Source organism: Manihot esculenta, chromosome 9, assembly GCF_001659605.2.
Source record: "Manihot esculenta cultivar AM560-2 chromosome 9, M.esculenta_v8, whole genome shotgun sequence".
In the NCBI taxonomy this organism is placed as follows: domain Eukaryota; kingdom Viridiplantae; phylum Streptophyta; class Magnoliopsida; order Malpighiales; family Euphorbiaceae; genus Manihot; species Manihot esculenta.
The window spans coordinates 3,265,431-3,394,045 of NC_035169.2; the positions used below are offsets into that span (position 1 = coordinate 3,265,431).

At 28.9% G+C, this 128,615-nt stretch overlaps 15 protein-coding genes across 43 annotated transcripts; 8 read left to right on the plus strand and 7 right to left on the minus strand.

The window, feature by feature from the left end:
• Window positions 1–4,565: 4,565 nt before the first annotated feature.
• Window positions 4,566–7,660, plus strand: LOC122724664 (putative pentatricopeptide repeat-containing protein At1g12700, mitochondrial). 6 transcript variants are annotated; one of them, XR_006352102.1, is made up of 5 exons: window positions 4,566–6,352; window positions 6,458–6,778; window positions 6,947–7,019; window positions 7,186–7,231; window positions 7,352–7,660. XR_006352102.1 is itself a non-coding variant. In XM_043960330.1 (2 exons), exons 1-2 carry the CDS (start codon window positions 4,723–4,725, stop codon window positions 6,730–6,732), a joined length of 1,905 nt encoding a protein of 634 aa, XP_043816265.1. In that variant the 5' UTR covers window positions 4,567–4,722; the 3' UTR covers window positions 6,733–6,852. The 6 variants fall into 6 exon arrangements, 2 of the variants coding, with proteins under 2 accessions (XP_043816265.1, XP_043816266.1); XR_006352104.1 differs by having other exon boundaries at window positions 7,359–7,660; XR_006352103.1 differs by lacking the exon at window positions 6,947–7,019.
• Window positions 7,661–8,039: 379 nt separating this feature from the next.
• LOC122724564 (protein IQ-DOMAIN 12-like) lies at window positions 8,040–8,893 on the minus strand. Its single transcript, XM_043959855.1, has 3 exons — window positions 8,773–8,893; window positions 8,461–8,592; window positions 8,040–8,375 (listed from the first exon to the last, which is right to left on the minus strand). Exons 1-3 carry the CDS (start codon window positions 8,869–8,871, stop codon window positions 8,040–8,042), a joined length of 567 nt encoding a protein of 188 aa, XP_043815790.1. The 5' UTR covers window positions 8,872–8,893.
• A 6,126-nt stretch (window positions 8,894–15,019) lies between these two features.
• Window positions 15,020–18,067, plus strand: LOC110622818 (pentatricopeptide repeat-containing protein At3g22470, mitochondrial-like). 5 transcript variants are annotated; one of them, XR_006352106.1, is made up of 4 exons: window positions 15,020–15,352; window positions 17,364–17,436; window positions 17,621–17,666; window positions 17,788–18,067. XR_006352106.1 is itself a non-coding variant. In XM_043960339.1 (3 exons), the coding sequence occupies exons 1-2, from the start codon at window positions 15,626–15,628 to the stop codon at window positions 17,656–17,658; spliced, it is 1,182 nt and encodes a 393-aa protein (XP_043816274.1). In that variant the 5' UTR covers window positions 15,613–15,625; the 3' UTR covers window positions 17,659–17,666; window positions 17,788–18,067. The 5 variants fall into 5 exon arrangements, 1 of the variants encoding a protein (XP_043816274.1); XR_006352109.1 differs by having other exon boundaries at window positions 15,020–15,206; XR_006352108.1 differs by lacking the exon at window positions 17,364–17,436.
• A 5,860-nt stretch (window positions 18,068–23,927) lies between these two features.
• Window positions 23,928–44,195, plus strand: LOC110622670 (putative pentatricopeptide repeat-containing protein At1g12700, mitochondrial). Of its 4 annotated transcripts, none has more exons than XR_006352100.1 (3): window positions 23,928–26,034; window positions 26,454–26,499; window positions 43,727–44,195. XR_006352100.1 is itself a non-coding variant. In XM_043960328.1 (2 exons), exon 1 carries the CDS (start codon window positions 23,979–23,981, stop codon window positions 25,986–25,988), a length of 2,010 nt encoding a protein of 669 aa, XP_043816263.1. In that variant the 5' UTR covers window positions 23,928–23,978; the 3' UTR covers window positions 25,989–26,034; window positions 43,305–43,360. The 4 variants fall into 4 exon arrangements, 2 of the variants coding, with proteins under 2 accessions (XP_043816263.1, XP_043816264.1); XR_006352101.1 differs by lacking the exon at window positions 43,727–44,195 and adding an exon at window positions 26,620–26,714; XM_043960328.1 differs by lacking the exons at window positions 26,454–26,499; window positions 43,727–44,195 and adding an exon at window positions 43,305–43,360.
• On the plus strand, window positions 33,721–36,709 carry LOC110622671 (putative pentatricopeptide repeat-containing protein At1g12700, mitochondrial). The gene is made up of 3 exons (XM_021767264.2): window positions 33,721–35,347; window positions 36,197–36,242; window positions 36,363–36,709. The coding sequence occupies exons 1-2, from the start codon at window positions 33,721–33,723 to the stop codon at window positions 36,232–36,234; spliced, it is 1,665 nt and encodes a 554-aa protein (XP_021622956.2). The 3' UTR covers window positions 36,235–36,242; window positions 36,363–36,709.
• LOC110622672 (pentatricopeptide repeat-containing protein At1g63080, mitochondrial-like) lies at window positions 41,417–43,090 on the plus strand. Its single transcript, XM_021767265.2, has one exon. The coding sequence runs from the start codon at window positions 41,417–41,419 to the stop codon at window positions 43,088–43,090; it is 1,674 nt and encodes a 557-aa protein (XP_021622957.2).
• A 2,014-nt stretch (window positions 44,196–46,209) lies between the features above and the next one.
• On the minus strand, window positions 46,210–48,634 carry LOC110622811 (protein IQ-DOMAIN 12). 3 transcript variants are annotated; one of them, XM_021767471.2, is made up of 6 exons: window positions 48,463–48,634; window positions 48,228–48,312; window positions 47,869–48,153; window positions 47,451–47,666; window positions 47,188–47,319; window positions 46,210–47,102 (listed from the first exon to the last, which is right to left on the minus strand). In XM_021767471.2, exons 1-6 carry the CDS (start codon window positions 48,465–48,467, stop codon window positions 46,602–46,604), a joined length of 1,224 nt encoding a protein of 407 aa, XP_021623163.1. In that variant the 5' UTR covers window positions 48,468–48,634; the 3' UTR covers window positions 46,210–46,601. The 3 variants fall into 3 exon arrangements, with proteins under 3 accessions (XP_021623163.1, XP_043815611.1, XP_021623164.1); XM_043959676.1 differs by having other exon boundaries at window positions 48,228–48,350; window positions 48,458–48,634; XM_021767472.2 differs by having other exon boundaries at window positions 46,211–47,102; window positions 48,458–48,634.
• A 13,138-nt stretch (window positions 48,635–61,772) lies between these two features.
• LOC110622468 lies at window positions 61,773–64,419 on the plus strand. Of its 2 annotated transcripts, XR_002489111.2 has the most exons (3): window positions 61,773–62,181; window positions 63,249–64,087; window positions 64,121–64,419. XR_002489111.2 is itself a non-coding variant. In XM_021766969.2 (2 exons), the coding sequence occupies exons 1-2, from the start codon at window positions 62,094–62,096 to the stop codon at window positions 64,028–64,030; spliced, it is 870 nt and encodes a 289-aa protein (XP_021622661.1). In that variant the 5' UTR covers window positions 61,773–62,093; the 3' UTR covers window positions 64,031–64,419. The 2 variants fall into 2 exon arrangements, 1 of the variants encoding a protein (XP_021622661.1); XM_021766969.2 differs by having other exon boundaries at window positions 63,249–64,419.
• A 3,355-nt stretch (window positions 64,420–67,774) lies between these two features.
• Window positions 67,775–72,331, plus strand: LOC110622467 (U4/U6 small nuclear ribonucleoprotein PRP4-like protein). The gene is made up of 5 exons (XM_021766968.2): window positions 67,775–68,922; window positions 69,398–69,851; window positions 69,973–70,170; window positions 70,263–70,344; window positions 71,859–72,331. Exons 1-5 carry the CDS (start codon window positions 68,012–68,014, stop codon window positions 71,948–71,950), a joined length of 1,737 nt encoding a protein of 578 aa, XP_021622660.1. The 5' UTR covers window positions 67,775–68,011; the 3' UTR covers window positions 71,951–72,331.
• Window positions 72,332–74,137: 1,806 nt separating this feature from the next.
• Window positions 74,138–79,880, minus strand: LOC110622898 (DNA-(apurinic or apyrimidinic site) endonuclease, chloroplastic). Of its 3 annotated transcripts, none has more exons than XM_021767615.2 (12): window positions 79,598–79,880; window positions 79,026–79,204; window positions 78,854–78,939; window positions 78,300–78,379; window positions 77,925–78,161; window positions 77,456–77,748; window positions 77,168–77,278; window positions 76,353–76,490; window positions 76,203–76,250; window positions 75,657–75,737; window positions 75,013–75,172; window positions 74,138–74,496 (listed from the first exon to the last, which is right to left on the minus strand). In XM_021767615.2, exons 2-12 carry the CDS (start codon window positions 79,149–79,151, stop codon window positions 74,375–74,377), a joined length of 1,482 nt encoding a protein of 493 aa, XP_021623307.1. In that variant the 5' UTR covers window positions 79,152–79,204; window positions 79,598–79,880; the 3' UTR covers window positions 74,138–74,374. The 3 variants fall into 3 exon arrangements, with proteins under 3 accessions (XP_021623307.1, XP_021623303.1, XP_021623306.1); XM_021767611.2 differs by having other exon boundaries at window positions 79,026–79,212; XM_021767614.2 differs by having other exon boundaries at window positions 77,456–77,697; window positions 79,026–79,212; window positions 79,598–79,879.
• A 1,895-nt stretch (window positions 79,881–81,775) lies between these two features.
• On the minus strand, window positions 81,776–88,080 carry LOC110622899 (glycosyltransferase-like At2g41451). The gene is made up of 11 exons (XM_021767616.2): window positions 87,613–88,080; window positions 86,470–86,619; window positions 86,259–86,311; window positions 85,590–85,698; window positions 85,359–85,493; window positions 85,191–85,235; window positions 84,666–84,853; window positions 84,184–84,325; window positions 83,021–83,067; window positions 82,639–82,726; window positions 81,776–82,518 (listed from the first exon to the last, which is right to left on the minus strand). The coding sequence occupies exons 1-11, from the start codon at window positions 87,937–87,939 to the stop codon at window positions 82,207–82,209; spliced, it is 1,596 nt and encodes a 531-aa protein (XP_021623308.1). The 5' UTR covers window positions 87,940–88,080; the 3' UTR covers window positions 81,776–82,206.
• Window positions 88,081–96,388: 8,308 nt separating this feature from the next.
• On the minus strand, window positions 96,389–105,933 carry LOC110622226 (folylpolyglutamate synthase). Of its 10 annotated transcripts, none has more exons than XM_021766667.2 (17): window positions 105,782–105,932; window positions 104,418–104,603; window positions 104,030–104,241; window positions 103,616–103,681; window positions 103,088–103,197; window positions 101,828–101,888; window positions 101,649–101,732; window positions 100,619–100,675; window positions 100,344–100,404; window positions 100,054–100,100; window positions 99,823–99,900; window positions 99,310–99,468; window positions 98,589–98,936; window positions 98,414–98,492; window positions 98,055–98,210; window positions 97,297–97,496; window positions 96,389–96,568 (listed from the first exon to the last, which is right to left on the minus strand). In XM_021766667.2, exons 2-17 carry the CDS (start codon window positions 104,596–104,598, stop codon window positions 96,509–96,511), a joined length of 1,959 nt encoding a protein of 652 aa, XP_021622359.1. In that variant the 5' UTR covers window positions 104,599–104,603; window positions 105,782–105,932; the 3' UTR covers window positions 96,389–96,508. The 10 variants fall into 10 exon arrangements, 9 of the variants coding, with proteins under 9 accessions (XP_021622359.1, XP_021622357.1, XP_021622358.1 ...); XM_021766665.2 differs by having other exon boundaries at window positions 98,589–98,939; XM_021766666.2 differs by having other exon boundaries at window positions 98,589–98,939; window positions 104,418–104,606; window positions 105,782–105,909.
• A 2,874-nt stretch (window positions 105,934–108,807) lies between these two features.
• On the plus strand, window positions 108,808–110,154 carry LOC110623521 (probable WRKY transcription factor 30). The gene is made up of 2 exons (XM_021768501.2): window positions 108,808–109,130; window positions 109,509–110,154. Exons 1-2 carry the CDS (start codon window positions 108,985–108,987, stop codon window positions 110,101–110,103), a joined length of 741 nt encoding a protein of 246 aa, XP_021624193.1. The 5' UTR covers window positions 108,808–108,984; the 3' UTR covers window positions 110,104–110,154.
• A 412-nt stretch (window positions 110,155–110,566) lies between these two features.
• On the minus strand, window positions 110,567–116,280 carry LOC110623520 (peptide chain release factor PrfB3, chloroplastic). Of its 3 annotated transcripts, none has more exons than XM_021768496.2 (6): window positions 115,955–116,280; window positions 114,834–115,051; window positions 113,089–113,289; window positions 112,164–112,385; window positions 110,973–111,147; window positions 110,567–110,867 (listed from the first exon to the last, which is right to left on the minus strand). In XM_021768496.2, exons 1-6 carry the CDS (start codon window positions 116,115–116,117, stop codon window positions 110,587–110,589), a joined length of 1,260 nt encoding a protein of 419 aa, XP_021624188.1. In that variant the 5' UTR covers window positions 116,118–116,280; the 3' UTR covers window positions 110,567–110,586. The 3 variants fall into 3 exon arrangements, with proteins under 3 accessions (XP_021624188.1, XP_021624192.1, XP_021624191.1); XM_021768500.2 differs by having other exon boundaries at window positions 114,834–115,028; window positions 115,955–116,060; XM_021768499.2 differs by having other exon boundaries at window positions 114,834–115,031; window positions 115,955–116,060.
• Window positions 116,281–118,148: 1,868 nt separating this feature from the next.
• LOC110622583 lies at window positions 118,149–127,145 on the minus strand. Its single transcript, XM_043959690.1, has 14 exons — window positions 127,054–127,145; window positions 126,863–126,964; window positions 126,565–126,627; window positions 126,386–126,474; window positions 126,104–126,201; window positions 125,063–125,114; window positions 124,476–124,568; window positions 123,849–123,959; window positions 123,245–123,575; window positions 122,466–122,965; window positions 121,827–121,936; window positions 119,054–119,112; window positions 118,772–118,959; window positions 118,149–118,414 (listed from the first exon to the last, which is right to left on the minus strand). Exons 1-14 carry the CDS (start codon window positions 127,097–127,099, stop codon window positions 118,226–118,228), a joined length of 2,031 nt encoding a protein of 676 aa, XP_043815625.1. The 5' UTR covers window positions 127,100–127,145; the 3' UTR covers window positions 118,149–118,225.
• Window positions 127,146–128,615: the final 1,470 nt, after the last annotated feature.

The window sequence follows — 128,615 nt, forward strand, 5'->3', positions numbered from 1 at the left end:
TCTCCTTTCAGCAGTATATAATGAGACATCTTATGTTTTTACGACTTTCTAAACCTTGTAATATACTCGATAAAATTTTCTTTGGGCTCTTGTTTGTACATGGTATTTTTCTTTTTGCAAGATGCATCATTCTTGAAGTTTTTGTGACTGCATCCATGGGAAATGGTTTGTTAGAGAAGGTGGGGCTGACAGGGTACATATTGAGAGGTAGGAAACCAATTGCAAAATGATTCAGATCCTTTGACTCTTCAAAACTCAGATAATCCAAGTAGGATTCTCATATCTGCACCGTTAAATTTAGTAATTTATTCGACTTGGAGTATGTCTATGACTATGACACTTGCTTTAAAGAAAGATTTGGGCAACTTATACACCAATTAAAGAAAGAAACAAGTAGTTTTCAGTCAAGAATCTATATGAGTTGTTGTTTACTTTACAAAATTGAAGAAACTATGGGATAAACTTGGTGTTTTAAAGCATCATTAAAGAGTAGGTTGAATATGAGTTTGCTTTTAGTATAATTCTATGTTCAGCCTCCTCATTCTTAAAAGAAAAGTTAGGAAGTTAGAAAGATGGGAGTGGAGGAAAGAGTTTCATATAGATTTTGTGACTTTTGGAAAGCTTTTGGGCATGTTAGAGATACTTGCTGATTGGTTTAATGTTTCTTGTGGTCCAGTAGTGTCAATACAAAGAAACTTCATCTGATTAAATGGAATACTCTTTTGTTGCCTAAAAAGAATGGAGGCTTAGACATGAAAGAGATCTCTCTTCAAATTCAAGCTCTTTTGTTAAAATGGCTTTGGAGATTTGAAAATCATAGGGATTCACTCTAAGTTCAACTTCTTCTATCCAAATATTCTTTCAATTTGGAGAAGGGTATCTCTCTTGCTCCAGGAAATTGCATTTCTTCCCTTCAGAAAGACATTCGAGGCTATGCTACTTTCGATGAACTCTTCCTTCTCTCCTTGAATTCATATCAGATTTGCTGTGGGGAATGAGATGAAAATGAAATTTTGGAATGAGAGACGATCGGTTGGTAATATTGCTCTCAAATTCTCCTTTAGCAGACTATTAAATTTAGCAGCTAATCTAGATGTGTTGATGTTAAATATGGGCTGTTGGGCGAAGAACAAGTGGGAATGGGAACTAATTGAATTGTCAAAATTATACTTAATCTTTTATATTATTTCTAATAATATATTTTATTATTTAAATAATTTTTATGAATTTAAAATTTTAAGTTCCATAAATAAATGTAGTAATATTTATGTGAGATTGTAAATTCAATATTTTTTAAAAAGGTAGTTTTAGAAAAATAAAATCGATTTTGTAAACAAATTTTGAAAAATGGAAAACCCAATTACTTTAAAAATATCCATTTCCATATAAATTTAATTAAAAAATAAATATTTGCTTTTTTTTTTAACTTTCGTTCCCCATTATTATTTATAAATACTAATAGTTACATTGTAAAATTTATAATTTATTTTTATTAATATAATTTATTTAATTAATTTATAATATAATATTTTAATTTGCATATAAATTCCACATGTTCACTCCTATTTTAATGGATTAAAAAATTATATAAATATAAATTATTTAAAATATTTTAATTTGATTTGTTCAATGAATTTACTATTTTAATTTAATTTATGTTCTATTAACAAATATAATATTAAAATTTTTCATAGATTGAGTATTTTATTAAAACTATTATATGTTTTAATAATTTACTTATATTAAGACTATTATTAATAATTAAAATTCTAATACTATTAAAATACAAATTTTTATTTTTTTTAATAAGAGTACAGTTTTGTGAATAATAGTTTTTATATATTAAAATCAAATTATAAATAAAATAATTAATAATAAATATTATACATGTTAAAAATTAGTTATATCTTTCAAATTATAAATGTTTAAATATAATTTATTATTGAATATCTATAATTTTACATAGAATAAAAATATAAAATTATTTAAAATTTTGTCATATCTTTCAAATTATAAATCACTAAGTACAATTTATTATTGAAAATTAATAATTTTAAATAAAATAAAACTATATTATTATTATTATTAATTTTGAAATTTATATTGTATTAGGATAAAGTTTTTTAGTTATAATTTATATATAATTTGACTATAATAATTTTTTAAAAAAATATACATTAATGATAATTTTATTAAATAACAGATATTAGCAAATAAAATTAAAATTCGAATATTTCAATTATAGTTAAAAAATCAACTAAAATTATATATTTTCTTAATTTTATTTTATTATAATTTTTTTAGATACTTTGATTAAATATATTCATATAAAATGTAATATTAAGATAATAGAAGCCCAAATTTAATTGCCTATTTGCAATAATAATAATAATAATAATAATAATAATAATAATAATAATAATAATAATAATAATAATAATATAAAAAATTAATAAAGAGATAAAAAATAATGGTAAAATATTATTTAGTTTGTGAAAGTGTTAAATTTGGTTGCATAGAAATAATTTATTTGACTTTAAAAAGTGATAGATCACGGAAACAAGGTGGTTTATTCAAAGATCAGGAAGGTGGTTTATTCAGAGATCACGGAAGTAATTAGTTACAGTCGCTTTTATTAAAATATCAGTTTTAGAGCTATTCGTACAAAACCAAATATAAAAGAAAGTTTCTCGGTTTTCTCTATGCTATAAAGTCTTAATATATTATTAAGAAATAAATTACTTTAATGGTTCAAGTGAGATAGTGAACAACATGTTAAAAGAAAAAATTATAGTTTTTACTAAGAAGCAAAATCAAATTAAGTTTCTGACATGTAAAATTTAGTACAGTTCTCATCCAATTTTAAGTAATTTTAGTATTCTCAATTTGATTTTAATTTTTTTATTATAATTTTAATTTTAACTTTGTTTCGGTTTAAATTTTAATTTTTATAAATAAAATGGTAATAGCTTTTTACATTTATTTTAAAATAATAAATAATTAATATTAAAATAATAATAAAAATAAAAATATTAATATTTAAATAATAACAGTAATAATATAATATATATTATATACAACTCTCGATAAGAATATTTTATTATTTTATGTAATTATTAATTATATAATTTTAATTAAAAAACAGTTATAATTAATATATAAAAATATATTATATTATTAATAAGTAATTTACTTATTTAATTAAAAACTACAAAATATTTAATACATTTATAGTTGATATAAAAAAAATACACATATATAATTTATTTAGATAGAAAATACTATAAGAATTTATTAAAATACAAATGGAATTTATAAAGAATTAATTAAGTGTGAACATTTCATATAATTGTGATAATCTCTTCCATTTCAAACTTTTAACAAAAAATCTACTGACCTATAAACTAATTCTGTCATCTTAAGAAACTTAAAACCATAAAACCGAAGAAATTTTATTTATTCTCAAAATTATAAACTCAACCATCACTTAATTACCATATTTATCAATTACCATTAATAAATTAAAATGAAAATAATTACATAATTAATAATGATTCTTCTTCACTCCTTTAATTTGCAACTTTTTTTAAACCGATTAATAAACTCATTCAGCTAAAAAATTTTATTTAAGGCTAAAAATTTAAATTTTATTAGAAAAATTCAATAGTTATCTATATATATAAATTGAATCCCAATTACTCTTCTTTGCTATAGAATTTCCTTTCGAGTTCTCTCACTCTCAAACCTTTCTTTTTAACTTTGAAAATTTTGATTAATAATGCTATCGTGGGAAGCTTCTACCAGGAAAATTCTCACTCTCAAACCTTTCTTTTTAACTTCGAAAATTTTAATTAATAATGCTATCGTGGGAAGCTTCTAGCAGGAAAATGGATTCTCTCTTCAAGATTTTAGATCAACGCTATGCAATCAAATCATTATTCTCCGGTTCGACCGATTAGAAAGCTAAAATCCTATAAATTCAAAGAGGCTATGTAGCCATATACGTGGATGACGAGAGCAAGAGATATCAAGTTCAACTGGAGAATTTAAAGTTTCCGGCATTACAAGAACCGATTAAACAATCTCAGGATAGTAATCTCGACTCCAAAATTGATGGCCAATTATACTTACTTGTCAGTTGAAGGGTTGTCATAAGAAACTTTAGAGAGTTTTGAATAATTCTTTTTTATATGTTTAAATTATTATTAAGTCATTATATTTTATTAAAATTAATTATTCAATTTCTATTTCTAAATTACTCAATTAAAACATTTTAAATTTTATAAAGTGAAACTCTTTAATATTTTTATAGAATAAAATATTAGTAAATATATTTTTAGCTTCAATTAAAAAAAATTAAATTATATATATAATATAAAATTTTATTTTAATCGAATGAGAAAAATAAAAAATTAAACGGTAAATTTTGACAAAATATAAAAATCAAATAATAATCCACTCTCATATTTTAAAGTAATTTTTTGGGTACTTTATGGGAAATTCTCAATAATTTTACCAATTATATCTACCATTTATATACGTCTTTTTTTCAAGTTTTATTTTTTTTCTATTTATGCATTGATTTTTATTTCTTATGAGAATTGCTGGCAAAATAATATTTTGCCAATCTCCGATCCATCCCTATTTCCTTTTCCGATTCTCTATTTCCTTTCCTCATTTCCAATCTCCAATCCATCCCTAAAAACAACTGACAAGAGATCGATGATGATGAAGATGCCTTGGAGGAGGAAGAGCAGGAGCTTCCATCTTCAGCTACAAGGGGCAATTGGTACCATTCAATCTCCATTCCTATTCTTATTTACCAATTATTCCCATTCTTCTACTTCCACACTTGAAGATGCACGCTTCTTGACAAATATCTTCAAATCTGCTTCTTTTACCCACCTTGATGTTGCCATTGCTACCTTCAATCATGTAATTCATAAGCATCCTCTGCCTTCTAGGGTTCCATTTAATAGATTCTTATCTGCCCTTGTGAAAATGAAACAATATCACACTGTCCTTTCCATGTCCAAAACAATTGAATTGCTAGGAATCTCTCACGATGTTTATTCTATTAACATCTTAATTAATTGCTTCTGCCGTTTACATCTTGTGGATTTTGGCTTCTCTGTTTTCGGGAAGATGTTCAAATTCGGATTGGAGCCTACCACTGTGACATTTACTACCTTAATTAATGGGCTTTGTATGGAGAGTAAAATCGATAAAGCAGTGGAATTTTTCGATGATATGGTTGCACGTGGTTATCAACCTGATGTTTATACTTACAATACGATAATAAACGGAATCTGTAAATTTGGGAAAACAAATGTTGCTATTGGGCTACTAAAGGGAATGGTTGATAGAGGTTGTGAGCCAAATGTTGTGACATACAATGCAATCATTGACGCACTTTGCAAGGATGAGCTAGTTGGTGAGGCTTTAGAGCTCTTCTCTCAAATGAGGAATAAGGGCATTTCACCTAATGTCATCACTTACAATAGTTTAATTCATGGTGTTTGCAAATTAGGCCAAAAGAACCAAGCTTTGGCCTTGATGAATGAAATGGTGGAGCAGAACATATTACCAAATGTTTATACCTTCAATGTATTGATTGATGCTCTTTGTAAGGATGGAATGGTTTCAGAGGCTCAAAATACATTCAATGTAATGATTCAAAGAGGTGTAGAGCCTGATGTGGTCACCTACAATTCCTTAATTGATGGTCTTTGCATTTCAGACCAATTCAAGGAAGCTTTGGCCTTGTTGAAAGAAATGGTGGGGAGGAACATATCCCCTGATGTTTTTACCTTCAATATATTGATCGACACTCTTTGTAAGAAAGGACTGGTTTCAAATGCAGAGAATATAATCAAAATAATGATTCAAAGAGGTGTGGAACCTACCGTTGTCAATTATAGTTCATTGATGGATGGATATTGTCTGTGCAATCAAATTGATAAGGCTAGAAAGGTATTTGATCTGATGGTGACCAATGAAATAGCTAACATTTTTAGCTACACCATTTTGATCAATGGATATTGTAAGTGCAAAATGATAGATGATGCAAAGGAACTTTTTGATGAAATGTCTCATAAAGGTTTAGTTCCTAATGTTGTTACTTATTCTACTCTTATAGAGGGTATGTTTCAAGCAGGGAGGCCCCAAACTGCACAGGAGCTCTTTAAGAATATGTGCTCTCAAGGTCAACAGCCAAATATAGTAACCTTCTCAATTATGATTAATGGCTTGTGTAGACAGGGGAATCTGGATGAAGCACTCACCCTATTGAAAGAAATGGAGGAAAGTCAGTTGAAGCCTGATCTTGTGACCTATTGCATTCTGATCAATGGTATGTGCAAAGCTGGCAAGATTAATGATGCCAAGGAACTGTTTTCTAGTCTTTTTGGAAATGGTTTACAACCTAATGTTCATATATATAGTGCAATTATGAAAGGACTCTGCCAACAAGGATTAATGGACGAAGCGTATAAGGTATTTAGAGACATGGAAAAGGGAGGATGTTTACCGAATAATTATTGTTATAATATCATCATTCAAGGGTTTCTCAAGCATGAGGATTTACCAAAAGCATCAGAACTAATCAACGAAATGGTTGATAAGGGGTTCTCTGCTGATGCTGCTACCACAAAATTGGTAGTACATTTATCGTGGAATAATGATCTCATTCTGAGGCTTTTAAAGGTGCGCAATGAGGGATCAGCAAACTAAAGTTGTTATATCTTGACCATTCAAGTGTGTCTTGGAGCGCAACTTGGTAATTACCTTTTTCAAATATAATAGATATGTAATTTAACTAACTTCTTCAAATATCATTTTTAATTTCAATCAGCTGGGATTCTCTTCCACAAAATAAAAATTTCTAACACGGCAAATGACCTGTGGTGGAAACCATTATATCTGTGTGCCTTTCGCTTGAATTCAGACATGGACTTGATCTCTTTGAGATAAGATTGTTGATGAATGGAGGTCATGGATTTCTAATGATCAAGTTGCTGGTAAACCCACCATCTCCTTACAATTTTTCCTTAACTGGAGAGCTCAATCCTAAAATTGAGTTGAGAACTAAAACTAATTGGTTCCATACTACAATGCTTAAGAATCTTTATCTATTTTTATTTTTGTGCTCAATGACCTTTTAAAATGCTATCATTTCTCTTGTAGGTACTTGCAAGGATATGATTACAACTTTACCTTTCTAACAATAAAGGTATAAGCAATTCTTTTTTGCTTAATTATTCTATTTTTAATAATAATGAAAATAATGATTATAAATCAGTGTGCTTTAATTGAGAATTGATTTAACAATTAGACTACATTATAAATGCAGGGTGGAGGATATACTGTCCCAGAGTACAAGGTAGGAGAATCACTAGACTTCTATAGCTGTTGGTTGGATGAAATGTCACTAAAATTATACACAACAGAAAATGTTATGGGAATTGAGGGAAAAGCAAACATCCTCTTTGTCACCTTTTTTTTTTTTTTTTTTTTTTTTCTAGTCATCAAGTTGGGTATATATATATATAGATCCTTAATTTCTTTTATTTTCCTTCAAGTCAAATTAGTGAAATCATTGCATTAGCATCTAATAATATGAAGTTCACAATCTTTTCCAATGAAATCAATTTTTTAACATGAAAATTTGAATTTTAGAAATGTTTGTGGAAGGTATATATATATTCTTCCCTTCGAGATTCTTTACTTTGTGCCAAGTTGATTGGATGTACTGTTTGAAATGTTAGTTAAGTTAGGCAAGAAAAGTTGTTTTGGTTGTTTCTGTTCTCCTTTCAGTAGTATATAATGAGACATCTTATGTTTTTACCACTTTCTAAACCTTGTAATATACTCAATAAAATTTTCTTTGGGCCCTTGTTTGTACATGGTATTTTTCTTTTTGCTTGATGATTCTTGTAATATACTCAATAAGAAGACCAAATAGAAAGTCCACTTTTGTATGATAAGCTGTCAGTGAGAAAATGATCCTGAATTCCTATTCGTTGCCTCGGTGTGCTCATCTACCTCACCTTTGCCTTTGCAGATTCTGTTGCAGCCATGTAAGTTGGGAAAACAGGAGAATTCGGTGCAGAACTGTCATCTCCTGTAGTATTCCGTTGTGTCCGACAAAATGATCTTCTTGGAAATGACACTGGTGAACTCAATGCTTCTATGTTATCTTGTTTCCGTGAACTTATTTTCACTTGTGTTGTACCAAATATGTCACTGGCTTTCAGATTCTCTATCCGTTCTCTAGCCAATGCATCTTTGTTCGCCAATTCTTCCAGCCAGTGTCTCTGTCTATCAGGTTCATTTTTGGCTATTGATTCTTCCAGTACATGAGTGTTTCGCCTCTCCTGAAATAGATAATAATGTAGCAGAATCTGAACATGAGAAATGAAGGGAACAACAGAAAACAAATAGCATTTGAGATAAAATTACCCGGTGTGAAAATGAGTACTTCATCATTCGGTCCCTTTTGATGCTAGCCTCTTGCTTCTTGAACCATAGGCTTTCCATGTCTTCCTTTGAAAGTGTGCTGTAATCCCAACAGCTTTGGCTTTTGCATTCGAGCTGTCAAGAAACCAAAACAAAAAGCAGCATATGTCATATGCTGAGGATTTATGTATCAGATTATTTGTTAAATTGCATTTAACTTTCAGCTGTTATTTCGCTTTATTCTTCACAATTTGCTCCGTTTCTCAGACATTTCTTGAGAAGGGAAAAGAAAGCCTTAAAAATAATTACCCTTACCTTACTGTCCATTTCTCCCAACTCCTTGGACTTGGACAATTGTTTATTTCCGCCTTCCTTACAAATGTCAATGGTCGTCACTCTGACCTTCGATCGCATCTTTGCGTTGGATGGCAAACGCTTCAATAGTATTAGTACTCTATACTATTTTATAAAAATAATATAAAGAATGGATTTTAAAGTATTTAAATTTTTAATAATTTTATATTTTTATAATTAGTTTCACCCATTAATTTAATTTTCTAATTTAAAATTTATTATGTGATCATATAAATAAAATGTTTATAATTTTAATGTCTTAATTTAATTTTTTAACTTTTATGACATTTTTGTACATAAATATATTCATATTTTAAAAATAATTTCTTATAATTTATAATACAATACACTGTATATTAAATCTATAGAAAAAGATTTACGTAATAAAATTGAAAATGTGAAATATATGCAGAGTTTGAGCATTTTAAAATTTTATTATATTGAAATAATTTATATATTAATTTTTTATTATATTAATTAAAATTATAATAGATATTCAATAAAAAGACTTTTTATATGATTCCAATAATTCTCTACATAATATGCTTCTTAAAGCAAAATTTGATTCAATTTATTTTAACATCATAATTCTTTATAAAAAAAATAGCTACAAAATTTCTTACAGTTAGTGAACGGTCAGTAACTTATTTTACAAATCACTTTTCCATAATTTGATCAGTTAACATGATTTCTTCTGGTGCGTTATTATTTATAAATAGTAATAATTACATTGTAAAATTTATAATTTATTTTTATTAATATAATTTATTTATTTAATTTATAATATAATATTTTAATTTACATATAAAATCCACATATTCACGTCTATTTTAATAGATTAAAAAATTATACAAATATACATTATTTAAAATATTTCAATTTCATTTGTTCGATCAATTTATTATTTTAATTTAATTTATGTTCTATTAACAAATATAATATTAAAATTTTAATAGATTAAATATTTTATTAAAACTATTATATGTTTTAATAATTTACTTATATTAAGGTTAGTAATTAGATATATTTTTCTATGTTATAAAATCTCAATATATTGCATAATTAGTTCAGGCGAGAAAGTGGGCAACATGCTAAAAAAGAAAAACTATAATTCTTGCTAAGAATTAGAATCAAATTAAATTTTTAATACTTTAATATAAAGAAAAACTATAGTTCTTACTAAGAATTAGAACCAAATTAAATTTTTAATACTTTAATGCATTTGAAACTAAATTTCGGTATAGTTCTGATACGATTCTAAGTAATTTCAACACTGTCTCAATTTGATTTATTTTATTTTTATTTTTATTTTAGTTTTATTTCAATTTAAATTTTAATTTTTATAAATAAAATCATAACAGCTTTTTACGTATATTTTAAAATAGTAAATAATTAATATTAAAATAATAATAAAAATAATAATATTAATATTTAAATAATAACAGTAGTAATATATATATATATATATATATATATAAGAACATTTTATTATTTTATGCAGTTATTAATTATATAATTTAATTAAAAAATATATGAAATTAATATATAAATATATATTATATTACTAATACGTAATTTATTCATATAATTAAAAAATTACAAAATAATTAATACATTTATGATTGATATAAAAAAAGGATGTATATATCATTGGAGTATAATAATTTTTTTTAAAAAAATATATATGTTAATGATAATTTTATTAAATAACAAATATTAGCAAATATAATAAAAATTTGAATATTTCAATTACAGTAAAAAGATGAACTAAAATGATATATTTTCTTAATTTTATTTTATTATAATTTTTAGATAACTTTGATTAAATATATTCATATAATAATGTGATATTAAGATAATAGGAGCCCAAATTTAATTGACTATTTGCAATAATAATAATAATATATTATATAAAAAATTAATAAAGAGATAAAACAAAAATAACAGTAAAATATTATTTAATTTGTAAAAGTGTTAAATTTGGTTGTAGAGAAATAGAGTGGTTTACTGGAGTTTTTGAAAACAAATGAGCATTTTATATTTTTTGGAAGGCAAACTCAAAGCGACTATTATATACAACTTTTGATAAGGATATTTTATTATTTTATGTAGTTATTAATTATATAATTTTAATTAAAAAATATATGAAATTAATATATAAATATATATTATATTACTAATAATACATTTATAATTGATATAAAAAAATGATGTATATATCATTCGAGTATAATAATTTTTTAAAAAATATATATATGTTCATGATAATTTTATTAAATAACAGATATTAGCAAATATAATAAAAATTTGAATATTTCAATTACAGTAAAAAAATCAACTAAAATGATATATTTTCTTAATTTTATTTTATTATAATTTTTTGATAACTTTGATTAAATATATTCATATAATAATGTGATATTAATTGCAATAATAATAATAATAATATATAAAAAAATTAATAAAGAGATGAAAAAATAACGATAAAATATTGTTTAGTTTGTGAAAGTGTTAAATTTGGTTGTAGAGAAATAGAGTGGTTTATTGGAAATTTTGAAATCAAAAGGACATTTATACTTTTTGGAGGACAAACTCAAAGCATCAATATAATGATTTATCTGACTTTAAAGAGAGATAAATCAACGTGAATCAGACTATATATCCTACTCGAGGTTCTTATACCCCACTTCTGATTAGATTGATAGGAGAATGAGAGAGTTACAAGATTTTGGAGTCGCTTTTATCAAAATGTCAATGTTAGAAATCTGATATATTTTTCTATGCTACAAAATCTCAATATAAGTGAGATAGTGGGCAACATGTTAAAAGGAAATAGTTCTGATACTTTTATCAACATTTTACTAATAAAATCTCAGTATCATGCAATACATCGTTTTAATGGTTCAAGCGAGATAGTGGGCAACATGCTAAAAGGAAAAGGAAAAGCTATAGTTCTGATACTTTTATCACAAAATTTTACTATAATATAGTTTAATCTATTAGTAATTTTAACAGATTTATTAAAGAATTTAAAAATCCTTCAATAATTCTTAATACAAAAAGTTGTATAAAAATTCACCAACAGATTTGAAATCTGTTGATAATCTACTGGTATTACCAATATATTTAAAAATTTGTTGAAAATTTATAAATTTATAAAATAATTAGTGTTGGAATTTACTAATTAACTTAAAATCTATTAGTAAATCACTAATTGGTAATCTGAGATCCAGAAAATAGGGTTTTACAATGGTTGGATAAGCTTAATTTGAGAGGAAGGGGCTCCTCTCCTTTTATTCTTTTCCTTTATCAGTGACGTGCAACGGCCTTGCCCTTATTAGGCCACCTGTCTCTGCTATACGGATTCCTACGTATCAAGGCGTCAGATATCTGATCCACGCTGAACGGCCATTTAATTTCCCTTGGTACACATGCGAACGGACCCACTAGGCGAATGAGCTAGTCATCTCTTCCCCTCTTGACCGGTCTAGAAGGAGAGATTGGGAGTGAGGCTCAGGGGAGGTCTTGATATTAGGGCCGAACGGACTGGGCCGGCCCATTCAGGAGACTTAGAGGCCCTCGAAAGGGGACAGTCGTTGCGAGCCCGGCCCTGTGACAGAATGGAAAAATCCAGCGGTCATCAAATGCCCCTTTACCTCCTCATCAGTTATTACACGGATGATGAGGGGGTAAATACCCTTTATGACCGCGCGATTCGAGAACAACTTCTCTCAAAACGCCTCTTTTTGCTCTCTGTGTGCATCACTATTTCAAATCTTATCAGTCTTCCTAAAACTCTTATTCTTCTTTGCTCTCTGTGTGCATCACTAGCTCCGTTCTTCTGCCCCTGCTGTTTTCAAGGTACGCTCTTCATTCCTCCATGGATAGCCCAAAGCTTCCCGAAGTCTTTAATCTTGAATCTAGTATTACTCAGTCTACCCTAAAAAGCTTCATTTCACGGGAGTACTTGGATACCCCTCTCTTCCACATCCGAGCTCCCTATCGTAATGAGAGGATCGTTCTTCCCGATCCTCCTCCTTCTGGTTTAATCGACCCTCAAAAGGACCTTAGCCTGGTCTTTTTCATCAAACAGCGAGAGTATGGTCTTACCTTTCCTTTTTCTCCCTTTTTTACTGAGGTCTTCCTGTATTTCGGAATAACTCCCCGAATGCTGGCTCCCAACTCCATCCTGTTCATGTGTTCCTTTGAGTCAGTTTGCCTGAGCTGGGGGTTCATACCCACAGCGCGTGTGTTTGTTACCTTTTTTCGATTAGTGAAAGCAAGTCAAGACTTTTACTATTTTGCCCCTCGCGGAGGGCTGTCCATCTTTACGGGTCACAAGGACTCGATAAAAGGTTGGGTAGAATGGTTCGCAGTGGTGGAGCTGAAGAAAGACTCCGGGCTATCCTGGGAGGTGGATCTCTCCTGGGAGGATGTCCCTCTGGGTTGCAATGATTTGCCCCGGCTAAGTCTCACTAAACAGATAGGGTACCTTCGACTGACTTCTGTTGAGAAGAAGTATGATGTCGAAAAGTGTATGTTTGTGTCCAGCCTTCAGGATTGCAGGGCTGCTGGTACTTTATTTCATTTAATGGTTTTGCCTTTTCTTTGTGATTTTCACTGAGGGTTGTTCTAACTTGTGTTGATTTTGGGTTTTTACAGCTTCTCAAGTAGACATGGACAAAATTAAGGCTCCCAGGAACTTCACCCATCTCGGGAGAGTATGAATGCTGCCTTAGACGCCCTCCGAGCTGGGCAGTCTATGTCGGAAGCCACTTAGGAGGTATCCTAGGTCATCTCCTCTAGGTCGACTGGCCGATCTATTCACCCTGCTTCTTCCCAAGCTCCCAAGGTACCAGGTCTTCCAAGCCCTCCAGCAGTAGCAATTCGAGCACTCTTTCTCGCTCTTCTCGAGCCACTAAGTCCCATTATGCTGCCACGACGAAGTTAAAAGCTGCACCAAAGGTCGCGGATAGGCCAGTAGAGGATCCTGTGCTTGTGAGGACAGATGTTGCTTCTTCTCTTGGGGACGCCCTTGAGGAGAGGTCTGGAGCACCCCCAGCCGATGTTAGGGCTCCTGAGGGTGAAATGGAGATTAGCCCAGTGGGTGAAGATATTCAGGAGGTTGCTACCGAAGCTCCCCCTGTTGATGAGGGCCTTCTTGTGGAGGGGGCTAAGTCTGAGCTCGTGGGTGGCGTTTCTCTTCAAGAGAAGACCTCAACTATCTCTGAAGGATTTGATAAGGACGTATTGAACAAAGTTACTCATTTTAAATTATATAAAGTTACTCATTTTAAATTTCCTAATTATATTAGAGTAAAATTAAACAATAAACTATTTATTTTTTTCCTCATCTATATTATATACAATTAGACTATAATAATATTTTTAAAAATATACATTGATAATTATTTATTAAATAAGGAATATTATTTAATAAAATAAAAAAATCAATATTCTACAATTATATTTATAATATTTTATTTAAAAATATAAAGTTAACAAAATTAATTAATTTTCAAATAAATTTAATTAAATATAAGGTATGGTTATAATAATTTAATATTATAATAATATAAAAGAAAATTTATTTACTTATTCAAAATGAATTAATACAATATTGTATACAAAAATTAATAATATATATATAATTAGCATACACAATGTCTAGAAATATCAAGTAGGTTAAAAAAATTATGAAAATAAATTTAATCAACTCTGTATATTTTTATTAAGAGTCAAATAAATTTAATTTAAAATTTTAGATTAATTAAAATATGTAATTTTATTAAGGGTTAAATAGATTTTAACTTAATATTATTTTTATAATTTAAAACATTAAAAATTTAGTATTTTAATTATCATAAAAAAAGTTAAAAATATATAAATATAATAAACAATTTTTAAAAATATAAAAATAAAGTTTTATTATATAAAAATATTGTTATTATTAAAAAATAATATTATATTATTAAAAAAGTAATATTACGACTTATTTAATTCTTAAGTAATAATAATAATAATATATAGATTTAATTGATTCAAAATTTTGAATTAAAATTATTTAACTTTTAAATAAAAGTAAAGACTTAATTGGATTTATATTTAAAAATTATTATTATAAAATGATAAATTTAATTTGTTATTAAATAATATTTTTAAATTAATAAAAAATTACAAAATGTGGCGCATATAAACAATTCCCAATTTCCTTTTGTTATCCTTACCACTGTACCAGCTGGCAGAGAGCCTTCCTTCTCTGATTCTCTATTTCCTTTCCTCATTCCCAATCTCCGATCCATCCCTAAAAACAACTGACGAGAGATCGATGATGATGAAGATGCCTTGGAGGAGGAAGAGCAGGAGCTTCCATCTTCAGCTACAAGGGGCAATTGGTACCATTCAATCTCCATTCCTATTCTTATTTACCAATTATTGCCATTCTTCTACTTCCACACTTGAAGATGCACGCTTCTTGACAAATAACTTCAAATCTGCTTCTTTTACCCGCCTTGATGATGCCATTGCTTCCTTCAATCATGTAATTCATAAGCATCCTCTGCCTTCTAGGGTTCCATTTAATCGATTCTTATCTGCCCTTGTGAAAATGAAACAATATCACACTGTCCTTTCCATGTCCAAAACAATTGAATTGCTAGGAATCTCTCACGATGTTTATTCTCTTAGCATCTTAATAAATTGCTTCTGCCACTTACACCTTGTGGATTTTGGTTTCTCTGTTTTTGGTAAGATGCTCAAATTGGGATTGGAGCCTACCAGTGTGAGATTTACTACCTTAATTAATGGGCTTTGTATGGAGCGTAAAATCGATAAAGCAGTGGAATTTTTCGAGGATATGGTTGCACGTGGTTATCAACCTGATGTTTATACTTACAATACCATAATAAACGGAATGTGTAAATTTGGGAAAACAAATGTGGCTATTGGGCTACTAAAGCGAATGGCTGATAGAGGTTGTGAGCCAAATGTTGTGACATACAGTGCAATCATTGACGCCCTTTGCAAGGATGAGCTAGTTGGTGAGGCTTTAGAGCTCTTCTCTCAAATGAGGAATAAGGGCATTTCACCTGATGTCATCACTTACACTGGTTTAATTCACGGCGTTTGCAAATTAGGCCAAAAGAACCAAGCTTTGGCCTTGATGAATGAAATGGTGGAGCAGAACATATCACCTGATGTTTATACCTTCAATGTATTGATTGACTCTCTTTGTAAGGATGGGATGGTTTCAGAGGCTCAAAATACATTCAATGTAATGATTCAAAGAGGTGTAGAGCCTGATGTGGTCACCTACAATTCCTTAATTGATGGTCTTTGCATTTCAGACCAATTCAAGGAAGCTTTGGCCTTGTTGAAAGAAATGGTGGGGAGGAACATATCCCCTGATGTTTTTACCTTCAATATATTGATCGACACTCTTTGTAAGAAAGGACTGGTTTCAAATGCAGAGAATATAATCAAAATAATGATTCAAAGAGGTGTGGAACCTACCGTTGTCAATTATAGTTCATTGATGGATGGATATTGTCTGTGCAATCAAATTGATAAGGCTAGAAACGTATTTGATCTGATGGTGACCAATGAAATAGCTAACATTTTTAGCTACACCATTTTGATCAATGGATATTGTAAGTGCAAAATGATAGATGATGTAAAGGAACTTTTTGATGAAATGTCTCATAAAGGTTTAGTTCCTAATGTTGTTACTTATTCTACTCTTATAGAGGGTATGTTTCAAGCAGGGAGGCCCCAAACTGCACAGGAGCTCTTTAAGAATATGTGCTCTCATGGTCAACAGCCAAATATAGTAACCTTCTCAATTATGATTAATGGCTTGTGTAGACAGGGGAATCTCGATGAAGCACTCGCCCTATTGAAAGAAATGGAGGAAAGTCAGTTGAAGCCTGATCTTGTGATCTATTGCATTCTGATCAATGGTATGTGCAAAGCTGGCAAGATTAATGATGCTGAGGAACTGTTTTCTAGTCTTTTTGAAAATGGTTTACAACCTAATGTTCATATATATAGTGCAATTATGAAAGGACTCTGCCGAGAAGGATTAATAGACAAAGCATATAAGATTTTTAGAGACATGGAAAAGGGAGGATGTTTACCGGATAATTGTTGTTATAATATCATCATTCAAGGGTTTCTCAAGCATGAGGATTTACCAAAAGCATCAGAACTAATCAACGAAATGGTTGATAAGGGGTTCTCAGCTGATGCTGCTACCACAAAATTGGTAGTACATTTATTGCGGAATAATGATCTGATTCTGAGGCTTTTAAAGGTGCGCAATGAGGGATCAGCAAACTAAAGTTGGTATATCTTGACCATTCAAGTGTATCTTGGAGTGCAACTTGGTAATTACCTTTTTCAAATATAATAGATATGTAATTTAACTAACTTCTTCAAATATCATTTTTAATTTCAATCAGCTGTGATTCTCTTCCACAAAACAAAAATTTCTAACAATGCAAATTACCTGTGGTGGAAACCATGATATGCGTGTGCCTTTCGCTTGAATTCAGACATGGACTAGATCTCTTTGATATAAGATTGTTGATGAATGGAGGTCATGGATTTCTAATCATCAAGTTGCTGGTAAACCCACCATCTCCATTACAATTTTTTTTTGCTGCTACTACAGCCTTAACTCGAGAGCTGAGTCCTAAAATTGAGTTGAGAACTAAAGCTAATTGGTTCCATACTACAATGCCTAAGAATCTTTATCTATTTTTATTTTTGTGCTCAATGACCTTTCAAAATGCTATCATTTCTCATGTAGGTACTTGCAAGGATATGACTACAACTTCACCTTTCTAACCATAAAGGTATAAGCAATTCATTTTTGCTTAGTTATTATAATTTTTAATAATAATGAAACTAATGATTATAAATCAGTGTGCTTTAATTGAGACTTGATTTGACAATTATACTACACTATAAATGCAGGGCGCAGGATATACAGTCCCAGAATACAAGGTAAGAGAATCACTAGACTTCTACAGCTGTTGGTTGGATGAAATGTCACTAACGGATATATTTTAGTGTTGGACCACCATTTGAGTTATTTATATGGTGCATTTTGCGATACATTTGTTTGGTGTTATGAATGTGAAACACATTGTTTCTTACTGTTTGAGATGTTAGTTAAGTTAGGCAAGAAAAGTTGTTTTGGTTGTTTCTTTTCTCCTTTCAGCAGTATATAATGAGACATTTTATGTTTTTACCACTTTCTAAACCTTGTAATATACTTTTTCTTTTTGCTTGATGCATCTTTGTTGAAGTTTTTGTGATTCTGCATCCATGGGAAATGGTTTGTTAGAGAAGGTGGGTTTGACAGGGTACATATTGAGAGGTAGGAAACCGATTGCAAAATGATTCAGAACCCAAGAATCTATATCAGTTGTTGTTTACAAAATTGAATAAACTATGGGATAAACTTGGTGCTTTAAAGCATCATCTAACTATTTGTGAATGTGGTGGTTCTGAAGTATAACACAAGTATAATCTTGCAATATACTTCATAAAATTTTCTTTGAGCTGTTATTTTCACACCACCTGCAGTAGGTATCAAGTCTTAAATTAGTTAGATATTCGATAAAAAGACTTTTTATATGATTCCAATAATTCTCTACATAATATGCTTCTTAAAACAAAATTTGATTCAATTTATTTTAACACCATAATTCTTTATAAAAAAAAATACCGACAAAATTTCTTACAGTTAGTAATTTAATGGTAACTTATTTTACAAATCACTTTTTCCATAATTTGATCAGTTAACTTGATTTCTTCTGGTGCGTTATTATTTATAAATACTAATAATTACATTGTAAAATTTATAATTTATTTTTATTAATATAATTTATTTAATTAATTTATAATATAATATTTTAATTTGCATATAAAATCCACATGTTCATTTCTATTTTAATGGATTAAAAAATTATACAAATATACATTATTTAAAATATTTCAATTTGATTTGTTCGATTAATTTACTACTTTAATTTAAATATATGAAGTTAATATATAAATATATATTATATTACTAATACGTAATTTACTCATATAATTAAAAAATTACAAAATAATTAATAAATTTATGATTGATATAAAAAAATGTATATATAATTTGAGTATAATAATTTTTTTTAAAAATATATATGTTAATGATAATTTTATTAAATAATAGATATTAGCAAATATAATAAAAATTTGAATATTTCAATTACAATAAAAAAAATAATCTAAAATGATATATTTTCTTAATTTTATTTTATTATAATTTTTTAAATAACTTTGATTAAATATATTCATATAATAATGTGATATTAAGATAATAGGAGCCCAACTTTAATAATAATAATATATAAAAAATTAATAAAGAGATGAAAAAATAACGGTAAAATATTGTTTAGTTTGTGAAAGTGTTAAATTTGGTTGCAGAGAAATAGAGTGGTTTATTGGAAATTTTGGAACCAAAGGGACATTTATACTTTTTGGAGGGCAAACTCAAAGTGGCAATATAATGATTTATGTGGTTTTAAAGAGAGGTAAATCAACGTCAATCAGACTATGTATCTTACTACAGGTTCTTATACCCCACTTCTGATTAGATTGACAGGAGAATGAGAGATAGCTGAGTTTTAAAAGGTGATTTGTTCAGAGATTACAGGGACAACCAGTTACAAGATTTTGGAGTTGCTTTTATCAAAATGTCAGTTTTAGAGCTACTCATACAAAACTAAATATAAAAGGAAGTTTCTTGTTAGAAATCTGATATATTTTTCTATGCTACAAAATCTCAGTATAAGCGGGATAGTTGGCAACATGTTAAAAGAAAAAGCTATAGTTCTGATATTTTTATCAATAGATTTTATTAACAAAATCTCAGTATCATGCAATACATGGTTTTAATAGTTCAAGCGAGATAATGGGCAACATGCTAAAAGGAAAAGCTATAGTTATGATACTTTTATCATCAGATTTTACTACAATATAATTTAATTTATTAGTAACTTTGACGAATTTATTAAAGAATTTGAAAATCCTTCAATAATTCTTAATATAAAAAGTTGTATAAAAATTTACCAACAAATTTGAAATCTGTTAGTAATCTACTGGTATTACCAACGGATTTAAAAATTTGTTGAAAATTTATAAATTTATAAAATAATTGGCGTTGGAATTTACTAACAGACTTAAAATCTATTAGTAAATCACTAACAATTTTAATCTGTTAGTAAATATAGAGGTGTAAATGAAACAAACCGTTTGTAAACTATTCCAGATTCGACTCGATAAAAACTTGACCGAACTCGACTCGATTTCTAAATGATTCAATCTCAAACTTAATTTTTAGGCTTGTTTAGTAAACGAGGCAAATTTAAACTCCATAGTATTCGTCTCGTTAAGCCTCGTGAGTTCGGCTCGCGTTCGAATTTATGAGCAGACTCGTGAATAGTCTCGTCATGCAGGCTGAGATTAATATCATAAGAGAAATAAATTTAAATCCTACATATACTTTCATGCGCCAAATCTAAATTTTACAAAGTTCAATTCTATATTGTTTAATTATACTATTAAAACTTGCATATATTTAGATCGTTAAGAGCTCATCTTTATAAGTTTATCAGCTCATTTGTATATGTAAAGGTCAACTGCTTGATGTGGGATGTCCCACATCGGCGAAATATGGAAAATTAAAAGGGTATATAATAGTTAGTACGAAACTATTAAATAATTTGAATTAACCATTTTAGGTCAGGTGAAAAGTGGATCCAGAACTTATTTTGGTCAGTTTGAGTACTTAACTCGTCTAAATTCAGCTCGAATTCGAAATGAGTCAAATTCAAGTTCGGCTTGAACTTAAAAAAAATTTTGATTTAAAAATCCGTTACTAAATTTTATCCTTTGATAAAATTAAAATAAAATCCTGGATAAAATTTCTGTTTTTTTTTTTACAATTCATATTTTTCGGTTACCAACAGATTTATTAATAGATTTCAAATCCATTGGTAATTTTTAGAGTGAAAAATATTATTTTATTTTCAAAATTTAGTAACAAATTGTAAATTTATTATTAATTCACATTTATAAATATAACACAAGCTATTCTGCTTTTATCATTCATTCATTTTATCATCAGCCTTTCTTCCATTTTTTTTCTCTTTCTCTAATTTTTTTCTATTACTTTCTTTCATTTCATTTTTTTATCTCATAAGTTTTTTCCTTATTTTTTCTATTATTTTTCTTTCATCTCTTATCCTATTTTCTCTCATTCTCTTTTCTCTTCTATTTTTTTTTCATTCTTCATAATTTTCCTTTCATTTTCTCCCTTTTCTTTTCCATCTTTTTCTTTCCTTTCCTTTTATCTTCTTTGTTTTCTCTATACTTTTCATTCATATTAATTTTTTTAATATTATTTTCTTCTATCATTTTCTTTTTATTTACATTTTCTCTATTATTTTCTCTTTATTTATTTTCTTCTCTAATCATTTGTTCACTTTTTTTCATTTCTCTAATCATCATTTTTACTCAACTCTCATTCATTCTTCTTTTTCATAATTTTTATTTTTCTATTATTTTCTTTTTTTTTTCTCTTTTTTTTTTCTTTCTTTTTTATTATTTTCTCATTTTATATCATTTACTTTTTTTAATTTTCACTTTTTTAGATATAAATTAAAAACTTGGTATCAATAATAATATAATTTTAAGTTTATTAAATTAATAAAAAATTATTTAAACTCCCAATAGATTTACTAATGAATTGCAATTCGTTGATAATTTACTAACGAATTTCAGATTTGTTAATAAATTATTTTTCTCTTATTCTAATAGATTTAAAATTTGTTAGTAAAATAGCCAAAATTCTGTTAGTAAATCCACTAGTTTACTAATGAACTTGAAAATCGTTGGTAAAAATTTAATATCGAACTTTTTAATAACGGATCGTAATCTGTTAGTAATTCATTTTTAATTTACTTACCAACAGATTTTTATTAGATTGCTAATGGAAAAATCACTGCATTATTAATACAAATTAAAAAGTTATTGATTCTTATCTTTACACTAAAATGTCTTTTAAACTCTTAAGAATTTTGAAACTAAAATCGAAGAAACGTTCATGATGTTGTATTTCTCCTTTGGTTGAAACTGTTATTTATGATGTTGTATAACACTTTGGAATGATATCTGTTATTGAAATGCATATGATTGTTTTATTGATATAAAATAAGTATAAAGAATATATAGTTAAAAAGATAATTATAGTTATCGATCTGTTCGTATCATTTAATTTTACTATTTATTTATAAATTTATTTATATTTATTTAATTTTAATCTTATATCGATAAATTATAAGAAATAAAGAATTCTCCTTCCCTATAAAAAGAGAAGGCCTCTCCACCCCTATAATACAATATACTGTATATTAAATGTATAGAAATAATTTAATTATTATAAATTTAAGTTAATATTATTAATAATAAAATAAAATAATAAATAAAATTTAAAATGCAAAATATATTTAGTGAGTTTAACATTTCAAAATTTTATTATTTTGAAATAATTTTATATATTAATTTTTTACTGATATCAATTAAAATTGTAATATTATTCAAATAAAATGTCAAAATAAAAATGTGCCAAACAGTTATCATGAGAGTTGAGCTTTGTAAAAAAAATAATTTTTATTATACTAAAATAAAGTAATTAATAATAAAAAATTATATAACGTTACTCATTTTAAATTTCTAATTATATTAGAGTAAAATTAAACAATTAGACTATAATAATATTTTTAAAAATATACATTGATAATTATTTATTAAATAAGGAATATTATTTCCTACTCAAAAGATCATCAAAAGTATGAATATTTTTAATACTGAATATTTGAATATTATACATAGAAATAATTTATATATTATAAATTTAAGTTAATATAATTAATAACAAAATAAAATAACATATAAATTTAAAATGCAAAAGATATTTAGTGAGTTTAACATTTCAAAATTTTATTATTTTGAAATAATTTTATATATTAATTTTTTACTGATATTAATTAAAATTGTAATATTATTCAAATAAAATGTCAAAATAAAAATGTGCCAAACAGTTCTCATAAGAGTTAAGCTTTGTAAAAAAAATAATTTTTATTATACTAAAATAAAGTAATTAATAACAAAAAATTATATAAAGTTACTCATTTTAAATTTCCTAATTATATTAGAGTAAAATTAAACAATAAACTATTTATTTTTTTCCTCATCTATATTATATACAATTAGACTATAATAATATTTTTAAAAATATACATTGATAATTATTTATTAAATAAGGAATATTATTTAATAAAATAAAAAATCAATCTTCTACAATTATATTTATAATATTTTATTTAAAAATATAAAATTAACAAAATTAATTAATTTTTAAATAAATCTAATTAAATATAAGGTACGGTTATAATAAAATATTATTTTTATAAAAATAAATTTAATTAAATCTCTATATTTTTATTAAGAGTCAAATAAATTTAATTTAAAATTTTTAAAATTTTAAGCTAATTAAACTATGTAATTTTATTAAAGGCTAAATAAATTCTAACTTAATATTATTTTTTAATAATAAAATATTATTTTTATAATTTAAAACATTAAAATTTTAGTATTTTAATTATTATAAAAATTTTAAAAAATATATAAATATAATAAATCATTTTTAAAATTATAAAAATAAAGTTTTATCATATAAAAATTTTTATTATTAAAAAATAATATTATGTTAGATTATGATTTCTTTGACTTTTGAGTAATAATATAAAGACTTAATTTATCCAAAATTTTGAATTAAAATTATTTAACTCTTCAATAAAAATATGGACTTAATTGGATTTATATTTACAAAATTATTATTATAAAATGATAAATTTAATTTGTTGTTAAATAATATTTTTATATGAAAAATTAATAAAAAGCAACTGACAAATAACTCTTCAACAATTCCCAATTTCCTTCTGTTATCCTTACCACTTTACCAGCAGGTAGAGAGCCTTCCTTTTTCGATTCTCTATTTCCGTTTCTCATTCCGAATCTCCGATCCATCCCTAAAAACAACTGACGAGAGATCGATGATGATGAAGATGCCTTGGAGGAGGAAGAGCAGGAGCTTCCATCTTCAGCTACAAGGGGCAATTGGTACCATTCAATCTCCATTCCTATTCTTATTTACCAATTATTGCCATTCTTCTACTTCCACACTTGAAGATGCACGCTTCTTGACAAATAACTTCAAATCTGCTTCTTTTACCTGCCTTGATGATGCCATTGCTTCCTTCAATCATGTAATTCATAAGCATCCTCTGCCTTCTAGGGTTCCATTTAATAGATTCTTATCTGCACTTGTGAAAATGAAACAATATCGCACTGTCCTTTCCATGTCCAAAACAATTGAATTGCTAGGAATCTCTCACGATGTTTATTCTCTTAACATCTTAATTAATTGCTTCTGCCGTTTACATCTCGTGGATTTTGGCTTCTCTGTTTTCGGGAAGATGTTCAAATTCGGATTGGAGCCTACCACTGTGACATTTAATACCTTAATTAATGGGCTTTGTATGGAGAGCAAAATCGATAAAGCAGTGGAATTTTTCGATGATATGGTTGCACGTGGTTATCAACCTGATGTTCGTACTTTCAATGTGATAGTAAACGGAATGTGTAAATTTGGGAAAACAAATGTGGCTATTGGGCTACTAAAGGGAATGGCTGATAGAGGTTGTGAGCCAAATGTTGTGACATACAGTGCAATCATTGACGCCCTTTGCAAGGATGAGCTAGTTGGTGAGGCTTTAGAGCTCTTCTCTCAAATGAGGAATAAGGGCATTTCACCTGATGTCATCACTTACACTGGTTTAATTCACGGCGTTTGCAAATTAGGCCAAAAGAACCAAGCTTTGGCCTTGATGAATGAAATGGTGCAGCAGAACATATTACCAGATGTTTATACCTTCAATGTATTGATTGATGCTCTTTGTAAGGATGGAATGGTTTCAGAGGCTCAAAATACATTCAATGTAATGATTCAAAGAGGTGTAGAGCCTAATGTGGTCACCTACACTTCCTTAATTGATGGTCTTTGCATTTCAGACCAATTCAAGGAAGCTTTGGCCTTGTTGAAAGTAATGGTGGGGAGGAACATATCCCCTAATGTTTTTACCTTCAATATATTGATCGATACCCTTTGTAAGAAAGGACTGGTTTCAAATGCAGAGAATATAATCAAAATAATGATTCAAAGAGGTGTGGAACCTAATGTTGTCACTTATAGTTCATTGATGGATGGATATTGTCTGTGCAAGCAAATTGATAAGGCTAGAAAGGTATTTGATCTGATGGTGACCAATGAAATAGCTGGCATTTTTAGCTACACCATTTTGATCAATGGATATTGTAAGTGCAAAATGATAGATGATGCAAAGGAAATTTTTGATGAAATGTCTCATAAAGGTTTAGTTCCTAATGTTGTTACTTATTCTACTCTTATAGAGGGTATGTTTCAAGCAGGGAGGCCCCAAACTGCAAAAGAGCTCTTTAAGGATATGTGCTCTCATGGTCAACAGCCAAATATAGTAACCTTCTCAATTATGATTGATGGCTTGTGTAGACAGGGGAATCTCGATGAAGCACTCACCCTATTGAAAGAAATGGAGGAAAGTCAGTTGAAGCCTGATCTTGTGACCTATAGCATTCTGATCAATGGTATGTGCAAAGCTGGCAAGATTAATGATGCCAAGGAACTGTTTTCTAGTCTTTTTGAAAATGGTTTACAACCTGATGTTTATGTATATAGTACAATTATGAAAGGACTCTGCCAACAAGGATTAATGGATGAAGCCTATAAGGTATTTAAAGACATGGAAAAGGTAGGATGTTTACCAAATAATTGTTGTTATAATATCATCATTCAAGGGTTTCTCAAGCATGAGGATTTACCAAAAGCATCAGAACTAATCATTGAAATGGTTGATAAGGGGTTCTCTGCTGATGCTGCTACCACAGAACTGGTAGTACATTTATCGCTGAATAATGATCTCATTCTGAGGCTTTTAAAGGTGCGCAATGAGGGATCAGCAAACTAAAGTTGTTATATCTTGACCATTCAAGTGTGTCTTGGAGCGCAACTTGGTAATTACCTTTTTCAAATATAATAGGTATGTAATTTAACTAACTTCTTCAAATATCATTTTTAATTTCAATCAGCTGTGATTCTCTTCTACAAAACGAAAATTTCTAACACCGCAAATGACCTGTGGTGGAAACCATGATATGTGTGTGCCTTTCGCTTGAATTCAGACATGGACTTGATCTCTTTGATATAAGATTGTTGATGAATGGAGGTCATGAATTTCTAATTATCAAGTTGATGGTAAACCCAGCATCTCCTTACAATTTTTTATTGGCTGCTACTACAGCCTTAACTCGAGAGCTCAGTCCTAAAATTGAGTTGAGAACTAAAACTAATTGGTTCCATACTACAATGCTTAGGAATCTTTATCTATTTTTGTGCTCAATGACTTTTTAAAATGCTGTCATTTCTCTTGTAGGTACTTGCAAGGATATGATTACAACTTCGCCTTTCTAACCATAAAGGTATAAGCAATTCTTTTTTGCTTAATTATTATGTTTTAAATAATAATGAAAATAATGATTATAAACCGGTGTGCTTTAATGGAGAATTGATTTAACAATTAGACTACATTATAAATGTAGGGTGCAGGATAGACATTCCCAGAGTACAAGGTAAGAGAATCACTGGACTTCTACAGCTGTTGGTTGGATGAAATGTCACTAAAATTATAGACAACTGTAAATGTTATGGGAATTGAAGGAAAAGCAAACATCGTTTGTCACCTTTTTTTTCTCTAGTCATCAAGTTGGGTATATATATATATATATATATAGATCCTTAATTTCTTTTATTTTCCTTCAAGTCAAATTAAATTAGTGAAATCATTGCATTAGCATCTAATAATATGAAGTTCACAATCTTTAACATGAAAATTTGAATTTTAGAAATGCTTGTGGAAGGTATATATATATTCTTCCCTTTGAGATTCTTTACTTTGTGCCAAGTTGATTGGATGTACTGTTTGAGATGTTAGTTAAGTTAGGCAAGAAAAGTTGTTTTGGTTGTTTTATATAGTCAAACTCTTTGATATTCTTATCAATTAAAATATTAATAAATATATTTTTAGATCTGATTAGAAGAACTAATATATATATATATATATATATATATATATATATATATATATATATATATATATATATAATTAAAAAAATAAATAATATAAAAAATTATTTTAATCGAATAACATAGAAATAAAAAATTAAATAGTCAATTTTGATAAAATATAAGAACAAAAAATAATTCACTCTTTTATATTTTAAAGTAATATTTTGGACTCTTCATGGCAAATTCTCAGTAATTTTACCATTTATATACTTCTTTTTTCAAGTTTTATTTTTTTCTATTTATGCATTGATTATTAATTCTAATGAGAATGCTGGCAAAATAATATATATATTCGTTTGACACCAAATCCTTGAAATGAAGTTAATATAAAAATTAAGACTTTATTTGTTTTATAAAAAATATTACACTATAACAAATATAGTTTTAATGATAAAAAATAACGGCTAATTTAGGGTACATTTAATATCCCTTCATGATTTTTTTTTTTTTTGTTTTCTCAAAAATTGATTATATAAAAATAAGTATAAATTTTTACATAATGGTAAGAAATAATATAATTTTTTAAAATATAATATTTGATAGTAAAATAATAATAATAATATAAATAATTTTATAAATGGTTATATATAAAAATATTAATAAATTATGTTTATACAGTACATGACATTATAATAAAAAATTATTATTTGATTATTGTTATATAACAAGATTTATTATTTAGTTTATTTTTAAGAAATACATTAAAAGTTTACTGAGATTTTAATTTTTCTAATATAAAAAAAATTCATGAATTAATTTATTGATTTTAAAAAATACATTAAAACGTTTTTAATTTTAAAAACTTTATTTATATTTTAATTTTAAAAAATTTATTAATATAAATAAATTAATTAGTAAATATTTTTATAAAATTATGTTTTTTTATATCACAAAAATTAAATAGTAAATTTTGCTTTAAAAAAATTTAAAATGACTTCAATATAAATGGATTAATTAATAGACATTTTTATAAAACTGAAAATCTAACTAATAAATTTTTAATATTGTAGGGACTAAATAGTAAAATATTTAATAATTAATAAATTGATAAATTAATTAATAAATTTTTTATATTATAATAATTAAATAATAAATTTTTCTATATCATAATAATTAAATAATAATTTTTTTATAATAATAAAATAAAAATATATTTTATAAATTAATTAAATAAATATTTATTTAATAATATGAATTTGACATATGAAATAAAATTTTAAAACTTTTAACGATTATTTAGTAAAAGTTATAAAAAAAAAAAAAAAAAAAGAAATCACAATGATAACAAATATACCCTTTAACTTTTCTCATTAATGACACGTATATAATATTTAATAATGTAATTTATTAAAGTGGAAATATATATATTTTTTAAATTTTATATCAAAAGAAATAAAATATCATCTAAAATCACTATAAATTAACAAATAAATAAAATATCATCTAAATCACTATAAATTAACAAATAAAATGATTTATAGATCATTGTAAATTAATTTACAATAGTATAAATTGAATTTTGCATTTTTATTGAAAATATTATTTATTTAGTTATTATTAATATTTAATTATTTTTAATTATTATTATATTTTAAATTTATTATACAAGAAAGTAATAATTTTAATAAGTGTGTATTAAAGGGTATATTATACCCTTTTACAGTGTGTATAAATCAATTTTATTTCAATAAGAAGCTTTACTTTTTAGTGTAAAATATATATGGTGAATTTCAATTTTAAAATTTATGTATCATGTATAATTTTATTATTATTAAGTAATTATTAAAGGTGAAATTAGATAACAATTTGATATTACATACTATTTTATCTAAGATTAGAAGATATTTCGGTTTTTAATTTTAGAAATTTCAGTTATTTCGGTTCGGTTTGATTTTGGTCAAAAAAACTGAAAAATCCGAACCGAACCGATTAGTAAAAAATAATATGTTTTTTTAATAATATAGAGAAATTAAATCATATTAAAATTAAAATATTTTAATTAAATTTTAAAATAAAAAATAAAAAAATTATTAAAAATTGAAATCGATTAAACCGAACCGAATCAGACCGATTTGGTTCAATTCAGTTTCTGATTAAAATCGGTTCGATTCGATTTTCATAAACATATAAATTTCGGTTTTCAGTTTATTCGGTTCGGTTCGGTTTTACACCGAACCGACCAAATGCTCACCCCTGGGCTAGATATCTATACGTAGCTTTTCTCGTGTGAAATAATTTTTTTTTTTGAAAAAAATATTTGCCATTAAAATTATAAAGGCCTATAAAAGAATTACTATTTTAAATTTAAATAGCAAGTTAAGTAAAGTTAGTCGTTGTCCACGTGAATGTAATCTTATGAATGAAGCTCATTTCATTATGTAATTTGTATTGTATAATGTTTAAGATATCACTTTTCAATATAACTGAGCTATTCATTAACGGCTTTATTAAACAAATAGGATTGTTTGTCTATATATTGTAAAATAAAAATTAAAAATTTAACTTTTTACTGATAAAAAAAAATTATACATTTAATTTATAAAAGGGAAAAACTAATGATTTTTTTAAAAAAGCAAAATAATTTATGAAACTAAAAAAAAATGAAATAAATAACTCTAATGCAATAAGAGATAGTATAGGATTTCGAATTTATATTTTTTATTAACCTTATAGCAAATATTATTAATTATTATCAATTTATTTTACACTTTTAATAATTGCTCACTTAAAATATGTTAGAGAAACATTTTTTTTTTTTAAGTTTTATATTTACTTGATAAATCTGCTAAAATTTAATTTAATATACAAAATTTAAAATTATTTAATTTTTTTTAAAAATAAAAAGTCTTGATTTTACTATCTTTCAGCTTTTATGTATATAATATGAATAAAGATTGATTTATACTTAATAAAATATAAATTCAAGTAAATCCATGTATAGATTTGTCCTAAAATATATGTAAAATGTAGTGTAATTAATATTAATAATACTTTTTAGTGATAGTATTATGATCTTCTCCACAGATATAATGTCGGATATAAATTTACAAAATAAATAAAAATGGAATGGTTGGTTGCGGATAACTTTTGTGATACTTAGGTCAATAAGTGATTTAATCAGAAATTTCAAATAAAAGGTATGGAGAATAGTTTGATTAAAAGAGTGTTTAACATACATGGGTGTCTTTTTTATAGGTCTAAAGCTGGTTGATTCTTGGTAGAACTAGAATTCTTTTCTGAAATCTATTTTAGTCCTAAATTGTAGAATTTTACTTTGAGGATATTTTTACTCGTATGTGATTTAGAGTTCTAATTGTCGTATGACTTTTACATGATTTGAACAACGTCGTCTATTTAGATTTCAGCCTAGTAGGCCGAAGCCTTCGAATCTCTTAAGAAACAACATATTACTAATTAACCCAATTAAATTTGTAATTATTTAATTGGATTAATAACAAATAGCAATTAGCATATTCTTTTATATTAAAAACTTAGTAGATTTAATTTAAATAATTCGCTTATTATTATTGATCAAGTTTGAGTTCTTCCCTCTTAAAACAGTTAACTAATTAAATCTACACGCGTGTTAGAGTTGTTAATAGAATTACCATTATAACCAAACAATAGATAATAAAATGAATTATGAATTATTTTTCTAATCAATGGTCAATGGCCAAATCCATCAATTTGATTACTTTTAACTAAATTTAATTTAATTATTTGTTTCACCGTTTTAATTGCATTGTTTATTTTTGTTTTAAGGTTTTTTTTCCTTACCCAAAACAAAATCAATTTCTTCAAATAAAATTTTCCTTCTTTTTCTCTTTTTATTTTTTGTTTTAAATTGTTATTCTTATTCAACTAGTCATCTAAATTAAACATGTTTAAAATGTCTGTGGGAACTAATACTCACCTACCCTATCTATAAATTCATATTGAATCTAGAAAAGAGGGAGATAAGTTTTAATTTACGAATTCGACACCTGTCAAAGTTTATTGTATTTTATTGCTATTTAAAAATATTTAATTAGTTAACTATATTAATTTTCAATTTAAATTGAAATTAAATTCATTGTAATCATTAAAAATATTAATTTTACAATGATGAATATTTGAGTTTATAGCTAAAACTTTCTCACAATAAATAATTTATGCTAATAATTTTTAACAATGATTATGCCTCTTTTTGATATTATTTACCCAAAAACTTTTCAGATTTGTCCCTGAAAATATATTTTTTAGGGTTCAGTTTCATACATGTCTTGTCTAGTACGTCAAAAACTTTATGGATATCTTCTAGATGGTCTTCTAAGGATCAGTACATTTTAACTGTTGACTCGCCATATTTTTAAAAATGTCTGACACCAGCCTTTGGTAAGTCGTCCCGCGTTTTTTAATCCAAATTGCATCATCTTATAGCAGAAAACTCCTTCATCTGTTATGATCACAATTTCTTTGCGTCCTCAGGTATCCATCATGATTTTGTGGTAACCTGAAATGGCATTAAAAAAGAAAACTACTACATGACCCGATGTCGAGTCTACCAACTTGTCAATAGACGATAATGGGTAATGATCTTTTGGACACACTTTATTCAGATCAGTAAAATCCACGCACATTTTCCATTTGTCGTTAGCCTTCTTCACTAAGACCACATTGATGAGCCACGTGGGATACTAGACTTTCTTTATTAATCCTACACTTAATAGCTTGCCGATCTCTTATTTGATCACCTATTGCCTCTTTGGTGCAAATCTTCTTTTCTTTTGTTAGACTGATTTGACAGCTTTATTAAGAGACAGATTATGAGTAGTGAGAGTCAGATCCACCCCTATTACATCTTTTGGAGACCAAGCGAAAATGGTTATTCGGCACTTTAGCAACTCTATTAAATGAGACTTTGTTTCATCGGTTAACGCAGTATCGAACCGTACTTTTTGATTCTTACGTAATTGGACCTCTTCTATCGGGTCTGCTAGCTCTATTTTTATGTGAGATTATGGCTTCTCTAGCAAGTCAATGGGTACCGTGGCTTTCTTGAGGCTTTTTGCGGGGTGTTCGTAATATTCTTTGGCCAACCTTGGGCTACCTCAGACCACGGCTATCCCCTTGGAACTGTTAACTTAAGACACATAGCATCCATATTAATAACAATACCGTGACAGTTTAGAACTGGGTGGCCAGTATCACATGGTATGTAAATGGGATATCTACCATCGCAAACTCTACATACAACTCTCGCCTATATTTTTCGTCACCCAGCAATTAAGGGAAGGTTGATGGTGCCTACTACTGTCACGATCTTATCTCCTAATCCTACTAGTAAATAGAAAACTTTGACAAGACTGTTTTTATCTAAGCCTAACTTGTTAAAAACATTTTAGATGAGAAGGTTAATGGAACTATCTATATCTACCCATACTCGCCTTACTTCATATCTATTTAGAAGCATCTTGACGATCACTAGGTCATTTTAAAAGAATCTAATCACTTTATCTGCAGGACCAAACCTTACTTCATGCTGGGCCATGGCTCTGTTTAACTGACCAGGACATCTTTTGCTACGTGTTTATTTTTTCTTCACCCTTATCAGGTCCTCTACAATGATATGTATGACTCCGACCATTTCAAGAGAGAGAAGAGAGATTTCTTTTTTAGATTTTTTAGATTTTTTAGATAATGGAATATGTCAATTGATTTTGTTTGCGCTGAACTATATCTTATTACGGTAAATTTACGCTGAGATTATGAACAGGATATTTAAAGTGTTTGAATCTTTCTTTTCTCACATGAAAAAGCATTACTCATTTATCAGAGTTCTTGTCATGTGATTCTATTTGGAGACAACAACTTATAAATTTATTGTATTTTATTATTTTTTATAAATATTTAATTTAATTAGTTAATTATATCAAATTACTATTTAAATTCAAATTAAATTTTATTATAAAAACTGACTAAAATTCAAAACGTCCTACAAATTATTAATTTTATAATATCAATACTTGAGTTTATGGCTAAACTTTCAGCAATGAATAATTCATGCTAATAATTTTTAACAATTAGTATTCATAAAAATATTAAATCGGCATAAAATTTATTTTTTTAATATTACAATAAAAGAATAAAAATATTAGTAATCAATACTATTTTATAAAAATAATATAAAGAATGAATTTTAAAGCCATTTAAATTTTTGATAATTTTATATTTTTATGTTTAGGTTCACACATTAATTTAATTTTCTAATTTAAAATTTATATAACCGCCTTTAATATCATTCTAAACATAGTCAATATTATATAAAAATTAATATAAAATTAATATACACAATTTCTACAAATAATACGTAGTTTTAAAAAATTATTATTACAAAATGATTAATTTAATTTGTTATTAAATAATATTTTTATATGAAAATTTAATAAAAAATTACAAAATGTGGTGCATATAAACAACGAGCAATGCATTTCCTTTACCAGCAGGCAGAGAGCCTTCCTTTTCCGATTCTCTATTTCCTTTCCTCATTCCCAATCTCCGATCCATCCCTAAAAACAACTGACGAGAGATCGATGATGATGAAGATGCCTTGGAGGAGGAAGAGCAGGAGCTTCCATCTTCAACTACAAGGGGCAATTGGTACCATTCAATCTCCATTCCTATTTTTACTTACCAATTATTGCCATTCTTCTACTTCCACACTTGAAGATGCACGCTTCTTGACAAATAACTTCAAATCTGCTTCTTTTACCCGCCTTCATGATGCCATTGCTTCCTTTAATCATGTAATTCATATGCATCCTCTTCCTTCTAGGGCTCAATTTAGTAGATTCTTATCTGCCCTTCTGAAAATGAAACAATATCACACTGTCTTTTCCATGTCCAAAACAATTGAATTGCTAGGAATCTCACACGATGTTTATTCTCTTAGCATCTTAATTAATTGCTTCTGCCACTTACACCTTGTGGATTTTGGTTTCTCTGTTTTTGGTAAGATGCTCAAATTGGGATTGGAGCCTGACGTTGTGACATTTACTACCTTAATTAATGGGCTTTGTATAGAGAGTAAAATCAACGAAGCAGTGGAATTTTTCGATGATATGGTTGCACGAGGTTATCAACCTGATGTTTATACTTACAACACTATAATAAACGGAATCTGTAAATTTGGGAAAACAAACGTGGCAATTGGGCTGCTAAAGGGAATGGCTGATAGAGGTTGTGAGCCAGATGTTGTGACATACGGAGCAACCATTGACGCCCTTTGCAAGGATGAGCTAGTTGGTGAGGCTTTAGAGCTCTTCTCTCAAATGAGGAATAAGGGCATTTCACCTAATGTCATCACTTACACTAGTTTAATTCATGGTGTTTGCAAATTAGGCCAAAAGAACCAAGCTTTGGCCTTGATGAATGAAATGGTGGAGCAGGACATATTACCAAATGTTTATACCTTCAATGTATTGATTGATGCTCTTTGTAGGGATGGAATGGTTTCAGAGGCTCAAAATACATTCAATGTAATGATTCAAAGAGGTGTAGAGCCTGATGTGGTCACCTACAATTCCTTAATTGATGGTCTTTGCATTTCAGACCAATTCAAGGAAGCTTTGGCCTTGTTGAAAGCAATGGTGGGGAGGAACATATCCCCTGATGTTTTTACCTTCAATATTTTCATCGACACACTTTGTAAGAAAGGACTGGTTTCAGATGCACAGAATATAATCAAGATAATGATTCAAAGAGGTGTGGAACCTGATGTTGTCAATTATAATTCATTGATGGATGGATATTGTCTGTGCAAGCAAATTGATAAGGCTAGAAAGCTATTTGATCTGATGGTGACCAATGAAATAGCTAACATTTTTAGCTACAACGTTTTGATCAATGGATATTGTAAGTGCAAAATGATAGATGATGCAAAGCAGATTTTTGACGAAATGTCTCATAAAGGTTTAGTTCCTGATGCTGTTACTTATCATACTCTTATAAAGGGTATGTTTCAAGCAGGGAGGCCCCAAACTGCAAAAGAGCTCTTTAAGGATATGTGCTCTTATGGTCAACAACCAAATATAGTAACCTTCTCAATTATGATTGATGGCTTGTGTAGACAGGGGAAACTCGATGAAGCACTCACCCTATTGAAAGAAATGGAGGAAAGTCAGTTGAAGCCTGATCTTGTGACCTATTGCATTCTGATCAATGGTATGTGCAAAGCTGGCAAGATTAATGATGCCAAGGAAATGTTTTCTAGTCTGTTTGAAAATGGTTTACAACCTAATGTTCATATATATAGTGCAATTATGAAAGGACTCTGCCGACAAGGATTAATGGGTGAAGCGTATAAGGTATTTAAAGACATGGAAAAGGTAGGATGTTTACCAAATAATTGTTGTTATAATATCATCATTCTAGGGTTTCTCAAGCATGAGGATTTACCAAAAGCATCAGAACTAAACAACGAAATGGTTGATAAGGGGTTCTCTGCTGATGATGCTACCACAGAATTGGTAGTACATTTATCGCGGAATAATGATCTCATTCTGAGGCTTTTAAAGGTGCGCAATGGGGGATCAGCAAATTAAAGTTGTTATATCTTGACCATTCAAGTGTATCTTGGAGTGCAACTTGGTAATTACCTTTTTCAAATATAATTGATATGTAATTTAACTAACTTCTTCAAATATCATTTTTAATTTCAATCAGTGATTCTCTTCCACAAAATGAAAATTTCTAACACCGCAAATGACCTGTGGTGGAGACCATGATATTTGTGTGCCTTTCGCTTGAATTCAGACATGGACTAGATCTCTTTAATATGAGATTGTTGATGAATGGAGGTCATGGATTTCTAATCATCAAGTTGCTGGTAAACCCACCATCTCCATTACAATTTCTTTTTTGCTGCTACTACAGCCTTAACTCGAGAGCTCAGTCCTAAAATTGAGTTGAGAACTAAAACTAATTGGTTCCATACTACAATGCCTAAGAATCTTTATCTATTTTTATTTTTGTGCGCAATGACCTTTCAAAATGCTATCATTTCTCTTGTAGGTACTTGCAAGGATATGACTACAACTTCACCTTTCTAACCATAAAGGTATAAGCAATTCATTTTTGCTTAGTTATTATAATTTTAATAATAATGAAACTAATGATTATAAACCAGTGTGCTTTAATTGAGACTTGATTTAACAATTATACTACACTATAAATGCAGGGCGCAGGATAGACAGTCCCAGAATACAAGGTAAGAGAATCACTAGACTTCTACAGCTGTTGGTTGGATGAAATGTCACTAAAATTATAAACTGAAAATTTTATGGGAATTGAGGGAAAAGCAAACGTCCTCTTTGTCAATATGGTATATAACGGATATATTTTAGTGTTGGACCACCATTTGAGTTATTTATACGGTGCATTTTGCGATACATTTGTGTGGTGTTATGAATGTGAAACACATTGTTTCTTACTGTTTGAGATGTTAGTCAAGTTAGGCAAGAAAAGTTGTTTGGGTTGTTTCTTTTCTCCTTTCAGCAGTATATAATGAGTCATTTTATGTTTTTACCACTTTCTAAACCTTGTAATATACTTTTTCTTTTTGCTTGATGCATCTTTGTTGAAGTTTTTGTGATTCTGCATCCATGGGAAATGGTTTGTTAGAGAAGGTGGGTTTGACAGGGTACATATTGAGAGGTAGGAAACCGATTGCAAAATGATTCAGAACCCAAGAATCTATATCAGTTGTTGTTTACTTTACAAAATTGAATAAACTATGGGATAAACTTGGTGCTTTAAAGCATCATCTAACTATTTGTGAATGTGGTGCTTCTGAAGTATAGCTTGAGAGAGAAAGAGAGAATGAGAATAAACTGATGGCAATTTTTAATGAGTTGTTTGACCATATAAGAAATCAAATCTTGATTTTGGATCTGTTACCAACACTCAATAAAGTCTATAAATCTATATGCAGCCACTGAGTGTGTTAATGGACAAGCAACTGCAATTGGTCCTACTAGCGATTGGAATGCTAATTTAGCTTCAGCAATTTAACAGGACTTTTTGTCCAAATGTATTTATGAACAAGTTTATAAAAGGCAGGTTAGCTCTATATATAACACAAGTATAATCTTGCAATATACTTCATAAAATTTTCTTTGAGCTGTTATTTACACTCCACCTGCAGTAGGTATCAAGTCTTAAATTAGTTAGATATTCAATAAAAAGACATTATTCTCTACATAATATGCTTCTTAAAACAAAATTTGATTCAATTTATTTTAACACCATAATTCTTTATTTTTCTCTTTTTCCTTTCTTTTTTATTATTTTCTCTCATTTTGTACCATTTACTCTTTTTTTTTTTTAATTTTCATTTTCTATTTATTTCTAATAAATATTGGATATAAATTAAAAATTTAGTAACAATAATAATATAATTTTAAGTCTTATTAAATTAATAAAAAAATATTTAAATTGTCAATAGATTTACTAATGGATTGCAATTTGTTGATAATTTATTGATGGATTTCACATTTGTTAATAAATTATTTTTCTTTTATACTAACAGATTTAAAATTTGTTAGTAATTTAAAATCTGTTGGTAATAATAACAAAATTTTATTAGTAAATTCATTAATATTACTAACAATTTAAAAGTCGTTGGTAAAAATTAATCACCGAGTTTTTTAACAACAGATCGTAATCTGTTAATAATTCATTGTTAATTCATTTATCAATGGATTTTTATTGAATTGCCAATGGAAATGGAAAAATCACTGCACTATCAATACAAATTAAGAAGTTGTTGATTCTTATCTTTACAATAAGATATCTTTTAAACTCTTAAGACTTTAAAGCTAAAATTGAAGAAATATTCATGATGTTGTATTTTACTGTTATAACACTTTGGAATGATGTCTATTATTGGAATGCATATGATTGTTTTACTGATATAAAATAAGTACAAAGAATATATAGTTAAAAAAATAATTATAGTTAGCGATCCATTTGTATTATTTAATTTTACTATCCGTTTATAAATTCATTTGTATTCATTTAATTTTAATTTTATATCGATAAATTATAAGAGATGAAGAGTTCTCCTTTCCTATAAAATGAGAAGCCCTTTCCTATAAAATGAGAAGTCCTTTGTACGAGATTTTTATCATATTATGATATTCTTATATGGGGTTACGAGGAAATTTAAATATTTTAATTTAAAATATTTTATTTTAAATTATTTCTAAGTTCTAACTAATAATCGAACTTGAATACAAGCTCACAACGAGCCACGCTCGAATCAAGTTCAAGTTTGTTAAATATTTCACAAATTAAATTTGAACTTTAAATTTTTTTAATAACAAGTTTGAACTTTAGAAATGTTGGCTCGACTTGTTTGTATCATTAATAGATTTATAAATAGATCAGTTATTTGTATTATTAATGGATTTATAAATAGATAAATCATTTGTGAATCCATTAATAGATGAATTATTTGTATCATTAATGGATTTATAAATAGATAAATCATTTGAATTACAAATAGATTAATGGTTTGTATCACAAATGAATTTATAAAGTTTGTATTATAAATGAATTTACAAATAGATTATCTATTTAAATGTGAAATTTCATTTGTAAATGCTAGAGAATATGCAAATGAAAAATAAATTTATTTATATTATAAATGATTATTCTGTTGTGAATCCATTTATAACATAAACGAATTATTTTTTATTTGAAAAAAATTATAAATAATATTTACACAAATAGAAAAAAATCTATTTATGATTCATTTATAAATTTAATTTTTTTTATTGTGATAGAGGTTTAGTAGGTTGTAGAGAGTAGAGCTCACAGCAGTCTCACTCTCCTATAGCCATTCGAAGATTGGAGTCATATCAGTGGCGTTAATAGCATTATGATATGTCACTTCCCTATAAAACTTGAACCCATCCTAAAAAAAGAATACATGCAAGCAAACCACAGCCCCCGGAAGAGTGATATCACATCTATGAGTTGGCCTAAAGCAAGACTGATTTTTAAAATACTCTCACCATGAAGCTCCAAATCTAGAACTACAAAAGCAAAAATAGAAAAACACAATATTTTCACCCCAGCCCTAGAGACAAGGAGAGTAAACCCAGCAAAAATAGAAAAACACAATGTTTTCACCACAGCCCTAGAGACAAGGAGAGTAAACCCATATCCAAGGCTCGAGGAAGCCATCCCTCACTTAAAAGGGATAGGGAAAGGCTGCAGTACTAACCACTAGTAGAGAAACAAGGTTTGCCCTCAGAAGTAAACAGGTAGACATAAAAGGTTTATTATAATCTAATAATTTGATTGGTTATTTAAAATATTTAGTTTGATTGGTTAATTATATTAGTTTTCTATTAAAATTTAAACCAAAATTTTATTATAATCTAATATAAAAAACTAACTAAAATTTAAAACTTCCAACTTAAAAGATCATCAAAAGTATGAATATTTTAAATGCTGAATATTTAAGTTTGTGGCTAAAATTTTTGGAATAAATAATTCATACTAATAATTTTTAGCAATAAACATTTAATAAAAATATTAAATTTTTTATAATTTTATATTTTTAAAATTAGATTCACACAGTAATTTAATTTTCTAATTTAACATTTATTATGTAATCTTATAAATAAAATGTTTACAATTTTAATTTTTATGAAATTTTGTACATAAATATATTCATACTTTAAAATTTTTTTTATAATTTATAATACAATATACTGTATATTAAATGCATAGAAATAATTTAATTATTATAAATTTAAGTTAATATTATTAATAATTAATTAAAATAACAAATACAAATTTAAAATGCAAAATATATTTAGTGAGTTTAACATTTCAAAATTTTATTATTTTGAAATAACTTTATATATTAATTTTTTACTGATTTCAATTAAAATTGTAATATTATTCAAATAAAATGTCAAAATAAAAATGTGCCAAACAGTGCTCATGAGAGTTAAGCTTTTTTATATTATACTAAAATAAAGTAATTAATAATAAAAAATATATTAGAGTAAAATTAAACAATAAACTATTTATTTTTTCCTCATCTATATTATATAGAATTAGACTATAATAATATTTTTAAAAATATACATTGATAATTATTTATTAAATAAGGAATATTATTTAATAAAATAAAAAATCAATATTCTACAATTATATTTATAATATTTTATTTAAAAAAATAAAATTAACAAAATTAATTAATTTTTAACTAAATTTAATTAAATATAAGGTACGGTTATAATAATTTAATATCATAATAATGTAAAAGAAAATTTATTTAGTTATTCAAAATGATGTATAATTTTAATATGATATTGTATACAAAAATTCATTTTTATTTAGAGTCAAATAAATTCAATTTAAAATTTTAGGTTAATTAAACTATGTAATTTTATTGAGAGCTAAATAGATTCTAACTTAATATTATTTTTTAATTATAAAATATTATTTTTATAATTTAAAACATTAAAAATTTAGTAGTTTAATTATCATAAAAAAATTTAAAAAATATATAAATATAATAAATAATTTTTAAAATTATAAAAATAAAGTTTCATCATATAAAAAATAATTTTATTATTAAAAAATAATATTATGTTAAATTATAACTTAATTGATTCAAAATTTTGAATTAAAATTATTTGACCCTTAAATAAAGGTAAAGACTTAATTGAATTTATATTTAAAAAATTATTAATATAAAATGATAAATTTAATTTGTTATTAAATAATATTTTTATATGAAAAATTAATAAAAAAAAATTACAAAATATGGTGCATATAAACAGCTAGTAATGCATTTCCTTTCCCAATTTCCTTTTGTCATCCTTACCAGCACTTTACCAGCTGGCAGAGAGCCTTCCTTTTCCGATTCTCTATTTCCTTTCCTCATTCCCAATCTCCGATCCATCCCTAAAAACAACTGACGAGAGATCGATGATGATGAAGATGCCTTGGAGGAGGAAGAGCAGGAGCTTCAATCTTCAGCTACAAGGGGCAATTGGTACCATTCAATCTCCATTCCTATTCTTATTTACCAATTATTGCCATTCTTCTACTTCCACACTTGAAGATGCACGCTTCTTCACAAATAACTTCAAATCTGCTTCTTTTACCCGCCTTGATGATGCCATTGCTTCCTTTAATCATGTAATTCATATGCATCCTCTGCCTTGTAGGGCTCCATTTAATAGATTCTTTTCGGCCCTTGTGAAAATGAAACAATATCATACTGTCCTTTCCATGTCTAAAACAATTGAATTGCTAGGAATCTCTCACAATGTTTGTTCTCTTAACATCTTAATTAATTGCTTCTGCCGTTTACATCTTGTGGATTTTGGCTTCTCTGTTTTCGGCAAGATGTTCAAATTCGGATTGGAGCCTACCGCTGTGACATTTAATACCTTAATTAATGGGCTTTGTATGGACAGTAAAATCGATAAAGCAGTGGAATGTTTCGATGATATGGTTGCACGTGGTTATCAACCTAATGTTCGTACTTTCAATGTGATAGTAAACGGAATGTGTAAATTTGGGAAAACAAATGTGGCTATTGGGCTACTAAAGGGAATGGCTGATAGAGGTTGTGAGCCAAATGTTGTGACATACACTGCAATCATTGACGCACTTTGCAAGGATGAGCTAGTTGATGAGGCTTTAGAGCTCTTCTCTCAAATGAGGAATAAGGGCATTTCACCTGATGTCATCACTTACACTGGTTTAATTCATGGTGTTTGCAAATTAGGCCAAAAGAACCAAGCTTTGGCCTTGATGAATGAAATGGTGCAGCAGAACATATTACCAAATGTTTATACCTTCAATGTATTGATTGATGCTCTTTGTAAGGATGGAATGGTTTCAGAGGCTCAAAATACATTCAATGTAATGATTCAAAGAGGTGTAGAGCCTGATGTGGTCACCTACAATTCCTTAATTGATGGTCTTTGCATTTCAGACCAATTCAAGGAAGCTTTGGCCTTGTTGAAAGAAATGGTGGGGAGGAACATATCCCCTAGTGTTTTTACCTTAAATATATTGATCGACACTCTTTGTAAGAAAGGACTGGTTTCAAATGCAGAGAATATAATCAAAATAATGATTCAAAGAGGTGTGGAACCTGATGTTGTCACTTATAATTCCTTGATGGATGGATATTGTCTGTGCAAGCAAATTGATAAGGCTAGAAAGGTATTTGATCTGATGGTGACCAATGAAATAGCTGACATTTTTAGCTACAGCATTTTGATCAATGGATATTGTAAGTGCAAAATGATAGATGATGCAAAGGATATTTTTGTGGAAATGTCTCATAAAGGTTTAGTTCCTAATGCTGTTACTTATTCTACTCTTATAAAGGGTATGTTTGAAGCAGGGAGGCCCCAAACTGCACAGGAGCTCTTTAAGAATATGTGCTCTCATGGTCAACAGCCAAATATAGTAACCTTCTCAATTATGATTGCTGGCTTGTGTAGACAGGGGAATCTCGATGAGGCACTCACACTATTGAAAGCAATGGAGAAAAGTCAGCTGAAGCCTAATTTTGTGATCTATAGCAGTATGATCAATGGTATGTGCAAAGTTGGGAAGATTAGTGATGCCAAGGAACTTTTTTCTAGTCTTTTTGAAATTGGTTTACAACCTGATGTTTATGTATATAGTGCAATTATGAAAGGACTCTGCCAACAAGGATTAATGGATGAAGCGTATAAGGTATTTAAAGACATGGAAAAGGTAGGATGTTTACCAAATAATTGTTGTTATAATATCATCATTCAAGGGTTTCTCAAGCATGAGGATTTACCAAAAGCATCAGAACTAATCAACGAAATGGTTGATAATGATCTCATTCTGAGGCTTTTAAAGGTGGGCAATGAGGGATCAGCAAACTAAAGTTGTTATATCTTGACCATTCAAGTGTGTCTTGGAGCGCAACTTGATAATTACCTTTTTCAAATATAATAGATATGTAATTTAACTAACTTCTTCAAATATCATTTTTAATTTCAATCAGCTGTGATTCTCTTTCACAAAATGAAAATTTCTAACACTGCAAATGACCTGTGGTGGAAACCATGATATGTGTGTGCCTTTCGCTTGAATTCAGACATGGACTTGATCTCTTTGATATAAGATTGTTGATGAATGGAGGTCATGGATTTCTAATGATCAAGTTGCTGGTAAACCCACCATCTCCTTTACAATTTTTTTTGGCTGCTACTACAGCCTTAACTCGAGAGCTCAGTCCTAAAATTGAGTTGAGAACTAAAACTAATTGGTTCCATACTACAATGCTTAAGAATCTTTATCTATTTTTATTTTGTGCTGAATGACGTTTTAAAATGCTATCATTTCTCTTGTAGGTACTTGCAATGATATGATTACAACTTCACCTTCCTAACAATAAAGGTATAAGCAATTCTTTTTTGCTTAATTATTATATTTTTAATAATAATGGAAATAATGATTATAAACCGGTGTGCTTTAATTGAGAATTGATTTAACAATTAGACTACACTATAAATGCAGGGTGCAGGATATACAGTCCCAGAGTACAGGTAAGAGAATCACTAGACTTCTACACCTGTTGGTTGGATGAAATGTCACTAAAATTATAGATAACAGAAAATGTTATGGGAATTGAGGGAAAAACAAACATCCTCTTTGTCACCTTTTTTTTTTTTTTTTTTTTTTCTAGTCATCAAGTTGGGTATATATATATATATATATATATATATATATATATATAGATCCTTAATTTCTTTTATTTTCCTTCAAGTCAAATTAGTAAAATCATTGCATTAGCATCTAATAATATGAAGTTCACAATCTTTTCCAATGAAATCAATTTTTTAACATGAAAATTTGAATTTTAGAAATGCTTGTCGAAGGTATATATATATTCTTCCCTTTGAGATTCTTTACTTTGTGCCAAGTTGATTGGATGTACTGTTTGAGATGTTAGTTAAGTTATGCAAGAAAAGTTGTTTTGGTTGTTTCTTTTCTCCTTTCAGCAGTATATAATGAGAGATTTTATGTTTTTACCCCTTTTTAAACCTTGTAATATACTCAATTTTATTTGGGCTCTTGTTTGTACATGGTATTTTTCTTTTTGCTTGATGCATCATTCTTGAAGTTTTTGAGATTCTGCATCCATGGGAAATGGTTTGTTAGTGAAGGTGGGGTTGACAGGGTACATGTTGCGAGGTAGGAAACCAATTGCAAAATGATTCAGATCCTTCTACTCTTCAAAACTCGGATAATCCAAGTAGGATTCTCATATCTGCACCTTTAAATTAAGTATAAAGAATATATAGTTAAAAAGATAATTATAGTTATCAATCCTTTGTTTCATTTAATTTTATTACTCGTCTTTAAATCTATTTATATTACTCGTCTTTAAATCTATTTATATCTATTTAATTTTAATCTCATAAGATGAATAGTTCTTTTCTATAGAAAGAGGTTTTTCCTACGTTATTTTTATTATATTATAATATTTTTATATGGAGTGATGAGAAAATTTAAATATTTTAATTTTAAAATATTTTTATTTAATTTTATTTTTAAACTATTTCTAAACATCTAATTAATAATCGAATTTGAATACAAGTTCATTACGAGCCACACTTGAATCAAGTTTAAGTTCATTAAATAATTCACAAATCGAATTGGAATTTATAACTTTTTTTAATAACAAGTTTAAATTTTGAAAATGTTGGCTCAACTCGATTAACTTTAAGTTAGTTGTTTGTATCATTAGTAAATTTATAAATGGATAAGTTATTTAAATCACAAACAAATTTATAAATAGATTAATGGAATGTATCACAAATGGATTTATAAAGTTTGTATTATAAAAATGGATTTACAAATAGATTATCTATTTATATGTGAAATTTTATTTTTAAATAATAGAGAATATACAAATGAAAAATACAAACAGATATCAAATTTATTTATATTAACGGTTATTTTGTTTTTGAATTCATTTGTAATATAAACTTGTTTGTATAAACAATTATTCTATTTGTGAATTTATTTATAATATAAATGAATTATTTTTCGTTTGAAAAAAATTACAAACAATGTTTATACAAATGGATAAAAATTTATTTGTGATTCGTTTGTAAGCTGGAGAGAGCATGGCTCACAGCAGCTCACTCTCTTATAACCATTTGAAGACTGGAGTCATATCAGTGACGTTAATAGCATCTCTTGATATGTCACCTCCCTAGAAAATTTGAACCCATCCTAAAAAAAGAATACATGCAAGCAAACCACAGCCCCCTCAGTCGCCGAAAGAGTGATATCACATCTATGAGTTGACCTAAACCAAGACTGATCTTTAAAATACTCTCACCATGAAGCTCCAAATCTAGAACTGCAAACGTAAAAATAGAAAAACACAATATTTTCACCCCAGCCATAGAGACAAGGAGCGTAAACCCATATCCAAGACTCGAGGAAGCCATCCCTTACTTAAATGGAACAGGGAAAGGCTGCAGTACTAACCACTAGTAGAGAAACAAGGTTTGCCCTCGGAAGTAAACAGGTAGAGATAAAGCACTCTCTCTAACTTTCACGGCTCATATTCAAAAATTTGATTTCAAATTATAAAAATATGCCTTTATATTATAGCAATTCTTATTTAAACCGGTTTAACATTAAGTTAAAATATAAATATATAAGATTTTATATGAATCTTACAGTATATTTATATAACTATTTTTTTATATTAAATATACCCTTAATTAAAATGATTTTTTTTTTCTATCACATGAAAATATATTTGCACCTATTTTCAAATAAAACTTTAATATAGTTAAAATAAACTATGTTTGCCTTTGGTTAACATACCATTCACTCATATTACTCCTTAAATATTAAAGAACTCATACTATTAGAAGATTTTTAAAATCAGAAAATTTTACTTTTTTTCAATAGATATTATATAGAATATATTAATAAACTAATAAATAAATCATCATATACAAGTTCATATAATTTAACATTACACTGCTGATTGCAACTACTTAGCTCCATAACACCATTCTCAAAAACCCCAACTCTCACACCCAACCCTCTGCAATAAACACAGAAACAAAACCTCATCTCTCTCTCTCTCTCCCCTCAAAAGAAAATCAATATATAATATGTAAGTGATCAAGTGATTGATTATGGACATCATAGATCTAACAGAAAATTATACGTTGCAATTCACCCCACAAAAATATTTTCCAGGCAAAGAACGATCATTCGAGCCGCTGTGTATTCGAGCTCTCCAATGACCACAGCTTGAAGTTACTTCATTGTCTTGTTAGTGAATGATCAAGTAATTCTTGAGAAGCATTACCTCTTCTGGTTGGTATTAATTTTGTTGAGAAGCAAGCCAGGCATCTCATCAATAATGGCGATTTACGCTTATAGGAACGCGCTGAGCAGCTTCGCTACTGTTTCCGAACCATTCACTGTTATAAGAAGACCAAATAGAAAGTCCACTTTTGTATGATAAGCTGTCAATGAGAAAATGATCCTGAATTCCTATTCGTTGCCTCGGTGTGCTCATCGACCTTGCCTTTGCCTTTGCAGATTCTGTTGCAGCCATGTAAGTTGGGAAAACAGGAGAATTCAGTGCAGAACTGTCATCTCCTGTAGTATTCCGTTGTGTCCGACAAAATGATCTTCTTGGAAATGACACTGGTGAACTCAATGCTTCTATGTTATCTTGTTTCCGTGAACTCATTTTCACTTGTGTTGTACCAAATATGTCACTTGCTTTCAGATTCTCTATCCGTTCTCTAGCCAATGCATCTTTGTTCGCCAATTCTTCCAGCCAGTGTCTCTGTTTATCAGGTTCATTCTTGGCTATTGATTCTTCCAGTACATGAGTGTTTCGCCTCTCCTGAAATAGATAATAATGTAGCAGAATCTGAACATGAGAAATGAAGGGAACAGCAGAAAACAAATGGCATTTAAGATAAAATTACCCGGTGTGAAAATGAGTACTTCATCATTCGATCCCTTTTGATGCTAGCCTCTTGCTTCTTGAACCATAGACTTTCCATGTCTTCCTTTGAAAGTGTGCTGTAATCCCAACAACTTTGGCTTTTGCATTCGAGCTGTCAAGAAACCAAAACAAAGAGCAGCATATGTCATATGCTGTTATTTCGCTTTATTCTTCACAATTTGCTCCATTTCTCAGACATTTCTTGAGAAGGGAAAAGAAAGCCTTAAAAATAATTACCCTTACCTTACTGTCCATTTCTCCCAACTCCTTGGACTTGGACAATTGTTTATTTCCGCCTTCCTTATAAATGTCAATGGTCGTCACTCGGACCTTCGATCGCATCTTTGCGTTGGATGGCAAACGCTTCAATTTCGTGCCTACTTGACGTCGCACAACTTGTCCACGAACAATCGCTTGAAGCTTCACCACTCCCTTCAACGCTCTCAAAGCTTTCCTTGCCTGTTTCAATACCATTCAAGGGCTTGTGTAAGATCATACATCAGCATAAATTCTATTAAATTGAACGCAAGTGAGTAAAATCAAGTTGATAAAATTAAGCCTAAATAATTATAAGAAAGATTAAAAAAAAAATTATGAATTTAAACAGTAGAGAAGCTCATGCTTAGCCATTGCAGAAGAGAAAGGGTTTCTGCAAGCTTACAAGATATCCCCGGAAAGCACTCTGAATCTTAATGGCAGCCAAGTTTTCATCTTTCATGGCGAAATGAAGACGAGATTGAGAAGAACCAGTGAGCTTCACAACCTCAGCTGCAGCCTGAGCAGCAGCAACTGCAGCTTCCGCCGCAGCCGCCGTCGCAAGAGCTACAGTCACAGCAAACTTTCTCTGCTTTTCTGCTGCTTCATCTATGATCCTTTGAGGTGATGGCAGCACAGGACGTTGTTTTAACTTTAGCTTTCCAAGAATCCATCTCCACCTTCTAGATTTCTGTTTTCAAAGAAAAAACATGAAATGTTTCTTTTAAAAGAAAGAACAGAACAGGGTAGTAGAAAAGGAACAACCTTCTCTGTTCTTGTTTTTTCCTGAGAAACAAACAGCCTTTTGAACCAACCAAACCAGCAAGTCTTCTTTGCCATTGGAGATGTTCTGAAATCAAATTAACCCATTTTACGAAACCTCATCATCTGAACTTTCAACAAGAACCCAGAAACCCTCTAACCAAAATAACCCAAAAAAGAACAAACAGAAAGTCAAAAATCAAGAAAATGGAATGAATCAGTGAATCTTGAACCTCACTTCATGGCAGAGGGAGAATTAAGCAGAGACAAGAATCCATTGAAAAGAGGAATATGGTATTGTGAATAGAAGAGTGTGTAGGTGTGAGAGAGAGAGAAGAATATATAAGAAAAGAGATTGATGTGTCATAGAATGGAAGCAGAAGCAGAGAGAGAAAGAGAGAGAGAGAGAGAGAGAGAGAGGATTCTTCTTAGAATGTTAATGGCAAGTCTGTTCTTTTTGTATGGTGGGGCCCATACTTTTCTCTCTCTATTCCAACTGTCATTTTTCTACAACGACCACTGACCTCTTCCATTGTCTCTGCTAATGGAATTACTTTATTAACCCTTTTAACTTCTAATTAATCCATTTAATTTTATTTTTATTTTTATTTTTATTTTTATTTTTATTTTATTGAGTTTCCTTTCCAATTGAAAAAGACCTATAATTTCAAAGACAATAGACTTTATGATGCAAAGTACATTCCTTGTTATGGTAGGCTCAAACACAAAAGTTGCAATAATATTCTCCATCTGATCAACAGACTCTGCCACTCTATGATTAAGTTCATAATCCTCCCATCTATAGCTTGTGCTTTCATTCACATTATTATTTATCTTAATTATATTATTAAAAAGTAATTTATAATGAAAAAATATCAAGTAATTTTATTATTTTTTATTTTAAAATATATAATTTAAGTCAATTTAATTTTATATTTAAATAATATTTTATTATATCGTGCAATTTATAAAGAATGATAATTTATAAATGCATTCGTACTAACGTGAAATTTTTATATAAAATTAAATTATAAATTTTAAAATAAATTATATATTTTAAAATAAAAAATATAATATTTAAATATTTAAATTTGATAATAGCTTGAATTCTAATTGGTGACATTAATATGATATTTAAATATTATAGAGTTTAGTATTTAAAAATATAAACATATTCTCCAATTAAATTTAATATATTTAAATTTTAAATTAAAATAATTAAATATTTTTAAATTATCTTTTCAAATTCATAAGAAATCTACTTCTTCAAAATCAAATTTAAAACTCAATACCAAATAGATTCACAATAAAATCATTTACAAAACTATAGCATTATAAGTTTAAATTAGTCAATAGATAATAAAATAATATTTTAATTGTATATTAGTTTTATCTTAAAAAAAACGTTTCACATTAATTTTAAGCATAATTTACTTTTTTTTATTCTAATATATAATTAATAGATTTATCTTTTTATTTTTAAAAGTGAATATTTTAAATTTTAAATTTTAATTCTATTTAAATTATAATTTTTCTGTAAAAAAAATACAGTTAGTAAAAAACTAAAATGATTACCATAAGAGTATTTCGGAAAAAAAAAATTATTTTGCACTTTTAACTGTTTTAAATGTTTGAAAATATTTTGCTAATAAATTTTAATGATTTAAATTGTAAAAATAAGTTTTCAAATAAATATTTCAAAATCAAAAGTTTTAGAACAATACGTAAAAGTAGTATGCTTCCTTTGATAAGAAGTAAGCAAAGATAAAAGAAAAATTTACAATTTAGTATTTATAGAAAAATTTATTAATTAATTCATGATTTTAAAATATTTTTAACATTTTAAAAAATTTATTAATTAATACTTGTATTAATTTTTTTATTATGTAATTTATTAATAAATTAATTTCTAATTTCTAGTAGATATATTTTTTTGATATTAATTATTCAGTGTTGGAAATCTACTAATTTGACTTAAATCTTTCATGCCACGAAACTACAGGTGTCAAACTTTGTAAAATTCTTATTTATACCCATGAGTTTTATAGAAATTTTATTAAAAATATAATATTGGCCCCTCCAATTTTACAAAACTTGTACATGTATACATATATCCTAATTATATGTTCCATTATTTTTGTTAAAAATAAATATTTAGCATTTTTAAATTTTGAGAATGTTGTTGTGAGCATTGGGATCTTTTAAATTTTATTATTATTATATTTTACTTAAAATCTTTTTAAATTTAATTAATTTTAATCCTACTCTTAAAATTTTTATACTTTTTTAAATATTATAGTTATATGCAAAATTTTTTACTATCAAGTCTCCGAATATAATTTTTCATCGATAAACGTCGATAATATTATTGTTGGTAGTTTAAATTATTAATAAATAATCAATAATTTATTTTAACGACTACCTTTTTAATAATTTGATTGGTAAATTCTATTCTTAAATGCTTATTATTTCAATTGAGTGTTTGTCTATAAAATTATAATATAATAAATAGAGTTATTTTTCTATTTATGAATTATGTGAATGATTTATTTTTAATTAGATTAAAGAGATATTTAATAGAATAAATATAAACTAACTTAGCAAATCATATAATCTTCAAGGTAAATTACTTTGTCATCCCTTAATTATATTAGAATTAACTATGTACATCCTCCGGCTTTCAAACTCAACAGTTTAATTTCTGAGTAGAAGAATAATGTTTTTTTTTTCAATTTAATAAGATCAAGGTATACGGATCAAATAATTTATTTTTTAAAATTCAAAACTAATTTCTTAGATTTGCCAAAATTTAAGAACAAAAAAGTAATATAGATTTAAAAATAGTTTAACCATTTCTCAATATTTATTTGAAAGAGTTAAATTATAAAAATTAAAAATAACGATGTTTTAAAAAATTAATATACATATATATTAATTGATATGATATAATATACATTTAAAGTATATCATGTGTTATCATCATACGATTGAATCACGTGACAAAATTCTAATAACTCACGACACTTGATTATTCAAGTTTCACGCATGAGAAAAAAGATTCGGTCAGCATAATAAACAGTACACAGAATGATAAAGGATTCGCTCTATATGTCCGGTTGAACTTTTCATGACATTTAATTATTATTAAAAAATATTATATAAATCCACGTTACACTTACAGTTATGAAATTTTTATCTATTAATCAGTATTAATCAAATTTTTAAAAAAATTATTAACCTTATTTTCATAAAGTACTCTTAAACTCAAATAATCCATTTCCACTCACCCACTTACATACGGCTATCCTCTTAGGCTTTCGTGCTTGCACTTGATCTGAAATATAACAAAGATCCAACAATTTCTAAAACAAAGGGCTAACAACTTTTGTCCCCCACATTGTCAATCATAACCCACATGTGAACTTAACCAAATTCTTCATCAAGATAATGTCCAAGCATTCAAGAGGACTTAGTGGCTTTTGAGCTGTTGACCTCTAAAGACTAACATTTTTTTTTTTTTAATTTCTAAACTAAAATAGTTCAATTTCTTAAAAAAAAAAAATCATTCTATATAAAAATATAATTTGAATTGTGGTTATAAGGAGGCATACATTAAAAGTGGCTTTCTAGCTGTTGAATGGTCCTAGAGAATGACTTAATCATGCAAAGCCTTTGGAACCTTTGCTTAATTTTTATTATTATTTTTTATTATTTTTATACAATTATAAGTTATAATTTCCTTCTAGCTCTATTTTAGTTTCATTTATTTTTAATTTTACCTTTATTTTGAGCTTAGATATTCATTTCTTTCGATATTATTTTTATTATTAAATTCGGTTCAGTTGGATTATAATCGATCGATTTAATTGAAAAATTATAATCGATCGATTTAATTGAAAAATTATAATCGATCTATTTAATTGAAAAATTAATTTATTTTTAATATTTCCTTTTAAATATATCCTTTAATTATTTATTTTTTTGAAAATATAGCATATAACATAGAGTAACAAATTCGTAACAGATAAAAAATACATCTAATAATTTTTTTAAAAAAATATATTATTATATATAATAAATTAATTAATTTTTATTAATTTTAAATTATTATGTTAATAATATAATATAATTATTATTTTCAATTAGTAAAAAAATATTAAGTTCATAATGTAAATATAATAATTATTAAACAATGTAAGATTGAATTTTAAGTGTAATTATTCTACTATTAAATTTTTAGTTCCAATTATATTTTTTATTTTATCAATTAAATAATATTATAAAAAAAAGGAAAATCATTTGAAAAGACATTATAAGCTTTAGTTTTGCCACCTTCAGACATTCGGTTGCCGAAGTCAAAAGTTGCTAAACCATACTATTGAATTTTGCAAAACTAGGTTAGAATATTTTATATTTTTAAAAGAAAATATAATTTTTACGACCAAAATTTTATATTTAATGAGGATTATATTGAAAATTTTTAATTTTAAATAATAAAATCTTAATTTTTAATTAAAAATTAACTAATAGAAAAAGATATTTTTATCAAAGAAAAATTAAATTATTTTAAAGAAAATAAATTCTTATTTTTAAAAGATAAAATCATTTTTTTTATATTTTAAGAGTTTTATTAACATTCCTCTATATATATAAATATGTGAATATATTTTATTTTTTTAATTAAAATTAAATAATAAAAAATAAATTATATTATTCGCATAAAATGCTTTTTAAACGGAGTTTTTTTTAATGTCTAACTTCGAAGGAAATATTTAATAGTATAACTTACTTTTTAATAAAATAAAATTATTAATCTTTAAAATATTTCTCCCACATATAATTGAAAATACAATTTATTTAATAAAAAAAGTGTTTTGCTTTTGGTATATAATCAAGGGCGGAGGGAAAGTACGGCAAGGGGGCATGTGCCGTACCGGCGACCGGAAAATGTTTTGAAGGGGATAAAGGTGCCGTAGCGGCGCAGCCGATACCCTACTAAAGGAAAGCTCCTGACTCCGCCACTGTATATAATGATACTTAAAAGAAAAGTATAGTAAAAGGAGAATGACATAGCCTAAATTCTATCACAAAAAAGCTAGAAAGAAAAGAATATGTAGATGAACTAATCATCATTTGTAGTTAAAAGAAAACTTTTTGACCCTATAATGATGAAATAGTATTATGAGGGAAGATTATACGGAGTCGTTTTTTACAAACTTGGAAAAAAATTTTTTTTTTTAATAGATTTGTCCGATACAAATAAATAATTGATTATTAGTTTAAATCGTAATAGAACTTTATGAAATAAAAATAAATTAAAGTCCGGTTAAGCAAAACACATAAAATTAATCTAAAATTTATTTTTAAAGAAAATTAAACTGATTTAATTCAAACTGAACTAAATTATATCAGTTTGATTCAGTATTATTAATAGTATAATTTAATTTTTTTATATTTAAAAATTTAATTATTTTAATTTCAATTGTTTAATTGAGTAAATATGAACTGATCGAAAATATGAATAAGATACTGAGTTGATATAAATGTACTATGATCACTGTCACAACTTCCCATTTGCCAACATTGATGACTTTTGCTTCACTAGATTTTGTTATTAATAAAAAAAAATTATAATTTTTTTTTTCATAAAGCTTGCTTTGTTGATCAGAATTCAATACTCCAAACTTCCTTTAACAATTTCCTGGCTAAAAGGAAAAGGAAAAGGAAAAGGAAAAAGGAAAAAATTATTAAGACTAGTCCTTTAATAATTACACTCATGCAGAAGAGATATACATTATGCATTCATGAATTCAATGCATTTTACAAAGTTTTGCAAAAGACTTCTCTTCTTTCCCTACTTGGCCCATGGAGAACTCACCCACTTTAAATTGAAAGGTTTTTTTTTAAAAAAAATAAGAAATAAAAACTATAATATAATATATGAAATTTGACAAAAATTATATTTTAGTTCTTGTTATTAATAAGAAATAATTATTATTTAAATTTTCATCATGTTAACAATGAAACCATTAGACACTCCGAGGCTTAGCCTGGTGGAAAGTGCATCCTTGTAGCCTTGTGAGGTCAAAGGTTCGACTCCCCCACCCCCTATTTCAAAAAAAAAATAATGAAACCATTAGGTTAACAAAATAGTCGTCTCGTAGATATAAGCTATTTTATTTTATAGGACCAATTTAAAATGCATGAATATCAATTGATGAGGTATTTAAAATTAAATTTTAAGATTCATAATTCGTCATTATCGATTTTTAAAATATCAAATTGTGTTACCCATAATTTTAAAAGCCAAAAAATAAATAAATAAAAAATTGTGAATGATGAATGTTTTTCCTCGTAAAATTGACCATCTAAACATTAGGTATGGACTTGTTTGGAAGAAAATTCAAAAATTTGAATATTTGAATAATTAAAGTTTGATCTGAAACATTATTAATTAGCTGATTATAGTGGGTAGATGAACTTATACTCATATTTTTATTGTAAAATTATACACCAACTGTTGACAATTTCAATTTATAATTATGATTTTAGTTTATATAATTTTCACTTTTCAGATAAACAGAAGGGCAGTCTATGAGAAGTAAATGCACAATTCAGGATTTCTGTATTGCTAATTAAATTCGTTCTCTACTAGTGGCCGACTAGTCCCTTTTTTAAAAAATTTTAAAAAGAATTTGACTTATGGCGACGTGGACGAAGAAAACAATATATCTAAATAAATAATCTAATAGTATTAATGTCATGACTTTTGGAAATAAATTTTCAAACCCAAATATACTTGAACATCCTACATTTTCAAAACTCTGCATGTGAGGTGTTTGTGGACTGCTGTTGTACCAAAGTAAACCATGAAAGAGATATCTTAAGTTATGTGGTAGTGGTTGGAATTCATCCCTACAAGATATTATATAAAACTCGAAGAGTCCGTTCGTTTTCGTTATGGTTTTCTATTTTCTAATTTTTATTTGATAAAACGAAGCATATTCAGTTGTAATTGTTATGTTTTCGTTATGGTTTTTTATTTTTATTTTTTTATAATTTTTATTAAATTATTATTAACAATTTTGAGATTTATCTTCAACAATCAAATTTATTTTTTTAATTATATATTTGTTTAATTAATTTATAAAATATATTTTTATCTGATTATAATAGAAAATTTTATTATTTAATTTTTATGATATAAAAGACTTATTAATTAGTTTCTTAATTTTAAAAAATACATTAAATATTATTGAAATTTTAAAAAATTTATTAATTAATTTTTTATTAATTTTAATTATTAAATATTTTATTATTTAATCTCCATATTGAAAAACAACTCAGTTTTTTAATTTTTTTTAAATATTTATTAATTATTTTCTTTGCTTTTAAGGCTTTATAGACTTTTTTTTTTAAATAACTATTTAATTTATAGGGTATAGGAAAAAATTATTAATTAATCTTCTAATTTTGAAAAATATATTATAATATTTTTAAAATATTAAAAAATATATTAGTTAATCCTTTTATTAATTTTAATTATTAGTTAGTTTGATTCATTTTAATTATTAGTTAGTTTAATTCGAATTAATTTGATGGGTTGAATTTTTTAATAGGCTTTTATATTTTTTATATATTTTAAAATTTAATTAAAATATTATTATTTTAATTGTGATATAATTTTTTTATATTATTAAAAATAATATACTATTATCACTTATCAGTTTGATTTGATTTTTTTATTTTTTCTGTTTTTACCGAATTAAAATAACTGAAATTTTTAAAATTAAAAATTAAACTGAACTGAAATAAATAAAAAATCAAATCAAAAATTTAAATTAATTTGATTCTATTAATATTATATTATTAAAAATAATATACTATTATTACTAATCGGTTCAATTTGTTTTTTTTATTTTTTTCTTATTAAAATTGAATTAAATTAAAATAATTAAAATTTTTAAAATTAAAATCGAACTCAAATAAATAAAAAATTAAATCAAAATTTTAAATTAAATCAATTCTATTAATTATTTTAATTTAAATTAAATATTGCACATAGGAAACTTATCGATAATGGGCTCTATTAACTTAGGACTCTAAGCCTCTCTGGTTGGGCTTGGTTATTATGGATTGGACTCTAAGCCCATACATGGGTGGACTCACATTTTCCTTCAGTTATTATGCTCAATCAAGTCTGCCTTTCCTTGCTCTGTGTTGTGTGCCTCTAAGGCTACTCGACTCTTCATTTCTTCAGCTGAAAATGGACAAAGGTAACGTTTACATTTAGGAATCAAATATATATTAACGAAATATTTATATTTAATAAATTTAAATTTAATATAATTATACTAAACTAATTAGAATTTAACTAAAACTAAATTTAGAAAAGATAAGCAAATTCCTTCAATTGGGCTCATGAAGGCGTAGCAACGAAACCATGTGGCAGCGGTGGCAACAATATCTTGCTTGTTGCACCATCTTCCTCTTCAATCTGCAGCTCTAAAGATCTCTCTGTGGTTGTTGGTTTTTTTTATTTTATTTAATTTGTGTGTGGACTTTAGTTGATGGATTAAACCTCAAGATTCTTGTATATGTTAAGCTTGTTGTGAGCAATTGGGATTCACCTTTCTTATCAAATGGAATACTTTTATCTTTCAAGGAAAAAAAAAAAAGCTTCGAGCAAATTAAAAATGAAAAATAATTTAGATCTAAAGGGAAAAAGAAGCTTAGGTTTGTCCCCATCTTCTCAATCTTAGCTTAGCATATAAACTATTCGTAAAAAGTATTACTTAGTTTCTAGAATTTTTACGATTAATATCTATTTCGGTTCGGAATTTATTTAAAAATTGAATTGAAATATTAATGCGATTATAGTTTGATGTTTTTATTATTTATGTTTTGGTTTACTTTTTAATTTTAAAAGTAATTTGTTATAAATTATCATTTAATTTTTAAAATTAGTTATTTAATTCAAATTATATCATATGTATACACATTTTAACTATTTACTAATTATTATATATATATATATATATATATATATATATATATATATATATATATATATATATATATTTTTTTTTAGTTACTTTAAAATTGTATAATCTTTAATTATATAGTATATAATATATAATAAATAATTAGATTATCATAATATAACAATACACTTGAAATTAAAAATAATAAAAAGTGATTTAATACATTTATAATTAAAGTTATTAAAAAAATAGGTGAATAAACGATAATAACAGTATGTAAATAATCCATATTTGTAATATATATAATATAGAATTATAATATACATATTATAATGTTAAATATATAAATATATTAATTATGTATAAAAGTAAATAATAAAAAGGTAAAGTATAATTTAATTTTTTTGATTTAATGAAATATCTATTTTAGTTCATGTATTTTTAAAAATTTACAGTTTATTTAAAATTAAAATTAATTTATCATTAATTTGTATAAAAATGACTAAAATATTTTTAGTGCCTACCATTTTAAAATTAATTTGCCATTAATTTTCATAAAAATGACTAAAATACTTTTAATACCTACCATTTGAATTAGTGAAAAATAAATGGCTAAATTGCTAAATATTAAATTTATTAAATATCGCATAATTAGATTTTCACGGTGAATAGTAAACACTATTATCGTAACTCAATTAACAATTAACTCGATAAAATCTAATGGTCACCACATCAATGTATGTTGTCGTTGAATAATTATCGGCAACATGGCCTGATCGAGTATTGATAGACACTGAATGCCGAACAACCCTTACCCTTTCGTAGGTAACCATTTCGTCTTCTTTATAGACGAGAATCAAAAGGAGATCAATGCTTTTCGATTTTGTAGTGACACTACCTCATTCGACTATCACTGATGATGGGACACTACCATTAAAGGACACGTGAGTTTTAAAATTAAAAATATCGTAAAAGCATATATAATTTATCGAAATCGCACAACAATTCTCTTCTACAACCTCGAAATAACCAAATTCAATGTGTAATCACCACACATGGCCTTTACCTTCACCGAAGATAGGTACGCTTTGATCGCTAGATCTGTCAGCCAATGCTCGATTTTCTTATGGTGATTGCAACACCATACTAACTCTATAATATTTAATAAATTAACAGTTTAATTTCTTTAATTTTCTATTTGCTTGCTGACGATAGAGACTAAGAGTATTTTAATCATTTTCATAAAAATACATTAAGTTAACTTTAATTTTAATGGTAGTGACCAAATTATAATTTTTTTAATTATTAAAAATTAAATTATAAATTTTTAAAAATATAGTAACTAAATTAGACATTTTATTATTATAACTTATCCTAATAAAAATATATGTATAAAATTGATTTCTAATTCAGCTTTTTATTAAAAATCAAAATAAAAAATAAATTTAATTTAATACTATTTCAGAGATATGGTTGTTTGGTTGTCTTCGTAACTCTTAAAATCGTCCACATCCCTATTTGACGGAAGGGGTAAATAATTTGGGTAATTTATGATTTAGTCCCTAGGTATTATCATTATTAACAAGTCAGTCCCTATATTTTTAGAAACCTATTAAAACGTCCTTATGTTTTCTCTCCGTCAACGAAATAGTCATTCTGTCTATTTTTGCAGTTAAAAATATAGTAAAAGACTATATTACCCCCTATTATTTTTCTCCTTCTCCTCCTCCTTCCTTTTCTTCTTCATCAATTCTTCTTCTGCTTCTTCTTCTTCTCCTTCTTCTTCTGCTTCTTCTCCTTCTTCTCCTTCTTCTCCTTCTTCTTCTTTTGCTTCTTCTTCTTCTTCTTCTTCTTCTTCTTCTTCTTCTTCTCCTTCTTCTCCTTCTTCTTCTTCTTCTCCTTCTTCTTCTTCTCCTCCTCCTCCTCCTCCTCCTCCTCCTTCTTCTTCTTCTCCTTCTTCTTCTTCTTCTTCTCCTCCTCCTCCTTCTCCTCCTCCTCCTTCTTCTTCTTCTTCTCCTTCTTCTCCTTCTTCTTCTTCTTCTTCTTTTTCTTCTTCTTCTTCTTCTCCTTCTTCTCCTTCTTCTTCTTCTTCTTCTTTTTCTTCTTCTTCTTTTTCGGAGGAGGAGGAGGAGGAGGAGGACGAAAGAAAAGACAGGGACTATTTTGTTGACAAAAAGAAACGATAAGGACGTTTTAATAGATCTAAGAAAAGATAGGGACTATTTAGTTGACATAAAAAAACGATAAGGACATTTTAATAGATATGAAAAAAGATAAAAATATTTTAATAGATTTTTGAAAATGTAAGGACTAACTTGTTAATAATTGTAATATACAAGGACTAAATGAATTATTTTATTTGAGGGTAAAATTGGATTTTAAAAATTTTCTCTCTCCTCCTTTATCTAATTTTAACGGAAAATAGGACGGAATGACTATTTAGTTGACCGAAATAAAATATAAAGACGTTTTAATAGGTTTCTAATATATAGGGACTGACTTGTTAATAATGGTAATATTCAGGGACTAAATCATAAATTACCCAAATAATTTTAATTAGTTGGGGCATTTTTGTCATTTTAACAATCATATGAACCATCTTATGAGTTAGGCCGCGTAGCTGACTAGTTTGAAAACACAAAGGTTTTCGCTTGCTTATCCAATTCCCTCTTTGCCACTCCAAACACGTGTTATACACTTTTTGTGATTAGTGACGATGCATAAAGTAATTTTTAAAAATATATATAACATTTAAAAATTATTTATACTCCGTTTATTTTTAAAAAATGTATTTCATATTTTTTAATATTTTAAATATTTTAATTTAATTAATAAATTAAAAAATATTTTTTATTTTAAAAAATAATTTTCTTTTCTTAAAAATATTTTTTTTTATTTTTGAAATTTTTTATTAAAATATCTATTTATATATTGGTTAATATATTTTATTTTTAAATACAATTAAATAATAAAAAATAAAATATTTTTTCAAAAAATAAAATATTTTTTATAAAAATATTTTTATAAAAAATATTTTTAAATATATATTATTTTCTACAAACAAACAACAGTGATTTAGCCAATATTTATTTGCAGAAATAAATTATTTTAAAATATTTTTTAATAAAATAATTTTTTATTGTTTGATTATAATTTAAAAAATAAAATATATTAATAAATTTATATATCAAATTTTAATAAGATTTTTAAAATATAAAAAAATAATTTTTTAAATTAATTTAAAGTTTTTTATTAATAAAATATATTTCATTAACTAATTATTCTGAATATTTGAAACGATAAAAAATTAAAAAATATTTTTTTAAAAAAGTAAATCTTATATTTTAATATTTTAATTTTAATTAAATTATTATAGAATATTTAAATTCAATTCTAAAAATTAATTTCAAATTTCATTATTATTATGTGAGAAATACTCAAAAGCTTGTTCAATCTTACATATATCATAAGATTGACAAAGCGTTAAAGGGAGAGAGAGAAAAATCACTTGCGGTTAATGAACATGACTGACTTGAAAATCTAAAAAGACTGAATTTATTTATCTTATTTCTAATATTAAAACTGTAAATAAAAATATATTTATACAATAAATACGGGTCAAGTTAAATGAAATTTTTTCTAAAATTTTTAAATATATTAAATTGAGATATATAATAAATAAATTACAACTCATAAATAATTATTAGTATAAAATTTTAAATTATTTATTATTAATTCAACTTATTCGATTTCCACATTTAAATATTTTTGAATTAAGTTTAATTTTGAATGGTCATAAATTTTTATTAGACTATAAAATTAATATTTCTATTTAACGGATTCATTATACCAGTTTAATTAGTCATACTTTGACCAAAATATTTGAAATGATATCTCTTTTTATTTAATAAAATTTTATTTATACAACCAGTAATTTCACTTTTAAAAAATATTTTATTTTTATATAAATTTTTATTAATTTTTAAATTATTTAATATTTATATATATAAAAAAATTATAACAAAATAATTCAATTTAAAATGGTTAATTTTTTTTTAAATAGAAATAAAAAATTAAGAGAATAGAATATCAACTTTTAAATAATTAACTTAAATTATTTCTTATTAACAGTGCAATAATTTAATAGAATATTAACAGTGTAATAATTTTTAAATTTATTTTTTATTTATTTTAAAATAATTAATTTAAATTATTTAATAATTTTATACTAATTATTATATAAACTTTTAAATTTCCATATTTCGTTGATATGGATAGAATCCTAACCAGCTAGCTTTCACACGAGATTTTTCAATTAAATTATTATAAATTTTTTTAAAATTAAAATTATTAATTAGTTTTATTCGTGAATAAATTTTAAAATAGAGTTAGATTAGGGTAACAGAGTTTTCACATGCCAAGGAATGAGTGTGAGATTGGAAACTAAAGTCATGGCTGTCCCATGAACAGAGACAAAGTCCTTGTTGAGGAAGGTAACTTTTGCTTCGTAAGCCTAAGTGGTGACCAAATTAGTAATTCAAACGAAAGCTAAGGGCTATAATTAGTTAAAATCAACCACTCAAATTAATCCGCAGGCCTTCTCTTTTCACATCACCAGCACCCATAAAAGCCCTTTTTCTTTCCCCTTGTTGTGATCACTCTAACGAAGCTCCTCAATTTCCTGCAATTATTTGGCCAAATCTTAACCGGATTTCTCCTTTGATAAAGTCTTTCTTCTCAATCAATCGTACCCATTTTTATTTTCTTTTTGAATTCTTGAGAATTGTTATGTAGCTTTGTTTTAAACCCAGTTTCTGCCTGTTTTGATTTTTGTTTTTTCTAGACGGTTTTTGGGTTTCTCTCTTTTCAGTGTTTGGAGTTTCAGATGAGTAACTGGAGGAGACACAAAGGTGAAATTAATCGTCAAGAAGTTCAGGGGACTACAAGATCAAACCATAGAAAACCTCCTCATGGTATGTTCTTCTCTCTTTAAAAGAAACAAAATAAAAAACATAGTGAATAACGAGTTGTGGGTTCTTAGATTCTAATCGGGATTTTTTTTTAACTTTTTCCATGATATTACATAGTTATCCTTCTATTGATTTTGTAAGATAATGGCTTTTTTTTTTAATTTTTCTTTTTGGTTTGGATATTCTGGGATATTGGAGAAGTTACTGTTTGGTTGAGTTATTGCTTTATATGGTTTCATTTGTTTTTGAATTGGTAGCAATGATGTGGTTTTATAATGATGGTGGAATTTTTCTGGTTATGGTGTTTCATGTTAGGCATTGAAGTGTCTAATTGATAGCTTTGATAATGAAACACTTTCTTTTGAGGGTTACAGTTTATTATGATTCTGAGGCCCCACATACTGTGTTCTTGGTGATTGAATTTTTGGCTGAAAATAAGATGCATGGTCAATTTTGATTGTTGGTGTACTTGTGCTCTTGGAGATGATCTTGAGTGGTTCCTTGACCCTTTTTGCTCGTTTTGTTCTGTTTGTTTAAGGTGTTTGTTGTCATGTGAAATTCACAGTTCATGCTTTGTATTTTCTTTTAGTGTTAAATATTTCTCTATACTTGTTTTGAATAATGATGATTGTCAGTTTGGCATATGATTCCTTTTCTTTTTTAAATGAAATTTTAGCCAGCTAGCTTCACAGCCATCATTTCAATAATGGACAAGACGTTGGGAACCTGGAGTTAAATGTTTCCTTTTGGTCTGGTTTGATAGAGTTGTGAATTAAATTTAGTCTTATACTTGGTAGTCTCCAACTATATGGATGATGAAATGTCTGATATGGAAACATGGAATGAAGAAAACAGCCCCTGAAAATGGAAGTTATGCAGGAAGACATTACTTGTGTCGCATTTGTTTAGTTTATGCTTAACCGTGGGTTCTTCTTGTCGTTTTCTATTATTTGTCATCTGTGGTTCATTTAAGAGACCATGTATTTGTTTTTGTTTATGTTTCTGATAATAATTCCCTTTTTCATGTTATCTGTGAATATTTTAGCTTGTTTTATTCTCTTTGCTTCCAGGTAGTTGGCAGCCAACTGTACCATCATGGGAGAAAAGATTCTGTTATGCAGTTGGTTTGGTCCCATGGCGCAAGCTTTTGGAAACCAAAAAATCTATGTACCTCTATGAGAATATAGTTCAGTGGAACGACTCTGCTGTTGAAGAGGCATTTCACAATGCTAAAAACCGGTTTTGGGCAAAAATTAATGGTCTTCATTGTGACATATCATTGCCTGATCCTGATATTTATATTGATGAAATTGATTGGAATTCCAACATTGACCCTGAATTATACTTAGATTTGGATCGGGAGCCCAAATATCCTGATGAGAAAGAAAAAGGGGAGGAGGTTGTGATTTTTGGAAGTTCTCTCCTCCTGAATCAGCCATTTTTGTGCACCACAGGATGGGGGGAGGCTGAAGAGGAGTTGCAAAAGGCAGCAAATGCAGCTTTCGATCCTGGATTTAGAGATTGTGATACAAAGGGTAACAATGGTAATCCCTTGGAGTGCAATGTTTCTCAGGCCAACGGAGCGATGATTGATAATGAATGGGGAAATTGTTGGAATGATTCATATGGATGGAAAAACCATTATGAGCAGGATAATAATCATAACCAGTGGAATAATTTCAGTGATACAACTGGTGGAGATTGGGAAACATGGGATGGAAGTAGCAGGAGGAGGGAAGGCGCTGGCTGGTACACGCCAAGGTATAAAACCTTTCGAGGGAATGACTATCAGATGGATCGTGGATGGTGGAGGAACGGACGGGGGAGGAAGAAAATGAATTTTGTATATTAAAGGTCACTTCTAAGCGACTATTTTGAGGTAGCCAGTCGCATAAAGGCAGATTTTGGCGAACTAGGAATTCTGCGGAACTGGGTTTCAAAAGTTTTGTAAGTATGAAGTATATAATACAATAGGTTGTTTTATTTTTTGTTCCTATTATTTTATTTTTTGTTCATGTGTGAGAACATATAGTACATAAAATAGGTTGTCACAAACTGGGCTAAGTTCCTCTCTTGTTCAGTTCCATGAGGCAGTAATTTGGGAAAACTCTTGTTAGCTAATAATGTTCAATTATCATATCAAGACATGTTCTTGCTTCTTTAGGTATATATGTAATGAGGACTCAAATGTTAAGTTGCCTTTCTTTTATTATATGAATTCTTAAGAGGAGGTTCAAAGATTGTGAAGGTCTGCTGGTAAATGTAGTATTGCATATTGTTTAATTTTCAGTTTTCAGTGAAGAATGACAGACTATAGAGTCAAACTTTGCTCTTGATTGCTAGATATAGCCATTTGAGAAAGCGATTGTCTAACACTTTTTATTACATTGGTAGAAAATATTATATGGTTTAATATGTTCTCAATTCAGTTTTGGTTCAAAATAGATGATTCAAATCGGTGACTTCCTATTCATTTTAATCTTGATTCAAGGAGAGGAGATCTAAGTAACGGTCCTAGTTCTGGTTCAATTCATGAACCAAAACCATTTGATCGGCTCAGCTCTATTCATGAGTTTGTTCAATATGATTCTGATCAGGTTCACCATACTGATTATGGCTGAGTCAACTAATAAAATGGAGAATCTTTGACTGTCATGTTTTCAAGTGACCATAGCTAATATTCCTCTTGCTGGGAATTTTTCTAGCCTTGAGAATTAGTTTGTTCACAAGGTTTCCTACCCGTTTAAAATTCCTTCAATCGAAAGGGTTTCGATGTTTGGATAAATGAATAGCAGGGTGAAGTATTGGGGACTATTATTCATCTTTAGCTTGTCTGGGAGATGGAAATCAACTGTTCAATTCAACTGAAGCTCAATCCTTTCTCCATATTGTAAATAAGGGGCAGTTTGTAAATATTTTTTCCTCTCCATTCTCTTATATTGCTCAATCAACGATTTTGGTTCTGTTTATAATAATAATAATAATAATAATAATAATAATAATAAATTTAACCAATTTAGTAAATATATTCAATTATGAAAACATAAAGACATTCTTTTTCCGCTAGGATGCGCATGGTATATTTTTTCGATTGAATTTGAGACACTCATAAATAGAAATGAGTATTTGGTTTAAATCGAATTGAATAAATCAAAAATTAAAATTTTAGTATTTATAAAAATCAAATCGAATTGATTTTAAATAAAAATTAAATTGAATCAAATTGATTTGATTTAATTCGATTCAGTTTAGTTTAATTCGGTTTAATTTTTTAATCAATTTTTTATTTTTTATATTTTATTTTAAATATTTTAAAATTTAATTAAAATATTTCAATTTTAATTATGGTCTAATCTTTCTATTATAAAAAAAAATATATTATTATTACTAATCGATTTAGTTTGATTTTTTTAATTTTTTTTTATTAAAATTGAACCGAACCAAAATAATTAAAAATTTTAAAACTAAAAATCATATTAAATTGAAATAAATAAAAAATTAAATCGAATTTTTGAATTAATTCAATTTCATCAATTTTTTAGATTTGAATTTTGCTAATTCTTAATCATAAACCATATACAACCCTATTCTCAAGGGTTTGCTGAATATTGAAAAGATCTACAAACATTGAAACACCAAAATTTTATATTGAAATATAATTCACATGAGAGCAATCAAGTGCCCACAAAAGTATATGTAAAACCAATTACTATATCTAAGATAAAAAATTTAATAAATTATATAAAAAAATAAAAATTAATAGACCGTTAAACTCCTAATAAATAGGAAAAGACCGATAAAAACATAATAAAATTTATGAAATTATACTTAATATATTAAAATTATGAATTCCGACTACTAATAGAGTTTAGTAGTAGGATAAATTTAAAACAGAATAACGATAGAATCCTGAAAATGTATATAGAATGTAATCTAAAAATAAAAAAAATAATTCTAAAAATAAATATTTGAATAATTTTTTTTAATAACTATATTTACTTACATGTCGGTTTTTTAGCGGCTCGCCATATACAGCAGAAATATTTTTTAATTTTACCTAGTTGTAAAGTAGAGAAAAATAATGAGAGTTAGTAAAAATTATTTTCTAATTTCTGCAACTATAACATATATAGAATTCGAGATTTAGGAATGGCAATTCCACTAGGTGAAGGATTTTTTTTTTTTTTTTTTTAAATTAAAGGTAGAAAGCATTATATTAAACAAAAACTAGACTTAGGCTGAAGACAGTAACAATACAAGCTTAATCAACATAAATTCCCAAAGCTCAAATCCAAAACCCAGTCTGTGTCATTCAAACCTTAACCCACTCTTGGAAGTTCCTATGAAAATAGAATCACTCCATCTCATAAAGCAAGCAAGAAGGCATACATGCAAGCACCAAAAGCAATAATTGCAACACAAAAAAAGAAAAGGGAAAGGTCAATCAACAAAGAAGAAAATTTCATCAATAAAACCCAAATAATAGAACTCATACAAAGGAGCAATAAGGCATTTCCCTCATCGTTGGTGCCATCAAAGTTACGAAATTAGTGATGACAAGTCTAAAAAGTTACATTTAAGCTTGAGTAAGGAGGCTTTATATCAGGCCACCAAGAAGGAAAAATATTGATAAGCAATAGCGTTTTGAGGGTAGTGGTAGAGCTCCTTTTACCCACCCGTGTTAAGGGTTACCATAAAAATTTGAAGTTTGGTATTAATTTCAAGAGGCACTAATCTTTAAAACACAATCCTCCCTTAGATCTAGCACCTTTCCACAAGCAAACAAATAGGATTTTGAATACATTTCTATTAAGCACTTACTACTGTCATAAAAAAAAAAATCAAAACAAATAAAAAATAAAAACATGAAAAATAAAAGAAAAAATCTACAATCCCAACACATCGGTGATAAAAGAATCCACACTTGAGTGACGAGAATGAAAGCTTTTCAAATCGAAAGGGACAAGAGAACCTGCTTGTCGACGGTGAAAAATACTTTCTCTATGAGACAAAATAAAAAAGATTAAGATTTTTTTTTTCTTTCAATGAAAATTAAAAAAAAATACTTACGCCGCCACCAGAGAAAGATTTAGCTAAGTTAAGATAGATGTGAATATAAATATGTAAGACATGAATGTCTTGATATGAATATAACTATGTAAGATATGAGTAACAAAGCAAATAAGAAATAAGTATAGCAAATAAGAAATAAGTATAGAAAGAAATATAAAATGTGATATAAGTGACAAGCGAATTAAAAATAAGTATGAAAAGAAATATAAATATGACTCGTAAACGGTGACATTGAAAAATTTTTTATGGATAGGTAAATCACCAATTGTATGGACCATTAATAAATATAGTGAAAATATAATAATTTAATATATTTATGAAAATTCAGATACTCAATAATATATAACATTAAACTTTAGAGACTTCAGAGTAATCACACTAACTTAGAAAGGATTATAAATAATTTTTTTTACAGAAAATTAGAATGGTTTTTGTCGTTATAATTTTTAATTTGAACAAAAATATATATATAATTCACTATCCCATCTTAGTTTTTAGATTAAAAAAAAAATGGTTGTATTCATTTTGCGGTTATAGTCGAGTTGAAGTTCGTCATCCCGCTTTCTTATTTGCTCTCTCTCGCACTCCTCCACGACGCCGTATACGAATCCCTAGCCACCCACTCTTAAACCCTTCCCCTCCGCTGTTAAACTCCAATACCGTCACCGCGCACAGCTCCTGCGACGACGGACGGACCACCTCGTACACCTTCCCCCTCCACTCTTCTCTAAATCGTTAAGTTTTCAGTTTATTAACCGTCATGGCAGCAGATGAAGATAATTCATCGCCAGCACCGGCACCGGAACCGGCACCGACGCCGGCACCTCAGGAGCCATCTGCTGCAGTTCCCGAAAATCAAACTATAGTTCCACAAATACAACCCATAATTGCACCAGCAGTCCCTTCATTTGTGCCACCTATTGCTCCAATACCTCCAGTTCCTCCTCCTGCAATTCCTCGCCCCTTAGCGCCTCTCCCTATCCGCCCGCCTGTCCTTAGGCCGCCCACTGTTTCGCAAAATGTTGAAGATAGAACCAGTGACTCAGATTCCGATCAAGGTGACTCGGGCGCCGCTGGGACTGTTCCGGGATCGACTGGTGATTATGAGTTTTCCGAAGGAAGCAGAATAGCAAGAGAGAGGAAGCAGAAGATTGTTCAGGAAATCATGATGAAGCGCCGAGCTGCTGCTCTGGCAGTGCCTACTAACGACATGGCTGTCCGGGCGCGTCTCCGGCGGTTGGGAGAACCAATAACGCTTTTTGGAGAACGGGAGATGGAGAGACGAGACAGGCTAAGAATGCTTATGGCGAAGCTGGATGCAGAGGGGCAATTGGAGAAACTGATGAAAGCCCATGAGGATGAGGAGGCTGCAGCTACGGCAGCTACAGTAGATGCCGAGGAAGAAATGCTTCAATACCCCTTTTACACCGAGGGTTCAAAAGAGCTTTTGGATGCTAGAATTGATATCACAAAATATTCAATTCTAAAAGCTGCTTCGAGACTTCAACGTGCAAGGAGGAAAAGGGATGATCCAGATGAAGATTTAGATGCTGAAATTGATTGGGCCTTGAAGCAGGCTGGGAGCTTGGTACTTGACTCTAGTGAAATTGGAGATGACCGGCCACTTTCTGGTTGTTCCTTCTCGAATGATGGAAAATTGCTCGGTACCTGGTATCTCTCTCCTTTTATCTTTGTATGCTTTGATCTTTAATGTTGAATTACCACTCTTCCTTGAGCTACTTTGATATCATTTTCCCCTCTTTTTTTTTTTGTCATTTTTTTTAAAGACAGTAAAGTAATTTGTCAAGGTCAATATCTGAATTCAGATATATTTTCTTCTTTAACTGCATGATAAATTGATTTGCAACTTGCAAGAATTTTGTTAACTCACTCTTAATGTTCTACGTATGGAAATTTATGGGGATATTATTATTGCATTTGATGCCAGGTTCCTGAGAAAAAGAGAAAACTGTAATAACCTTGTACTCATGGGAAAAGTGTAGATCTTGTTTACACATTGGCTACTGAAAATGTCGGTATCTCTAGTTAATGATTTATGGCTTTGCTGTTACTGTGACATTGTGATGGTCTCTAATATTTTTGCAATGATACATTCTAACAATCTTTTTTGGCTATGCTTTTGTAGTGCGTTAAGTGGAGGTGCTAAAATCTGGAGCATGCCTCAAGTAAACAAGGTGGGTACATTGAAGGGACACACTGAACGTGCAACAGATATTGCATTTTCTCCTGTGCAAAACCATTTAGCAACTGCCTCAGCTGATCGAACTGCAAGGTTGTGGAATGCTGATGGTTCTGTCCTTGGGACATTTGAGGGCCATCTGGATCGCCTTGCACGCATTGCTTTCCATCCATCAGGGAAGTATTTGGGCACTACAAGCTTTGATAAGACATGGAGACTATGGGATGTAGATACTGGTGTGGAATTACTTCTTCAAGAAGGCCACAGTAGGAGTATCTATGGGCTATCCTTCCACCAGGATGGTTCCTTAGCAGGATCTTGTGGATTGGATGCACTCGCACGTGTTTGGGACCTTCGTACTGGAAGAAGTATTCTGGCTTTGGAGGGCCATGTCAAGCCGGTGAGACTAGGATTTGATTTTTCTTGATTTGTTATTAAATCATCTGTCTTTCCTTTCCTTTCCTTTTTCCAAAAATTTAATTGTTTTATGAATTGTCTGCATCTTTGATGTCACTTTTTAGATTCTTGGTATCAGTTTTTCACCCAATGGTTATCATTTGGCCACCGGTGGTGAAGATAATACTTGTCGTATATGGGATTTAAGGAAGAAAAAGCCATTGTATATCATACCTGCTCACTCAAATCTAATATCACAAGTGAAGTTTGAGCCTCAAGAGGGTTACTACCTGGTCACTGCATCTTACGACATGACTGCTAAGGTTCAGCATTTTCTTTTTATAGCTATTGTTCTGTTTAAGTCCTTCCTTCAATTTATGTTTCTGTCATTCCATGTTTTATGTGTATTCATTAGGTTTGGTCAGGCCGAGACTTTAAGCCTGTCAAGACATTGTCAGGACATGAAGCAAAAGTTACTTCTTTGGATATTAGTGCAGGTAACTTTCCTAACGACAGAAAGTAAACATTATGTTTATGCCTCTTTTCTTTTTCTTTGCTTATTTTATTTTGTTTGAACCATTTTTTTAATTGTTTATTTAAGTTTCTTATAATACCATAATCAATGTGCTAATGAGCCATATATATTAGAAAATATATTGCATGACCTGTTAGAAAATGCCTATGCTCATTTTCTTTTTCATTCCATCACTTTCATTTTTTCCTTGGCAACCTTTAATTAACTGAGCTATCCTAATTTCTTTTGCAAAGTCTATGAAACTGACAAGTAGGAAGTAGATAGGTTATATGCTTTCACAATGATGTGTAATGCTGCTGCTAAATATGCCCTATTTGGCGTCAAGTTTCAGAGTTCAAAAAAAAAAAACATTTTAAAACTACCATTTTAGATGTTAAAAGTAGTTTTGAAAAAAAGTGTCATGGTATTTTTTGTGTTTCTTATAACTACCGTATTAAATTTAATTTATAATCAATGTTTAATACTCTTAACTAATATATTTAATGAAATTGTTTTTCACAACAACAAATCTAACAACGAAGATAAACAGATCCATACTGATGTCACATGGTCACAAAGGCTTTGTGAATTTGTTTTGGAGCTCTTCCCAATCTTCTAGTCTTTTTCTTCTAATTCTTACTTGTGTCAGTGGATGCTTGATTATTTCGTGTGAAGTGGCTTCACATTTTCTACTTCACATTTTCTACAAGTTAGTTTAATATGTTTAGTCTCCTGTCTCTTGGTGTAATTGCTTCAAAACTAAATTGCAAAGAGTTTTGGTAATGATGAAGTGGCAAGATGTCTAAAATACTCTTATATGCGATGTGTCTTTTATCACTGTTCTCTTTTTTCTTCTTTTTTTTTTTAATTTTTTAATTTTTTGCCTTTTTAGATGGCACTTAATGGATCAACATTTGCGCTTTAGAAATAAAGTAAATCAAGAGTACATTAAAAAGGCTCCAATTGGGCTGAAATGCAGAACTTAAAGGTTCTGTATCAAGAAAACTTTGCATGTGTATCCAAAAAGATCTAAGGGAAATTTGGTTGCTGCGATAATTTAAGTACAATGTTATGGTTGGCTCAGATTCTAGTTTGTGAAAAATGTTTATAGGAATATAAAAATGTTCCAAAAACATAATTCATGGATTTTAAAGGAAACTAAATAGGAAATGAAAAACAGAAATTAAATAAAAAATGGTAGTTCTGTTCATTACAACTTGCTTTGTGGCTTTATGTATACATTCCTTTGTGAATATTCATGCCTTTAAAAGCAAGAACAGGGGTCGAACCTTACTTTTGAATTGTCCTCGCGACGTATGTAGTTAATAGCTTTGTTGGAGTGCTCCATGAATGCTGCTTATTGTTAAATATAATTTTGCCTCATCTTGAAATTTCCGTTCTCTTTTGGCTATTCTTGTCATAAATAACATTTTTATCTTTAAACATAGCTTTTTGTCAAATGTGCCTGGGTAAGTTAAAATTGCTGTTTGGTGGCAGATGGGCGGTATATTGCAACTGTCTCGCATGATCGAACTATCAAGCTCTGGTCCAGCAGTAGCAATGAAAAGGATGCTATGGATGTAGACTAGATTATCTTAAGCTTCTTGCAATGGAAGAGGACAAATTTGCTAGACGATCCTGACGAGGGAGGAAGATAGATTGTTAGATGGTCTTGACATTAGCTGATCGAGTATCATTTCTAAATATTCCTCTAATCTTATTTGTAGTATCAAGCTTACCAACAAAGTTCTGTGAGAGATCAGTGCAAATTGCAATTATAATCTCCTTGCATCCGATTGATTTGATGTGCAGTTCTCGTCCCAAGCTCTTTACTTTATGATGAGGAGAAGGAAATGACTGTGAGTGATTCTACAAGAATCTACAAACTAAATTTTGCAGATATTCCATGTTTTGTCTCAACAACTCACAATGCAGTTCTTTTTTGATAATTTTTATTATTTCATTGATCACGAGGGATAAGCCTTTCTTGCTAGAATCGTCACGTTTGGCAGTGGCGCTCATTTAAATCCATTAGCCCACCAAAATGCAAACTGCAGTTTTGTCTTTATTTGCATCCGGTAAACAGGGGGTTGATAGAACGTGTTTCATGGAGGATCTTGCATTGATTGAAGCTGGATAGAAGTGCCTGATTGATTTTGAAGGGCACCTTTATCCCAATCAACCTGAATTGCCTTTACATTCTCCATCATTCTCAAGTGCAAATCCCTTATTCTCACCCTTGATCCCTTCTATCCAACACTTTGAACAAATCACTGTCAATTAACCAAGCTTCAGTCACTATCACGACACGAGTCATCACGCTGAGATGCCATGAGTGCAGTATTGCTCATTTCTGGCCTTGCATGCCTCTTCATCAAGAACAAGTTGTTTACTTGATCTGCATTGAACACCAGGCTTGAACTGGTTGCAGTTCTCTGAATGGCCTTTCTTATTACAATGTGAGCAAGGATGGAATCTGCCTCTTCTGCTCTTATTCCTGTTTCTATGTTCACCCTTTTCCATTTTGTCTTCCTCTCTTCTGTTAACTTCCTTCTACAAGAAGCTACCCGAGTCTTCCCTTTTTTATCAGCATTTTAGTCACTTTCTTCTCAGGCCCTTTCAAGATCAAGGATGGGTTTGATTTGATACAAATTGTTGGTAGTTTAAAGAAACATTAATATAAAAGAAAGGGAATGAAAGAAAATGTATTTATTCCACGTATGGCGAAATACGAAGACTGCAATTTTCAGGGCACTCAAACTTAACAAAATACAAAATAGACAAATTTCTCATTATGGCCATCTTATTACAAATGCTTCGTCACTCGTACTTTAGCAAGTGCAGTTGCTTTAATGTTTAGATTCAGATGTTTGGAGTGTTCATCTTCCGAGATGTACTTTTCATGATTTGCTAAATATATGATATTTCCTTTTTATCTTTCAAAAAAATAAAAATAGCAACATGTTTCCTAAATTTTAGCTTGAAACAAACTTCTTCATATATCTAATGTCTAATAATCTCAGAAAAAAGAACCGACACGTTTACATATGAACAAAACAAAGCTAAGTTGACAGCAGCTGCGCCACAGTACTTTCGTTATCAAAGAGGAACAGCCAATGTACAGAAACTAGTGCGGCGAGGCAACCAATAGCTATTGGTTGCTGGCGAAAGAAAAACTAAATATTCATTGCTCCTAATATATAAACCATGTAAAGATCCCAAGAAATTCACCATTACTTGTCTAGTCGTCGGATTAATACATAATGAATACGAATTAAACCATCTTGTGTTTGCAAAGCCTTTACCCCAATTTATTATTAAGTGTGATGTAAAATGACCATCATTCAATAAAATAAAAAAAACTCATTATTTACTCTCTGCGACTGCGAGCGGCGGTAACACAAGACTTCAACTTTGAACTTTTACAGAAAATGAAGGTGAAGTCTTGGTGTGACCACCGCTCGCAGTCGCAAAGAGAGCCCCCGTTATTAGAGGAATATAACAAGCTTTAGATAGAATCTGTTTAGTTTAATTTAAAAATTAGTTAAACATATTTGTAAATAAAAAATATATAAGTATCTTGGTATTTGATTTGACTTAAAAAGAAACTACTTAAAACAAGTAACAAATTATAAAAGATTATACTATCATAATTTTTTTTTTTTTTTTTTTAAATATCCACATTCTCCTCATTTTAATGACTACAACGCTTAAAAGTCTATTTGGCATTGCAGTTAGAGACCGAAAAAATTGATTTGGCTCAAAACTCAACTCAATAATCGCAAAACTGCAAATGCCCCTTTCATTTTCCCATTTTCTAATGCAAAACTTGCAGCATTAATTTTTAGCACAATCAAAATTCAAAAGGATGCAAACAACATAAATTACGATAGGATGCTGCTTAAAGAGCGATATATTAACTAATTGGGATTCCATTTTCATTCTCACCATGAAACTGCATTCTGAGGTTTGATCCCATCTATCTATAGTTGGGCTTCTAAAAGCAGCAAACTCTAGACCTTGAGTATTAGGCCAATGGGACAATGATCACTTCCACCAACATCAGGAACAATGTACGAGTCATGCGCCTTGTCGGCTATGGATTCTGAGACCAGGAAGTAGTCTAGCCGCCAACCTGTTTCAAATTTCCAATGATACTGAATAAGATGCAACACATAAAACGGTAAACTTGCAATGGTGATCCACATTAGCTACAAAGTCATGCGTGATGGCTAGACATGCGCCATCTGACTTCCACACGACAAAAAGATAATTCATACCATCAATTCTTAAACAGCTTGAGGCACAGACTTGGCTTTTATTACTGTTATTTGTTACGATGGTGATATTGTGGAAGGATATGGATCCTACCCAAGCGGCAATCTCTAAATTGACAACATAATCTCGTTTAAATAAAACTGTCTTATACTCTTTCCAACTAATAATATCCAGCATGACACGTTCTCTAATAATATCACCACCCTTATTCTATGTTTCGTATATTTATTCAACTTGGAGGATGGTAATAGTCTCATACACACACCAGGGCTGTGGAAGTCCAACATGAAGCATACCCTCAATTTTTAAAAATGTCTAAATCACAACCAAAAAAAGAAAATGGATAACTGTTGGACCTCCAATATTCATATACCTTTGTTAGTTTTCCGCCCACCATGTCTATAACCCCAGTAAGTATAGCCAACAACATTAGGATGCTGTTTTCTGAAAGTATCCACAAATCCCCTGGACAAAAAGTTTGTCCCAAATGATTGCCTTTCTTCATCTGTAAAACCAGCACTTCTTCTATTTCCCTGAACATTCATATAAAACATGGCAAATATACATTTATAACACCGAAAAAAAGGGGACTATTATTACCAATCCTGCTATAAAAACGAATCCTAGACAACGCCCTCATCTTTTCTAGTGGATGTAGGCATTCACATAAACAAGATATCGATATGACCGACGTTTTCAGTTAGCCAATATATAAGATTTCCTTTTTTAAACTCATATATGCCAAACAAAACATTTTACCTACCAATCTTACTGTTCAAATGGGGGCAGACAATGAAAGGGTTAATCAAAATTAGAACAACAAAAACTATTTCTAAAGTTGCTCCACAAGGCAAAGCATATTATTAACAAGAAAATAATTTATCCTCCTCATTGTGGTTCCAAACTGCAAATATGAGACACATAACCTAAATTTTTTGGATTTAAAATATAAAAAACAAATAATAACTCAGGACCATTAAAAATTCCATATAAGGCATTAACATCTATATCACTTACAGCAGGGTTGTAAATGTCTATCTCTTGATGAGCACAATTCAGATCACCAGTCAAAATAACAGGCTTTGACTTTTCCAGCTCCTGCATCATGCAGGCAGAGGAACATCAGCCAACTAGAGAAATAGTAATTTTTGGCTGTCTTCTGGAATTAAACCCAAACATCTATGTATCAGAAAAGACCATATCATCAAATAGAAATTTCAGCCTACTCCAAAGACAAATACTATAACCAAAAAAGAAAAAAAAAAAAAGAAAACTTCTTTTTAAAGAAGTATTAAGCTACAAAAATAAGTCTAGAAACATTCAGGAGATTTATCTGAAAAGATTAGTGAGCATAAAGAATACCAGGAGAAACTAAGTTCCCAAATTCAAATCTGAATAGTCATGCTTGAAGCTAAGAAAATTTCCAGAGAAAAAAATAGCAGAGAAAAAAAATTGCCTAGACAACTATCCAATGAGGACATACAAGTAAAGCCAATGGAGAGAAGTAACTGATAATTGATGTAAAAATCACATTTGAAGCGTTCATATATTTATTCCACTTACTTTCATGTAGTTGCTAAGAGAAGAATCCCACTGTGTAACCCTGTATGACTATAATTGAAACAGAAACTCTTAGAAGTTAGAGATTGTGATGATAAAAATATGTTAATAAACTAATGTAGTAAATAATGCAAGATGGCTTAGGTCAATTACCAGTCTTTTCAAGCCATCTCCAGAGTTAGGAACATATGCGTTAATCAAATAGAACGAATCAAATTCTGCTGTAACAATTCTTCCCTCGCTGTCATGATCTGGTATGCCTAGACCATAGCTGACTGAAAGTGGCTTTACCTGTCACACAAGTGTCAATACTAACAACCGGCTGACAAGTAAAACAACTGCATAGCATAAACAAAAGAAGAGTTGCTTATCTCATTAACTCCTAATTTGCTGTGGGACCATTGACGGTTCTTTGTCTAACAAAGAGAGTACCAACATGCCTACTTTGTAAGATTGAAAAATATGACTTTATGGTAAGGAAAGAAATATTTGGTGGTGCAAATAGAGATCTTTTTGTTTTCTAAGAACAATTCCAGTTATGAGTGCAAATATTCACCGGAATAACTACATAAAATATAGCAACCTCATTATATGGTTGATGGGTAGCTCATTGATGAAATTCAGCTTGATTTATCATCCAAATTGAATTCAATATATAGTGGACAGGTGGAGAATAATTGAATTAATGTCCATCGATGAAATGACACCTTAATAGACTGCCCCCAGAACGTGGTTATTGGACTTGTGATTCATTGCTTAAAAACAAGAACAAGGAATCATGAAATCATAGAATTGAATCCCAGGCATGCTGCTCTCACATCAATAAGGCAAGTTATTGGATAATCAAGTTATATCATTTAATCTGAGATGACGACTCACAGTGGCCTAGACCAAATGGGCTTTCCAGTGCACCAGAATTGGTATATATAAAAAGAGAGAGAGCTTTCTTCTTAGAAAAGATAATCTACCCGAGAGATAATTGCAGCGCCTGAATAACCAAGTTTGGCACGACTACACGTCCAGAAGCTATTCTCGTATCCATCAATCAGACACTGTTTGATAGACTCCACATCCTTCTCCTGTTCCATAATTTGGTAGAGGCATTTAAGTAATTGTCAACTTTACCAAATCAACTCTAGTAGTTATGGTGATTAGGAGAGTGTAGTTAGCTCCATGAATAAAAATTTCTAGTAAAAGAAACAAGAAAAAATAGAAAGAGAAAAAAAATAGAAACCAGTTAAAAATAATACACTCGCCTGTAGTTTGGTCTCTTGGAAGCACAACACGTCAAAATTTTCTCTTTGGGCAAGTTCAACAGCAGAGAATCCCTCTAACTTTAATAATGCTCTCAACCCATTGACATTCCAAGACATTAGCTTCATAAACTTAGCATCCTCAGGAGGTGGAGGCCTCATGGCTCTGGGGTTATATGGAATCCAACCTTTCTGAGGCTTCTTGTGGGCAAGAATTGTCCAGGGTTCAGCTTGAGGCATGGTAACTAGATTATCAGTTTCAAAAAATCCACCATCAAAATCAGAAGATATTTTTCCTGTGCCAGGAAAGACTTCCCACTAGCAATGTTAATCATGTTCCAGAAGATTGTTTCAGTTCATTATACTAACTTATAACAATTCACAAGTACAAGGGGGGAAAAACAAAACTGTTCTGGATACAAATGATAATACCATATGAGCATTACTGGCAGCAAGTACAACTGCATTGTACCTGAGACTTCAGCTGTTTTAATTGTGATTTTCTTTTTTGTTGTGATAATTCCAGAATCAGCTTTGACTGTTTCATCCTCTGCAGGGAAGTGCTTCCCCCTTCTCTTTATCTGTTTACAACTTGAAACCTCTGAAACAGTATTGATGGTCTCATCCAGTACATTACCAGCTTTATTTTGCAGCGAAATATTTTTTGTACAATTAGAGGATATCTGTTCCACTTCCTGAGAGCTTCCACCTGCACATGCCAGAAACATTTATATCTGAGAAATGAGCAATGCAACTTTTGGTAAGATGCCTGGAAATTTTTCCACCTGAAAACACTGTAAGAAAATGCCAAATCATAAGACTTATTTGTAACAGTGATATTGGTTACCATCCAAGTGCTTGCTCACAAAATTCTTCAAGGCAGATACAAGGTCAGGTTTACGACCTTTGGCAGAGATTCCAACATTCCTGAAAATTTAGAAAGACATTGCAAGACATCTTAAATGACAAAACATATAAACTCATGCTGACACTTGGAAGCTTAGCTGACCCAATTAGTCTAATTACAGGCACTATTCTTAGCAGCTCCTCCACTGTACTATCATATGCCAATTGAAAGAAAAACAATTGACCATATAGGCAACCCAGAGCATGTAGCGCTTCTAAATGAGGCATTCATTACCTTTCGCATCAAAGAAAACAAATTCGGCTGCTTACTAGCTAATTATTGAGAAGAAATACATCACACACGTAAGAAGAAGAAGAAAAAAATAAAATCTTTCTTTATCCCGCACAAACTTCAAGCATATGTGAGCTATGAAGTGCAAGTTTGATGATACATATTCCCCAAAATTTTAAGAAATCTATTAAAATTTTTCCAAGCAGCAAATTTCCATCAAAAGACTTTTGGCTCTTTTCAAATTTATGAAAAAGAAAATGTACCTTAATGTTGTTCTAAGTTCTTGAACTGTCATTGCCTCAATTTTTGAAAGGTCATCCTTGAAACTTTGAATTTTCTGATAATTTTCCTATACATGGATCAGTAACCATTCATCATTGCCTGTCAATTACTAGGAAAATCAAAAAGCACATCAAGACAGACAAGAACACTGACCTTGACAACATTATCTTCAGAATCAGGGATTGCTAGCTTTAATCCTTTCAGTTTCTTACTCTTCTTTTCCTCATTGATAGAGGACGAGATTGTTGATAGATTTGAAATGGGTCGTTTAGAACACATTATGCCCGCTCTCAAAGAAACCAATGATTCAATATTCAACTGTCCTGGCCTTGCTGTAAAGCTACAAAACTCTTACTCAATTGTTGTGTTTATTTTAGGAAAAAAAGAAGTTATGGAAAACAAAGCTATACCAAACAATAAGCTACTAAATGTTACTAGACTCCAAATTACCTTAAACAAATATGAAAAAGCCAAGAAAAATGAAACTTTAAGGAAAAAATTCAAACGCCGAGATTTTGCAATTAAAAGGATAGACAAAAGCCCCAGAACCCCAACTCAAAAATGAAAATGTTAATATTCCTGTTTGATTGCGAAGGAAAAATATGGGGAAAAAAGTGTGGTTTTAATTCCAGATGACAGCATTCACTATCTGGAGACTCTTTTGCCCTTAATTTTCCAGGAAACCAAACAGAAATTTCAGAAAAAGAGAGCCATGATATACAAACCTGGAGAGATTAAGGAAGGTCCTGAAACCTATTTGCAATGCCTGATTATTCATGTATCGAGTAAAACCGACTGAGAATGGCTCAAAGCAGAGCCGGCGTCGGAGAGTATCACAAGAAGATTGGAGATAATACGCACGTTACGCATATTGTAGGCGCAGATTAGTATTAGTCATTAGAAGCCGCATACGTAGAAATTAGAACCGCCATTTTTTTCTCAGTAGAGGGGGGAAATTATGTAACGCAAGAGGAAGGATAATTTTCAGCGTTTTCAATTTGATCATCCAACTTAAATTTTATTTTAAAATTTTTTTCAATTTTGATTTTATTATCATAAAAATAAAAAAAAAATCTTTCTTATTTTCCTAATAATCTTATCCGATTTTTTTTATCTCTAAAATAAATACATTTTAATTCTATTAAAATCAAAAGTTTTACAATTTTTTTTAATAAGGACGTAAATTTTATTAAGTTTCAAGAATGGTCGCCCCAAAAATACTCTGTAGATGAGAAAAAGATTTCATCCAGACTTTGATTATCACGACTAATTCGAACAAATGCATGAGCTACACTATTAAAAGATATACGAATAGAATTAATAGAAATAAAAATTATTTTTAAGACAAGAGATTTATAATAAAAAATAAAATTATCAAATAATAATAAATCTTAATAATTAGAATAACGGTAATTCGAATTAAAAACTAAGTGTCTAATTCCACGATAATTGAGAACCAACCACCGTTTTTGAATCAATTTAAAACTTCTCAACTCGTAGAAATATAAAAGGATGAACAACCATTTTAAGCCAATTTAAAATTTCTCTAATAAAAATAATAAAATTATCAAAAATTCATTATTGACGTGCCGTAATAATTTTTTTTATTTTTTCATTTAAGACAATTCACTTTCATATCAAACATATTTAACTTGAAAGTTTTATAATTTTAAATTATAATATTATTGATTAAATATACTATTAATTTTAATGAATTATTATTATTAATGAAAGATTTGTTCATTCTAGTTTTTTCTTTTTCCTCTTAGGCAAGCTCCCTATACAGAGAGAGGATAAAATTATATTGTGAGTAAAAAAACATATGATCATGAAGTAACGCCGCCGCATATGGGTGAAGCTTACCTGGTTGAAACCTCTAGAAAGCAAGAGAATATCATTAAGGAGGCCTGAAATCTCAACTGGAACATAGAAACCCTTCAATGATTAGATGAGGATACTGGAATTGCCTTCGAAAATGAAATTCTGAAAGCCTTTCTCTCTGGCCATAATGACAGCCTCTCTACATGCCAATGCTTCCAAGATAAGTGGATCAGAAGTAGCAAAAATTCACCTACAAGCCCAGCTCACAGGACGAGATAAATGGTCCCGAGCAATTGCTGCGATCGCTCTAGACTGAGAACTTTGTTGTCTTCCCACCTCGAAGTTTTGATCAGGTGATGAGGAGGTGGTATTCAATGAAATCTGCTAACATTTGCAATTGTGGAGATGGTGTTGGATTGATTGTCTGAAGATGCTTGGAATTCAGTATAGTGTTAAAGAGCAAGATCAACCATATCTATGGCTGGACACTACTTGTGGTTGAATACATGGAGGTTTCTGCCTCTCCAGAGCTGTCAAAGAAGAAACACAAAAAGAATTATTAAGTACTTACCATCCTCTTGCTGCCGGAGTAGATAGGTTATAGTGAGCCAGAAATCTGATAGGGAGGAGCAGGGAAGGTGATATGTTTTAAACTGTAAGGGAGAGATGAACCAAAATTTTTAAGCTCTAGGACAATGAAAGAAGAGATGTTGAATTGATTCTAGTTGGCCACAAAAATCACAATCTGTTGGTCCATTAATCAAGAAGCGGGTAAGAACTAGTTTAGCCGGTAATCTTCCTTTCAGAAGGAGCCAAAGGAAACTTTAATCTTGGCCGGGAGATTAAGATTCCAGACACTCCTCCAAAGACTTTGGAAGGACTGTTCCGCTTAATGAAATACCCAGATTTAACTGTGCAAGTATCATTTGTCTATCTTCACCTCTGCTGGTATTAACAGGGAGGGCCAAGATATGACGAACATCATCTTCATGGTAAAGACTCTTAACCAAGTTGGAGTTCCAAGAATGGGATTACCAAATCATTTCATGTTCACTGGGATATCAATTAAATAATACTAAAGATAAAAGAGAAGGAACAGTTGAAATTTCAATTAATAATTGCTGTATCAAGAATGGAGAATGTTACAATCATGCATTCCCTCAAGATGTGTATAAAGCACTTGAACTAGCATGATTTTCAATTGCAGACCAAATGCAATCAGCCAAGGCATTTACAAAAACTGCCAAAGAAGACAAATTCGCCAAATGTAATCAGATACCGATCTACACCTTTCACTCTATATAGTCTATTATCTACTCAGATATGTATGCCAGCGCTTGGGTAACGATCGGGAAGAGCCCCATCCAACCAAAAACTAAAATGCACCATCATCCACTTCCTATGTTACCTTTACTCATTCCCTTGGTGTCTAATTTTCCAATGCTTGATCCTTTCTCAAGCTACAGCAAGGAGTAATGCTGCGAAGGAGGCAAAGGTCGTTGTGGATTTAATGTCAAAAAATCTCTACCTGAATATCTTCCGGGCCAGGAGGAGATTGTGGTGGAACAGCTGAGGGAAAAGATGTGTTGTCATTTATCTGCAGGACTCGTCTTGCAGTTGTGTTGGATTTTCCATGTTGACCAATCTTTCGCGAAGAAATAACTCCAGATTCAGTTGCATTGGAAATATAACTATTCTCGCCTGATGAAACTGCTTTAGAAGATTTACTATGCTCAACAGATGAAATGAACTCTGTTAGGTTTTTGTGTGACATTGCTATGACATTACTGAATATACCAGATTCCCTGAGTCCCTGGACTATAATCTGCAAACATTGAATTACGAGAAGTTTCAAGAGAGTGGTAAGGGATTGTGCAACATACACCCAAAATTTAACTATTCAGCTCATGGGATCCTCAAAGCTATGATTGGGTGGTTAACTGACCATTGGAGCATAAATGCGAGTCAAGATGCCCTTCTTCATGAGTTTAATCTTCAGTGATTGGTCAGTCCATACAACACGTTCCCGGTACCTGATGCAATGAGAATGTATGAGTAGGCATTATTTAGGACATTGGCAATCAATTTGTGGCATCTACAAACTACTGAATGCCCTGCAGTATATTAATAATTGCATGACTGGTGGAAGATAGCTAAAGTATCATCGTATTTGATTTGATAGCAACAAAAACTATACTACTTTATGCTTACAGCACTCTTTTGCAGGTGCTTCTCAAAACAAAACCTCAAAAGCTACATGGGTTCACAACTTCATATCAACATTGAAATAATTCAGAACAGGAAAATAGTATGTATGTCGTTATTACCAGTGAAGCATCTCCTCTTCCGTTGCTGTTGAAGCAATTATGAAAGCCTGCTCAGATCATAGCAAGGGTAATGTGATAAGCAAAATAATTTAGCCTGTTCTTCGCATGCAATGTTCTTATTGTGTTTGAACATGATACCATGTAAACTTGTGCAATAAGATGCGATAAGATTCAAGAGTGGCTCTTAAATGCAATGAGTTTAGAGCTGATCCAAAAGAGCATGCACAATTCTAGAGCAAAATGACAAGGATGCAAAGTGGTCTTTGAATATTATTAAAATGCTTGATAGTGGAACAAAATGGCAAGGATAGTAAATGATCTTTGAATATTATTAAAGCTTTTACTAACCCTGATATTCTTTAAAATCCACACTATAATTCATAACTTAGTATCACCGCTGTTGGGATAAGTCTGAATTTACTTGGGCTAAATTAAATTAGACAAAGAAAAAAAATAAAGAAAATAGAGGAGACACAAAGTTACATGGTTCAACATAAGCCTACATCCACAAGCAAAGGAAGCTGAAATCCACTAATGATATCGAGAGAAGTACAAGAACAGATAGAGTATTAACCTCAAGCCCTGAATCAAAGTTATCGAAATAATCACCCTTCCTATAAAAAAATAATTAAAAAAATACAGCAATAACAATTTGGGAAAAAAAAAGGTCCACATCTGATTGAACAGGAGCTCATAAAACTCTAAAAAACTGATGCCACAACAAAGGAATAAGGAATATAAGGCTTATCATAGGCTAAGTTGGTGTAAAACCAACTCGAATCTGGAAAGGAATTGGCTAATATTGCCAAAGTCAAATCTAAGTATGACTTTGATTGCTCAGCCAAAACAATTCCAGATTTTGCTAGGTTTCCTTAATGGCTTAGGATTATGAATGATGCAGGCCACAAATTTGATGATAATTTGAGATGGAACCCTAATCTATTGAATATTTTACTACCATCATTGCACTCAATTACAAACACTGAAACCTCCCAGAACCCATAACGTTCATGTGTCACTAGTCCCAACCCTAAGGAAGATAATAAAAGAAGTCACCAGAAACCTGAAAAGCTAGAATACAGGAAACTTAACAGGAACTGTTTCCAACAACAAAACAGAGGACAATGAATAGAATAAGAGATGGGGTATGTATGAGAACTTACAGCTCTGTCAAATTCCAACATAAAGCATCTTTTAACATCATCCTTTGTAGGCTTGCAACCACACCGATCCCGTCTTGAAGTCAAATCAGAAAATTTTGTGTATGTGTAATGCAGAACAGCAGCATCATCCAATTTGATCTCGCTACCAAAGTTTAGACAGGAAAGCAATTAGGTGCTTGCCAAGTTAGAAAGATTTCCAAGTCATGATAAAAAATAAGTAGATATAGAAATCCATGTGGTGACCTTGACATGCAGGAGACGAAAAACAACACATAGTTTGCATGTAATGAAGCATATTGTATAATGTCTAATTCATCTAATCACACAATAAAATGTGTTCGCATCTCTATATAAAGGGATCGCATGTTTGCTCAAAATAATAACATAAAAATAAAACTGTGATCATGCAAAATAAAAACATAAAAAATGAAAACAGTGATCATGCATATAAAATTAACGGGATAACAAAATGAGCAACATACTTTGGAATCTTCATATAGTTATGCCATCTATGTGCACCATTAGGGCGAAGATGATCTTGAATTCGGGCTGCAGCCTTCCCATTTCCATATGTCAGAAAGTAGTTTGGATTACCACGAGTTGCTTCTTTGTAATTTCCAAAATATACTTCTTTTGGAAGATGGTCATAATTCTTCTTGAACAGTGAAACCTATGACAACAAAATATAACAATAAATGAAAATTAAATTTGCTTGTAAACTGTAAAGTGGTACTCGTATTTAAATATTAAGAAGTTAAAAATATAATTAGCAAATTTTATTGATATACTCCAATTACTAGCCATATATGACAGTACTATATGTAATCCAAATAAATATGGTCTCATGAGGAATACTGAGAAATTGGATCAGTTGTACCAATCAAATTGAAAGGCAATCCATCCATGCTTTGGCATTCTTCTAAGCTCTTGGTCATTTTATTAGCTATGTGTACTTTTTAAATTAAACTAGCTAATGATAAGGGGAGAAAATTTTGAAGAGATAATACCTCGCTGAAAGGCTCTTTGACATCGTCTCGCTCAACACCACTCTCCTGAAATAAATAATGTCTTCAGTGAATATGAAGAAGAGAAAGAAGCCAATAAGCATAAAGCACGATGTGAAGAAATTCTTTGCACTGAACTACGAGTATCACATTAGAAGCAGATTCACTTACATAATTTGGAAAGATAACCATATCAATCTTTCCAGGCACATCTGAAAGCAAGTGTCTCAAAGAATATTCACGAGCTCCCGCAGGATGTAGTAGCTCATCAGTATCAAGATGGATAATCCAGTCCATTCCAGCCTCCTAAAGTTCAGTTTAAAAAAAAAAAATACACAACCTTCAAAAGACATAATAATAAGCAGATGACTTGCACCTTAAATGAAAATGTAATAAGCATACCCTTGCCAAGACAATTGCCATTTCCATGTTGAGGGATTGCTTGACAAATAACTCATAGTTACATGGTTTGTAAAAGAAGCTTGCCAACCAAGTCTCATTCCAGATCCGGCTAATGAAGAAAAGCATAATAGAAAGAAAATCAAAATACAAATAATGAGATTGATAAAGTAACTATCTTGTAGAATGGAACAAAAAAGAGCAGGTTTATCATTTAAAAGATTCTCATCGATCTCCATTTTAATCTACAAGAACAAGTACTATCTAGATAGCCAGAGAAAACATATTGAAATCAAAAGCATATGACAATTATTTAATCTTAAGCATTCTAATGCATGTGCAATGTACATTTTTTCCACTATCTAATGGCTAATATTTTCACAAGGCTTCCCCTTAAGGACCAACTACTGTCAAATAAATCCTTCAAACTTAAATCCTTGACAGAGATAACCAGAGTCAAAGACTAAATAATAGAATATGAACGAATACGTCAAAACTAAAAATCTCAACGCTAACTGATTAAATTCTTCTTGTACGAAGTAAGTTCAAAAATAAAGGGCCTTCCTCTTTCTACCTTAAAACTATTCTATCTTCAATATTTTGCTTATTAAGAGAACAAACTTGAATAAAAAAATACTTTTAGCTTAACTTCATGGAAGAAAATTTACTGACCTTCTAGCTTGTTTTTCTTCTAGTTCTCTTGTTCGGTATATAACTTTCACACCCTGAAAAGACACATGAAGTCCATGACAAAAATAAGCTCACAAATCACAAGACCACAAACAGCGAAAGTGAACCCACTTTGAGGAAACATATAGTAGAAAAAGGCATTACAAGTTTGATTGTAAAAAAATGAGAGCGAGGAACAAGAGAATTAACTCACTGGTATCGTTTCTAGAACTTTAGTTACATTAGGAGAGGCAGCCTTGCCCTCAACGAAAAGGAAAAAGGAAGAAACTCCAATAAATTTGTGATAAAATATCCATGGCAAAGTTTGTTCTAAGCCTGCAGAAGTACTTGAAGTTATACATATCTGGCATGCAACAGAATTAGAAATGGAAAGAAGTCATCAAATAATCCAAAATTTCCTTTTCTTGAAGCAAATAAATGGATGATATGTAATGATAAACAAAGAGAAGAATGATATGTAATGATAAACAAAGTAAATGATAAAGAGAAGAATTATATGAGCTTAATAATCAGAATTGAACAACAAACTTTATTTAGTTGGTGTCAAAATATCTTCCAAAGTAAATGATAAACAAAGTTGTTGAAACAACTGTAAAAGGAACAAGTAATAGGAATTCTGACTTGTAAATCAGAATGATATGTAATGGAAAAACATTAAAATAGTTTTAGATCAAATGAACAGAAATTTTTAATCACACACAAAAAAAAAGAAGCCCTTTATTGGTTCAATTTATTAAATCAATTAAATAAGCTCCAATATTGTTTAAAATCAATTTTAAATACTGATGGACAAATGCTAAACTAGTGTAACAATATGATCTAGCAATAAGGTTATTTGATGGAACTAACTATGAACTTCCAGGCATAACAATCATCCAAATGTCTAACACACACACACACACAGATATATATATATATGTGTGTATGTATATATATATATATATATATGTATATATAATCATACTCTTATAAATCATCTCTTTCCGGATAAAAAGGAAAAATTATGCCAAACTATAAGTGCATAAATATAAAGAATTTCAAGGGGGGGATAAACACTAAAGAAATATCTGCCTTTATCCTGTTTCAATGTGATAAGACAAACATCAGAATAAAAGCATTCAAAGGGAAAGAAACGGGGGAAAAAAGAGAGCATATTCATCGATAGCCATTGAATAATGTACCACCAGAATAAGCATTTCTTAGATACAGATGTTGGATCCAAATCCAAACCCAAAAAACGATTAATAAACAAAATCTAATCTTATATCCAGGAGAAGATACAAAGTACCCATCAACGAATCAACACGAAGAAAAAAAAAAAGGAATCGAAACTCACCTTGGGCTTCAGATCAGACCCGAAATCGAATTTCCAGTTCCTGTAATAAGGAAACGACGGATCATGGCTGCGACCCAGAGGATCTCTACAACCAGAATCCTTAATTCTCGAGAGAGAGGCGGAAGAGGAGGCGGTTTCCATTCCAGGAAACTCATGGTGGTCAGGCGACCAACGAGAAAGTGGGTCGGTCAATCCACCACGCCATTGAAGAATAAAAGCAAATGCGGCAAGCGTTAAGGGAAGGAGAGTGAGGAGGAATAAGAGACGAGAAGTGAAGTTCTGAGAAGAAGACAGGGAAGAGAGAGAGGAGGGCCTTGAACCCGCCATGAGAGATTGGAAGGAGCAAAAAGATATTGTTGCATATATGATTTATCTGAAAAAATTTTTGTTATGTAGAGATGTAGAGAGAGAAAGAAGAGAGAGAAGTTGAAACTGAAATGGAAGAAGCGAGGAATGATACATGGAAGCCGTTTTGTCCTGAGCAGTAGTTATTGCCGTCGTCGTTCACGATTTTCTTTTTTTTTTTTTTTCAAATTATCTTAAAATAGGATAATTGTAAAAAAGTCCTAAAGTTTATAGCAATTTTCAAAATAACCCAAACATTTTAATTTTTTTTCAGTTAGTCATAAGAATTTTCAATTGTGTATTAATTATAGATAAATTTATGAAATAATTAATTTTTTATATGCTTTATATTTTTTATATACATTTATATTATATTTCTTTTATAATTTTTTATTAAATTTTAATAATAAAATTTTTTTAAAGATATTTGTTAAACAAAATTAGTTTCAAATAAAAAATTATTATAATGTATTTTAAATAAATCATTTGCATGAAATACAATCTCAAACATAGTGGGAACATAAAAGAAGATTTATTATGTAAACTATAAAAAAATAAAAATTAAAAAATATAGGGATCACCAAGTATATTCTTTAACTTATTTAGCTATTTATAATTAATTTTAAATTTTAAAATAAATAACATAATTATTTAAATTAATAATAAATTTTAAATTTTAAGATAAATACAAATACTAAAAAAATAACATTTGAAGATAAAATTGCTAATAACATATTTAAATATTAAATAAATTCTAAAGAATATAAAATAGTAATTTTGATAATAAATTTTAAAGTGAATAATAATTTTATTATTTAAAATAATTTTAAAATTAATACACAAATTTAAATTTTAAAATATACATAAATATTAAAAAGATAAAAAAAATTGAAATTAAATTATTAAAATAACACATTTAAATATTAAATAATTCTTGAAAGAATATAACACAATAAATTAGATATTATAAAATTAACAGATAAGTGATCTTTTAATGATTAACAATTAAATTTCAATTTCAATTTCGTATTAAATAATTTTGGAAAAAATATAAATAATAATTTACAATAATATTTAATTTTTCACGTAGTTAATAATTTTATCATTTTAATTTTAATTTTTAAAATAAATGATAATTCTATTATTCAAATTATTCTTGAGTTACTTAAAAATTTCAAAGAATTTATAAAAAAATAAAATAAAATTATAATTTTAAAGAAATAATATTATTTAGATAGGAATAACATTAATTGAATAAAATAAAATTACATTTTAATGGAATGAAATAAAATGATATAAAATATTAATTTTATTGATTTTGAAATTCTACTGAAATTTTAAAATAAGTTTTTGGTAAAATTAATTTAATTAATTAAATAATAACTTTAATAGATTAAGATATACATATAAAACAAATTCATGTGATTAGTTAAAAAAATAGTTTTAATTGAATGAAATATAAAAGTTTAATGTAATAATTTTAATTAGGAGTGAAATGTAATCATACTTTATAATAATAATGGGATTTAATTTAATCAGTTAAAATAACAATAATAATATAATAATTTATATAAAAAATTAAAAAATATATATAATGAGTCAAATAAACGTGCAATGTACCTTGTAAAAAAATAGTAATTATAAATGTTTGATAAATATATAATTAAGTGTATTTGTTTGGGATAAAATTCATGAATGAATAAGAAAGTTTACAATATATTATGTAAATTTTACTTAAAGTTTTTATATGAAAATATAAATTTAATCATATATTATAATAAACTATGATATACGATAAAAATTTTAATATTATAATAGTCTATACTCAAATTGTCAAAAAATTTATACTCTTTTAAACCGATCAATTCTTTCACGATATAAAGTTATTATTAAAAAATAATAATTAATTGATTTTTATTATACATGCGAGATGTCTTATCGACCGGTTAATGTCAGCTAAATTATGAGAAAATTTATTATCTAACTCTATCTTTTTACTATATAAAAATAAAATATATATAAAATTTAAAATACGCATTTTTATTTATTCATTCTACATAAATTATTAATTTAAATATTAGAATAACCGCAGCTAATTACCTTTTTCTTTTATAAATTAATCAATAGTTTTTTAATTATTTTCCACCACATCAAGCTTTACTGTAAATTAAAATATTTTAAATTTAAAATTCAAATTTTTTTAAAAAAATAGAAATGGAAAATTAAGAGAATAGAATTTAAAATCTATTAGATTTACTCAAATACACTAACAGATATATGAATGTAAATTTCAAAATTTTTATAATGCGTATTTTATTACATTTGATATTTTATTTTTTTCTACACTGATTATAATTTTAGAAATGAACCCAGCAAAATTTATTTTCTATTTAAATTACTTTTTAAATAATTCATTGGCTTGAAAGAAGCTATTCAATTTATTTAATATTCATAATTTCATAAATATTATAATTTATTACATTATAAATCTTTAATTTATTTTTTATTTTATAAAATAACAATAATAATACATCAATTATTTAGAAAACTAAAAAGCATTATTTTATTTTTTTTAAATACTACTTAATTTTATCAATTTTTTACTTTAAAGCGATAATTTAATTTATATTAAAATAGTATTTCATAATATTATACCGTTATTTGTTATATCGCTATCAAATAGTGATAATATCTAATCGCCGTCAAAGATGGTGATCAAAAATAATTTAGCGTTTATAAATTATAACTGTTTGATAACCGGCGTAATATCATAAATTATTATTTTAAAATAAATTGAGTCAAATATTATTAAATAAAAATATGTAAAATTATATAATATATTTTTTAATTTTTTAATTAATAATTATATTTTATTTATCATAAATTAATTCTATTTATTAATGATATAACATTACAAAATATTATTTTAATATAAATTAAACCATATATTTAAATGAAAATAAAAATAATAAAATTACATAGTATTTTTTTTCTATAATTTACAACACGTATAAAGTAGAAAAAGAAATATAATAATAGAATTATCAGAAATGAAAGAATAAAAACTATAAAAAATAAACTAATAAAGGCTATAAAAAATTAAAAAAAAATAAATTTGAACAAAAATAGTTTTTCCAACTTGAAAGTTAAAAAAATAAATTCATATATGATACGTGAGATTAAGAATGATTTAAAGGGTGTTTAGCATATTATATAAAAATTAACTTATAAATACTAATTATTTAAGACTTATTAAGTATTTAAAATTTTAAGTAATTATGCATTTGATTGTAAGAAATTAATATATTTAATAATAATTAATTTGTAAACATAATTATTATTAAAATAACTAAAAATATATTAAATAGGATATAAAGAGAAATTTTAAAATTAATTAAGAATAATAGAATAATTTAATTTATAAATTTAGTGCGTATAAGCACCAAAATAAAAAAATTATTTTTTTCACTTTATTTTATTCTTTTCACTTATAAACTTATAAGTGACAATTTTTTTTAGTGTTCAAAATCTAAAGCCTATTTAAGTTTGTCGATTTCCCTTAGAGCTTAAGAAAGTTTGACTCTAGAGAAAACAATTGTAAGAGTTAAAATAGGGTGAGTATTCGATTGATTCGATTTAAAATCAAATTGAATTAAAAATTAAAATTTTAATATTTATAAAAATTAAATCAAATCGATATTGATCAAAAATTGAATCGAACTATCTGATTCAGTTCAATTCGGTTCAGTTTGATCGGTTTAAATTTTAAATAAATTTTTTATTTTTTACTCTTTATTTTTAGTATTTAAAATTTAATTAAAATAATTTAATTTTAATAGTATCTAATCTCTCTATATTATTAAAAATAATATACAATTATCACTAAATTTATTCAGTTTGATTTTTTCGATTTTTTCTAATTAAAATCGAATCAAAATAAAATAATTGAAATTTTTAAAATTAAAAATTAAACCGAAATAAATAAAAAACTAAACTGAAATTTTAAATTAATTTAATACGATGATTTTTTTTATTTAAACCCAATATTGTCAAACCCAAATTACAAGCACTTTACTCAAAGATTTGTTTCATACCATTGTAAAGGGACACAGTGCTGTGCAATTCTTTCAGGAATTTTTTTTATGTATTATATATAATTTTATTTAAAAAATTAATTAAATTAAATTTTTATAAATTTCTTCATAGTTAAATTATGGAAAGTTGAACCCCTATAAATTTAATCGTTTGCTTTCTTTGCCTTTTCTTCTTTACTTTGGACATTTAACTTCTTATTTGAAATTAATAATTTTAAAAAATTTTCAATTTAATTAATTTTTTTATTTAAACTAATATGAAAAATAACTTATATTTAAAAAATATTTTTTATAAAAATATTTTTTAATAAAATAATTTATTTTCTATGGTTTAATTTTAATTTAAAAAAATAAAATATATTAATAAATTTATATATAAAAGTTTTAATAAAGCACTTAAAATTGTAAAAAATAATTTTTTTTCAAGAGAGAAAATTATTATTTTTTAAATAATTTAAAATTTTTATTAATCAGAAAAATATTTTTTATTAATTAAATTTTATAAATATTCTAAACATTAGAAAATGTAAAAAAATATTTTGTTAAAAATATTTTTATATTTCAATTTTTTAACTTTAAAAAAATTAAAATCAGGAATGATTTTTTTACAAATGAATTTTTACAAAGGAAGGTTATTGTTAATTGTTTATGTTGTAAATGTACAGAGCACTTGAGTGTTTGATTTATCTTTACTTGCTTTATTATGTTTAAAGTGGGCTATTATGCGCTAATTCGCTTATTCTAATCCATTCTCTACTTGTTTATTGATATTCGAGATTCGAAAATGAGTTTAAATATAGGCGAATTTTAATGAGTTTGATGTTATTTTCCTTCTTTTTATTCATATATATATATATATATATTTTTTTTAGTATGTAATTATTATTTTCCGTCCTTATTTATTATATTCACATAATTTGTATGTACGTACTGTATTTTTATTTTTAGAAAAAATTATTTTTTAATCTCTGAGATTTAACATAATTAATTCTTCTGTCCCTTTATTTTGGCGACCCAATACTTAAGTCCCTTATTTTATTTTGTATCCAAATACGTAGTCCTTCCCTCCAAAATAACCGTTTGGAACACGTGAATTGACAAAATTAACCTTCATTAAACCCAAACCCAAACTCAAACCCAAATGCTTCTTCTTCTTCTTCTTACCCTTTCTACAATTGGAGAAAACATGAAAAAGAAAAACAATAGGGATTTCACAGTAAGAGAAGGTATTTTTAGAAAAAATTATCATCTCTTACCTTTGACTCTTTGACCAAACAGTTTAAATGGACGGAAGGAATACGAATTTGGACGGAAGAGAGAGTGAGAGACTTAAGTGTTGGATCGCCAAAATAGATGGACAGAAGTATTAATTACGTTAAATTTAAGATACTAAAAAGTAATTTTTTTTCTTATTTTTATTACCAATTTGCCACATTCACACACAGTTAGCTTGTATGGACGTGCTGCGTCCTTATCTTCGTCCACTACTCAAACACATCCCAAATATTATAGAATCTATCTTTCTATAAAGGCTGATGGACATTTTGAGCAAGATTGCTCCGGATTCGTTCAAGTCCTGCTCGTATTTGGACTCTATTGAACCCAATTATATGGTATTCAGGCCGTCATCATTTATCTTTTAAGAAAAATATAAATCTCTAATATGTATATAAATTTTATTTATGTATTAAATAAATTGTCAGTGTCCTTAAATTTAAAAATTTATGGGCCTAATAGCACAAAAATTAAAAATGAGAACTGAACAAGTAAAATTAGAAAATTTGAAGGGCTTGCATGAGACAAAACCTATAAAATTTCAACATCAAGGAAATAACAAGCCAATTAGGCAAATAGCATTTGGACATAACCTAGGGGAAGGAAAACAAAGTGGAAAAACAAAGAGACTCCTCATAGGGGAAGTATAGCATAGAAATCATCATCATCTTTTATCATCTGACCAAAAATTACAAACTTAAAACCTTTTAATTTAATGAAATTAATTATTGGAGAAATTACATTTTAATTCTTAAATTTTAAGATAATTAATGGATCAATTCTTATATTTTTAAAATCAAATACTTAAATCACAGTATAATCATTTTATTCAAATTGAAATTTATTCCATCCATAATTATATTAATCAATCTTGTAAATAAATATTTCAAATGTCTAAAATATTTTATGAACACTTAAATCATTTTAAACATGGGAGAATTTTATATTGTATAAACTACACTTTAGTCTTTAAATTTTAGTGTAATTGACGGATTAGTCCTTGTAATTTTAAAATTAAATCTTTAGTTCTCTATATTTAATTCGTTTAAAAGTAGAGTTATTCTGTCTATTATATACATTAGTTTAAAATTAGTAGATAGTTAAATTTTTTTTAAAAGTACGATTTATTTCTAAAATACTTTTTATAAAAGTTTATAATCTATTTAAAAGTTACTTGATAATACTTAAAAATAATTGAAATTATTAATATTTTTTAAAAATTTTGAAATTGTAAGTATTGAAGAATAAAAATTGTTAAAAATTAGTTAAATGAGATATTACAGATAAAAGTTAATAAGTATTTAAGTGTTCTTTTATAAATTATAATAGTTGAAGACGGACTGATTATAAAAAAATTTAGGTGTACGATTTAAAAAATATAGTGACCAATCTATTAATTATATTAAAATTCAAGAATTTAAATATAATTTATTCATTTAAAAAGGATAATAAAGATATTTTTATAATTTTAACAGTAAAAATAGATTGAGAGACTTCTAATTTAAACGGACTGATTATAAAGAGATTTAAGTTATCGATTTTAAAAATATAATGATTAATTAGTTAATTATATTAAAATTTAAAAATTAAAGTATAATTTATCATTAATTATTTAATTTTTCTATTTTAAAAAATATATTAGTTAGTTTGAATTTTCATTTCAATTACCTTTTAGTCCATTTTGTTAGGCATTAATTTAAATTCCAATCAATTCTTGGACGTGAAAGAGAGAATTAAAAGCAGAAGTTGGATTGGCTGCCACAACGACTGGCGCTTAAATTAGAAAGATAATCCGAAAAATAATGGGTAGTAGTAAAATAGGGTAATAATAATTATATACGATGGTTATTACTAATAGAATAAATTAAAAATTAAAAATTTAATATTTATAAAATTTGAGTTGATTTTGATTAAAAATCAAATAAAACTAAATCGATCTCATTCAATTTAATTCAGTTGATCAATTTAAATTTTTAATAAATTTTTTATTTTTTATATTTTATTTTTTAATATTTTAAAATTTAATTAAAATATTTTAATTATAATATTATATAATTTTATTATATTATTGAAAATAATATATTATTATAGCTAATAGATTTAGTTGAATTTGATTTTTCAATTCTTTTGAAATTAAATTAAAATAATTGAAATTTTTAAAATTAAAAATCGAATCGAGCCGAATTAAGATGAATAAAAAATTAAATTAAAATTTTAAATTAATTCAATTTAATTAATTTTTTCAATTTGAACAAAATATTACTAACTCCTAATTATTACTAATCAGACAATAAAATCTTAAAATTAAAATTAATTATAAAAAAAATATTTTAATATTTTTGGCGAAAAATATTCTTCCGACAATAAAATTTCCTACCCAATCATTAAAAAAAAAGAACTTTCTGATAACATTAGCCTGCTGTAATAATTTTGCTTTGAATGTTCTAAAGTCTGAGCTTTGAATCATTGGAGAAGCAGAGCAGTCTTCTTCTGCCACCTAAAGAAAGCACTCAGATTATGCATATAAAGCAACTACATTCTACTTCCTATTACACTAAAATTCCCTAAGATAATTTTATTCTAGTGGGATCATATATATTAAATACTTATTACTTAAATCAAATTTATTTCTATAAATAATTAATTTAATATATAATATATATTTTATTTTATATTTAAGCATTAGAATTTAAATATTTTTATAAAATTATTATTATTTTAAAATAAAAATTATTAATATAAAATATTTTAAAAAATAAGTTAAATTAATTTCTTATTCTTTTTTTTAAATAGAGATTGAAAATTGAGAGAATAGAACATGAGACCTCTCAAATTTACTCAGATTCACTTACCACCGGATTAAAACTGTGAGTGTTTTACCCTACTTTAATGGCCAAATTAGTAACATCAAAGATTAATTGCATTAGAAATACAAGGTGGTATCATGTTTGAATTCAAAGGTGATTGGAAAATCAAATTGGACATTCCATGAATAAATTCTAAAACAATTACAACACATGTAACTTTTTCAAAAAACACAAACCATGACCGGTACTTGAACAATTTTAGCCAAGCATCAAGTTACATGATATACCTTGGCTACTTGGAAAATGAGGGCTAAAATCAATGTGTTAAAGAATGCAAGAACAATTTGGAAAGCTTTTTAGTTAATATCATCTGATTCATCTCTTTAATAGCTTTAGAACATCACCAACAAGATGCAATGATCCAGTGACAAGCACCTGCAATTATATAGTGCATGGTTAGCACAATTGTCTGCAAAAGAAACTATTTATCATATGCGTCAAAGGAAAAGAGTTGGGAACAAAAATCAGCAAGAGAATTTCTTTTTGTCACGGGAATTATGCGGTACAATTGCTAAGTTAAAACCGGACCCTTAACCGGACTCTTGAATCCAACGGTAGTTCATTCCTCGTAAACGTACTCGCTTCGCATAATTTTTTAACTCAGATAACTCAGGTGGATCGGCATCCACTTAATCCAAAATAGTTAACCAAATTATGAGCTGATTATTCTATAAAGCTATTTTTTCCGGTAATCCCGCGATTTGGGATTGAGAACCCACTAAGTTTAGGTGTTACACATGTCCACTTCCACATCATTTTCATCCAAACCCATTTACTTTCTAAGAACTGTGAAAAATAATAAACTGAAAAATCCACGAAGTTAGATCATTTTTATAAAATTTTGGTTATCCAAAAAAAAAAAGTGATGAAAACCCATTTTCCAAGTTAATATGAAAACTAAGAGCATGTCAAATGCTTGGCATTGTTGTTGCTAATAGCAATTATTAGAGAAAATGTTCGTATGTCAGAAGCTGATTTTGAAAAAAGTTAATATTTGAAACTTTTGCAAGTAGCTATTAAATGCATTGATAAAATTTTGCAAATAGCTATTCATTCTGTAACTCAACTTCTTATCGTAAGTAATTCTAAGTGGGCAATCTTACTCGAATTCTTAGCGTAGGATTTTCTCTAACACAATCCCTCAACCATTTTATTGTCAGAGGGAGTGAAGAAATGACAGAACTGCAAGCCAAATTTCCATCTGCAGGACTGCAACGAGAAGCATCCTCGTAAAGGAATTCACGCGGTGGTAAGGTCTCTGCACTGTCCAACTTGGAGCTTTCGTCAAGTACAACATCTCCTTCTGCATGTAACAATAAAGTTTCAGTACTGCCCATCACTTGTAATGCATTGGGACTAAGAATGGCCCAACAACAATTTATCATTGTATAATTCAAATGAATAAAGAGAAAAAGATTTAGGAATTGCTGAATTCATCTCCTTTTGTCAGATGTTGTTGTGACAGCATATGAAACAAGTTCACCTTTACAGCTAAATTTGATGTAGTTGATAAAAGTTATGATTAGAAGGGAAAAAGGAGCAATATTATGTCAGACTGCTACATTGTAACAGCTAAAAATGCTGTCACATATAGCTCCCTCCCTTCAAATCTCTCTTTTATTTATTGATCTTTACCTTAATTTATATTCATACGAAATGCAACGGGAGAGAGATGATGATAATAATCGCGTTTAGCATGATCTTCATGCTTAGAAAGGATTTTCTATATAGCTTATAATAAATAATGGAGTTTATTAGCAATGACCAATATTTACAAACAAAAGAGGAAGCAAACAAGGGACTCTAGGCTCTAGTATAAAGAAGGAATAAAATATGCAAGCTTCATAAAAAATTAGAGTACCTATGCCATGGATTATCTTCTCCCAAAGCCTCTGCAGGCTGAATTGCCACGACAAATCCTGGTTAGAGATTCCTGAAGGAATGGCTGAGGTGCCAGAAGTAACCTTGTTGTATGTTGAAATGCTCGGGACAAATATGGCCTTTGAAAAGTAGGTACCTGGCAATGATCATATCAAGTCTCATATCTGTGCAGAAACTTCTGTGCAAACAGAAGCATAAAAGAAAGACAACTGCATGTTGGATGTCATTCCTCGTAAGAAAAAATTTCGTAATACAGTGTTTACATAGAGAAGGAAAATTTCGTGAAGAAAGGTAGGATAATATAACTCTTGAACAAACAATCTCCAAAGCAGCAATTACCTGAGGAAGCACAGGTACTCACTAGCTGTGGAAGCAAAATTTGAGGATCTCTAACCTCCATGCAATTGAATAAAAGAATCTACAAGGCATAAACCCTAATATATTAGATGACACATAAAAAGGCTAAGAACTTGGCGCCTGTAATCTAAACCTCAGTGACTATAACGAATTTCACCTTCTTTGATATTTTGTTAGACTCATTAGTGTTGCCTCTTTCACTTTGGATATAACCGTTGCCCCAAACTTCCTTCATACTTTCAACATCATGAGAAGATGATGATAGGTTTGGTAATTGCTTGCTTTCTTGAACAGCACTAGAGAACCATTTGGCACAAACCTCCATGCTTTCTGGACTGTGAGCTCCATCCAAGTAGAAAATCAGATCTCCAGAAGAATTGTCCGCTGGTGCTGAGCCAAAGTGGCAATTTGAAGAAGAATCATGGACAACTTGAGCCCTACCATAAAGATGCGCTGTTGTAAGACCTCTAAGGAATGCCTCTGGCATATTAGATTCCGGGTTATCCTGCTATTACATTCAACGAAGTCAAACTGTGAATAGTTATTGTAAACCAGCATATGGAAACTGTGGAAAAAGATAGATACTGCCGCCAATAAACATGGGAAAAAAATAGTAGAATAAATGGATCTGTGATCTCATTGCATCATAAGATCTATTAGATGCAGCAGGAGAAAATAAGATATAAAATACATGCCACTCAGTTGATATTAACACATTTGCTAGTGTTCATGAACACATACAGATGCATAAAACATATGGTTACATAAATGGATATGCAAGTACATCTATGTAATCTAGCGAAATTACGACAAATAACTAGCAAATAGATTCACAATGACTTCATTTGATGAATGATAAATAGCTGAGTGAACCCAACATTTTGGAATATCTTTTCCCAGTTTCCAGTTCTTTGAAGCCAACATTTACATAGGGAAACAGCAAGAGCGGCATTAGTGAATTGATGATCACCAGACAAGCTAAGCTTTGATCCCTCCAACTTTTTATGGTCAAGAGGTTCCACTACTTTTAAGGGTACCTGCAATCAATATAAATAAATCAATCAACAATGTCACTTGCAATTCATGAGTCTATTGGCAAGTACTCAAGCAAACATGACAACTTAGAAGTTCCATTAACCAATTTCTAAAACATAATAGTTAAAGAATGAAGACACGGATATAAGATAGCATAAAATGAATTTCCACTCATCTTATTTTGATGTAATGAAAATTAAAACGACATGGACATACAAGAGTTGATAACAGGGCTTTTTCTGGGATAGTCTTCAAAAGCATATATCATGATTAGCCAACAATGAATCAATTGAATCACAATGTTATTCAGCAGCAAAATCACACATTAAGATTCAATATATAACACCAGAGGTTACCGCTAATTCATGGGCCTTCTCATGAAGAACATCCATTGCTTCAGAAAGTTGGTGTACCGTAAATGCAGGAACTTGGGGCTTCAGGAGCAGTGAAGACATCAATTTAGAAAATACTTGAAAATGAATACATTACATTTAGAATGGTCAAAACAGAAATAATGCTATAAATAACCTTCATCAATGAAAATCACATTCTTAGTAGTTTTAGCTTCTCACATATGAGTTCTATACCTTGAAAATTCCTGCCTTGTGTGAAGCAATACATCCAAGTGTATTACCTGCAGAAAAGTACAGTAACTGTGTTGTTTTAAGAAATAATTTACCCCTTTCTGTAAGTGCTATTCAACTTATAATGTACATAAATGGAAAGCAAAAGAAAAATGCATAAGGTATTTTCATAATTTGCATTAAGCCCTAATCCAGCAAATAAAACAAAAAATGACAACATTAACATAAATGTGCATCTACAAATAAAAGAAGAAATGAGAATGAGAAGGATAAGATATGAAAATATGGCATACCCAAAACTTCTGTATGATCCATCCCCAATGGTGTAATGCCACAGACAACAGGCTCTTTAATCTGCAATAATTTATAAACAAAACTAGATTATTAACCACTGACCATTGACCATGCACTTACTATCTATTTCATTTTACAATCTTCATAAAGAAAACCTTTATAAAATAAGAAGTTTCTCTGCTATCACACATTTCGTTGAAGTAAATGCCAAGGGCCAATAATTGGTATAAGCTCTATAATAGTCAATATATTTGAATCCAGGAAGAGAGCATACCACATTTGTTGAATCCCTTTTTCCTCCAAGACCAACTTCAATTATGGCAACATCTACCTGAAACAAAAAAGGAAAGCAGAATAAAAGCCTCATAAGGACCACTTACTGCTTAGTCAGAGATAGGCAAGACATTGTTTAAGGTTCAAAAAAATTTTGCATTCGAGAACAAAAATGTAGCATGGACATGTATTCACATAAATGATAGCAATGAGTGATATTGCCAGTAAGCATTAACAAGAATTGCAACAATTAGCTATGACACTGATTAATAATTTACAATTGCAAAATGTATGATCACAAGTAATAAGATTATGGACAAATTACAGAATCAAAATAGGTTTTTTATTATTGTTTTTACCAAAAGGAGGTCTTTTTTCTCCTATACAAGAACAATGGCAATGGCTACTTAGCAACAAACAAATAGATATCATAAGAGAGACAACTACATTTGACACAGAGTTCTGTGCTGGTAGATGATATGCAAGACACACAAACACACATGGATGCAGAAGCACAGATTGGGGGTGGGGGGGGGGGGCAGTAACACATTGACAGATAACAAAATACTTCAGGACATGATGTTATATGGCTAGGGAGATGGAAAATGTTGACAAATGGAAAGCCAAAGTCAGAGGGGAAAAACTCTTTGAAGGGGACAAACTAATTGTTAAGCAGATCTAGAGTTTCAAAGTTCTGACATAAAGAGCATACTACTGTATCTAAAAATGAGAATTTTAGAAGTCAATCCAGTCATATAAACTTTCAACTGCTCCACTGTATGTTTCACCAGAAAAAAATCCTCATAGCTAGCCTGATTCTATGAATTAGTTATAGTAGATAATGTTCTTGGCACTTGTCAATATAAACAGATATCCTACAATTGTTGAAGTCTTGTTCTTTTAGTCGGGATGAAAAGCAAATGCAAAGAGAAAGGCGACAAGACTCGTAATGCTACCACTTGATGTTTCAACTAAAAATGACAAAACTTATTATTGACGTCATTTTGCAAGCTAAAGATTCCTCAACCAACCTTTTCACAGACAAATATTTTGAATGCTAAGACTGTGAGGAACTGAAATAGTGGGGGCATCGGCAGGTCATCACTTACATGTTCCTGAAAATTTTCCAGAATTAAGTAGTAGGCACTACCATTTAAAATTTGCATAAATAGCTTAATTATTGAGAATAATTAAAGGCACAAAATGGAACCTTCAACTGATTCCAACAGTCCCAAAAGTGCAATAAAAATTTATCTTCAGATATGTCAAATCTGCAAAAGCAATTCATAGTCAGAGACATGAATCAATAACAAAGAAAAACAATTAAATTGACCAATAAAAATAGTTTAGATAACGAACAGCTACCCAAAATCCTATCTGGAATCAGATTCATATGATGGACTAAAATTCCATACATCTCAAAAGACTACAATTGCAGCTCCCCATAGGAAGGACACCTACATAAAAAGTTGCTTTTGACAATTCTATAAAACCCAAAATTTCACTCCCATTTGACAGCAGAAAAAAGTCAAAAACATTTGAAGTGGAAAATTACTGGTGTGATATCACAAGATGTACCAAATATGGATATGGTAATGGACATAGCAGCTGTTAAATGTTTTTATGGGTATGTGTACCACTATCCCCATTACCCAAAATTAACATGCATATTTCTTTTGTTTTGGTAATGGCCATTACCACGGTTATATAACAGTAACGGCTGTTATTTGGTAATTACACTAAATGTAAGTGCCATTACCAAATAGAAAGAGATTTTAGCAGGCAGCTGGAGAAACTGCAATTCGAGCTATGAAGACTAATTTCTTCCAGGCAAAAGGCTAATTTCAGCTGCCTTTTCTTTTTCTTTCTTCAACCCATTTGAAAGTAATTCCACATTTTACTAGGGATCAAGAAGAAAAGCATACAGGAAGGGGTAATCTTCTTATTTTCTTGGGCTCTTTATTGGTACTAATACTTACAAAGTTTGTCAAAACTGATAGTTTATGCTGTAAAAATGTTAGATTTCTTAAGTTTAGTTGATTCTATTGATAATGTGATACTATTACTTTACTGTATTTTGCAATAGACAGTTAAATTAGGTTACGGGCTTCACACCCTGATTCCATCACATCTTACCATGGTTGGAATCAAGACCATGACTGCAATTTAAATCCATGATTCCAAAAAGAAGAAGCTTCTATTGCCTCTAATATAACTGGAAAAGTTTGACAAGCATTTGATGGCCTAATAATCATCAAAATAACCAGTCAATTAACATGGCAATTAAAGATCACAAATTTGTCTTCCATCTCACCAGTACTTTAGAGAACTATTTTTGTTGTTATTGTAAAACTCATGATCATGGTTTGTAGTCTAGCACGAAAGTAATAGATTAGAATTTTTCTTGTTCTTCTGTTTTCTAGTTTTGTTCTCGGCAAGAGTGAGGGGGATTATGAATTCAAACACTAACCCATCTATACGGAATCTTTCTCTCACATCAATTAGGTGAGGGGAAGTAAAGAGTCCTGTTCGAAAGCCACATTCCCGTAAAATAGCTTCACAGAATGCACACGTTGAACCCTGAAATAAAACCATCAAAAGAAGAACAAACTATATTAAAGAATGAGTGCTACCAAATATCATTACATTTTTAATTTTTAATACACATTTAACAATATATAAGCCTCAGATCAAAATCTGATAGCATAAACATGGGTAAAAGCAGTGAAACTTATATTCATGTTTTCTGCTCTTTTTCCTCATGTGTGTACAGCATCCAATTAATGAAGTGGAACTGCACCTATTTCCAACAGCATCTCATGTGACATCAAAAAATATTTTAGAAACGTAACTATATGGGACACGCTAAAAAACAAAAAAGAAATTTGATCTGTTCCACACTTTACAGTAAGATTCAAATGACAATGCCAGCAGGATGGAAACTATTGTCTACAATCTGGTCAATTTATTAAGAACACATTTTAAACTGGGACTGTACCTTCCCTTTTGTTCCAGCAACATGGATAATCTTGAGCTCAGGTATATGCTCTTCCAAGTTGAGTATCTGTGAAGAAACAAATCAGTCAATTTCATTCAAGACAACAGAACAACAAAGTTAAATAATTTGCCTAGCTGCTGGGTATTACCAATAAGAAACTTTTAAAAGCATTTTCCCCTGATATGACCAAGAAACAGGTCCATAGTAGATGTTCAAAACAAAAGGAGCACTTGAATCCCATACACAATAATAATAAATAAAACTAATCAAGCATAATAATTCAACCAACAGAAAAAGGAAACAGGTAATCAAAATATTGTAAAAAGTAAAGAACCATCACTTTACAGTACAGAACAAAATATTATTGCCCCTAGCTTATATTTCCTTTGCAAAGCACAAGAATGTTAATGTTACCTTAAGATACATCTGCATCCTGTCAAATTTTCCATATTTTCCACCAACAGATGAGGGGGTTCCACGTTTCTGACGTGTAATAAGGGAGGAGAGTGCTTCCATAGCAGTTTCATAAGAATTTGAAAGAGGAAGGTCCCGCAAAGAATCTTCGACAGCCACATTGCTTTCTGTTTTTTCCATGACTTGAGATGACATCTTGTGATACTTAGAACCTGAAATGTGAAACTATCAGAGAAAGTTTGAAAACTCATACTAAACCTTTCATGTGCTGAATCAACACTAGGGCCACTTCATGTGATCATACTTTGTTTTAAAGTTCCTTTAGTTATAGTATTTATCGTTCGAGTATTCAATTTTGAAAATATAAAGTATGTAACTGTGATTTTACCTCTTGCTTGGAAATGGAGTTTCCTGCGATCAATCAGATCATGGGTACCCACAAAAGCTGGCTGGAAAGAATACTTGCATGGAGCTCTGGTAGAAAATTTATATTCTCTCTCATGGAAGTGTGAAACTCTAACTATCCCACACTTCAAATAATTGTTTGTATAAACGAACATAGAAAACATCAACCCTGCTAGAAAAACAGGAGTCGGTTGGAAGTACAATGATCTTTAAGCACTGTAATATCTACTCAAGTTTACATCTTTATTTAAGTATCTGACTATCAAAAACAGACTTGACCAATGGCAGCTCTATAACTCCTTAGGGACAATGGAGATTTCCTAGAAGGTAGCTACAACTTAGTAGCAGGACAATGTCCAACTCAATCAGTGGGACAAATAAATCCTCTCATTTTCCACGATCGAAAATCAAATTCCATGCCCCCAGTTCATTACTATCCAATCCTCATATCAGATAATACAACTTATAGACTTTGGCACTGAGTGCATGCTTGATAGGATGTAATTGAATCTAATAGAATGTAATCAAATACAAATTCAAGCTCCCTTTATTTCGTAGAAAATATTTTCAGAAAAACATTTTCTGCTTTTCCTAACATTTGGGGCACTCAAAAACATTAGTCAACAGAAAATATTTTCTTAAAAGTTAGGTCATTTTTAAGGAAAATTACTTACTATTTTCAAAGAAAGGAAGCCATTTTCCTTCTTTGAGAATCTTTTTAATACCACAAAACTTCTATACATAAATTTATTAATATCATTTATTTTTTTAACATTGCTGCTAAACAATATAAAATAAGTTATTTTCTTAGATAATATTTTCCAGGAAAGTTTTTTGCTGCAAAACAAATGAAGGTTCAACAGAACAATGAACTAACAATTCATTTCATTACATTAGCTGCATTCAATTATGTTATACCAATCATGTACTAAAACTATAAACATAGATACCACTTCTATTTCGAGTTTTGAATGCTTAGAATCACAAACTCCCCAAACACCAGATGAAGCAAAAACACAAAAAATTTCCGGCTAATATAGTAAAGAGCCCAATTCACAATGAAAAAAAATTGAATTCTCACCATTCCCTCCCTCCAGTGCAAGAAAAAATAATAAATAAACAGCTAAATTAGATTCAGAAGAATAAAGGTCATTGCTTTCTGTTACCAGACAAAGAAAGAACATATACCCAGAACTCGTTTCTCTCCTTTTCTCAAATTTTCTTGCCAGGCAACAAAGAAAAGCCACTAACAACACTTGGAAAGAAACTAGAGAAAAAACCAAGAAACCATATTTACCATGCATATATGAAAATAGAAAGAAAGGAGAATGAGAAACTTAGACTTACAGGGATAGCCATAGTCTTGAGTATCTTAGGAGTTGGATTTGCAGCTGCACTTGTTCCTTTGGTCTCTCGGAAGACCTGTCTCCTGCTTCTGCGGGAGGGACAATGGGCTCTCATGTCCACTTATTACTTTCAAAATATTTGTAGCCGGTTGCTTAGAGTACTTGCTTCTAAAAAAATGATAGAAATTAGGAGTGTGCTCCACGTGATAATAATTTCTTATTTAGGGTTTCATGGACTCCAAATGTTGCTTTGCTATCACTATAAATGCTGCAATTTTAGAAATTTTTTTTTGATAAATTATACTTTTTAATTTCTAAATTTTAATATAATTAATAAATTTAATTATTTACTTTTAAATTCAAATGTTTAAAGTTTTTTATTATCCGTTCATCTAAATATTTAAAATATTATCATAAATATTTAAATTTTTACAATATCAGTAAAATATTTTATTTTAAATAAATTATATTTTATTTTTATTAATTTTAATATAATTAATATATTATTTTCTATATTTTTAAAATTAAATTCTTAAATTTTTTTATATTCAGTATATTTAAAATCACAGTTTTTCCAAATATTAATTTAAAATTGGTGGTTAAACTCTAAAAATATAATTTTATTTTAAAATATTTTTTATAAAAATCTATAATCTATTTAAAAGTTATTTGATATCATTTAAAAATTATTGCAGTCATAAATTTTTTTAAAAAAATTGAAAATATAATTTTTAAAAGTTTTAAAATCATCATATATTAAAATATTTTAATAAATTAAAATTAAAGGAAAAAAATGTTAAAAATTAAGTGAATGTAACCATGTGGATAAAAAATAATAGGAATTTGAAATTTTTTAAATGAAAAATAAAAAATGAAATATTTAAATTTTAATAAATGAAAAAAATAGATGCAATTTTAATTTTTTAATATTTTTAAAAATATTTTCACTCTCTTAATGATAAGAAATGGGCATATATATATATATATATATATATATATATAAGGATTGAAATATTCAATTTAAAATTATAGAAATTGATTTATTAATTATATTAAAATTTGTAAATTAAAGTATAATTTATCTATTTTTTAAAATATAAATTAAATAAATTAAAAATAATTTACAATTAAATTTGATAAAATTTAGCCTTTGGAGTGCTGAAATAATAAAATATTTTTCAAATTGCTTTTACATACCAAATTTAAAGGCAAAAGCAATTGTAATGGAAACTAATTCTTAGGGTTTGTGAAATCAATATTAATTTGATGATATCATCCATTTGTTAAATTAAGAGATCAATAATACGAATAATTTTTTTAATTTTTGTTTATAATTAATTTTTAAATGTAAAAGGAGAAAAATTATCTAAATTAATTAACATAATTACAGTAGCTGTCCATATATACTTACATAAATTAATAATTTTATAACCATTTTTTAATCAACTATACGATGACATTATATTTATTTTATTTTTTATCTATCGTCAGTGAGCAATATTCGATTATAAAAAAATTTATTAAATTAAATTAATTTAAAATTTTAATTTAATTTATTATTTATTTTGATTCGATTCAGTTTTATTCTATCTTTTAACGAGAAAATAAAGATGTTGAAATTTTAAGTCTATACATTTATTTATTTTAGGTCTTATTTGATTGGGATAAATCAATTGGAAAACTTTAAGTTCTCAAAAAATTTTAAAATTATATTTATTTGGTTGTATTTTTACTTAAATTCCTAAAAAGTTGAAAATACTTCTGCTTTTAATGAAAGAAAAATAAGTTATTTCTCATTATGTAATTAAATTACTGCTTTTCTAGAAAATTATTGGCCCTCCATTAACGAGAAAAGAAATAACTACCTCTTGCAGTATATATCCAACCGGTTATTATTCAATTTATTAGTCAAGCCTCTATCAAAGTAAAAAAAAAAAAATGAAATAATGTCTTAAAGTATTTATATTTTTATTTTTAGTGTGAATTTTATTGGTGACTTGCATGTATTTTCTGAATTGAATATACCCTAATTTGAGTTGCATTATAAAATTTAGGCAAGGTGGTGGCTGTAAATAATAAAATATAAATGTGAATAAGACGACTAAATCACATTGATTAAAAAAAATTGTAATATAATAATATATTAATATTAATAAATTAAAAAGAAAAAAGAATGAGCACATGAAAATTCTTTTGGTCAAAAAACGACGACTTGATTTAAAAAAAAAAAAAAAAAATTCTCGAATTATATTTAATCCATTTACACTGCATGAATGGCGGGCATGCATGTGGCCACCTATTGCTTTTTTTTTTTTTTTTTCTTTTATAAAGACAACGTATTGTTTTATTTTCATAATTATTAATATAAATAATATTAAAATATATTAAATTTAAAAATTCAAATAGCATCACATTCTTACAAATAGACCTCACAATAAAATATTATTTATATTAAAATATTATCTTATCTAATAAAATTTTATACTATATTTCATATAAAATTTTTTATTTTATTTTATTATATTTTATATAAAATTTTATATCCATATAATTATATCCTCGCACACATTCCTAATAATATTCAAACTCTATTCATTCCTAACAATATTCAAACTCTAATCTATATAAAAAAATTTATAATCTACATAAAAAGATATGTTATTCTTTATAGAAAATTTAATTATTTATTCAAAATTAAGAGAAATTGTCCAACTAATTTATTTTATTTTCTCTTTTATTTTACAATACATAGTGAACAACATCAATTATTATTTCATATCTAAAATATTCTAAATACAAAAAGATTAATTAATAAATTTATTATAAAATATTTAATGATTATAAAAAAATTAATTAATAAAATTTATAAAATTTAAAATATTTTAATATATTTTTCAAAATAGGGTGATGAATTAATAATTTTATAGTATAAGAATTATATAATAATTTTTTTTCAAAAAAATTATAATGTGGCAATAATATTCGGTGGAATTGGAAGGGTGTTGTAGTTTGTGACTCTCTTCCTTCTAACCTTCGGTCTCTTTTCCAGGCAACCTTCTCCTAAATTACAAAAACATGGCCTCCTCTTTCACAGTATACTAGTACAAAAATCAAGCAAGAAAATGCGAGACCTGGTTGAAGCTCAGGGATCTTAGCGGCGGCCGCCACTTCAAATTCTCATCCTCAAATCTTATGCAGTAGATAATGGCTCATTCCGTCAACAGTTCTCGTGGATCTGTGAAGCTCAATCGCTCATTGTCGTGGATAAGAGAATCGCCTTTCTTCATAGATGATGGCTATTCGTGGAGAAAATATGGGCAAAGAATCATCCTCAATTGTCGATATCCCAGGTATAAATCTTTTTCCCCTTTCATCCCAACAATCATCTAGTATCGTTATGATGAGATCATAAAACTATTTCATTAAAACTATGCTTCAAAAATAGTTTTCAATAAAATATTACTCTTTTCTTTTACATCATAAAGCGGATACGAAAGCTCCTACAGCTCCTTAAAACCTCTAATCCAAACGCTTTCTTAATATGGTAAAGAACTCCGGAACGAAAATTCAATGGTAAAACTCATGAAAAAGTGTTTATCACATTAATGGCAAAAGTCGAGAAAAATAAAAATCAAAACTTTGAAATCAATGCTGTAGAGATTAAATAGGAATTCTTCCAAATAAAAAACACACAATAACTTAGCTAGTTCCCCCTTTGTTTGTGACAGGAATTACTTTAGGTGTACCCACAAGTACGATCAAGGTTGCTTAGCAACAAAACAAGTTCAGAGAATTGCAGAGGATCCATCAAATTTTCGCACAACATACTTTGGCCATCATTCCTGCAGCTTCACTCCCAAGGATGCAGAAATCGTCACAACAGATCCTAATCCTTGGAAGGAGGAGGACATTCAACTCTGTTTCGACAGACCTAAGATTCAGAGAAACACCACAGGATGTGATTTGAATTTGAATCTTAAGTTACCCACGATTGATCCTATTCATAGACGTTCTGTGAACATTACTCGATCTGATTCTTTTGCATCTTATATGGCTACTGCAAATTCTAAGATATCTGGTAAAAAGAATCATCTCAGCTCAAACCAAGAATCTGCAGAAGAGGCTTCGGTTGGACCAGACAACAGTTATTCATCTGTAGAACTTAATTTGGGGAAGGATTTAAGATCATTTGTATCAGCTGAAGCTAGCATGAGTTCTGATTATGGCTCTACAGAGTATTCCTCATCTACTTCTAAAAGTTCTGGCATGAGTTCTGGAGCTGAGCCTATTGATTTTGATGCTGGATTTTGCTTTCATCGTTGATACATGTATGTGCAGTATTTTCTACATAGAGCTTCGAGCTTTTAATGGTAATATTACATGAGGCATTAGGATGATAGCCCACCAATCAAATGTTATATCTGAATGCAATACAAAGAGTTTCTACTAAGAAAGAAAATTTCCATGAGCCAATGGTGAATCTTAATTAATAAGCTTAGTTAAACAAGATCTAGTGGCTTACAAACAAGAGAATACCCAATGGTTTTGACGAGCCAATTGCTTTCAAACCTTGTTTCGACAAGCAATACCATCAGTAAAAGGATTATGATGATCCCTCTTTGATTCTTATATTATCTTCTGCTCTCCACTTAATAACATTTTAGGAGAACAAGAAAAGAAACATAACCCAGATGATTCACATAATGGGTACACTGCTGCCTGAGAAACAATTGAACAACCGGGAAACTGTGGTATTTCCAAAATCACATGATAGCTAAAATATACATATATGAAATCAATATTATCTTATTCTGTATGTCTGATTTTAATATGAGCTTCAACAAGAGGTTCAATATTTCCATCCAAAATAGATTTTAGGTCTGGCAGTTTGATGCCAGTTTTTACATCTTGCACTAGTTTGTAAGGGTGAGACACGTACTTCCGTGTCTCTTTATGGCAAATATCCACAAAGGTGTCTTTATTGATGCTACTTATATCAGAAATCTTTTGCTCCTCTGCAATCACAAGGAGCTTAGCCTTCAAACGGTTAAGGGCCTTTATCTTATTTGCAAAATGGCTCCTTTCACCTGCAAAGTGCACGATATATTTCCACGCTTTCATGCAAGTTACTTAGGGTTGTACACACTAAAATTTTGCCACAAAAAAAAAGAAGTAAATTTCCTGAGACTTACTTGAGGACTGGACACTGATGCCAGTAGGTATATGCTGAATGCAAATTGTCGGTTTCATTCGGTTTCTTTCCTCTTTAAGCAATGAGGATGTTATAACCAAATCCTTATCATTGATTTGAAGGTTAGAAAACGTTCCAAGAAAAAGAGGAACAACATCCACACATGCTGAGCTATTCTGTAACAATTTCCAGTTTTGAACAAAAGATGGTTAGAAGAGATGTTGATCTCACCATAAAAACGATATATCCAAGGATAAAAATTTTATCCTATGGGCCTATGCCCAAACAAGATCAAAGAAAAGGTCAATGAGCAAGCAAGCAAGTGCTGCAAACCCACACTACCCTCTTTTTGTATTATGATGACAAAACTTGAACAAAAATGTGGATAGAGATTATATGAAGTACCTACAGGGGAGAGAGAGAGAGAGAGAGAGAGAGAAACATGTACTCAATAATCATTTCTCACTCGTAAACTCGGTCATGAGTTCTCCCCTTTTACATTAACTTCATACTAAGTAATTTCGAATCAAGGAGATGAAAATTTCAACCTAAGGAGTTTTTTGCAGATGACCATGTAGCAAGGATACTCCTACTCGGCCTTCATTTAATTGTTTTTATTTGGCATGCCTTGCCTTGAAGAGAGAATGCTGAAATTCAGAGACAGTAGAACCATAGCTATTCAAAGCTTACAGGTCTGGAATAGTGATATGGATTTAGCTATCAGCTTTTGTCATCAATTCATTTTCAAAAGGAATTAAAAACAATGACTTCCAAGTGACAAATAAATAAATTGTGGTTTTAATTTTTAGCTTTATTACAGTAATGACAAACTTGACAAAAATAATTCATCCCCTCTATAGAATTCAATAAGTTTGTAAGAATTCAATTCAATTGATTTTTCTTTTTCTTTTTGGTTAATTCTCATGTTTGGAATGAAAAAAATTCAATTCCTTAACATAAAAAAGTTTTCATTTCAAAAGAAATAGAAAGCATGCATGATTGTGTAAAGATTTATTTAAATTCTTTTCTTGCGAATGAATTTTGCCAAACAAACCCCATTTTCACAAGTCAATTGAAAAATATTAACTCATATTAGGAACTCAACAATCAGGAATTCTTCTAATCAAGGTAATAAATGCTTCTAGCCTATGCTTTCATGAATTTAAGTACATGAAGAAATTCAGTTGCTTACCTCATACTGAACAGCAACAGACCCATTTTGAGAATTTATCATGTGATGAATGCCTCTCTCTCCTGAGAGATAGCCATATGCATGCTCAAATTCAAACTCAATAGTTACCATCTGGATACCGCCATATCCAGTCACAGAAGGATGATTCTCAACTAGCCTGCTTTTGTAGCCCAGCTTTTTGGCCCATTTGATATACATGTTCAGAAGATCTTCTGCCCATTTCTATTCAAGGAAATTTGCCATACTACATTAGATAGAGCAAGAATGGATGGTAAATCATACAGGTTATTATGAGTAATGCAATCAAGGCATCAAGCTCTCTAAAGTTGGACATGGTCTGAGCCTATTAATACTGGAAAGAGGAAATGAGGGGAAAATGTTAACAGTTTGAATTCGGAACATCATAACTTTTGGAATATGTGATTAAAGAAGAATTGCATAGAAATTCCTGAAAGTCCCAAAATAATCTACAAATAGAGATCAACTCTTTAAAGCCATTGCATAATTATATTATATTATTAATTATCCCAAGAGTGGAGAGAAATAGCAAGCTAAAATGGTCCTACTGGTGTTAAAACCAATTCCATAATTACCAAACACCCTTGACCAGGAATAACTGATACTTGTTAAAATAACACAAAATTTCCTCAATTATTTAAAAAAAGGATGACATATCATATGAGTGAAATGACATTTCCAACCAATAATGCCATCAAGCAAGAACAAAAACACATGCACATAATAAATTTTCCTGGATCAGAATGTGGGGGCACTTGATTTTGTTGATCAATATTTGTTTCAATAAAAGTGCACAATGATGTCTTGAAACTTAAAGGCACATCACATTTCATCTTATAGAGTAAGAAGTTAAAATCTTTTAATGCTTTTTATGTTAAATTTATATGGAAAATAATGAGAAACAAACCTCAGCATTAAGGCCTCCGGGTCCAGCTTTAATGATTACACATGCTCCCTCTGCATCATATGGCCCCTTAAGAAGCTTCACCATCTCATACTGATCCAAGAATTTGTTCACATCTAAAGATGCGCTATATGCTTGCTTAAAAAGTTGATAATTGATGCCTTCCACCTCTGCCAACTGTGAGATCAGTTTTGCCTCTTCAACCTAAAGAAATAAATGAAGTATTTGTATTTTTGCCTAAATGAAGTGATTATAATATAGTCTATGGGGGTTTTGTTGTGCTTCTTCCTAATCAAAAAGAAGGTTCAAATATCATAATTTCTTTGAATCATCATAATCAATAACTGAATTTTTGTGATCAAGCAATTATTATAAGAAATCAGCTAGAAACATGACATACATGGAAGAAAAGAAGACAGAACATATAGATTCCTATTTTGGTTGGCCTCCTGAAAGGTAAACATCTTGCTCTGCTATAGGTTATAATTTTGATAAGATTAACAATGGTCAGGTAAGGTCCATTGGACAGAATAATCCAAACCTTTTCAAACAATTACATTTATATCCTAATGTTTATTTCTTGAACAATAAAGCCAAATATTTGACATTGGTCACAATTTTAACCATTGGCTTAAATCAATTTTGACCACCTGTCATCTTATGTGGCCTTTTTATATTATCTCTTAAATACTAGAATTTCCATGAGTAAAGTTTAAAGCATGGTTAACTCTTAGTTAATTCCTCCTAAATCTCAAATTAAATCCCTATCCCTAATTGCGTGAAATCTCTAACTCTTTGAACCTTATATTTCTCTATAATCATAGAAATTAACTTTTTTTCTCTCCATTTCCCCATGTGACCAGGGCACTTTTTCCTTTCTTCAAACCAAAGATAAAAAATGAAAAGAATGTCCTCAGCCTCACAATCTGAGCAAAACAGGAGCTCCAACTCTCTTAATCCATTCAGCTCCACGAAGGAATTCCCAACAGTAAATTGATGGGCTTTATCCCTATCTATGACACATAAATTCTTCCACCTAACCCTGTGTTACCAACATGATGGCTGGCATCAACCATACCCATTCTCCTTTGGTAGTGGTAAATATCACCGAGAAATGTAAGATTTAGAGAATTAGAGATTTCGTACAATTAGGGATAGGAATTCAATTTGGGGATTCAAGAGGAATAAACTAAGGGTGAACCATGGTTTAGGCTTTGCTTAGGTGGAAATTTTAGTTATTTAAAAAATAATACAAAAAGCCACATGGAATGACAGATGGCAAAAATTAGTTTTGGTCAAAATTGATTTAAGCTCAAGGCTAAAATTGTGACGCAATGTCAAAAATCTGGTTTCATAGTTCAATAAATAAAGCTTAGAATATAAAGTGACTTTTTAAAAAGATTTGGATTATTTTGTCCAATGGGCCATCAAGTAAACGTTGGAAAACATAATCAATCAATCATGTGTTTAAATCAAATGAAGTACTCCTCAGAAGTAGAGGTAGGTCACTTCATAGATTGGTTGGCAATTGGAAGGCAATGTTTTCCACATGAATCCTAGATGTTCATGAATTTGGGAGAGAGAAACACTATAATACTTCATAATGGATAGATTATTAATATCCTTTGATGTTTGAGTCCCCATGGCTCATGCAGCCAACAATGGGCTGCCCTCATAATTTTCCCCTCTGAAAAGGTAACATAATTCTTTTGATAAACCTTAAGAAAAATATTACTGTAGAACTTCACCTTATATTTTAGGTCTTTGAGGGCATCAATTGCCTTAGCACTATCAGCAAATCTGCCAAGAATTTCATTGGATTTAGCAGGGTCATCCCAGAGGTTGCAGCCACGCATTATTTCTTCCTGCTTGATCCGTCTCACTTCCTCCAGCTCTAGTGCTGTTGGTGCTGACATCTCAGCTCGGAGAACAGCATCTTCAATCTTCTTTTTCAATGAAAAGAAACCTAAGTAAATTCACCACAACTCTCGACTAGAAGTTAGAAGTGCAAAGTAGGGCTGTAGAATGTACAAAGGTGTCGCAGAGTCATAATACAGGCTCCTTACATAATCTACTGTTATAAGATTTCACATGACTAATGAGCCACAATTATCTGTTAAGGTCAATGATATACTAAAGTAGAACATGTGCCTTAACAGCATGCTTTCAAGTTCCCTTTTGTGTTTCTCCTATGCTAATATAAAAAAGCACCATTTGCAACAGAAAGGAGGAAATTTTTCAGAAGTGTAGAAACATATTGATGGTTAGGCTATGGTACCATGTATAAGAAGCTAGTTCAATCCAAATTTCCATGGCATGCTCAAGCTTATGCTAATGAAAAGACATTAAAACTTTAGCCTCCTGCACTATTCTATCTAAAATCATTCAAAAAAAATCTGCTTAACGAGAGCAACAACTATTTTGCTTATACACAATTAAATAAAGGCGACAATTTTTACAGACTAGTTTTAATGCTTTTTCACATACTTCCCTTGTATTTTCAGACATTCAATTTACAAAGTTAACTTGCAGTAGAGAAGGCAATTCTAAAGGTACTCCAGTGAAAAAGCAAGTCAAAGATGGACTTAAATTAGACGAAAAAGTTCTAACAATTTTCTTTCCAGTTACCTTTAGCTTTCTAAGGAACCAACCGGTCAGCAAAGAAACTAACTGAGAATCATTGACGAACAGTTGGCATCTTAACCAAAAATTAAAAACCCATCTCAGTTAAGCTACAACTATAAACTCATATCAAAATCAAACTCCCAATATGGCAATAACTACTCCTCAAACAGAAAAAGGCAAAAAGAAACAAGTGTTTATACATGCAAGCATACAGAGGAAGGCAAAAGGCAAAAAGAAAACATACCCAGTTGTTTGTAGACCTCGTTCTCGTCATCCATGGAATGAGAAGGGCGAATTCTCGAGTATACAAGGAGCTTAGCATGGGATTTATTGGTGTTTCTTGTCGAAGATTGCCACTTTAAGCAAATAGAAGCTGCTCTACTTAGAAATGCAGATTCTGCCAGCATTTTCTTCTCTTCAAGAAGTGCAGAGAGGATGCGAGAATCTGAAATGCAATTTGCGACGAGAATTAGCCGTTGATATGTGGGAATGCTGTGGCTTTCCTCTCCTATGCTCTGCTGCCTTATCCTGAAATTCTCCCTCCTTGCAAAACTTGGCGTCTGGGTACCTGAGGTTGCTCATAATTTTTTTGGGTGGCTGGACTTTGGGGAAATTTATAATACTTAATATCTTTTTTCCTTTTTCTCTATTTTGAATTATTTAAAAAATTAGCTAATAGTAAATATTTTTTATAATAAATATTTTTATTAAAAATTAAATAATTTTTAAAGAAATTAACTTTATTTTTTATATATAATCTCATTAACGCTACTATGTATAAATCTATTAATATAATTTACTTTTTTTAATTATAATGAAAAATAATTTATTTTGTTACAAATTATTTTCCATACAAAGTATTTTTTTTCATAAAAAATATTTTTAATTAAAAATTATTTTTTACGAATAAATAGAGATTTAATCTCAATTTAATCATCAGCATTATTCAATTTAAGCTATATTTATTTCATAAAAAATATTTTTTAGATAAATATTTTTTTAGTTTAATATAACCAAATTTTATATGCATATATCTCAATAATAACATATTTTTTACATATAATTAAATAATGAAAAATAAATTATTTTTTAAAATATAAATTTCATTAAAAAATTATTTTTATACATAAATTATTTTCACGAAATAAACGAAAGTTTAATCTATTTTTAGCTTTTGTCTAAATTAACTTATAAATTTCAATTTAAAATAACAGAATGAAAATTATCAAGAAAGTCAATAAATTTAATTCTAAAAAAATTAATTTTTAGCTAAATTCAATTCAAATTAAAAAAATTATACTAATTTAAATAAAATATTAAAATATAATAAATTAAACATGTTTATAAGTTGACGGATGAAATGAAACATTTAACTTTCTTTTACTGAAAAAAATTAAATAAATTATTATAAAATTATATATAATTTTTTTAAAATAATAATTTTATAAATTAAAAAAATAAATTTTTATATGATTATAAAATAATTGAATTAAAGGTAGTCGAAATTTCACCATCTAAACTATAGATCAACGGTATTTAAAATGAACGTTCACATTCGCATTAACTTTGAATTAAAAATAATAATTCAATTAAATATCATTTTTGATAAAAACAAATTATGTTTTTAGTGAGAATGCCCTAAACAAAATTCTTATAGTAGAAACCCTAGTTTTCTTGGAAGCACAATACTAGTAGAAACTAAATTACAGGGACTAAAAATAAAAATGACAATATGCACTGGTGCACCTAAAAAAGAAAATAGTGCACCAATCACTTGTGAAAGGTTAGTTAAAAACCACCTTTTTCTGCCGATAAAATTAGTATTTGCCCATTGAAATTTAAAATATATTTTTCAGGTATTTAAGATCGCATCAAAATAATAGTTAAAAATAGTAAAGTTCATTATTATTATTATTAAAATAATTGAGTTCAATCAGTTATTATGTATCAAAACATAAGAAATATTTTAAAAAGAAAATCAATTCAAATAGATTTCTGTAAGAATATAGTTTCCAAACAGCTGTAAACACAGTTGACAAGAAATTGCTCAACTTAAAAAGATTAATGAATGACCAGAAAGTAGTTCCCCCTGCACAGTTCAGTGGGCTTAAGAATATGGATAAAAGATCTTGCAAATTACTAAGGATTCCAATATTCGAACTCTTACATCTCTTTTTGAGTATGAACAGACAAAACTCAAAAGATAACACAATACATACATCCTTGGTAGTTTCAAATCTGATGACATTCTAGCCCTGTAGTAGAATTTCTTAGCACTATCATTCAGATAAACACAGCCCTTCATAACATTATGAGTTCTATTAACAAAACATTTTGAATTCTGATGATCTTTTCAGATTGAAACAAGACTTCCATGGATAATAACAAAATTTGCTTTGCTAGAGATTTCTTTCTCTACACACAAAAAAAAAAAAAAAGCTAGAAATGGGAACGGGGGAGAAAACAACTCTACATTATCCTGCTGGTGCTAACCTCACTGCAAGCTTTATATTCCTCACAAGGACTCAGCAAATTGAAGTGCCTGCAAATCCAGCTCTTGTTTCATAACGCAGTTCATCAACCAGTCACTGCTGAAAGTCCGTATCCCTTTCTTTGCAGCTGATAATGCTTCTTCCATGTCTTCTTCACAAGCAACAAAAATTGTTTTTGATGCTTCATTTACTTTGTCCAGTCCAGAAATTATCTGTGTATGTCACAGAGATTAGCAGAAGGGAAGCTAATGCAGAAACAAAATCTATTCTCATACCAAATTTGATATAGACTCTATTAAACAAGGTGTGGACCAAATTTTACCGTTTACTTTTTGAGAAGTTAGTGTTGTGATTTGGATTTTCCTGAGCACCATTTCACAACTTAAAATAATAGCAGTTATGACATTTTCTATCATATGCACGTGTGTATCTTTGGGACATTTATGTTATTAATTCATAATTAGACTAGGAGATAATGATTATGCCATTAGCAGAGCAATACAAGTGTTATTGAAGGAGGACGCAGGATACAGATCTTAGTAGAATGAGGCAAGAATCAGAGAGCTTACATTTCCACCAGCAGAACTGACAATGGTCGATAAAGCCTCAACTGGAGGCTGGACATTGGTGGATATGCATACGTCATATCCTTTAAGCAGCGCTCTGGGTCTGGCTTTTGCTCTCAAAACTGCATCTTTTAACTGAGTTCCGTACTTGAGCATGTATTCCTCATCAAGTAAAGTATATGGCAGTTCATCTGCACATCAAATGGGTTAATTTGAAAAGATTAGACTTTCTTGATATGTGGTTAGGTTTTTCAAAATAAGACATTTATTTTACACTTAACTCACCCACAAATTTGCTTTTCCGGAAGCTTTCTTTTAACCAACTTGATGAGACTATCCAAGCACTGTTTAAGAGATCATCACATGTATCAGCGTTAATATTCATATTACGTGACAAACACATATATACTAGAACACATCCATGTCAAAGCATTCCCATAAACCAATATGTAAAAGCCTGCATCTGCTTACTTAAAGGTCAAATTATTTAAAAATCCATTACTTTTGAATCTTCTTTATTTTTATGATTTTAACAAAACAAGATGTGACCTTTAATTAGGAATTCAATTCCGGTAAGAGATGGCCTATGGAGAAGTCTTCCCTCCCTATCTTGAAAATTGAAACTCAAGTATGCCAAACTATACAACAACAACAACAACAATTAACTCTTATTTCCAAACTAAATAGAGTCAGCTATGTGAAGTGAATATTTTTCATTATTCAGTTGATATACATTATTTTAGGTCCCCCCATTTTCCCATTCACTTTTACCGCTTATTTAGCACATTTCTGTATAAGCACATCGTCTGTACCTTGGACATAAATAGACCATCTTGATCCACTATCCATCCTAATTTTATCCATTGTTGTAGGGGTAGATATTCATCTTAACATCCACATCTCTATGATGCTTATGTTTATCTTAGATGTCCAATGGTCACTCTCACACTGAACAGCTGACCTAACCACAATTCTATAGAACTTACATTTTACTTTGTCGAGGATATTACAATTGGGTAACACATCTGTTGCGTTCATCCCGTTTAACCATCATATTTTAATTTTAGGAGTTACATACTCATCTATTGCTCTTTTCTTTTAGATGATAGACCCTAAATACTTGCATTGATTGCATTTGGGCACCAAAACTGTATCCAATTGAATCTCCTCTCTATTCCTTCCGCAAGTCTTACTTCTACGTAGCCTGAAATCCATACTCTTAAGCATTCTCCACAGCTCCAACTTTTGTTTAACTCCTTCACTAGAGCACAGACTCGAAGAAAACTCTATTATGGAGAACTAGTCTGCATCCCATTCTGTTGTTGTTACATTTGTAACCTCTCAATCATTCATGTACTTAATGGAATTAATTATATATTTGAGATAAGTACTTTCTTTTCTAGCACCCACCAAACAACTTCCATGAGTACATTATCATATGCCTTTTATAGGTCAATGAATATTATGTAAAGACCTTTTCACCTCTCCATATACATTTTTACTAATCTTCTTAATAAAAAGAGAGGCTTTGTTGTAGATCTACCTAGCATAAATTCAAACTAGTTCTCTGATCTTTAGCAGTTTTCCTAAGTCTGTGTTCAGTCACTCTTTCTACAACTTCTCATGTGACTCATTAATTTATTGTCTGGCAGTACGTATGGCTTTGTAGGCCCTTTATTCTTGTTACAAAAAGTCAACTATGTAGTTATGCGTGTGATTATGTAAATATTCCTTTCCTTAACTTGGTAGCATAATTTTAGGGATTAGCATAATTTCAGGATCCACACTCTTGTACATTAGAAAGAATATGCAGAAAATGTTCTCCAATATACTTCAATAGCAATTCTTAAAAATAGAAATTCTCCAATATACTTCAATAACGATTCTTAAAGATAGAAACCAAAGTTCTTTTCTTCCACTCATTTGGCATCTTTTTAGATTTTAGTATGCCATTAATAGCTGAATTACCAAGCTATTTCAACCTCTCCAAGGCACTTCTATACTTTTATAGGATACCATATGGGCCTCAAGATCTCCCTATTTTTATATTCTTCATGGTCTTTTTAACTTCAACAAGCTTGACTCTATAAGCGTAGTTAAGATTCTACTCAACAATAAGTTTTACAAAGTTATCCTCATGACTTGCATTAAACAGCTTATCAAAGAAGCCTCTCCATCTCTGTTTGATCTTACTATCTCCCGATAAAATTTGTTAATTATCATCTTCAATGCACTTGACCTTATTTAGATCTGTACCCTCTTTTCCTCAAGTGGTGCTAGCTTATACACCTTTCTCCCTCTCACATCTGGAAGTTAAAAACTATTCGAATTCAACTTTTCAATTAGAACAAAAGTCATTCTGAAAGATATGAATTCACATCCAAAGCAACATGATTTTGCAAGAATTTAATGTTTCAGAATGAAATCTCCAATTGAAACCCAAAATACCCCTCCTCCCCTTATATGTTTCTTTAAAATAAATAAGGGCAAAATAGAAAATTTAGTACATTTTTTATTTTTTATTATTCCGAAGAATAGAATTGAAACAAATTCTATAAATTAATTCCAGACACATGAATTTTCTTATAATAAATTGAATTCTTTTATGAATTTAATTGAATTCTAACATGAAAATATATCCAAACAGTAAATATACAAATAGAGAAAGCCAAGGATATGGAAGTAATTTGGTTGCAGTACTTTGTGAACTAAAATATGTACAAATGAAAGAAAAATAATTCCAATAGGGCATACTTGCATTATGATTTTCAGAGCAACAAAGTTAATTGTGAAAATATAACTTTGATTTACATCTCCATTTTATTATTGTCTTTTAAATCAGGAATAGATTATAATTGAAATTTTGACTTCATAACTGCACATTCATTGCAGAAATTTCCAGTCAAAAAAGAAGATAATACACTATGCTTAATACATAAATGTAAATGACCTACTCAAACATATCATATAGAAGGTAAAGGGGAAAATGGTGGAGCAACAGAAGCAAATTATTAAACTAAAGCAGCATAAAAAATACAAGGATCAGATTAAGACTCACCCTGAGCATAAAGCAGTGCAGAAATTGAGAGTTTTTCTTACTTTTCCTGTGACTACATGTGTGCTTGCACTTCCATCAGATATAACAATACCACCAAGGGTTTCAATTACCTATGAAGAAGAAATTAGTTTGCAACAAATACAATAAACAGAAGCATAAAAGGGAAATCTGAAGCATGATATAGATTATAGTATAGAATCTTAGAAAGCAAAATCAGAATAATTGGAAAATTTGGTTGGTGTTCATTTAATAGAACTTACAAAAGTTCTTCCATAATAAAAGTTGGTAAAAGGAAAGCACTCATTATGATACTTCCCATATAAACAATAGCATCTGCCTAGATATCCCTAAGTCTATCTACATGTTCACACGTGTGCTTGTAGACTTCCCTATAGAAAATGTTTTCTATTTTATATGAGGAGCTAGTCTTGGAAAAGAAGGGCGCATCAAAAGATAATTTCTAAGTGGAAACGGTAATAGGAAGAATTTCCCAACACTCGTAAAATAGGAATGAGAAGATGGCAACATTTGATCTAATTATCATTCTTTTCAAAGAGAGCAATAAAGTAACAAACCACAAAATACCAATTACATCAATATGTGATTTACCTTAGAATGGACTACATAAATTGGATATACCTTTGTAAGATGCATTTTCTTAGCATCATCAGCAATATTCATTAGCATGATTCTTATGCTTTCTCTCTTGGATGGAAGTTCTTTGCTGCCCAATGCTTCTGATGCCATGTTAATTGTTCTCCCTTTTTTGGCATTGTCTTCCATGCAATGACTAGTCAAAGGATTTGTAGAAGTAACCCCAATAAAAGAACAACTTTTTGAAATGCCCAAGGGGCATTTGTTAAAGCAAGGATCAGTTCTTTCACTCCCTGATCCTGAATCTAAAGCCATGATAGATTCTGTTTCACAATCAGTTTGATGACTTCCCTTCACTCTTTTTGACTTCAGTGAAGACAGTGAGGCTTCCCAAACCCTCTTTGTACCTTGTGTATAACAGGAACAGCATTTGACATCAATATCAGCTTCAATCTTTTCCAATTCTGCACCATTAGTCATCTTGCTGCATTTCTGTCCTTCACACAAAGCTGGTTCTTCACAGTCCCTATTCCAAGAAAAACCTGCTGGAAACAACCAAAAGCATTGGAGCCTGACCTGTAACAACCTAAGAAAACCTGCTTGCAAAGATGGTAGAGATCCAAAAAATAGCACCTAAACACCAAGTAAAAAAATGAACCTTTCAACTTCAGCCCCATGTAAGTAGGATTATCACAGATATAGAAATATCAATAAGATCACTTCAAGATTTCAAAATATATAGAAATATCCAAACTGAATGATAATGCACCAATGCGATGAATCTAATGTAAATTACCAAAATTAAAAACATAAATTTCTTTTACCATCTAAATTGCTACCTTCTCCAAGAAATTCATCCCCTATCATTCTTTTAGAACGAGACCTTTCTGCTATTTGATTTTCTGTGTTCAACGTATTGCAACCCTCCTCAGGCTGAGTAGATATAGCAAGAGCTGCTAAAGACTCCATATGAGGTCTTAGTGGAAAAAGGAACTTCCATGGCTCTGCATGGTTAGCTGAAGTATCCTCATTAAGATGTGAAACCATAAGGATTGAACCGCCAGGATAGCATAATGCTCTACGGATATCAGCCTTAATGGGCAGCCTGCGACGAGCTCGACCTTTTTTGTCCACCTCTGCTATTGATTCAAAACCCTGCATTGCGTTATACTCAAATATTAAAAATGAAATAGCAAATTCTCGTCAAAATACTCTACATTAACTAAAAAACATCAGAGCTAGTATGAATGTAGAATTATGGAGAATTTCCTGATGCATTTAAGTGAATAAAAGACCAACAATGAAAAAAAGTAGCTTCAATCCTCACCAATGCACATTATAGTAGTCACTACAAAAACATAAATGGTATGAAATATGCAAGAAGTTACGATAAACCTCAGCCTGAAGTTTTTCTGATTCCTGCATTACCTGTTTAAGCCAAAAACCCTCAGATTCCTTATCTCCCCAACAGTATATAGTGCGAACACCAACACTCTGAAGTCTCTTCCTTAATTCCATGTACAAGCAGCGACCGAGTCCCTGGATATAACTAAGTTATGGCAGTAAAGTAGAGGATGATTACAAGTAAACAAATATATGTAGCATGACCCTGCATAAGGGCTTCACACATAAATAGTGAACAAGTACATGTGTGTGAGACAAATTATACAATTAGAAAAATTATTATTAACTTTAATTTTATGTTCAACTGATATGAAGACTGAAGTGACAATTTGTTCATATGTCTTGAAATATAAAATCAAAAACTGCCTTCTCAAGGACTAAAATCATTTCTGCAAAACTTACATTACAGTATGCTCTAATCTTGTGTACCTTCGCATATGGCAATTAAACTGCATTACATAGTATGAAAAGCAAGCAAAAGAAAAGAAAAGAAAAGCATGAAACTATATAAATCCAATCAGTGTATAGGTGCATTCTTTTAGTAGAATACAGTTTCATTTCAGATGGTGGAATTGAACAAATTTTGAGGAACTATGAACCAAGATAAGAAATATAATGGCACCCAACAGAAACAGAAAGCAGAAAATAGACCTTATGCTGGTAGACTGAACTAACAGCAGCAAGAGGAATCTCAGCATACTGTGTGTCAGCAGGGACTATTTGATATGTAATGGCAGCTATAACCTGTAAAAACAACATAAAGAATATGGTCACTAAAAGTTTGTAAAGAAATAGCCAACAAATTTGTTCAGCGCAGAAAATTCTTATAGTGCACAGTGAACAAGCACCATTCTGCGCTAACTTCATTATGTGCTTGGATGTGTTAGTGATGGATAACCGGATAAGGCAAAATGGGTAGAATAGCAGGAACTCCGCATGCCACAATTATTCTATTATAAAACACTTCTTAAACACGTTCTTTTTTCTTTTCTTTTTCCTTTTTGTTTTGGCATTAAAGGTAACAATGTGAAGTCGACACCAACAGTAACAGATCATAGATCAACAAAAACACAAACACGAAGTATATAAACTATTAATGCTGAATAACATTGCTTTTAGGAGTAATAACTGCTTTTCATAAAAAGTTGTTCAATCACAGATCTGTGAGGTGCCAACATTGTTTTCAACTTCTCATAACTGAAAGCCAAGCAACATAATGAAAGATATAGCAAGCATACTTCTCCATAACCTTCAACAGACTTGGATTGCAAAAGCAACGAGCAGTATTTCCTGCAAAATCCATCAGTAATATGGTCAAATGGTTTATCTACAAAGTTAATGGAATCTTATGATTCTTGATTTGATTGGTATGATTTGTTTCGCCATTATATCTATTTGAATCTATGGGGTGAATTTATAGTTGTTACAATCTTACAATTCTCAATTCAATATTCACCATTATTACGGTTCAAATCTAGGAGATGCGTTGTTAATGTGCCTAACGTGATCCAATCAGCAGAATTAATATGAATCAATCAATTCAGCCGATTCGTTTTCTGGAGGGTTGATAGATCCTATAACTTTAAATTTTAATGTTTCACTTCAGTTTTTTAATATGAAAAGTGCACAACTATTTTTCTTCCATCAATCATTCTTTTCCCACTCCTCTTCTTTCTTGTATTTTTTTTAAAATTATTTCTCTAATTACAGTAGTCAAATTATGATATTTTACATTAACAATTTAACATATCCTTACTTTTTAATTTAACTCACTTATTTGATCAAATTTAAATGGAGTTTCACATATAATGATGATCATTATCTATAATTAACATCTCATAATTTATAATATAAAACTATATAACATAATAAAGATATATTATTCTATCGTAAAGCATACTTCTATTTATTTAAATGCTAATTTTTTATTTACCGAAATGTCATTGTAAATTTTTTCACTTATTTTTTAGGCATATATAGTTGGTAATTAGTTTGAAGAACTTTTATCGAATTTGATTCAATTCGGTTTTCACAAAATGAAAATTTCAATTCTCAATTGGAACCTTGATTTGACAACTACACCAACAATATCATAGAATAATGAGCATGCCGTTGATGTGCCATAGAGCTTTCAAGTTTCAACAGAAATATTACCAGCAAATTTACATGAGGCACCCAAAGTAACAAATTAAGCATTATGGACCTTGACTATGAAAAGAGGAGGCTAAATTTCAGCAAGTACCGTAGACAAGAATAGAAAAAATGAAAATGATCTATACCCATTTGAGACACATTTTTCTAGAAAAGTTGATTGCTTTCCGGTATTTGCAGTATATTTCATTGTAGGTAGTTCTCTATTGTATATCTTTAAAACCTCCTACAAAATCCAAGTATATACACATTTAGAAGAAATATAGTGGTTTAAAGTAGATAAAGTAAAACTAAAATATAACAGAATATCAAAACGTATATATTGGAAAATTTGACTAAATGAGAAAGGCCGCTAAAATTAGTATAGCAGAAGAAACAAAAGAGAAGATAAGCAGAGTGAGATGATGTACCTCAATATAGGATTTGCAACGGTCACCAGAATATTTTGAATTTACTAGGACAAAAATATGGTCATCCCCAAGAATGGAAGCTTTCCCTGCTTCAGTTACTTAAAAGAAAAATTAACAAAAAGCAGAAAACAAATGCTATTTTACAATAATTTCTCGTATGAATTAGATGGTACATATACCTTCTCCTTCAGCTTTAGATTTCCAAATATCATCATTACATCTTCTATTAAAGTCTTCTCTCACTGTACCAAAGAACAAAATTTAGCATGTTGTGTTATATCTATACAAAATCAACCCACTAATTCAACATGCACTTTTTTGTTATGATTGTTAAATATGATAATATATGGTGTATGTTTGGCTCAAAAAGCAATGGAGCTTAACACTGATTCATTCAGTTTCCTTCAGTTTCTGGGCGTCCAAACAAATAAAAGAAAGAATACATTGCAAGTATGCTGAAACAGGTTGAAGGGATACCTGAAATTTTGATTTTTGCGCTTTTGGTGAGAGAAATTTGGAGGCTATTGGGATCTGATTGGCAAGTGAAGTTGTTCGCTTCTACAATGACCTCGCAATTACCTGTAGATATGGGGGAAAACATAGGAATTAGAGAAATGGAAGATTTAATTTCTAGGTTTTCTGCGAATCGTTCCTTTTTTTTTTTGTACCGATTAGGATTGGAGAAGGAGACGATGAGGCCTTCCTTGGCGCCATGACTCTGGTTTGGGTTTTGGAAGTGATACTGTGAAAGGCGGAAAGCGAGAATACTTAAAAGAAGCGGGAAGAATGGGTTTTTCTGTAATTTTGGCTTTTTTACCCCATCAATGAATTTATTTTATTTTAATAAAAAAATTACTATTTATTTCCTATATTAAAACGAATCTTATTAATTAATATTTTAATTTTAAAAAATATAATAAAATATTGTTAAATTTTAAAAAATTATTATTATTTATTATATTAATTTTAATCATTAAATATTTTACTATTCAATTTTTAGATAAAAAACTTAAATATATTCTTAAATTTTAATTTTTGTTGTTAAAAGAATAATCCCATAAAAAACCCGTAAAAATAAGGAGAAAAAAAAAAGGAAACTAAAATATTTGTGTGATTGGTTTCACGAGAAATATAATTTATAAAAATTTTCCAAGAAAACAAGATTAGAAAAAGAAAATTTTGACTTAATGTGATTGATTCCCACGAGATATGTAGACTAGTAAAAAAAAAATAAGTGCAACCCATAAAATTTTCCTATAAAACAACAAGATTAAAAAAAAAAAAAAAAAAAAAAAAAAAAAAAAAAACCTGTGTATGTGATGTGGAGACTGAATAGGTGAGCCTAAGAAACAAAAGAAAATAGCCATATTTGAGGATGAATATTACTCATTGTTGTTGATTAATTTGTTTATTTTTAAATTTAATTAAAAATATTAAGTAATTTTATAAATTAAAAATTAGAGATAATGATATCTTATTATTAAAAATATATTATTTTATTAATGCAAAATTAATCTGAATGTACTTAAACCTTTTACCTAGTCTTTATAATTGAAAAAAAATTATTTATTGATATTTTAATTTTATATAAAATCCAATAATTATTATTTAGCATTTTAAATTTTTTATAATATTTAACAATTAAAATTAATAAGATAATTAATTAATTAATTTTTTAAAATTTTAATAAAATTTTAATGTAGTTTAATAAAATTTTAATGTAGCTTAATGATATTTTTTAAAATTAATAAGATAATTAATTAATATTTTAAAATTACAATAAATTTTATATAAACTAAATAATAATTTTTTATTTTAATTTATATATATATATATATATATATATTTTAAAAAATTATTATCAGATTTATTTTTTAAAAATTAACTTAGTTCAATCTTTATTTTAAAATCATTTAATTAAAATTTTATATTTTAAAATTAATTAAAGAAGTAAATAATATAAATAATTAAAATTTTAAAAATTAAATAATATATATAAATATAATTAAAATAGAACTAAATAATATAAATCATTGAAAGTAATTTATAAATTTTCAAATAAAATAATTAAAAAATTAAATTTTATTAAAATATAATTAAGTGATTTTAAAATAAAAGTCAACTGATTAATTTCACAAAAGTTTAAAGAGTTGCTTTAATACAAAAATGCAAAGCATTTAAGTATATTCAATCAGAAAATCCTTAAAACTTTGCTTTAGGCGCACTCAGG

What these genes read in the sequence shown, in the direction of transcription:
- LOC122724564 (XM_043959855.1), bottom strand. Translation starts at nt 8,871, where the DNA reads ATGCGATCGAAGGTCAGAGTGACGACCATTGACATTTGTAAGGAAGGC. An exon ending in TGGGAGAAATGGACAGTAAG is followed by an intron (nt 8,593 to 8,772) that starts GTAAGGGTAATT and finishes GTTTCTTGACAG; the next exon opens with CTCGAATGCAAAAGCCAAAG. An exon ending in AGTACTCATTTTCACACCGG is followed by an intron (nt 8,376 to 8,460) that starts GTAATTTTATCT and finishes TATCTATTTCAG; the next exon opens with GAGAGGCGAAACACTCATGT.
- LOC110623521 (XM_021768501.2), top strand. Translation starts at nt 108,985, where the DNA reads ATGGCTCATTCCGTCAACAGTTCTCGTGGATCTGTGAAGCTCAATCGC. An exon ending in CTCAATTGTCGATATCCCAG is followed by an intron (nt 109,131 to 109,508) that starts GTATAAATCTTT and finishes TGTTTGTGACAG; the next exon opens with GAATTACTTTAGGTGTACCC.
- LOC110622467 (XM_021766968.2), top strand. Translation starts at nt 68,012, where the DNA reads ATGGCAGCAGATGAAGATAATTCATCGCCAGCACCGGCACCGGAACCG. An exon ending in TGGAGGGCCATGTCAAGCCG is followed by an intron (nt 69,852 to 69,972) that starts GTGAGACTAGGA and finishes GTCACTTTTTAG; the next exon opens with ATTCTTGGTATCAGTTTTTC. An exon ending in CTTACGACATGACTGCTAAG is followed by an intron (nt 70,171 to 70,262) that starts GTTCAGCATTTT and finishes TGTATTCATTAG; the next exon opens with GTTTGGTCAGGCCGAGACTT.
- LOC110622818 (XM_043960339.1), top strand. Translation starts at nt 15,626, where the DNA reads ATGGAGCGTAAAATCGATAAAGCAGTGGAATTTTTCGAGGATATGGTT. An exon ending in CTATTGCATTCTGATCAATG is followed by an intron (nt 16,770 to 17,620) that starts GTATGTGCAAAG and finishes TTTCTCATGTAG; the next exon opens with GTACTTGCAAGGATATGACT.
- LOC110622899 (XM_021767616.2), bottom strand. Translation starts at nt 87,939, where the DNA reads ATGGCGGGTTCAAGGCCCTCCTCTCTCTCTTCCCTGTCTTCTTCTCAG. An exon ending in AAGTTCTAGAAACGATACCA is followed by an intron (nt 86,312 to 86,469) that starts GTGAGTTAATTC and finishes GTGTCTTTTCAG; the next exon opens with GGTGTGAAAGTTATATACCG. An exon ending in TGGCAATTGTCTTGGCAAGG is followed by an intron (nt 85,494 to 85,589) that starts GTATGCTTATTA and finishes ACTGAACTTTAG; the next exon opens with GAGGCTGGAATGGACTGGAT.
- LOC110622672 (XM_021767265.2), top strand. Translation starts at nt 41,417, where the DNA reads ATGAAACAATATCATACTGTCCTTTCCATGTCTAAAACAATTGAATTG.
- LOC110622583 (XM_043959690.1), bottom strand. Translation starts at nt 127,099, where the DNA reads ATGGCGCCAAGGAAGGCCTCATCGTCTCCTTCTCCAATCCTAATCG. An exon ending in TGCACTGCTTTATGCTCAGG is followed by an intron (nt 119,113 to 121,826) that starts GTGAGTCTTAAT and finishes TCTCTTAAACAG; the next exon opens with TGCTTGGATAGTCTCATCAA. An exon ending in CCGGAAAAGCAAATTTGTGG is followed by an intron (nt 118,960 to 119,053) that starts GTGAGTTAAGTG and finishes TTTGATGTGCAG; the next exon opens with ATGAACTGCCATATACTTTA.
- LOC110623520 (XM_021768496.2), bottom strand. Translation starts at nt 116,117, where the DNA reads ATGCTGGCAGAATCTGCATTTCTAAGTAGAGCAGCTTCTATTTGCTTA. An exon ending in TCAAAGACCTAAAATATAAG is followed by an intron (nt 113,290 to 114,833) that starts GTGAAGTTCTAC and finishes TTATTTCTTTAG; the next exon opens with GTTGAAGAGGCAAAACTGAT. An exon ending in CATCAGTGTCCAGTCCTCAA is followed by an intron (nt 110,868 to 110,972) that starts GTAAGTCTCAGG and finishes TGCACTTTGCAG; the next exon opens with GTGAAAGGAGCCATTTTGCA.
- LOC110622898 (XM_021767611.2), bottom strand. Translation starts at nt 79,650, where the DNA reads ATGAATAATCAGGCATTGCAAATAGGTTTCAGGACCTTCCTTAATCTC. An exon ending in GCGCTGCAATTATCTCTCGG is followed by an intron (nt 76,491 to 77,167) that starts GTAGATTATCTT and finishes CTTGTGTGACAG; the next exon opens with GTAAAGCCACTTTCAGTCAG. An exon ending in TAGACATTTACAACCCTGCT is followed by an intron (nt 75,173 to 75,656) that starts GTAAGTGATATA and finishes ATGAATGTTCAG; the next exon opens with GGAAATAGAAGAAGTGCTGG.
- LOC110622671 (XM_021767264.2), top strand. Translation starts at nt 33,721, where the DNA reads ATGATGAAGATGCCTTGGAGGAGGAAGAGCAGGAGCTTCCATCTTCAA. An exon ending in CTATTGCATTCTGATCAATG is followed by an intron (nt 35,348 to 36,196) that starts GTATGTGCAAAG and finishes TTTCTCTTGTAG; the next exon opens with GTACTTGCAAGGATATGACT.
- LOC110622226 (XM_021766665.2), bottom strand. Translation starts at nt 104,598, where the DNA reads ATGTTTTCTATGTTCGTTTATACAAACAATTATTTGAAGTGTGGGATA. An exon ending in GGATGCAGATGTATCTTAAG is followed by an intron (nt 103,682 to 104,029) that starts GTAACATTAACA and finishes GTTTCTTCACAG; the next exon opens with ATACTCAACTTGGAAGAGCA. An exon ending in ACAAGGCAGGAATTTTCAAG is followed by an intron (nt 99,901 to 100,053) that starts GTATAGAACTCA and finishes CTGCTCCTGAAG; the next exon opens with CCCCAAGTTCCTGCATTTAC.
- LOC122724664 (XM_043960330.1), top strand. Translation starts at nt 4,723, where the DNA reads ATGATGATGAAGATGCCTTGGAGGAGGAAGAGCAGGAGCTTCCATCTT. An exon ending in CTATTGCATTCTGATCAATG is followed by an intron (nt 6,353 to 6,457) that starts GTATGTGCAAAG and finishes CAATTATGAAAG; the next exon opens with GACTCTGCCAACAAGGATTA.
- LOC110622468 (XM_021766969.2), top strand. Translation starts at nt 62,094, where the DNA reads ATGAGTAACTGGAGGAGACACAAAGGTGAAATTAATCGTCAAGAAGTT. An exon ending in CCATAGAAAACCTCCTCATG is followed by an intron (nt 62,182 to 63,248) that starts GTATGTTCTTCT and finishes CTTTGCTTCCAG; the next exon opens with GTAGTTGGCAGCCAACTGTA.
- LOC110622670 (XM_043960328.1), top strand. Translation starts at nt 23,979, where the DNA reads ATGATGATGAAGATGCCTTGGAGGAGGAAGAGCAGGAGCTTCCATCTT.
- LOC110622811 (XM_021767471.2), bottom strand. An exon ending in GTGCTTTCCGGGGATATCTT is followed by an intron (nt 47,667 to 47,868) that starts GTAAGCTTGCAG and finishes GTATTGAAACAG; the next exon opens with GCAAGGAAAGCTTTGAGAGC. An exon ending in TGGGAGAAATGGACAGTAAG is followed by an intron (nt 47,320 to 47,450) that starts GTAAGGGTAATT and finishes GTTTCTTGACAG; the next exon opens with CTCGAATGCAAAAGCCAAAG.